We start from the raw sequence: 144179 nt of genomic DNA, 5'->3' as shown, positions 1-144179 counted from the left end.
CAGCTGTTTCCAGATACAATAGTCATTTACAACATTAACAATGTCAACACTCTATTTCTGATCAATTTAATATTTGTTTAAAAAAAAGTGTTTTTCTTTCCAAAAACAAGGACATTTCTAAGGGACCCCAAACTTTTGAACGGTAGTGTATATTTGCCACACAGTGTTTCATTGTCACTGCCACATTTCAGTGGCTATTTCTCAGCCCCCACTCTCAGCTGTCTCCCTCTCTCATGACCTGTGTCAGGGTCCATGCTGTCACGGTCTTTCCTCCATTAATTCTCTTTCTCTCCATCACTCTCTTCCCTCTGGTCTCTCATGGCCGGCTTGGCTGCCCCAGCATCTCACCTCCTGGAGTAGAGGATGAGAACATCACTCCTCAGGTCACAGTCAGAGCCAGTAGAGAAGGAGGGAATAAAAGAGGGGAAACATGAGGAAAGAATCTCTTCCTTCTCACTATTATTGTTTAACACCCTCCCTTTTTCTTCTCAACACTCACTTTCACGTATGTTTCTCCTGCCTGTCTGGCTTTTGACGCAAATCCGTGAGAATAAGACCTCAGTTCTCTTTGCGTTAATAGCTTCTCTTTCCACTAAATTTGACCTCAGCACACATATTAGATTAAGCTGTGCCTTTTTGATGCAGGAAGTGTCAGTATTGGTTTTGCGCAAGGCAAGCGGACCCTCCTGAAAACAAACTGAACATGACATGGATGGCACTCATGGAATCTCCAACTATATTTAGGTGGAAGTTAATCCACAATCAAAAGTGTTTTTACCTCTAGGCTTAATTGACCATTGTACAACAGGAAATATCCAAGATTGTGCCTTGAAGGTCCCGCATCCAAAGAGTGGACCATGTTGTCGACAGACAGGAATTTCTAGTGTTCCCATATCTTGGAAGAGGAGAAGGACAGGAGGGCAAGTCAGGGGGATGCCCCAGATTGGCAGCTCAGACTTGGGGCCTCTTACACACCCTGCCCCCTCAGTGTCAATGTTTGCCTTAGCGCTGTAAAACTGGAAAGGCGAAGGAAGAGACGAAGGGTGGCCACAAGAAAATAAAACATGTTGGTAACTGATGTGGAGTTGATCCATGTGCTCCAGAGGAATTACACATCAGGTGCTGGGCCGTGGCAGAAGGGAGGGGTAGAAGAGGGGGAGGGGTAGAAGGGGAGAGCTCACAGAAGCTAAAGCCTGGGGATAATGAGTTTGCAAACATAATTATTGACAGAAACACAAAGGCAGGTTTAGGAGGAGTCTCTCTGCCCAGATGTGTGTGATTGGAACAAGCGTTTGCAAACATACACAGACACACAGACACACACACACATGCACAAACAGGGAGCTATAACACGGTGATAACCCCCTCCTGTGTACTCAGTTCTACATCAATTCACCATCCTCTTTACATACCGTGTACACACACACACACACACACTCACTGGTCAACTGGAATGCCCTTTCTTTTCTATCAGTCCTTTATGGCCAAGAGATTTACATATCACCTACACTCCTTATTAGGTGACCCACCTCCACCCAGAGTGGTAGACTGCTTCCTTCATTAGTATGCATGTAGATTGCATAATCCCTGTATTTTATCTTGGCATTCAGCCGTGACCCAGTTTTAGGGCACCAGACCCCATGCACCCCTGTTGTGACCTTAACAATTATGTCTCCAATTTATGTGTGTGTGTGCACCCTTTACAAGACCCTGATTACTGAGCAGTAGTCTAATTGCCCACCTCCACTATGCACCAGACAGTATAGGACACTCCTGCCTCACATTCTTGGCCTCATCTTCTTATGGCCACCAGAGGCCTGATTCCAATTCAGCCACAATGAATCGACTGTATCTTACAGTCAACAATGGCTGTTGACTTAATTGTTTGCCTGGGTTTTAACTTGAATATGCCCTCCTCTCTTCACAACAATAAGGAGACATCTGTTTCAGAAGCTGATGTGGTCTCTAGTACCCTACGCAAATATGTCTAAATTGAGGACCTACTCTAAGCTCTGTGCAGGGGCTCAACAAGACAAACCAGAGGACTGGGTTCTGCTATTCTTCTCTTTATTAAATGTTATGTTTGACCACCTTGTTCACCCTATTCCCTCCAATCTGAACGGGGATTTTGTCCCCCTGAGGTGATTGAACAGAGTGTTGAAACAGCCTGTTAAGCTGGCCAGGGATCTGGGGGTGCTGTACGTACACACAGCCAGAGAGGAAGGGCTGTTGGGAGTCGTAAGGGACCACACACACCGATATGAATGTTGATCTCCCATCCCATTCATTTGCCGTTCGACTGCTGTTCGTTCGACACTGGTGAACATCTGACTGCTGACATTTTTGCACAATTCTACAGGTAGAATCGGATTGCGAATTACTGCCGGCGCTCTGTTCAGAAGTACTCTCAGCCGGCAAACGCTACTGGTGTGTTCGTGCCTAAACAGAGGCCCTGAAACAACAGTATTTTCCCTGGGGATAAAGTAGTATCAACACAGGCCAGCGAGAAGACAACATCCGCCTCTCGATGTCTTCTATGATAGGTATTGCAACAAAAAATATAGATACCCTCACACTGTCCAAAGCATGGAATGATCTATGAGAGGCAGCCTGGCAACATTTACCATTATGGCACCTACTTTAGCCTGTCAGGAAAAACATGTATTGAGGGATTGAAGCCAGACTAGTCTGATTTGCTCAGGGTGACATCGGGGAGACGAGCAGCATTTAGAGTTTATTTAGAAAAGTGCTGCGTGGTGACATTGGTACCTCTCGTCCCCCCCTAAGTGGTGTTTGTTGGGCTTTGATTTCCATCATCTGGCCCTCTTCCCTGTTTGTTTAGGTGACAAAAGGAATCGCTAATGATCCTGAGTCATGCTAGGGCTGGGTCATATTCTGTAGGCAAAGGCTCTTTGTGTGTGTGTGTGTGTGTTTTGTTTGGTCTCACTCTCTCCCACGGTAGTACAGTACCTACCTTTGCAGTTTTGTTCCCCACTGCCTCACAGGTCAGTGATGACTCTTAATTCACTGTCCACAATTCACTGTCCCACAACCCTCTCCCCTCCATGTGCTATCCTACTTACCTAGGACCCTGAACTTTGAGAATCAAAGTCAGAATAAGAATTTCGTAAACCCCCAACTATCAGTGGCATGCTGGGTGTCAACCCCTGAAGCATGCAGGGAAAGCACAAGGATTCCCCCAAGATACACACTGTCACATGAACAAAGGATTATGTACTCTCTCACCTAGTATTCATACACTCTCTCACCCAGTGTTCATACACTCTCTCACCCAGTGTTCATACACTCTCTCACCCAGTGTTCATACACTCTCTCACCCAGTGTTCATACACTCTCTCACCCAGTGTTCATACACTCTCACACCCAGTGTTCATACACTCTCACACCCAGTGTTCATACACTCTCTCACCCAGTGTTCATACACTCACACAAACACTGGAGACAAACAGAGGCAGATGATGGGTAGAACCTGCAGAGCAAACAAGGGAGTGTAGCACAGAGGCCTTAAAGCCTCTACAAACACCAGTCACTGTGGGTGAAGTGTCATGGAGTGCTTCGACGAACATTCCTTAAGTAAGGTTGTGAGTGGTGTGTGTGTGTGTAGTATTTGCGCTGTCAGCCTGCTCGACAGCTGTCTCAGCTCTTAACTAACTCCATTCCAGGTTCCTCTTTTAACAGCCACTTGGCCTTATATAACAAATGGAAAAATAAGAATTGGAAATGTGAGGCTGGTTGCTTTAGGCTTTATGGAAACCCATTTATAATCGGCAGGCTTTTATATTCAGTGATTATGACAAATTGGCAGTCCTAATGAATTCTGTCCACCCTACCACCATTTATCAATCTATATTTGTTTTTCACTTCGGTAACATGGGCCTGATTGCATTAAACACTTTGCCAACTTGTTATATTGATATTGGCGTGAGGATTGACTCTTCATACAGAATTACTGTGGTGTAACAGAATCGTGTAAGTAGTTTAGTTTCCCGTCAGGTGTATTTGTCTCTAGTCAATACAAAGCTACTAAACAAGTTTAGACTGAGGAGATCCTCTGTGAAAAAGACTTAACGATTCTTGTGTTTTCCTAATCAACTTCAGCATTTGTTGAGTACAAGCATATGGAAGTTGATGTTGTTTCTCTACATGGTACGATTGCAGGTGTCTGGATGTCCTCGGAAACAAAACCACTGTTTGTGTTCCAAATAGCACCCTCTCCCTTAGTGCGTTCTTTTCACCCCATTGGGCTCCGGTCAAAAGTAGGGCCGGGACGATACCAGTATCGCAATATTTTTTCCATCGCAAAAATGTAAACACAAAGCTCTTTAATACCTAATAAAGCCTGCTGTATGTAAAACATTATGTGCTATAGCTTAGAAAATAAGTAAATGTGACTCTGATGACAACATAATTATGTTTGTTTTCAACATTGGCTCTGTTTTCCTAAAGAAGTTCCTTGCCACGGCCCTAGTCAAAAGTAGTGCACTATGTAGGGAATATGGTGCCATTTGGGATGAAGACACTATCCTTTGTTCTCAACTACAGAACTATCTGATATGAGACGACACAATGTTTTTGGTTTCACCTCAAAGTGCACCACCTGTACACCTGTTAGTTACACCAGTTACCTTCCTAATCTCTGATCCACTCTATCGGATCTATTGGACAGTAAGCTGACATTGATAGAAAGGGCAATACCATTAGGATTCGATGTCCAATCAGTTATATGGCATTTTTTTTAACATAATCATTTTTGTAATTGACTTAAGACCTAATAAAAGGGCACAATCAGATTAAACATGCAATATTTTAGTTACATTGCCTTCAGAAAGTATTCACCCCCCTTTTCCCACATTTTGTGGTGTTACATGGTGCGATTTAAAAACAATCTACACAAAATACTCTGTCATAGACAGAATATATGAAAAATATACAGTACCAGTCAAAAGTTTGGACACACCTACTCATTCCAGGGTTTGGACACACCTACTCATTCCAGGGTTTGGACACACCTACTCATTCCAGGGTTTGGACACACCTACTCATTCCAGGGTTTGGACACACCTACTCATTCCAGGGTTTGGACACACCTACTCATTCCAGGGTTTGGACACACCTACTCATTCCAGAGTTTTTCTTTATTTATACTATTTTCTACATTGTGAACAAATCCAAATATATTTTATATTTGAGATTCTTCAAAGTAGCCACCCTTTGCCTTGATGACAGCTTTGCTCACTCTTGGCATTCTGTCAACCAGCTTGATGAGGTAGTCACCTGGAATGCATTTAAATTAACAGGTGTGCCTTGTTAAATAGTGGAATTTCTTTCCTTAATGCGTTTGAGCCAATCAGTTGTGTTGTGATAAGGTAGGGGTGGTATACAGAAGATATCTCTATTTGGTTTAAGACCAAGTCCATATTATGGCAAGAACAGCTCAAAATAAGCAAAGAGAAACGACAGTCCATCATTACTTTAAGACATGAAGGTCAGTCAATCTGGAAAATTTCAAGAACTTTGAAAGTTTCTTCAAGTGCTGTCGCAAAAACCATCAAGCCCTATGATGAAACTGACACTCATGAGGACCGCCACAGGAAAGACCCAGAGTTAACCTCTGCAGCAGAGGTTATGTTCATTAGAGTTACCAGCCTCCAAAATTGCAGCCCAAATAAATGCTTAAAAAAATAAAAATAAACTATCTGCCATATATTCAATGTATACCATTAACTTTGGCTTCAATAAGAGGAGGCAGTTGTTCTCCCCTGGGATAAGCTATCTGCCATATATTCAATGTATACCATTAACTTTGGCTTCAATATCACAGTGACACACTAAGGCCATTTGGTCTAAGCCACGCCAGACAAGCATATAAACATGAGGGTTACTCTCGTCACTGATTTTTATTTTTGTGATTTAACCTTTATTTTACTAGGCAAGTCAGTTAAGAACAAATTATTATTTACAATGACGGCCTAGGAACAGTGGGTTAGCTTCCTTGTTCAGGGGCAGAACGACAGATTTTTACCTTGTCAGCTCAGGGATTTGATCTAGCAACCTTTCGGTTACTGGCCCAACGCTCTAACCACTAGGCGTAGGGCCAGTGCTTCCCAGAGTTCAAGTAATAAACATATCTCAACATAAACTATTCAGATGAGACTGCGTGATTCAGGTCTTCATGGTCGAATTGCTGCAAAGAAACCACAACTAAAGGATACCAATAATAAGAAGAGAATTGCTTGGGCCAAGAAACACAAGTCATTTCCACCATTAGACCAGTGGAAATCTGTCCTTCTGTCAGATGAATCCAAATGTTTGATTTTTGGTTCCAAATGCCTTCATTGTGAGACGCAGAGTAGATGAACGGATGATCTCTGCATGTGTGGTTCCCACCGTGCAGCATGGAGGAGGTGGTATGATGGTGATTTGCTGGTGACACTGTGATTTATTTAGAATTCAAGGCACACTTAACCAGCATGTGTCACGGCTTCTAGGAGTAGTGGGTGGAGAAGTCAGGCGCAGAGGTAGTTCAATCGTGATCTTTTAATCCAGAACAACAAGTAACGGTAACGCCGAACACTAAGGCGCATCACTTAAACCAGCCCAAAAGCAGGACCAAACAGTCCGGAGAAAATAGTCCACGAGAATACACACCACATGAACAGAAAAACAAGCCCGCACAAAAGCAGGCCGGCATGCCTGGTTTAAACAGCCCAAATCAAAACCCAAACAGATGTAACAAATCAGACAAAACTAACTGAAACAGAAAAGGGGATCGGTGGCAGCTAGTAGACCGACGACCGCCGAGCGCCACCCGAACAAGAAGAGGAACCACCTTCGGCGGGATTCGTGACAGCATGGCTACGACAGCATTCTGCAGCGATACGCCATCCCATCTGGTTTGCGCTTAGTGGGACTATCATTTGTTTTTCAACAGGACAATGACCTAACACACCTCCAGGCTGTGTAAGGGCTATTTGACCAAGAATGAGAGTGATGGAGTGCTGCATCAGATGACCTGGCCTCCACAATCACCTGACCTCAACCCAATTGAGATGGTTTGGGATGAGTTGGACCACAGAGCGAAGGAAAAGCAGCCAACAAGTGCTCAGCATATGTGGGAACTCCTTCAAGACTGTTGGAAAAGCATAACAGGTGAAGCTTGTTGAGAGAATGCCACGAGTGTGCAGTGCTGTCATCAAGGTGGCTACTTTGAAAAATCTAAAATATATTTAGATTTGTTTAACACTTTTTGGGGTTACTACATGACTCCATATATGTTATTTCATAGTGTTGATGTCTTCACTATTTTTCTACAATGTAGATAATAGTAAGAATAAAGAAAAACCATTGAATGAGTAGGTGTGTCCAAACCTTTGACTGGTACTGTATGTTGATTACATAAATATTCACAACCCTGAGTCAATACATGTTAGAATCACCTTTGGCAGCGATTACAGCTGTGAGTCTAGATTGTACAATGTTTGCACATTATTCCTTTTAAAATTCTTCAAGCTTCAAGTCAAGTTGGTTTCTAGACAGCCATTTTCAAGTTTTTCAAGATGATTTAAGTCAAAACTGGAACTAGGCCACTCAGGAACATTCAATGTCATCTTGGTATGCTACTCCGGTGTATATTTGTCCTTGTGTTTTAGGTTATTGTCCTGCTGAAAGGTGCATTTGTGTCCCAGTGCCTGTTGGAATGCGGCCTGAACCAGGTTTTCCTCTATGATTTTGCCTGTGCTAAGCTCTATTCCGTTTATTTGTCTAAAAAATAACTCCCAAGTCCTTGCTGATGACAAACATACCCATAACATGATGCAGCTACCAGCGTACTTCAAGATATGAAGAGTTGTACTCAGTGATGTGTAGTGTTGGATTTGCTCCAAACATAACACTTTGTTTTGCAGTTTTACTTCAGTGCCTTATTACAAACAGGATGCATGTTCTGTACAGGCTTCTTTTCTTTCACTGTCATTTAGGTTAGTATGTGTAGTAACTAAAATGTTGTTGATCCATCCTCAGTTTTCTCATATCACAGCCATTAAACTCTAACTTTTAAAGTCACCATGGGATTTAACAATGTCTGCTCTTGTTATTTTAACCCATCTACCAATAGGTGCTCTTCTTTGGAAAACCACCCTGGTCTTTGTGGTTGAATCTGTGTTTTAAATGCACTGCTCAACTGAGGGACCTTACAGATAATTGTATGTGTGGGGTACAGAGATGAGGTAATTCAAAAATAATGTTAAACACTATTATTGCAACTTATTATGTGACTTGTTAAGCACATTTTTACTCCTGAATTTATTCAGGGTTGCCATAAGATAGGGGTTGAATACTTATTGACTCAAGACATTTCAGCTTTTAATTTTAAATTAATTTGTAAAAAATGTCTAATAGCATAATTTCCCTTTGACATTATGGGGTAATGTGTATAGGCCAGTGGCACAAAATCTCAATTTAATCCATTTTAAATTTAGGCTGTAATCTCCTCCTTTGGCTAGTGGCCTGAGAAGTGGTAGCAGGATCTGTCCTGGCAAATCCGGCTTGCCCATGGCTAGGTACGACTGAAGGCGTGTTTCTGGGTGTTGTATCAGATTAAGTACAGTGGAAAGAGATCAAATAATACAATACTGTATCATATGTACAATTCTACTGTACTGCTACTGTACTTTTGTATCCGCCCTTGGAACTGTCATTAACAGGTTAGAGAGGTGATTGCCCATCTAGTTTATACTGTACACCTGCTAAAGCAGAGCAGAAGCCAAAGGTTTGCTCTGTTTAAGTCTACACAAATGAAGGACACTTCCTCATTGTGTTGTTGTTGTGTAGTCGCAGTGCGTGATTATCACTTTATCACTCGCACACACTCACCAATCTCTATCTATTTCCCATCTGTTGAGATCTGGCCACGACTCTATGTCCGCACACCACAGGGTGCCCAGCCTAGGGTTGAGAGAGGTGAGAGGTCTGAACTGCTATTTCAAACAACAATTTTAAATTGAAATCTGATTTTGAATACAGTACATGTATCATGATATGCAAAAAGTGGTATAGCTGGAACACACACTGCTGCGGTCACCATTTAGAGAGAGAGAAAAGCCATTGGCATTTTCTTATTATATTGTTCTGGAAGTACATTTTTTAAATGAAAGCAGTTTGCTGTGAATGTGCGTGTGTGCGTTCTGTCTGCCGTGACTGGTTATCCCCTGAATCATCACCTCGCCCAGGCAGACAGCTATCAATGTGATCATACAGAAGCCTTGAGGCTGGCACCTCTGGTCACCCACACTGCATGCAGCGTCTGACCCCTCCTCCGCCACACACACACACACCCAGCCCAACACCCCTCCTCCCACTCAGTGGAACAGAAACGCTGTCTTGTTAATTTCCTGATTCCATAATTATATAAGGTTGTTTGTGCCATCAGTAGATTTGCAGCCATTGTCTGGACTGTGTGTGTTTGTGTGAGATGAGTGCCTCTGATACACAGTCCCCGGCTCCGTGCTGATGGCACTATCTCAACCATCAGAGATTAGAGCCTTGCTCAATACACACTCTATCTCACACACACACATACATACACACACACACACACACGAGGATACTCACCTCCAAAACACATCCACTCAAAAGACTAAGACACAGACTCCACACATATCACAAACTCACACTGCACACTCTTAGAATCAAAGCCTTCGAATAGATCCGTCTCTTTTCACAGTTACACACTACCTTTCCTCCTCAGAACTTTTATGGCCCTGAATCCAGATAAGGGTCTGTTAGTGTGGTAGGCATGGTAACGTTGTTGCTTAGGTTGTTGTCTCCCGTGTAAGCTGGGCGGAAGCGATGTTATTGCAGCAGGCGGATGTTTTCCAAAGCCAGAGAGAGGACAGAGATGCTATCCTGCCCATTAGCTGTAATTGTACTCGTTTGGGGAGGAGTGGGGTTGACAGGAAGAAGGCAGTGGAAAGGGAGGTGTCGTCCTCTCACATCAGAGATGGGGGGCTGTGACGGGAGCGGAGGAGGTGTGGCGGGAGAGTTGTGGTGAGGAGTGAATCGTCTGTAAGGAGGAAGTAGATGTGGGGGGGGGGTAATTTGGTTGGGGAAGGAGTGAGATTGAGATGATGAGCTGTGTTACCCTGGCACACCCTTCCCTTCCCGGGCCTGCCTGCCTGACGATGGTAATCATCTGATTTGTCCAGGGCTAAACGACAGACTCTAAACAAATACTTGGCATGATAAAGGGCAGGCGACTGAGGTGACTGGGACACTAAAGTGAGGGTCAGTGAGGCTGTTGGAAGGGCCCGTCACATAGTGGCTGAGGACTGAGAACCAACACACACATGCACGCACACCCACACACAAAAGGAAAGGACACAAACAGACACACATCTACAAGACACCCATTCACTGACCACACACAGACCAGTACTACAAAGACTCAGATACACAAAGGCACACACACATGTACAGCCAGTCAGTGACTGCTATCTCCCACATTGAGCTTTTAAAGCACCTTAAGCAGACACGTGTCGACATGTCAGCCTGAAGCGAAAACCACTGGGAATGTTGCCTTGCCTTGCCAGCAATATGTCTGCCAGCATTCACATGCCCTACTTGACCTCATTGGCATAGCGGACATTCCTTCAAAACATCACACAGATAAGAGACTTGTTCATCTCTGTACCAGTCAGAGCTTGGGCCTGTGTGACTTTGTATGTATTCACTTCGGACTCTGGTCTTCCCTTTGGCTTCTAGTCTACCACTTAGATCTTTGGCTTCTAGTCTACCACTTAGATCTTTGGCTTCTAGTCTACCACTTAGATCTTTGGCTTCTAGTCTACCACTTAGATCTTTGGCTTCTAGTCTACCACTTAGATATTTGGCTTCTAGTCTACCACTTAGATCTTTGGCTTCTAGTCTACCACTTAGATCTTTGGCTTCTAGTCTACCACTTAGATCTTTGGCCTGGATGAGTTTGTATGCATTCTGTTTTGCACCAATCAGAGCTTGGGTCTATGTGAGTTTGTATGTGTTCCCTTTGGCACCTCCTCTACACCACTCCTCTCTATGGTATGACTGACTGACTCTCTATCTCTGCTTCATCTGTGGCTCATCATTCAGCCATGCCACTTTAAGGTGGTGACTCACGCGGCCACCCCCGGATTAACACACTCATCTTGATCTTCATCTTGAGTGTATCTATGGATCACGCCACATGTTTTTCTCCCCAGAGGATACGCTTGTAACTAGGCTGCTAATCAGATTCTACAGCAATATAACTTTTTTTCAGTCAATAAACACTTCCTCAATGCACTGAATAAATCAGCATTCCCTCACATAAAATGTTATTAGATTCTGATGAGAATTCTCATCACAACGACAAAGACTGTGTTTCGACCCATACATGGACTGCGACACACCCACACCTCCAGTGTATCCTGGCCTGACCTGAGGCTTCCTAGCTGGGCAGTGTTAAGCAGACAGCTGCTTTGATTGAGGGGCCACCACAATGTCACGTCAATTCAGGTCCTTCTGGCCTAAACCCAGAGGGGATGAGCTGCAAACCACCTGCTAAAAGTCTTTGGATCCCAAGCTGAGGCCTTTAGATCCCTACGTTTGCTTTCCGACCTGGACTTACCTTTTTTTTACCTGGGTTTAGGGCACTTAGTGTGTGGCCTTTTGGCAGGGTACAGGACTGTTTGTCAGGAAGCAGGGCCGAAGAGGATAGGATACCTGGAAAAACCTGGTTCTGTCACACCTGTCCTGAAAACACCTCCAACCCAATTGTGACACCACAGGGAGTTTCAAGTTTTAATGTCACATGCAGGGAAATGCCTTTCTTGTGAGTGTTTCTGTTTCTTGTTATTTGGCACCAGGTTAGTTATTCCTACCTGGAAATGTATATTTGTTGATTCTGCTGAACTTGAATAAGAGCAGCAGTAATTCCATGAGTAGCAAACCTAGGTTGCCCATGTGACTTGAGCTACCAGGTAACACTCACAAGTGGACGTGGCAGCTGAGTCGCTTATCCCATCTGCTTACATTTTATTTTTGTCTTAATTGGCGTTATGGGCTTTGTCCAATTTAACTATGCAAAATGACAAACAAGGTTGCTGTGTGCTTCTCTCAGTCAGGGTTTTTCTTTAGGCACGTAATCACCTTGAGGAGGCTTGCTTCTCCTTTAGCTAACCTGCCAATCACCGGCAGGCCTGGCGATCCCTGATAAGCCGTATTTGTCAAACTAAACACTTGATCTGGAGCGGCGCTTCGGGATGAAGCTGAAGCTCTAAGGAGCCAGCCCACAGGGTTCAGGCAGAGACTTTAAAGAGGACAAAAGTTTTAGCTGGAGATTTGCAGATGCTTTTCTGGAGCTAATCCCCAGATCTCCCCCTGCCTCCGGAGATGCTCTGTGAGGCCTGGACCACTTGGCCTGGTCTGGGCTTAGTGCAGCTAAAGTGGCTCCAGGGGGCAACTGTCTGGCTTCCTCCAAAATGGCACCTTGTTCCCTATATCGTGCACTAATTTTGACCACAGGGCCCTGGTCAAAAGTAGTGCACTGTAAGGAATTAGGGTGCCATTTGGAATGCAAACAGTCTTGCAGACGAACTGTAGCCCACGGGTGCTGAGCTGTGTCAGGGGAATTAGTTGACTCTTTCTTGGAAATGTTTTTGTTTTGGTTTGCACTTCAATGACACATTCAATGATTTTCCTGTGATTTATAGTCACTGAGTATACAAAACATTATGAACACCTGCTCTTTCCATGACAGAGTGACCAGGTGAATCCAAGTGAAAGCTATGATCCCTTATTGATGTCACTTGTTAAATCCACTTCAACCAGTGTAGATGAAGGGGAGGAGATCAGTTAAAGAAGGATTTTTAAGCCTTGAGACATGAATTGTGTATGTGTGCTATTCAGAGGATGAATGGGCAAGACAAAATATTGAAGTGCCTTTGAACAGGGCATTGTAGTAGATGCCAGGCACACCGGTTTGTGTCAAGAACTGCAGCGCTGCTGGTTTTTTCACGCTCAACAGCTTCCCGTGTGTATCAAGAATGGTCCACCACCCAAAGGACATTCAGTCAACTTGACACAACTATGGGAAGGATTAGAGTCAACATGGGCCAGCATCCTTGTGGGACGCTTGAATAGTAGGACGGTGTTCCTAATGTTTGTTTTCCCCCGTGTATATTTCTGTACTGTGAATTTGGAATAATACTGTTGATGACATATTTCAGATGGAGTTTTGGCCTGCCTGGTGACATCACCAGGCAGTAATTTAGTTAATAGACCAATAATGAAGAGTTCCAGGCCTTCCGAGAGGTGCAGCGGTCTAAGGCATCGCAGTGCCAGAGGCGTCACTATGGACCTGGGTTTGATCCCAGGCTGTATCACAACTGGCCCAGCGTCGTGAGTGTTTGGCTGGGGGGGGGGGGCTTTACTTGGCTCATCACACTCTAACAACTCCTTGTGGCGGGCCGGGCACCTGCAGGCTGACTCCTTGTGGCGGGCCGGGCGCCTGCAGGCCAGCTTCCGGGTTAAGCGGGCGGGTGTTAAGAAGCGTGGTTTGGCGGGTCATGTTTCGGAGGACCCATTGGGGAGTTGCAGCAATGAGACCAGATCAAAAAAGCGGAGATCTCTTTTTTTTTAAAGAGATTTCCAAACCTCTCTGCCAATAATCAGTTACTTTTCAGTTTCCCCCTCCCCACTCAGACCACCAAGAAGCAATTTTTGCTTCTTTTTGACCATTTCAATTGAAAACAATCACAGTAAGGTACATAATGGTTACAGAAATTATTTGATATTTAGGTCAAAAATATGTCTGCTTTGGACCTTTAAACAAGTGCACAATCGGATAGTTACTGTATCTGATGCTACATTAAATTGGACCAGCAGTCCACTTACTTTATGACCAGTTCAAGCTAGTGCATACAGCCTAGTCGTGCATCCCCTTTCCCCATACTCATCTAGGGGGTGTTTAAGCCAAGATGACCATGTGTTAAACCTTGATGGTGTATGACAAAACACTAAAGGCAATCTCATTTTGTATTATCTGTGCACACAATTGCTGAGCACTCCATCGCTCTCCTCCTCAGCTCTTAGTTAAGCACACACTTATCATGCAATATGCCTGCACAGCAAACCAAAAATGGTTCTGTGAGAGTTCCCAGAACATTCGCTGAGTTGCGGCAAATGTTCTCATAACACAAAAACATTTGAGTCGTAGTGATGATTATAGAATGTCTGTATACAAAACATTCTGATGTTGCAAGAATGTTCCTAGAACACATTTCATCTGTTCTTTAAAGTGTCTCAGCATGTTTCATTAGGAACGGGAAAGGGGATACCTAGGTTGTGGGAGCTGTCTGGTGTGAACAATAAGGGGACAAAATATTTGTTACCAAAACACAATGTGTCCATTTGTACAGATTATAATACAATGTTTCTGTTAGGGTGCAAAAAAACATTCACCTGATGTTATAATAAAGTCCCCAGAACACGTTTAATCTGTTCTTTAAAGGTTCCCAGACTGTTTCATTAGGTTGTGTGAACAGTCTGGTGAGAACGTTGTGGGGACATCACAAAAAATAGGTTCCCAAAACACAAAAACTGTCATGTTGTGCAGATGATTCTACAATGTTTCTTTTTAAGGTGTAAAAAAACATTCACCTGATGTTACAACTACGTTCCTGGAACACGTTTAATCTGTTCTTTAAAGGTTTCCAGAATGTTTCATTAGGTTTTGGGAACATTGTGTGGACATGACGAGATATCTTCCCAAAGCACTCAACTGTCCAGTTGTGCTGATTATTACAATGTTTCTATTGGGTTGCAAAAAAACACAGGCTCAGATATACTCTACTAAAAGAGAGAATCTCTTTATTTTGTCAAGATTCATAGATCCAGTCAGAAATGCATAATGGGTGATAGGTGAATAGCCCAGTTGCCAGTATTTCCCTGGGTTAATTATGTCTAAGACAGCTAAAAACGAAGAATGGATTATATACTCAAAAAATAAGCCATAAGAGAGCTTCGCTGGTAGCGCAGAGGATGAAGGACCTGGCTTGGAAACCAAACATTGCAGGTTCAAACCCAACATGTGCAGATTGTCAACATATAAAGTGTATAAAAAAAGTGGTTATGTTTGTATGATTAAATGCTGTTCAAATGTCCTATAAATTAAATTAAAATGCCACATGGCTCTGTGTCACTTACAATGTAGTCCTCAAATGAGAATTGCTATTAAATCTGGAGAGAAACATAATGGAGATGTATTTGAATCTGCTTTAATTTGCATGTTGGGAATGGGGTAAAACCTAAATATAATATTTTCTAAATATTCTTAATGTTCTGAGGTACTCCAAGACAATACATATTATGTGAACATCAATGCAATATCACGTTAAACCTAAAACACATATGCTATGAACATCATACAAACGTACTTATTTCATTCCTACAATATTAAGATAATATCCTTTGCAACCTCATTTAAACATTGTATGAATGTCATCACAACTGTATCTCTTGTAATGTACCCACACTGTTCCCACAACTAAATTACATGTTCTGGGAACCTTTAAAGAACTCCGAAAATGATGTTCTGTCAGCATTCTTGCAACATCAAATTATTGTTTTGTGCAACAGGATACAAACATTATCTGAATGTCAGCACCACTGGAAATGTTTTGTGTTTTTGGAACATGTTTTGGAAACAGCATGATTACAAAGGTACACCTTGTGCAGGGGACAATAAAAGGCCTCTCTAAAATGTGCAGTTTTGTCACAACACAATGCCACAGATGTTTCAAGTTTTGAGGGAGCGTGCAATTGGCATGTTGACTGCAGGAATGATGCATATGCATATCTGTATTCCCAGTCATGTGAGATCCATAGATTAGGGCCTAATGAATTTATTTAAATTGACTGATTTCCTTCTATGAACTGTAACTCAGTTAAATGTTTAAAATTGTTGCATGTTGCGTTTATATTTTTGTTCAGTATAGAACTTAATGGGACTCTTAGCTAATGTTCTGGGAATGTTCCTAGTTTGCTGGGTTGTCAGCTGCTCTCTGGAATTGTCTATTACTGCCTACACATGGCATTTTTCCCCCAAGGATGTCCTGAACTCCAGTCTTTATCAGAGTTTTAGAGACTTTTTAAAGAGCAAAGCATGTTTTCCACCTTAGAGAATGTCAGAGAATGGAAACTACTGTGATCGTTCAGTTACGTCCCCTGACCAGTAGAGGGGATAGGCACTCCAAGTGTGGTTGTCCAGGCTGCTCGGTTCATTGTCTCACTGCGCAAGGTTGTCATTGTTCCTCCTCCGCATATCTAACAGCCCATCTGTATGTGGATTGATGTCACGCCTCATCACAACACAGCAGCAGGAGAGGAGAGGAGTTGGCCATTTTGAACCGAACCAGCCTTCTCCCTCCAGTGTGTCTCTGTCAGCTGGTGCCAGTTCATTTGTCTCTGAATTAGATAAACAGAAACCTGACAGTATTTGAGATGGATCTGTCTCCCTATTCACGGGTCAGCATCAACAGAGACCCACAGGGAAAACAGAGAAGCATAATCCCTTTAAAGGGGTGGTGGTGGTGACTGTATTGTTCCACAGTCTGTGTCCTAAAGGGCACCCTATTCCCTATATATTGCACTACTTTTGACCTGAGTCCTATTGGCCCTTTGTGCCATTTAGGACTCAGCCACAGATTACCAGGGAGTCTGTCGGGAGGAATTTCCTTATTGGCTCCCAGTGGCTTACACACACAGCGGAGCACATAATGGCAATCTTGTCACCAAGCTGCAGTGAACCTGAAGAGGGGAAAGGTGAAGGAAGGAGGCGGTAAGATGGTTGGAGCCATGGTGCTTGCCTTGGCCGGCCAGACATCAGATAGGCTCTGGCTTGAGGTGGCAATGGGCTTAGCTGGTGGGGGCAGGTCGGCAGTATGGGTATGGGGGGTGATGCGCGTGGCTAGTTGTAGGATGTGGCTAGCGGAGTGTCAGGGCGGGGTGAGGGGGCTGGCCCTGCCCTTACCAGACCTCCGTCATGGGTCGGCAGGTAGCCTAGTGGTTAGTGTTGGACTTGTAACCGAAAGGTTGCAAGCTTGAATCCCCGAGCTGACAAGGTAAAAATATGTTGTTCTGCCCCCGAACAAGGCAGTTAACCCACTCTTCCTAGGCCGTCATTGTAAATAATAATTTGTTCTTAACTGACTTGCCTAGTAAAATAAAGGTTAAATCACAAAAATAGAAATCAGTGACGAGAGTAACCCTCATGTTTATATGCTTGTCTGGCGTGGCTTAGACCAAATGGCCTTTGTGTGTCACTGTGATATTGAAGCCAAAGATAGCTTATCCCAGGGGAGAACAACTGCCTCCTCTTATTGAAGCCACTGAAGTTCAAGGCCGACCGCAGTACTGCATGCATTGTTAGCAAAAAAAACAGGATCCCCTTTATAGTGAACGGACAAATGTCAATTTTCCTGGTCAATCTTTGTATTCTAAACATTTGTTTCTATTTACACAATCATGTTACCAATAATTGCTTGTAATACATAAGATAAATGTTATAGAACTGATCATTTAAAAATCGCACACAGAAGTTAAGAATAATTTTGTTGCTAATGGCAGCCTGCAATACCCTGATCGGCCTTCAACTTCAGTTACTCAGAGAGGGCAGCACTGGGCTAGCCTGCAACGTCACTTCCTGGAGTTGCTCAAACGGTCTCCACGAGCAGGGACGGATTAAGAAATCATGTTTCCATTGGTTCTACAGACAGATTAGTCTTTTCTTTTCAGCAGTAGGCATTTGTTTTCCAAACTGTACGTTTTCCCCGCGATTGTATTTTGAAATCTGCAAAAGACAAAGTGACAGCTGCAACCAACCATAGAAATTTAAGCCATGACTGGCATCCATTGTAACACCCTTTTAAGACACTCTATATTGGTGTTTCCTTACTTTTGTCAGATACTTGTATGTGCTTGTGATAAAACTTATGGAATCATGTTGTAACCAAAAAAGTGTTAAACAAATCAAATTAAATGTATCTTTGCGATTCTTCAAAGTAGCCACCCTTTGCCTTGACAGCTTTGCCCACTCTTGGCATTCTCTCAACCAGCTTTGAGAGAAGCACACAGCCAAAACAACACAGGAGTGGCTTCGGGACAAGTCTCTGAATGTCCTTGAGTGGCCCAGCCAGAGTCCGGAATTGAACCTAATCAAACGTCTCTGGAGAGACCTGAAAATAGCTGTGCAGCGACATTCCCCATCCAACCTGACAGAGCTTGAGAGGATCTGCAGAGGAGAATGGGAGAAACTCCCCAAATACAGATGTGTGAAGGTTGTAGAGTTATACCCAAGAAGACTGTAATCACTGCCAAAGGTGCTTCAACAAAGTACTGAGTAAAGGTTCTGAAAACTTATGTAAATGTGATATTTCAGTTTATTTTTCATAAATTTAAAAAACGTTAAACCGTTTTTGCTCTGTCATTATGGGGTTTTGTGTGTAGATTAATGAGGAGGAAAAACTATTTTTAATCCATTTTAGAATAAAGCTGTAATGTAATTTTTTTTTAAAGTCAAGGGGTCAGAATACTTTCAGAATGCACTGTACACAGTCATTATCTTCTCCGCATGGAACATCCTATTTTTCTTCTCTATTCTAATGATCACCGTTTTGTGTTGTTACTTTTAACCTCTTCTGCACCAATAAGGAACAACCTACACTACCGTTCAAAAGTTCGGGGTCACTTAGAAATGACCTTGTTTTTGAAAGAAAAGCACATTTTTGGTCCATTTAAAATAACATCAAATTGATCAGAAATACAGTGTCGACATTGTTAACGTTTATATGACTATTGTAGCTGGAAATGGCAGATTTTTTTAATGGATTATTAAAGGCGTACATAGGCGCATCATCCGCAACCACCACTCCTGTGTTCCAATGACACGTTGTGTTAGCTAATCCAAGTTTATAGTTTTAAAAGGATAATTGATCATTAGAAAACCCTTTTGCAATTGTTAGCACAGCTGAAAACGGTTGTACTGATTAAAGAAACAATAAAAATGGCCTTCTTTAGACTAGTTGAGTATCTGGAGCATCAGCATTTGTGGGTTCGATTACAGGCTCAAAATGGCCAGAAACAAAAAACTTTCTTCTGAAACTCGTCAGTCTATTCTTGTTCTGGAAATGAAGGCTATTCCATGCGAGAAATTTCCATGAAACTGAAGATCTCGTAGAACGCTGTGTAATACTTCCTTCACAGAACAGCGCAAACTGGCCCTAACCAGAATAGAAAGATGAGTGGGAGGCCCTGGTGCACAACTGAGCAAGAGGACAAGTACATTAGTGTCTAGTTTGAGAAACAGATGTCCTCAACTGGCAGCTTCATTAAATAGTACCTGCAATTCACCAGTCTCAACGTCAACAGTGAAGAGGCAGAGTTGCAAAGAAAAAGCCATATCTCAGACTAGCCAATAAAAAGTAAAGATTAAGATGGCCAATAGAACACAGACACTGGACAGAGGAAGATTGGGAAAAAGTGTTATGCACAGACGAATCTAAATTTGAGGTGTTCGGAACACAAAGAAGAACATTCGTGAGATGCAGAAAAAAATGAAACATGCTGGAGGAGTGCTTGACGCCATCTGTGAAGCATGGTGGAGGCAATGTGATGGTCTGGGGGTCCTTTGTGGTGGTAAAGTGGGAGATTTGTACAGGGTAAAAGGGATCTTGAAGAAGGAAGGCTATCACTCCATTTTGCAATGCCATACCCTACCCTGTAGACGGTGCTTAATTGGAGCCAATTTCCTCCTTCAACAGGACAATGACCCAAAGCACAGCTCCAAACTATGCAATAACTATTTAGGGAAGAAGCAGTCAGCTGGTACTCTGTCTATAAAGGAGTGGCCAGCACAGTCACCGGATCTCAACCCTATTGAGCTGTTGTGGGAGCAACTTGACCGTATGGTACGTAGGAAGTGCCCATCAAGCCAATCCAACTTGAGAGAGGTGATTCAGGAAGCATGGGGTGAAATGTCTTCAGATTACCTCAACAAATTGACAACTAGAATGCCAAAGTTCTGCAAGGCTGTAAATGCTGCCAATGGAGGATTCTTTGATGAAAGCAAAGTTTGAAAGACAGTTATTATTTCAATAAAAATCATTATTTATAACCTTGTCAACGTCTTGACCATATTTCCGATTCATTTTGCAACTCATTTCATGTATGTTTTCATGGAAAACAAGGACATTTCTAAGTGACCTGAAACTTTTGAATGGAAGTGTGTGTCCCTCAACCTACTTGTGTAGGTTTTTTTTCTGGGAATGTATTATTGTTTTGTGTAGTGATGGGGGGGGGGAAATCGATACAGTTACATATCGGGATATTATTTTTGGATGGTATTATATTGATATTGATATTATACCACCCACCACTGTGACCTGTATGCTCTAGTCGGCTGGCCCTCGCTACATATTCGTCGCCAGACCCACTGGCTCAAAGTCACCTAAGTCTATGCTAGGTAAAGCTCCGCCTTATCTCAGTTCACAGGTCACGATAACAACACCCACCCGTAGCACACGTTCCAGCAGATATGTCTCACTTATCATCCCCAAAGCCAACACCTAATTTGGCCGCCTTTCCTTCCAGTTCTCTGCTGCCAGAGACTGGAACGAATTTCAAAAATTGCTGAAGTTGGAGACTTTTATTTCCCTCACCAACTTTAAACATCAACTATCTGAGCAGCTAACCGATCGCTGCAGCTGTACATAGTCCATCTGTAAATAGCCCACCCAATTTATCTACCTCATCCCCATACTGTTTTTACTTTATTTACTTTTCTGCTCTTTTGCACACCAGTATCTCTACTTGCACATTATCATCTGCTTATTTATCACTCCAGTGTTACTCTGCTAAATTGTAACTATTCGCTCCTATGGCCTATTTATTGCCTACCTCTTCATGCCTTTTGTACACACTGTATATAGACTTTCTTTTTTTCTACTGTGTCATTGACTTGTTTATTGTGTTATTGGCTTGTTTATTGTTTACTCCATGTGTAACTCTGTGTTGTTGTCTGTGTCACACTGCTTTGCTTTATCTTGACCAGGTCGCAGTTGCAAATGAGAACTTGTTCTCAACTAGCCTACCTGGTTAAATAAAGGTGTTCTCAACTGGCCTACCTGGTTAAATAAAGGTGAAATAAATACAAATAAATAAAAAATATTTGATTTCAAGTAAACCCTTTTTTTGCAACTGTAGGTAGCGTTAGCTAGCGCTAATCGGCTGTACCTGACCCAAAAGCTTGTTCTCCATCTTCTTTTTCAAATAGTGCTGCAACAGGTTTTCAGCACTTATTTCCCAGACTGTGCGAAACACGTTCTCATGCTCTCTCTTCTCTCTCTGCAGCAGACATATAGTAAGGAATCTGTTTGGAACATCAAATCGCATTTAATTCACAGTATCGGATTGCAATACATATAGAATTGTGAGAATCGCAATACATATCATATCTGCACCTAAGTATAGGGATTGTATTGTGAGGTCCCTGGCAATTCCCACCTCTACTTTGTGTGTGTGGTATGTGAGTGTGTGTGTGTGCGTGCATTTGTGAGAGAGAGAACTATAGACTTGGACACTGTCATTGGGCATGTTTGTTGTGTTCCTTGTGCCCACTGCTCAGGCTCAGGGACATTGCTGTTTTTGTGGCTGGAGCAGGGATAGAGGAGGAGGGAGGAGAGGGTCGGGAGACAATAAGAGAGGTGCTGATTGGCTAAGGAGATTCAGCCTTGGCAAAAAAACTGGAGGAGGGGGGTGGAGAAGAATGCTGGACACACAAATCTCTGAAAATGAATGTCTCACTCACACAGTGTATACTCGTGCAACATCACACACATATTCCAACACACACACACAATACATTCACTTCGATAAACACTGGCTTTAATCAGAGCTATGCGGAGAAAGATGAGGTCATTTTCAGACCATGCATCTGCATCATCAAAGCAGTTCAGAGCCTCCTTCCACCACAACAGCCCATAATGAGATCCTGTTCTGTTTGCTCCCTCCAACAACGTGCATATTTCACTGAGCTGAGGTAACTATGGATTTGGATGGCAACCCGCTTCTACCACGTTATAAGTGCTGTGCTCTGATTGGTTTTAGGGCCAATTAGATTGAGCCGTAATGCTAAAGCAGAGGGTTTCAATCTTAGTTCTTAAAAGTTCTAGAGCTTGTTTGTTCTGTGTTCCACTGCCATCACCATCATTCTACTCACGTTGCACAGCGACGACTCAGCGATCTCAACAAAGCTCGTGGAACTCTTACTTAATCTGCTGGATACAACACTTAATCCACACCCCCCATTTCATCCCTAACGCCCTAATCCAGGGAGCACTCACAATATAATTGTTCATTTTTACTGATGCTTTTATCCAAAGCCACTTATTAAAGTGGAAGCCCAGTTTCATACAGTGGGGTTTAGTGGAGCCCACCAGATGTAGGCTCTACCTTTGATCAAGAGACACCGCCACAGTTAAGTGTCCCACCACCGGAGAGTTGAACCCGCCGCAGCCCCCCCCCCCCCCCCCCCCCCCATCAGCACACACACATCACATACATACATACACTCCCAAAACACCTATACACACCCTTCAGAAGGAAGAATTCAGAGTTCCTAGGGTTCCCTCTGTGTGGTGTATTAGGTTGACCTCAAGATGGGTAGCTAGATGAGTTAGAGGAGGATGTGGGACGATGCCCCAACGCCACCACTCTACTGGCCTCCTACATCTTCTACCTGCCTACCCTACCTGGTGCTCAGGGCAGGGAAATCTCTTTCTCACCCCACCAGCTCCAACTTCAGTGGCTTGAGGGAAACACACCAAACCATGCTGCACAAACACTTCTCCCACCGTCCTCTTCTCTCCTCCCTCCTCCCCCACAGCGGATCTCTCTGCATGTGGATCAAATCAGAATCATCCACTAATTGACTATTTACAGGGCACCAGAAAGGCCGTAATGGACTTGTTATTAAATCCCCCCTCCACTATTTAAAGTGTGTTTTCAGAGTGCCTGGGCTGAGCTGAAGGAGAGAAGGAGTCAGATATTTTTTACAAGGCAGCCCAGTTAAGCCCATCAGAGTGGGTACCACCCAGACCAGGTGTGTGTTCAAAATAGCACCCTATTCCCTATGAAGTGCCCTACTTTTGACCAGGGCCCATATGACTCTAGTCAAACGTAGGGCACTATATAGGGAATTGGGTGCCATTTAGAACCAGGCAGCTCTCAAACGGGATTATGGGACGACAGCGGTATGGGAAAGAAAGGGCAGCATGGAGTGTAGAGAGGCAGGGGAAAGAGGCACCGGCACAGCCAGATCTCAGAACCAATGAGTTCCAGATGGAACCCTAGGCCCCCTGTCAGGTTCTCACAGATAGGTTGCATCCCAAATTACTTTTGAAAGGTAGTGCACTATAATGGGAATAGGATTCCATTTGGGACGGAGACATGAACTCAGCAAAAAAAGAAATGTCCTCTCACTGTCAACTGCGTTTATTTTCAGAAAACTTAACATGTGTAAATATTTGTATGATCATAACAAGATTCAACCACTGAGACATAAACTGAACAAGTTCCACAGGCATGAAACTAACAGAATGGGAATAATGTGTCCCTGAACAAAGGGGGGGTCAAAATCAAAAGTAACAGTCAGTATCTGGTGTGGCCACCAGCTGCATTAAGTACTGCAGTGCATCTCCTCCTCATGGACTGCACCAGGCACCTGCAAGTTCCCGGACATTTCTGGGGGGATTGTCCCTCACCCTCCGATCCAACAGGTCCCAGACATGCTCAATGGGATTGAGATCCGGGCTCTTCGCAGGCCATGGCAGAACACTGACATTCCTGTCTTGCAGGAAATCACACACAGAACGAGCAGTATGGCTGGAAGCATTGTCATGCTGGAGGGACATGTCAAGATGAGCTTGCAGGTAAGGTACCACATGAGGGAGGAGGATGTCTTCCCGGTAACGCACAGCGTTGAGATTGTCTGCAATGACAACAAGCTCAGTCCGATGATGCTGTGACACACTGCCCCAGACCATGACGGAACCTCCACCTCCAAATCGATCCCACTCCAGAGTACAGGCCTCAGTGTAATGCTCATTCCTTCGACGATAAACGCGAATCCGATCATCACCCCTGGTGAGACAAAACCGCGACTCGTCAGTGAAGAGCACTTTTTGCCAGTCCTGTCTGGTCCAGCGACTGTGGGTTTGTGCCCATAGGCGACGTTGTTGCCAGTGATGTCTGGTGAGGACCTGCTTTACAACAGTCCTACAAGCCCTCAGTCCAGCCTCTCTCAGCCTATTGCGGACAGTCTGAGCACTGACGGAGGGATTGTGCGTTTCTGGTGTAACTCGGGCAGTTGTTGTTGCCATCCTGTACCTGTCCCGCAGGTGTGATGTTCGGATGTACCAATCCTGTGCAGGTGTTGTTACACGTGGTCTGGGTCTGCCACTGCGAGGACGATCAACTGTCCATCCAGTCTCCCTGTAGTGCTGTCTTAGGCCTCTCACAGTAAAGACATTGCAATTTATTGCCCTGTCCACATCTGCATGCCTCCTTGCAGCATGCCTAAGGCACATTCACACAGAAGAGCAGGGACCCTGGGCATCTTTCTTTTTTCTACTGACTCGTTTTTCAGAGTCAGTAGAAAGGGCTCTTTAGTGTCCTAAGTTTTCATAACTGTGACCTTAATTACCTACCGTCTGTAAGCTGTTAGTGTCTTAAAGGCCGTTCCACAGGTGCATGTCCATTAATTGTTTATGGTTCATTGGACAAGCATGGTAAACCGTGTTTAAACCCTTTACAATGAAGATCTGTGAAGTTATTTATATTTTTACGAATTATCTTTGAAAGAAAGGGTCCTGAAAAAGGGACGTTTCTTTTTTTGCTGAGTTTAGATACACTGCCGTACCTCCGCAGCTCTAGAGTGGGGTTACACTGTGCTCTGCAAGTGGCTTAAACTTGGCTTCTTTATAACAGAGAAAGACTGTGTTTTATGTGGAAAGTTAGTATAAATGTAGGTCTACTGCTACGTCTGTCTTTTTATGCTCTATTCGAGCTACAGCCGAAAAAAGGTCATCATAAATTTAAGAATCAGAATTAACCTTTTTTCCCAGCAGGTTCTTAAGAGTGGCTTTTGGGTGTTTCCTGTTTTACAGAAGTTTTTTGTTCAAACCACATGATGCTTTTATTTCTTTGTCCTCACCTAACACACCATAGCACGGTTTCTGTTAGCCATTGTTGGCCTCTCAGCCATCGTAGGACAATCAAATCAATTATTTTGTAGTCAAATAACTCTTGACTTAGTTTGAATTACTTCGTTTTCTGATTATAAAATCGTCCAATTCTGCTCAATACTCCAGACCTATTGTCCCTCCCAGTAGAACCACCTGCGTTCAGTTGGACATCCTCCATAGACACATGGAGGTCAGTCTAACTCCTCAGCTTCACAACCACCATACCCTCCACACATACACGGCCATCCTAACCATATTTCCTCCTGGTCTGCACATGTGAGAAGAACACACTTGTGTATATTACAATACACATGGTTTGTTACTAATTATAAACTGGGTGGTTCGAGCCCTGAATGCTGATTGGCTAACAGCCTTGGTATATCAGTCTGTATACCACGGGTATGGCAAAACATGTATTTTTACTGCTCTAATTAGGTTGGTAACCAGTTTATAATAGCAATAAGGCACCTCGGGGGTTTGTTATATATGGCCAATATACCACAGCTAATGGTTGTATCCAGGCACTCTGCGTTGCATCGTGAATAAGAACAGCCCTTAGCCGTGGAATATATATTGGCCATATACCATATACTCAGGCATTATTGCTTAATTATATCCTGTATCTAATTTTTTTCATACATGTGATTTGTATGATGCTCTATGACGTACATATGTCTGTTAATTAATTATATATTTTTATTTAACGGTTGTATAACTAGGCAAGTCAGTTAAGAACAAATTAAAATTTTCAATGACAGCCTACCCCTGCCCAACCCTAACCTAACCTGGACAACGCTGGGCCAATTGTGCGCCGCCCTATGGGACTCCCAATCACAGCCGGTTGTGATACAGCCTGGAATCGAACCAGGGTCTGTAGTGACGCCTCTAGCACTGAGATGAAATGACTTAGACCGCTGCGCGGAAGCCCAATTAGGCCAGATATTTTATACTGTGTATTACTGTAAATATTTATTATGGTAAAATGATTTGTACCCACAATGGTTAGGTTATCTTGTGTAGACACACTGCAAGGCCCCACATCCAATAATTTCTACATCCATTTCAGAGAGGGAATGATCTTTATTTATTTTATCTGTGGTGTATGTATTGTGGGATGTTTGTCACACCAGTAAAAGTGTGTACTTAACCTAAGTTGCCTATACAGCATATGGGAAAATACATGCATAGCCACTGTCATTTTAAGTACAAATGTAATTAATGTTCAAGATACTAACATGATCTCTGATTACAAAAAATAAGCACCTCTCACCCACCGTTTGACATGGTAGACATTTCATCCTGTTTGAAGACCCTAGATCTCTGAACATTGATTTGTTGGAGTGGGAAGTTCTCCTAGAGACAGAGAAAGAGAATGGGGGCGAGAGAAAGAATGAAGGCAAGAGAGAGAAGGAACAAGGAAGAGAGAGAGAGGAGGCACTGACAAGAGCCAGGGCAGAACCATAACTCAGGACCCTAATGAGTGCTGTGTGTGAGAAAGCAGAGGGCTACAGTACCGGTATGTATGTATGCCCTGGGATGTTGTCCTTTACCTCACCCATTCATTTACATACTGTACTGTACAGCCACGCTGCCCTGACACACATACACACACACTGACATATGACATACACACAAATGATCTCACTTGACAGATAACTAACTAACCCAGTCACTGTTCATGGTTTGATGCCATTTAGGTGGGTGTAGTTGTTAATGTTTAATAATGTCGTTGATAGCTTGATTGGTTTTTAATAATAATAATTTGGTGGGTGCTTATTTGTCCTATTACACAAATGTACAACTGTGAATTGGAATTATTATTTTTTTTGCATATCCCACCTCTCCCCGAGACACCCTCGGTGAGTGGGGTCATGGCCAGGATTTTCCATTATCTGCGGCGACCCTGGAGCAATTACTGTTAAGTGCCTTGCTCAAGGGCACATCGAAAGACATTTCACCTTGTCGGGCTAGAGGATTCGAACTAGCGACCTTTTGGTGACTGGCCCAACAATATAAATATAATTTATATTTCTGTGGGCCCAACGCTCTAACCTGCTAGGCTACCTGCCGCCCGTAATGATTGATGTGAGCCTATGTGTCTTAGATCACCAATGACAAGTAAGTGCTAGTGGAGGATAGACGGAAGTTAAATTCAGACTGAATCCAAGATAGCCAAGGTAATAACCATTAACATTATTATTACCAGTGCAATACATCCGCAAAGGTACTCTGTTGACTGTTTATTTGTTTTACATAACGCTAAGCAACAATGGGAGGCATTCAAATATTTATTTCATCATGTTTGGGAGAAAAAAATATTCAAAGTTATATCGAGAAAAAAAAATGTAATAATGAAGAGATAATGTGGGTCTGCTAGGTAATAGACCACCATATTGTTCTGTTATTACCCATTCCTACTTGTCAAGGTCAGACAGGCCGGGCTGAATGTTACCCAGTCGTCCCTGCTTCAGTTCAGCTCAGCTTGACTTCACAATGTGGCTCCTCGCCCGCCCCACTCGGGCTGTTTTACATTTGCAGTCTTGTAAGGATTTTTCCAACGCAGTCATTTGGGGCTGGGATTTGTGCGGAGCTCTGTGTTCTGCACTAGCGTTGGCTTAACAATGATTCCTTAAGCTCCCATCTGGTTGGCCAGGGACCTTCTCTGAAGTCTCACTTCAACAGGCGGGAACGCTGCTTCGGAACGGACCGCAGGTTTGGAGCCAAAGTGCTAAGCGATTACTGCCCTATTGCAGTTCAAAGACTTGGGTTACCGCTAACTAAGGGCCGTTTGGCTTCATGCTTAGTAGTGTCACGCTAGCTTACAATATGGCTAGCAGAGGAGTATGGTTGAAGATGAGATCTAGAACTACACACACTTAAGCTCTGCTCAAATGGACTGCATGGGTGGGCTTGTTGTGTAGTTTACCTGCAGCCCATGTTTACAAGTTCAACAGATTTCTAACTGGCAAAGTATCTCAATACAAGCAGAGATGGCAAAATTAAATGAAGGCTTTACTCAAAGTTTCAACAAAACACTTGGCCTGTTACTTCAATCTCTTTACACATCCATGTCCCACTCACTCGTTTGCTGATAATATGATCAAGTTTTGCATTTAAATGTTTTTCTTAGAAACCTTAATCAATTCATTACTGGTACTTGTCCATCTTTACCATAAACACACTACTTCAAAGGCATAATGGATATTTTTCACTTTGCTGAACACATCTCCTTTTGGCAGTTTGACATTGAACATTTTAGATGATTTCTTTAAGCCATTATATGGCAAGCTTTTGCAAAATTCTATAGAGGGGTTCTTCCTCTGGAATACTCATTATCATCATCACAGGCACAATGCTCCTCCAGTCAGGACAACATGGATCTGAAGGCGCAGATCTTTTAGGCAGATGTAGGCTTCTATTGGAGTTTGGTCACTCTGATCTGCTTCTCCTCATGCTAAACTACTATGGCTTCATCATGGTCATCATGGCTGTATTTCAACATAATCTAATTTCAGATGCCTCACAGGCAGTTCAAAGTTGGCTGGCTGGCTGATTCTGAACTGACCGGATGGGTGGACATCGCCGCTGCCTCAGGAGCCACACAGCACTCCCTAGCCCTCGCTATCATTCCAGTGGGCCCCTACACTGCTCTGCCCCATCTGGTACTGGTAGGACGGGTCCCGGATGGATGGGGGGGTGCTCTGTGTTGGGAAGGCCGAGAACTCCCTGTGAGACCGGAGAGGAGACCCAGGCCCAGGCTTCCTGTGGTACAGAGGAGGATGGACCACCGGCCTGCTACCCCTGGAACCAGGAACCGGTGGAGAGGAAGACGAGATGGAGGACGACGAGGGGATGGTGGCCAGGCCTCGCTGTGCTGTGGCTGGACTGTAAATTCCTATGTCGGACTGGGGGCGAGGGGGTCCGGTGGGGGTGTGGTGGGGCACCACGGAGGTGGCGGTGGCAGTACTGGTGAAGTGAGCAGTGAAGGGCTGGTAGGGGACAGCCTCCACTGTCTGCACACTGTACCGCGGGTAAGGCTGCACCGACGCCCACATGTTGCAGTTCAGAGAGGGGGGAGCCAGGTCGTCAGCACCCCCAGCCCCGTGCCCGTTCTCTCCCTCCATCCCTCCGTACATACAGGCCTCCCTGGAGCTTATGGCCTCACCGCAATAGGGGTGGGAGAGCAGTGGAGGCTCGTAGGTGGGAGGAGAGCAGAAGTAGTGTTCCTCTGAGACTGCTGGAAGTGCTGTGTCCAGATATGGCCGTTTACAACCCAGTTCCAAGTGCCTGGTGTTATCTGTAAAGAAATTAAGATTAAATCATCATCACTGAGTGAAAAAACTCTATGTATCAACCTCGTGACCTATGATGCTTCTTTATACTGTTTGGAACTGTGTACCAAGCCATTTATATTGTGTGATATTGATGTGTAGCACCAAAAGATGTGTTGGAAGACAACAAAGTTTTCTGAAAGACTAATGAGGACTGCCCATTTTCTGTGATTGACAGGTGTGGAGATGTTCAGGTAGGCCTGTAGCTAACCCACCTCTGTGTTTGAAGCAGTGGTAGAGCAGGCTGGGCTCTCGGCTTGGAGGGAAGGAATTGGAGATGTGTTCCTGGTGGTCTGAGTTCCCCAGGGGCACCCCACCCTCATACTGGTAGTGGGAGAGGACCTGGGGGTGCCCCGACAGGTGCACCCCAGCTCCCAGCTTCCCCGTCCGGTGACCATGTGAGGAGAGGAGCCTCTGGCGAACCATGTTCTTAGAAATCACTGGGTAGTCTTTTCTACGGAGAGGAAGAAGGGAAAACAAGAACAGAAGGTGTTAGTGGTAGTGTTGGGGAAGCTACTCTGAAAATATAGTTTATCAAGCTACCAGTTACTTCATACTGGAAGAAGTTAACCTACATAAAAGCTACCCTTAAGAAAAATATAGCTTACTTAACTAAATTTACTTAGAAAAAGTGGTTAATTACATCCAAACTACTTCTAAATCTAAAATGTCAGACTACAAACTGCAAGAGCAGTTCACTCTGGAGCCAGCTGTTAACACAATGTGTAATTTAGCATATTAAACACAAAAAGTGAGAATTATGCTCACAAAAAGTGAGAATTAAGCAGGTCTGATGTAAAATATATTTTTAAGTAAATTCTTGCCTACTTCACCGATATTTTATTTTTGTTAAAAAAGTTTGTCTGTAGTTCCAGTATAGCTTCACCACTACATGGTAAAACACTACGACCAAGCTACTGCAAAATTTAATTAAATCACTAAATATAGTTCACCACTTCCCAATAATTGAGTTACAGATTCTACTTAGCAGAGAGAGAGTGCTGTATTAAAGGAAGCAAGCACAGATAAAGGAAGAAATGGAACAAGTTCCAAAAGGAACAAATAGTTCCAAGGAATGATGTACTGTCCCAAAATAATAATTGTTTCTATGATAAAGTAAGTATTCCATATACTTTTTATTGAGTGGCACATTCCCATAAACATACAGAACATACCCCTGGAGTCTGGAGACATGCAGGTCCCCTTCGTCGCTGCCACGGAAACCCTTGGCAAACGGGTTGTTCTCGATCTTCAGCTGAGTTATCTGAGAAGACAGCAACATATCTTGTCACTGCACTTGAGACTCATCATGAAATGTGCAGCTAGGTTCAGTCAAAAATAGTCTTTCTATAATTCGGAACATTTCTCCTGCAGATAGTGTTTTGAAGACATGCTCTCGTATTCCTGACATTAGAAACGTGTCAGACTGTGTGTGCAGCAGACGTTGAACATCAGATAGCAGGTGGCACACATAACATGGGTGGCACACATACTGTACCTTATGGTTCTGGTAGGAGGTGACAGAGATGAAGGCTGTCTCGTGAAACACGTGAGTGCAGTAGGCTGTGTTCTTAGACCCAAAGGCGTTGTTCTCGTCGGCCTTGACGATGTGGAGCCGAGGCTGGTACTTGTGCATCGAGTTCAGGATGATCTATCAGGGGAAAAGATGAAAAGTACAGGGTCAGACGAACGACAGCTGAGTCGATCACAGCACACAGTCCTCTTAGTGGCATCAGTGAATGACCAGACACCACCACAGGTTTAAGACTGTTTAAGATGTTTTTATTTAATTTTTAAAGCTAGTTGTTCCTCCTTTAAATGAATGGTTGTCCCTGGCCTAGATGTTAAATTCCAAGTGATGTAATTGTATTGACTTGAATAGACTCATAGTGTGAATGGGGTGCTTAAGATGCTCAGGTTTTCCATGGCTAGCCTTTTTAGCAGGTAGGCCTATTTTAATACTATTGGAGTCAGCATTAGTGGGCATACAATGCCCAACTTTGTCCATACAATGTGGACATTTGTCAATATACTGCAGTTCAATGTGTTGATACTGAAAAGTGGGCACCCCTTTGTCACACTTGAGTTGCAACTGTATAGTGCATCAATCAGCACGTGGGGAGCGTGCTCAATGTTTGGGTTGGGGGGGGGCTAGGTCAGCACATCGGCACCAGTCTGCTCAGAGTAGCCCAGTAGCCTAGCCACATGCTCACTAGAGTGTCAGCAGGGATGGAGCAAGGGTTATCTCCAGCGCAGCTCTGTCAGGGCCGATGAGCATCAAGCTCTCCCCCAATCCCACCTCCCCTCCTCTCCTACATTCTAGACTCACGGCCCAGTAGTACAAGGGCATTAACAGGCGAGCCCCTCCAGGAGGCTACCACAGAGAGGGGTTAAGACTATTAAGCACAGGCGGGCCGGTTCACCATAATTGGGGAGGATGGGCTCATAGTAATGGATGGAACAGTATAAATTGAATGGTATCGAACACATTGCTACAAATCACTTAAGCTATAGACTTATATCTCCCTCTCTAACTTTAAGCATCAGCTGTCAGAACAGTTTACCGATCACAGCCAATCTGTAAAAAGCACATCCAACTACCTCATCCCCATATTGTTATTTATCTTTTTGCTCTTTTGCACCCCAGTATCTCCTTGCACATCATCATCTGCACGTCTATCACTCCAATGTTAATGCTAATTTGTAATTATTTCGCCTCTATGGCCTATTTATTTCCTTACCTCCCTAAATCTTCTACATTTGCACACACTGTACATAGATTTTTCTATTGTGTTATTGACTGTACGTTTGTTTATATGTAACTCTGTGTTGTTTTGGCCAGGTTTGGCCATCTTGGCCAGGTCACAGTTTTAAATGAGAACTTGTTCTCAACTGGCCTACCTGGTTAAATAAAGGTGAAATAAAAAATAACATCAAACGCATGGGTCATAGTTGCACCCTGAACAGCCCAATGCTCACATGCCTTTGCACCCTTTTGCTGAGGCAAGGTTCAGACAGAGATAAACAATTGGTTCATTGGCTGCCTAGAGACCTGAGGCAGAAAACAGATAGAGATAAGCTACTGGTTGGTTGACTGGAGACTCTGATGACCTTTGTCTAGTCTGCTAGTCTGGCCAGTGTCTGTCTGGAGGGAGTGCAGGAAGGAGTCTGACTCTCTCTGTGCTGTCTGGTTGCATTGAGCAGGACAAGCCTTCCTTGGATCAATCCAGAACCAAATCATGCATTCTCTCTTTTATCTTGTGGGTGAAAATGCCAGCCCCAGACAGTCTGCTAACTGGTTTTTAGACACTCAGTGACAGCTGGGAAGTGACAGCATTTCAGGAATGATTCCTTGGACCATCTCTTGGTCAACAGTAGCATGGGTCAGTGGGAGCCCAGATCCCAGATCAGTGATAGTGTTTTTACTGCTGATGCTGAGCAGGTCAGCAGCAAAGGGAAGGGAAGGGCAGGGCAGAGTTTGTGGGGGATGGTCAGAAAGGGGAAGGTCTGTCATAGATATGAGACCCCTGGGTTGAATCAAGCTGACGGCCATCCTGCTCTGGACTGGACTAGCAGCCATGCTGACCCACATACTTGCACACACAGTCATGCAGACCGCATACTCTCACATATATAAACACACTTGAAAAGACACACTCTCAAATGCACAAACAACGTCATTGACTGTCATTGACTGTCATTAGCTCACTTCACAGGCTGTTTTATTTTGGCTGTGGGTCAGTTAAGGGCAGTGATGTCAAACAAATTTTGTCACCGGGGGCCGCATTCAGTCTTCAATGAGGTCCGGAGGGCTGCATTGAAAATATTTACTGTCTAACTTTAATTTCAGTGATTATTAGCGAGCTGGATTTAACCCCCCATGGGCCGTATGCTTGACACCCCTGGTTTAGTGGGTCAGGTGGGTGGTGGATCCAGTGCTATGCAGGGCAGGGAGGAGAGGCTCTCTGGCTCCCCTGCTGGCGTGGGCTGTTCTATGGCCATCAGCAGGGCTTAGCTAGACCTGGCCCCTCTCTCTCTCTGTCCTCATTACTTGCCCTTATCACTATCCAGGCGGCGGACTCAACCTGACAGCGGGCCCCGCCGCTGATCCCAGAGGTTATGAACCTAATGAGTTCTCCTTCTGACGGGATGGCTTTGGACAAGCCTGCTCAGAGTTCCTCTGGGCAGCACTGCTGCCGCCATCACAGCAAGACACTCACTTTCTCTCTCTTTCCCTCTCTGTCACTCCCTCCACTTCACTCCCTCTTTCACCCTCTGTTCCTTTTCCCCTCCGGCCATCTTTTCTTGACTCCTTCCCCCTCTCTCCCTCTTTCCCTCTCCTCTCTCCCTCTTTCCCTCTCCTCTCTCCCTCGCTTTCCATAAAGACAGCTTCATGACTCAGTCTCTTGTTAAAAAACGCTCTATCCTGCTGTTGTTTTAACGCCGGTCTGTTGAAGTCTCATCCACTGTGTAGTTTTTACTAAATGAGCCGTATCCAGTCACCTCTCTTGTTTTACATGGCCAAGAGAAGTGAGAAGCTATATTGTGTGAAATGACCCAGTGCCTTCCTGGGATGTGACCTACATTGTGAGGCTGCAGTAGCTAACCATCCCCCTCGCTCTCACTCTCTCTCTATTCCTTTACAGTTAATTGAGCTTAAAGATTATAGACGTTGTTGACATTATTCAGAGCAGTCAAGCTGTTGATCAGTTGCATCAGCAGGGCCAAGTGATGTGACAAGCAGAGCACTTCGCTCTATGACAAAGAACTAAGTGGCTTTAAGGGCCAAGTGTGGTCACATGGCCAAAGTACCTGTTGTTGTTGGGCAATTGTCCAGCATATACCCATAGTTTAGTTGTGTACTGTTACAGTTGAAGTCATAAGTTTACATACACTTAGGTTGGAGTCATTTAAACCATGTTTTCAACCATTCCACAAATGTCTTGTTAACCAACTATAGTTTTGGCAAGTCGGTTAGGACATCTACTTTGTGCATGACACAGGTCATTTTTTCCAACAATTGTTTACAGACGCTAAGTTAAGCTAGCTAGCTTCTGTCCTCCTCTGGGTACATTGACTTCAATACAAAACTTAAGAGGCTCGTGGTTCTCACCTCCTTACACAGTAATTAGGACAACTTCCGGAGGACGTCCTCCAACCTATCAGAGCTCTTGCAGCATGAATTGACATGTTGTCCACCCAATCAAAGGATCAGAGATTGAATCTATTACTGATTCATATGCTACAGCTAGCTAGCACTGCAGTGCAGTGCATAAAATGTGGTGATTAATTTCCTCAAAGAGAAAGACGATAGTTGAACAGTTTTGAATAAATTAATTTCTTCCAAAATTAAGGAGAAGCGAGAGAGAGAGCTATATTTGGTTGTATTTTTTTAATTTGATTTCACTTAGCTAGCAAATGCAGCTAGCTAGTTTAGCCTACTCAAACAGAGAGGGATACTATGTCAGCTAGCTGGCTATGGCTATCCAACACTGGAACTCTTCCAAGTCAAGGTAAGCTTTTGGTTTTATTAATTTATTGCCACCGGGGTCCGCCGGTGTAACTGTTAAACTACTTTCTTACTGTACACTGGGTTTCCTAAAGCATTAGTTCTTGTAGTTCTAGTTGACTATGACGTGGCAATGATGTTGGCTGTGTGTAGTGGTTTAGCGGTCATGATATGAAGGTTTTTTCGTCTGGTGTCAGACAGCTGATGTGCTGTGCACTGAAGTCCACAAGCGAAGGGAAAAGGTGTATCACGTGTGCTCACGTGTGCTATGAAAGTGAACTGTTAGCGTGTTACCAGGGGTCTATTCATTGCACCGATTCTGTTTAAAAAGGTTTCTTAAATGGAAGCAAACGGAACGAAACAGTGATAAACATACCTGAATTTGTCCAACAGAAACTCTCATTTGCAACTGTTGGACTAATGATTACACCCTAGATCAGCTAGATGCAGGCAAGGCAGTATTGAATGTGTCACTGTCTGTCACCTTGATTACTAAAATTTCTCTCAACCTGTGCACCTACGTCATGAAGGGTACAGGGAAAATTTGAGTATCATGTAGTAGCCTAAACCTATCACTGTTACATTGAACTGGGTGAATGGAATATGAATGACAGTCATCCAATATGCTATAATAGAAATAAGGCTGTGCTCATTAAAAAAATATATATATAATCCTCCCTCATCTTAAATGGCACCGACAGCCACTGATTTGAGTGAATGTTAGCCTGTGTGCTGGGATGCTTTAGATAGGTAAACTGAGGGTCACTCACATGCCCAAAGGGGTCCAGGTGGTTGTTGGTGAGTTTTAGCTTCTGAAAGGACACCAGCTGCCTCATCCAGTGGGCTCCTGTAGCTGGGGAGTCTGGGTGGACATAGAGCCTCCCTGGCATGGCCGGCTCCGCCTTGCCTGCCACCATCCTGAGTAGAAAAAGGAGGAGAAGAGAGAAGAACGAGAGTGGGAAGGTGAGAGGGAGATGAAGAGACAAATTAAGGTGCAACATCATCATCCTCATAAAAACCCCTTGGCTAGCAGCAACCAATGGTCATTACTCTGCCAAGATGACTCAGCCATTTTGGTAATCCTGCAGCCATATACAACCCAGCAGCCCTGTGATCTACCAAACCATATTGTCACAGCATGGCCAAATCTTCCAGCAGCCACACGACTCCATTCAGGCTCACTGATAGGCCACTGAGACATAAGGATCCCTTTTTATACTAAACACATGTAGCTACAGTCAGTAATCATAAAAAAATTACAGCCGTTTCAGCCCTCACTCCATGGGCTATAGGAACCATTCTCTCAGGCTGGAGGTGCTGGTGGTTGTTTCAACCGTAACATCAATGCTAATTACACTCCTCCAAGGTGTCGCTGAGAGAATCCAGAACACCACACTGGCAAACGCTTAGATTCCATGCCCTCCCAGGCCATCCCACAAAGATCTGGAACAAATGGCCGTAAAAAAAAAAATGGCTGCTGGAGAAAGCAAAGCATGGTGGTGCATTTTATGGAGGCTTTGTCTAATTCTCAAATGGTACCCTATTCCCTACATATGGTTTCGGTTTCAGTACACCCTACCCTGGATATGGTTGTTGCCATTTGCATGGCCGGCAGTGCTAATGATTGATGCCGCTCTGGTGGGCAGTGGCAGATGCAGGCTGTGGTGGCATCACTAGTCATGGCTAGAGGAATACAGATTATGTCAAATTGACTTCAAAAGTAGATTTGGTTTTGCATTTTAGCTAACCCTAACCGTAACCTAATTCTCCTAACCTGCAAAGTTAATTATCCTAACCTGCTGCGTAAGTTGTAGCCAGGCGCTCCTTTTCACAAGAGCAATGATTAAATTGATAGAAACCTGTCGGTTTTCCTCCTTATTCAACCACAACAGACTCAATGTTACGAAAAGTCAATTCTTTCTGGTCAAATATTTTTTTTTACCCCTTTTTCGTGGTATCCAATTTGTAGTTACAGTCTTGTCTCATCACTGCAACTCCTGTACGGACTCAGGAGAGGCAAAGGTCGAGAGCCATGCATCTTCCAAAACACGACCCCGCCAAGCTGCACTGCTTCTTAACACAATGCTCGCTTAACCTGGAAGTCAGCCGCACCAATGTGTCGGAGATACCTGGCGACCGTGTCAGCATGCACTGCGCCTGGCCTGCCCTAGTGCACGGTGGGACAAGGACATCCCTGCCGGCCAAACCCTCGCCTAACCAGGACGACACTGGGCCCATTGTGTGCCTCCCCATCAGACTCCTGGTCGTGGCTGGCGTCGACAGAGCCTGGACTTGAACCCAGAATCTCTAGTGGCACAGCTAGCCTTAGACCACTGCGACACTAAGGAGGCCCTTGTTCTGGTCAATCTGACATAAACTGTATCCCATCTAGTCAAAACCGGCATCACCCAAGGTATAGGGTCACTGGAAGGACAGCGGGTACAGCCCAGCAGGCAGCTTGCTAATGACAATCCGCAGCTACAGTTTAGTTAGAGCAGCGACTGAGACATGAGGCACTGCTCTTGCTGTGCTCAAAGAGCATGCATGGTTTGGCATAATATTATAACATGACCTCAATAACAACAAAGCTGTCTGTGGACAGACTGGTCACAAAAAATATTACAGTACTAGAGATTTCAATGATCATCATACTGTTTTTGTGTCCTCTCCCTCTCATTCTGAGAAGTGGTGATTTTCTCTGCAGCCAGGCGCTCCTTTTCACAAGAACAGTGATTAAATTGACAGAAACCTGTCGGTTTTCCTGATTATTCAACCACAACAGACTCAATTTAGGCTGCTTTGCTGAAGGCAGCAAGTGCCTGGACTCATACTCCATCTCTCCATTCCATCAATGAATGTATACAAATGAATGAATGAACAGATGAGTTGGAGATGGACATCACACATGTTGGTCTTGGTTGGTCTTGGTCTTGTTAACCAATACACACACAAAAATAAGGGTTCCTCAAGGGTTCTTTGTGAAGGGTGATGGTTCTATGTGGAACCATACTGACCCAAATAACCCTTTGGGCCGTTAAATGTTTTTTTGTGTAATTATCATAGTCATAAAAGCGTTCTTTCCTCTTTCAGTGATAATTCAAATGTAGGGGTGGAAATTTGGGGGGCGTGGTTTGAACACTGCTCTTTTTGTAAAACCGAGTGTCATTACAGTTTATCTAATCTTTTTTGCTATGCCATATTGAAAATGACTATGGCCAATGACAGTGTTTTGTGAAAGACTCATGTATGGCCTTGTGTCAATTGAGAACTGTTGCTTCAGTCAGTGGTTCTCAATTCTCTCCTTAAGGGTCCTTAAGGAGAGCATTGAGAACCACTTACTGAAGCAACAGTTCTCAATTGACACAAGGCCATTCCAGAGCTAGCACACCTGATTAAGCTTGTCAATGAACACAACTATAAAACCTATGGAATTTTAACACTAGAATATGGCTAACCAAAAACAAATAACCCTGTATGGTTCTTCAAAAGGTTATTTGGAGAACTTTTGAGATTGATTATGGTTCTATTTTTAAAGAAAATCTCCATATAGGTTATATAAAGAACCATCAAGGGTTGTAATCATAACACCAAAAAGGATGGGGGGGGGTGTAAATAAAGAATATAATGCAGAAAACATGGTAATTTCTACCCTTCCATTAATTTGGTTTGCATAATGATGTCACAGCATGTAAAGTGTTTGTTCAAGACGGCCCTCTGCCTGGGATGTGTGTGTCTGTGTGTGTGTGTGTACGCACATGTGTGTGTGTCTGTGTGTGTCTGTGTGTATACTGTGTGTCTGTGTGTATACTGTATGTGGGAGGCAGCATCACCTGAAGCATATAAAACTGTCTGAGAGTGTTAAATGTCTCTCTCATTTGCACCCACCGTTAATGTCTACTCTACAGCGTTGGTGATTATTTTCCTATGGTGAGAGGAAGGCCTCAGCTGAGTGGTGGGGGTGAAGCTGTGGGGTTGAGAAGATAATAGCTACTTTCACCTTCCTTAAGCTCACCGCTCCCTCCCTAACCTCCCCATTTCTTTTGACCCCCCTTTCCATTTCAAAACATCCCTGACTCCTGAGGTCTAAAGCCAAGCAGCATCTGAGACAGAGATGAGTAGGTGGATTTCTCATAACAACCATTAAGGATGTTACTAATCTAAGCCCTGAGCTTAGAGAAGAACTTGAGCAATACTGCAAACTGGAAGAACCACTCTGACAAGGTTTTTGGCAGGATTTTACAATTGTCTATGTATATTTTCTATTCTGGTGTATCGTATGTATTGCTGTATTATCTGTTTTTAATATGTACAGTTGAAGTCAGAAGTTTACATACACTGAGGTTGGAGTCATTAAAATGCTTTTTTCAACCACTCCACAAATTTCTTGTTAACAAACTATAGTTTTGGCAAGTCGGTTAGGACATCTACTTTGTGCATGACACAAGTCATTTTTCCAACAATTGTTTACAGGCAGATTATTTCACTTATAATTCACTGTATCACAATTCCAGTGGGTCAGAAGTTTACATACACTAAGTTGAATGTGCCTTTCAGAAAATTACGTCATGGCTTTAGAAGCCTCTGATTGACATAATTTGAATCAATTGGAGGTGGACCTGTGGATGTATTTCAAGGCCTACCTTCAAACTCAGTGCCTCTTTGCTTGACATCATGGGAAAACCATGAGAAATCAGCCAAGACCTCAGAAAAAATATTGCAGACCTCCACAAGTCTGGATCATCCTTGGGAGCAATTTCCAAATGCCTGAAGGTACCACGTTCATCTGTACAAACAATATTACGCAAGTATAAACACCATGGGACCACGCAGCCGCCATACCACTCAGGAAGGAGACGTGTTCTGTCTCCTAGAGATTAAATGTACTTTAGTGCGAAAAGTGCAAATCAATCCCAGAACAACAGCAAAGGACCTTCTGAAGATACTGGAGGAAACAGGCACAAAAGTATCTATATCCACAGTAAAACAAGTCCTATATCGACCGAACCTGAAAGGCCGCTCAGCGAGGAAGAAGCCACCTCTCCAAAACCTCCATAAAAAAGCTAGACTACAGTTTGCCACTGCACATGGGGACAACGATTGTACTTTTTGGAGAAATGTCCTCTGGTCTGATGAAACAAAAATAGAACTGTTTGGCCATAATGACCATCATTATGTTTGGAGGAAAAGGGGGAGGCTTGCAAGCCAAAGAACACAATCCCAAACGTGAAGCACAGGGGTGGCAGCATCATGTTGTGGGGGAGCTTTGCTGCAGGAGGGACAGGTGAACTTGACAAAATAGATGGGATCATGAGGCAGGAAAATTATGTGGATATATTGAAGCAACATCTCAAGACATCAGTCAGGAAGAGCATTGTCGCCAATGGGTCTTCCAAATGGACAATGACCCCAAGCATACTTCCAAAGTTGTTGCAAAATGGCTTAAGGACAACAAAGTCAAGGTATTGGAGTGGCCATCACAAAGCCCTGACCTCAATCCTATAGAAAATATGTAGGCAGAACTGAAAAAGCATGTGCGAGCAAGGAGGCCTATAAACCTGACTCAGTTACACCAGCTCTGTCAGGAGGAATGGGACAAAATTCACCCAACTTATTGTGGGAAGCTTGTGGAAGGCTACCCGAAACATTTGACCCAAGTTAAACAGTTTAAAGGCAATGCTACAAAATACTAAATGAGTGTATGGTAACTTCTGACCCACTGGGAATGTGATGAAAGAAATAAAACCTGAAATAAATCGTTATCTCTACATTATTCTGACATTTCACATTCTTAAAATAAAGTGGTGATCCCAAATTACCTAATTTTTACTAGGATCAAATGTCAGGAATTGTGAAAAACTGAGTTTAAATGTATTTGGCTAAGGTGTATGTAAACTTCAGATTTCAACTGTACATTTTTGTATTGACTGTATAGCTGCTGTCTTGGTGACCAGGTTTCCCTCATAAAGTAGATTCCTTAAGGGTCTTCCAGGTTAAATAAAGGATCACATTTTTTTGAATGTGTCTCTGACTAAACTCACCACTTGTTGTCACAGAACTTGTAGCGATGGTCGTCGGCGGGGACAATGTCTGTGAGGAGGATGTACTTCGTTTTCGGGTACATGCCCGTCACTTTAACCTTGTAGCTGGGGAACATCCTCCTGTGAAGGGCACAAGAGAAGGGTCTTACATTAAATTAGACATTTCCTAATGATGATTCCACCCACCATAATACCCACTAGACCTAATGCTCGCTCCCCAACTCACTCAAACACGAATTGGGTCAGCAATTAGTTATTGGTGACAAAGTCACCTCATCCTGATCCAATTTGGAAAGACCTGCCATTAGCTTCTAAGCACCTTTAGTATCGTAAGACCCGTAAATACGGAGGTTTATTTAATGCCTTATGTCTTCGTGCTGTCCTCACACCTTGGAGCTTTGAGGGATGTTGAACGGGAATCAAGGTGATAAGACGCTTTGGGCAATGATGTCACCCAAGCTTTTTGAGCACCTAAGTATCTTCCCTCACCTAGCTACCTTACACTGGAAAAGATTTCCCTCTTCAGATGAGCTAATGAAAATCAGCTTTAACCCCAAGGTGTCTCTCCATGGGGCTGAGTGCAGAGGGTAAACATGCATAAGAGGCTCTTCTCCGGCTTTGCAGGAGGGTTTAAGCCAGCCCTGAGTGTAGCATCAGCACGGAAAGTGTTCTCCCCGCGGCAGATGAGCGGACGATTAGCACTCAGAAAGCGGCTCAAGCCAGGCTTAGAGACTGATTGGGACGGGTAAGGAGCTAGAGAGGTCACAGTAGATCACAGAGTTGAAGGAGGTATGTAACCACAAACTGGTTTAATCAACTTTATTTGTCAACGTATTGTGGTGTGGAAGCTACGTGGAAAATACATTGGATTTAAAAAATGTAATCAATGTAAAAGTATGTTTTGAGGGTGGAAATTCAACCACAATATTGTCATCAGTGTTCAACATAGACAAACCTTGTATCAAATATGTTGAATTTGTAAGTTTGAAACATTATATCCACTATCAGAAAGAAGACTGGGTAGTACCTCCTACTGGAGAGTTAATCTATCTACTGCTATTCATTTGGTCTCCCATCCAGGGTTTTGACCAATCCGAGCCCTGTTTAGCTTTTATGTGTCACTGGCTACTACCAATGTGCTATCATGAGAATGAATACTGAGTAATCTAAATAACTAAATCTATTCACTGTTGCTACTGAATTCATTCCAAGGGATAGCTTTAACAGAGAAAATGAAATGTAACCATACTTTATAAGTCATACTGTATATCATCAATTACACTATTTAGGCCTATATAGCATTTGCAAAGTCATCAACAGCTTTTAAAAAATTATTTTTTTTATTTTTAAAATTATGATTATTTTTTTTTTTTACCTTTATTTAACCGGGAAGGGCTCATTGAGATTTAAAATCTATTTTTCAAGAGCGTCCTGGCCAAGATGGGCAGCACCAAGTCATTACAAAAATGACAGACAAACAACATGAAAAACTACAAGTAATCTAGTAAAAACCACAGAATTCACAAGAGTATAACAAAAATCAAAACAGCAAATTAAAAACATTGACAGGTCAGGGAATCAGTCTCAAGATCATTCATCAGTGATTTAAAAATACCAATCGGGGCACGTTCTTCCAGTTTAAAAGTATTTTGTAAGGCGTTCCAAGACGATGGCGCAGAGCAGCTTTTGTTCAAATTCAACCCAGGGTTCAACTAAAAGTATAAACTGGGTGGTTCGAGCCCTGAATGCTGATTGGCTGAAAGGTGTGGTATATCAGACCATATACCATGGGTATGACAAAACATTTATTTTTACTGTTCTACTTATGTTGGCAACCAGTGTATTATAGCAATGAGGCACCTCTGGAGTTTTTGGTATATGGTCAATATACCACGGCACTCTGTATTGCATCGTGCTCAAGAACAGCCCTTAGCCATTATATATTGGCCATATACCACACCCCCTTGGGCCTTATTGCTTAAATATCCAATACATGTACGCTTAGAGTTTCAAGCTTTAGTTGATTTCAAATTATCTTCAATTGAATCATTAATATGTTGGATTCACATCTCCATCTCAACCAAAAATAAAAGTTAAAGAATTGGACTAAATCAAATCATATTTTTTTAAAGTGCATGTAAAGTTTGATTAGACTAGATTTAGTCCTATTCTATAACTTTTATTTTTGGTTGAGATTCAGATGTGAATCCAACATATTAATGATTAGAAGTGACTCCAACATATAAATGATTCATTTGTAGACTAACTGGATATTGAATAGTCTTTGGTTGTCAACGCAACCAAATATCAACATTTAAAGGAGATGTATCTTCTGCTTGGATAGGTCCATCTGTGCCACTGATTTAGTCTGGCTTTAATTCCAGTTTCTCTACAAATTAATCATTGATATGTTGGATTCACGTGTCCACCTCAACCAAAAATCTAACTCAAAGAATACGACAAAAGGCAGGAAGGCCCTAAAAATTGTCAGACTCCAGCCACCCTAGTCATAGACTGTTCTCTCTGCTACCGCATGGCAAGCGGTATGCACCAAGTCTAGGTCCAAAATGCTTCTACCCCCAAGCCATTAGACTCCTGAACAGCTAATCAAATACCTGGACTATTTGCACCCCCCCCAACACCATTTTTAGAATGCTGCTACTCTCTGTCTATTATCTTTGCATTGTCACTTTATCTCTACCTACAAGTACATATTACCTAATTTACCTTGACTAACCTGTGCCCCCACTTATTGACTCTGTACCGGTACCCCCTGTATATAGCCTCGCTACTGTTGTTTTATTGTTGATCTTTAATTATTTGTTATTTTTCTATTTTCTTCTTTTTGAACTTTGTTAACACTTTTTTTTAACTGCATTGTTGGATAAGGGCTTGAAAGTAAGCAATTCACTGTATTCGGCGCATGTGACAAATACAATTAGATTTGATTTACATAAAGTTTGATTTGATTTAGTCCTATTCTTTCAATTTGAATCTTGGTTGAGATGGAGAGATGAATCCAACAAATCAATTATTAATTTGTAGACGAACTGGAATTAAAGCCAGACTAAGTCAGCGGCACAAAATATACATTTCCTTCAAATGTTGATATTTGGTTGCATTGACAACAAAACACAATTCAATATGGGGCCGATTCCAACCTGAGTTAAGCGCACGTAAATGGAACATAATTCCCTTTTTATGCCCTTTTCTCTCTATGTATATACTGAATTTGAACTTAAGCATGCTATTCACCCGCTATTATTTTGTGTGGGGATCAAATAAATGAAGGTGTGGCAAAGGTGTGTCTGATATGCCGTATTCTGACCTTGACTTAATTCCCTCATAATTCCACCACATTTATGTGTAAAGAAACCATAGATAATGTCTAGCCAACATACCGGTTCCAAGTGGAAAAAGCATCATTTTTTCCTGATACAAATAACACCATTCTCCATGCACTGTAATTTACAACTTGATGAGAGCTATTGATAAGAACTAGGTAAATGAGTAATCTGTTTGAATCAGAGAATTGTAAATATAAATGATATATTTTACCTTATAATTGCTTGAGACAAATGTGAAACCAGTCATATGGCAGCAAACTGAAGCATATCAACATATCAACTTTCCCACAGTAAAGATTATGAAATGCAGAATTTAAATTGAAAGACATTTTAACTTGCAGGGATGGGCACTCTCAAATGTCTTAATTATAGGCTACCCGACATTCTCTGTATCCTATTTCTATCAGGCTAAATATTACCCACTACTGGGTAATTTACTGTTAATTCCCTTCAGTTGGTATAGCCTACATTATCATTCCATTTAATTACATTGTTTTGTTTACAGCCATGTGGTTGTTGCTGAGGATCATTGGTAACAGTTGATAATATATATATATTTAAAGACATGTAGGCTAATTAAATCGTTATGGAGTAAAGAGCAGACCAAGCCGTAACAGTTTGAACCCGATGCATGGTGCAATACTCGGCTGTGTCATCACACAATTCCATGGTTAGTGCAGGCAATAGACGAGAGTATAGCCTGCTATTGTACACTATTCTCTCTATTATATTTCTATGTACACTAATCTTCCAACATTACCATGGGTTGAAGAACTGAATGTGAACATTTTCAGAATGAATCAAACCACTGTCTTTTTTCTTTTGTGCATAAATGCTCTCCTATCCTGTTTTTTTATGATTCCTAAATACTTCCTAACCCTGAATAATCTATAAAATCAGAGTATTTTTTAATCTACCAATTGGTGCTGAAACGTAGAAGAATATGCATATATTTTGATGACTTTCTTTCATGATCTGTAATATTCTGAACCCGTTCTCTGGATATACTCTAGTGAGTCTGTGAATCAAATTACAACTATAAGGTGTTTAAAGAGATGACTTAAGGTAAATGTACTGAAAACCTTATTGAATGAAAACTCCACGAGAAAATCTGTTGGCCAGCAAGTGGGAGGGTTTTCAGCGGTTTAATTGCATTTAGCATGAGAAGGAATCATCACGCCTGAATCACGCCTGCAAATCCTGTTTCATGCCTACACAAGGTAAGTCTGAATACTAACTACTGAGAAGTGTGTGGGAAAGGTGTTCCTAAATCGGAATCGGGTCTTTCACTTTTGTAATACCGTAAATAGCCTATTAACTTGTCAATAAATGAACAAATTATGTGTTGGATTCATGTCTCAAATTAAATCAAAAATAAAAGTTAAAGAATAAGATTAAGCCAGTGGCTCAGATGAAACTATCCACTATCCAAGCATTAGATATCCATAAAATGTTGATATTTGGTGGTGTTGTCCACCAAACACAATACAATATTACTTTTGTAATTCAGTAATACAGACTAAAGTTAAAGCTATCTTACAAACTAATGTAACAGTATTTATTCAACCTTAAAATAAGTAACATATCCATGGCCACATTTTGAAGTTAGTCTACAGTAACTATAAATGTCTTCTTATGTTCTTATGGGCTTCTGAGTGGTGCAGTGGTCTAAAACAGTGCAACGCAGTGCAGGAGGTGTCACTAGAGTACCTGGTTTGAATCCAGGCCGTTGGCCGGGGTAGGCCGTCATTGTAAATAAGAATTTCTTCTGAACTGGCTTGCCTAGTAAAATGTATCATAGAAAGATAGCATGCGAAGGTTGCAGGTATGTGGAGCTTGACACAGTTTCTATAATAATCTGTGCAGAATCAGCATTGATGTACTTTTTATGCAATCCAGATAATTTGGTTGTGCTATTAGATTAAATAGAGTGATAATACATTAGGTTGTTGTATAAATACAACATATCTGACATTGTATTACTATTTGAACTTTCTGTGCTTTTAAATGGTTGAAAGCGCAGTGATAATACATTTAGATAACAGCGACGGAAAATCTGACATAATTTTTCCATTGGAATTTGGTTGGGCTTTTAGATGGTTGAAAGCATAGTGCTAACACATTGGGAATTCAACAAACTTATGGCTGTCTTTTTGAGTGGGTGAATAAAGGTTGAAATTGAATTGATCCAACATTTCAACCAAACATTACTCACATTTCCACGTTGAAATGACGTGGTGTGCCCAGTGGCATGTTCCTACATTTCACCTGATGGTTTTTGAGAGTGCATCGGCAGCACCGCCAAAAGAATAGTCCTCTGCTCTCATCCGTCTCAGAGAGAGAGCAAGAGAGAGAGACTCGGGAATGATAGACAGAATATACTAATATAGCAGACAAGGCCATAAAACACGTAAATACCCCTACCTTCCGTGACCTCTTCCCTGTGAAACGGCCCTCTTTTTCATCCCATCTGCAAAGCAAAAAGTTGCAAAGGGATCTGCAGCACCCCTTATAAACCCCTAAGTGCTTTTTAATGGCGGTTCGGATCGGACAGCACTTTGTACATCTGACTTGTCATCGTACCGCATCACCCCCTGAGAGAATGGTCGGTCAAAGGGTCTGTACTCCAGTACAGTTGATCTGCTGCTTCCCCTTCTACCGACAACCGGTTAAAATAGTGGGAGTGTGAGACACACTTGTGAAAGACTGACAGTGACATGCTCTCTGAATAGATGAGTGTAAGAGCGGGCAGATAGCTGGCCCCCTAAGCAGGCCAAGCATAAGGCTCTGGATGCATCAAAGGTAGTGCACTATGTAGGGAATAGGGTGCCATTTGGGACTCAGCCTCTATCTGTTGCTAACGCACAAGGCTTCAAAGGACCCATCCAAGATCTTTCTGGCCTGACAGCAGCCCTAGCTAAAGTTTTGTTCATGGATCACATTACTGTAAATACTCAACCTGCCCTGTACAGTAGAGGGGATTGAAGGCAGGTAATCTCTCTCCGTCTCTCTCAGGCTCCAAATCCAATCAGTGAGGAGATCAGTCCTGGTGTCATGCTCACAGAAAGACCTTTTAATCTGAGGGGAACATCCAAAACAGATCTGCAGCTCATCCCAGCCCCACTCACACCATCCAACCAGGCCCATATTGAGGCCTGTGTCAATAGATCAGGAGGTCTCCAGAAGGATATTAGGCTATTTCTATGTAACCCACCCTACCATTATTGCTTTTGGCTTTTCAGCACATCCATGATTCCATTTTCCCACAAAGACATGACTCGAACGAAATAGTGATGTACAGTAACCCCTCAGTTACTGTGGAAACATTGTTCGATCGGGCCCTAGAATTACCATCTCCCTATCTGAGTCCATTTCCAAAAGACTCAGCACCACGAAGGGGTAACACAGCACAGCTCTGCGAGGGGGCCCACACTGGATCACATAGCATGTCTAATGGCTAATCGGGGATCTCAATGGCTCAGCCACCTCAGCCCTGCCTGATGACAGATGCTGTGGTTTCCATGGCAAAGCTGCCAAACAGCCATGATAAAATATCCAAGTTGTACTGTCCATCCCCTTGAAGTGCAGCACTTTACTCAAAAGCACGCCTTTGTGTCATCCAAAACAGAATATGACAATGCATGAACAATGGAATAGGGATTCATTTGTTAAAGTGAGTGCCTGTGAAAACTCAGGAGCAGTCAGGACCAGCTGATTGCCACATAATCCCAAGGAATACTTTTTCTGTGCACGTGTGTGTCTGAGAGAGTGTTTGTGTGTGTAGAGGACTGGAGAGAATGAGAAATGGAGATGGAGAATGTGTATGATATCAGTGTCAGTGTGTGGGTGTGTGTTTGTGTGGCGTGAGCCAGCTGTTTTCCTAGCAGCTCAGCACTAGGAGCCTCCCTGCCTCCTAGGCCCTCCAGTCCAGGGATCTATCCAGGCTCTGTTCCAAATGGTACCCTATTTCATTTATAATGTACTACTTTTGACCAAGGCCTATAGGGCTCTGGTCAAAAGTAGTGCACAACATGGGGAATATGGTACCATTTGAGAATCCCATCCAGTCTCTGGGAACCTCCAGCACTGAGGGAGATCAAAAGGAGTGGCGGGGGGATGATGGAGCGTTCCAGGCCCCGCTAGACGCTGCTGAAAGCGGGCGCCGGGGTCCTCTAATCACCCCTCCACCACCGCTCCCACTGACGGACTGTGTACAGAGAGAAAGAGAGGCGAGAAGGAGCACCGTGTGTACAGATGGGGAGAGAGGGGAGAGTTGGAGCACTGCCTGGGTATGTTAAAGGGCAAGGATTAAGACTGAGACTGTGGCACTCACAATAACAAACTACATCTACGTTCCTCAGTCAGGAGTTCACTGACTGCACTGTATGAGGCTGAAGGGCCAAGCTGCACTGTAAGAGGCTGAAGGGCCAAGCTGCACTGTATGAGGCTGAAGGGCCAAGCTGCACTGTAAGAAGCTGAAGGGCCAAGCTGCACTGTAAGAGGCTGAAGGGCCAATCTGCACTGTAAGAGGCTGAAGGGCCAAGCTGCACTGTATGAGGCTGAAGGGCCAAGCTGCGCTGTAAGAGGCTGAAGGGCCAAGCTGCACTGTAATAGGCTGAAGGGCCAAGCTGCACTGTATGAGGCTGAAGGGCCAAGCTGCACTGTAATAGGCTGAAGGGCCAAGCTGCACTGTATGAGGCTGAAGGGCCAAGCTGCACTGTAATAGGCTGAAGGGCCAAGCTGCACTGTATGAGGCTGAAGGGCCAAGCTGCACTGTAATAGGCTGAAGGGCCAAGCTGCACTGTATGAGGCTGAAGGGCCAAGCTGCACTGTAAGAGGCTGAAGGGCCAAGCTGCACTGTAATAGGCTGAAGGGCCAAGCTGCACTGTATGAGGCTGAAGGGCCAAGCTGCACTGTAATAGGCTGAAGGGCCAAGCTGCACTGTATGAGGCTGAAGGGCCAAGCTGCACTGTAAGAGGCTGAAGGGCCAAGCTGCACTGTATGAGGCTGAAGGGCCAAGCTGCACTGTAAGAGGCTGAAGGGCCAAGCTGCACTGTAAGAGGCTGAAGGGCCAAGCGGCACTGTATGAGGCTGAAGGGCCAAGCTGCACTGTAAGAGGCTGAAGGGCCAAGCTGCACTGTATGAGGCTGAAGGGCCAAGCTGCACTGTAAGAGGCTGAAGGGCCAAGCTGCACTGTATGAGACTGAAAGGCCAAGCTGCACTGTAAGAGGCTGAAGGGCCAAGCTGCACTGTAAGAGGCTGAAGGGCCAAGCTGCACTGTAAGAGGCTGAAGGGCCAAGCTGCACTGTAAGAGGCTGAAGGCCAAGCTGCACTGTAGGAGGCTGAAGGGCCAAGCTGCACTGTAAGAGGCTGAAGGTCAAGCTGCACTGTAAGAGGCTGAAGGTCAAGCTGCACTGTAAGAGGCTGAAGGGCTGAACTGGTCGTATGTTTCCCAACCCATGGTCTAGTCTAAAGACACAGCCATAACTTCTTCCTAGTCCTGCCACTCTGCCCCTTCTAAGGAGTGCTGACCGGACACTGCCCGCCCTCTATAGGGTGTTGACCTCTCACTGTCCTGAGAACCTTCATTCATTAATTTATTAATTTGTTCATTCATTCATCCTTCATGTACTGACACTGATTAAAACCTGCTAGCTCATCAGATCCTTTAGCATCTAGCAGCACCTAGCACCACTGCTTGATGCTCCTTCCAGATTCCTCTATGAAAAAGTGTCTGCTGGGATAAATTGGCATTGAATTGTTTTGGCAGTCTCAGCTGCAACTTGAACAACAATATGTCTGTTAGAGAGCAAAATGTAGAGCAAAATGTCTAGCTAGAGCTGGTGTAGCAGTGAAGCAGCCTTGCTATATTTACTCGTCATTTTTGCATAGAGATTCAGATTACGATTTTGGCACCTATAGTTTTTCTATAACATTCTCAACAAAACCAACTCTCGCCCACTGTGTTGAGGCCTACAAGTGGTTAAATTTACAATACATTTTTATGTTCAATAACATTTTATACTTCACATCAGTTCAGACAGAGTTCATTCTTAGAATTATTGAATTACGTACTGTAGCTGCTCCTGCTCCATTACGGAGCAACGTAAACCTGGTGTGCGTCCCATACGGCACCCTATTCATGCTCACCATGGGCTTGAGTCAGAAGTAGTGCACTATCAAGGGAACAGAGTGGCATTTGGGAAGACGGCCTGCTTTTCTCTGGCTTCTTAGGCTGACTGACTGGATAAGCCTAGTCAGTCAGTCAAGTTTTCCAGCTGAGTGCAGCTGGCGGAGCTGCGTAGCTAAGCGTCACTCTGAGGCCGGGCCCTTCAAAGGTTTTAAGGAATTCTCAGCACACTTTATCAGCTGGACAAGGGAAAGCCCATCTTTCACAGTGATGCGGCATTAAAGAAAAATTGTGGTGACCTTTTACATTTTGGACTGGGAAAAAAGCCCCTGTGAGGAATGAGGGGTGGGCGGAGGTTAGTTAGAAAGCATCTAGTCATCTTCTGGTTAAAGTCCAGGTTAAGGGCCAGACTGTCTAATCCACGGGGCGGCATTCAATCTAACACACAGAGCAGGGCTGTGGGTTTGTGTTTTCAATTAGATATTCACTGGGGCAGACATGACGACTTTACCACTACCTGAGACCCAGGGTGCCATAACTGTAGCATGGTGTAATTGTTTGCCTTAGCTCCAACAGATGGTCATAGCTGCTCAAAATGGAGGTGCCGTAATGACTACATTTTAACACTATTGAAAGCAGCTACGCAATTAGCAAAAGTAACCCATATTTTTGGAGAGTCTCAGATGAGTCTAGTACAGTTTAGCATAGTGTAGTGTAGTATATAATGTGTTGTGCTAGTCTACTAATATGGTATAGCCCATGTATTGCTGTGATATATGAACTGTAGGTACTCACCTGCCTGCTTTCGTTATGATCATCTCTGTTCCCGCCTCATGGAACTTCTTCCACAGCTCCCTCTCATGAAGAAGAACCTTGATGTTCTCAATATTCTAATAGAGAAAGGTAGAGACAGCCATGAGGGGTGGCAACCTGTTGTGGGCTTATAGACAACTCAGATTATACTATCTGCATTTTTAAGTTAAACCAGTTCATTCTCAATAAATAATTCCCAATTGATAGGGTATCCAACGACTAGAAATAAAAACACCCACGATTTAATATGGCCAATCATTTTGTCAAGTCAACATTTATTGAAATTGAGAGCGAGGACACATACCCATTTGGCTATTTCCAAGAATAAGAATCTTCTGAACATACAAAACCTTTGCAGTTGTGGTTCTGGCTCTGTGTTGAGAGCCTACAATAACCATGATTACCTGGTCTGGCTCATTGCCCTGGGGGGTGCTAGGAGTTGTAGGCAGGCCCAAGTGTGTGGAGTCAGGGCTGAGATCTGGGGGCCCTCCAGATTGGACCCCAGTCACACTGTCATCCGTCACAGCTGAGGCCTTCTCCTGGAGCATCTCTATGAGATGAACAACGGCTTCAGTTCAATACACAGACTTACAATACACAGACTTACAATACACAGACTTACAATACACAGACTTACAATACACAGACTTACAATACACAGACTTACAATACACAGACTTACAATACACAGACTTACAATACACAGACTTACAATACATGGACCATAGAATTACATATAGAACTTATATAGAACTTATATAGTAATGTAATAGAATATATGTGACACAGACTTACTATAATACTAAAATAAAACAAAGCATCTCTACAGATACTAACAGACTTACAATACCAACATTACACTGTCTCTTAAAATACTTAAATATAAAAATAATAACAGAATTACAATACCAATACTACACTGTCTCTTAAAATACTTAAATATATCACATTCCCATAAAATGGACTGGACAAAATATGTTCCAACGAAATACACTGTGCACGAACAAAATGTAACATCCCTTCAAGCTACAAAGTTGAACCCCCTCCCCCCTCCATAAAAAAGTAGTCTAATATTATATCATGGCTAAATATTTAGCTATTATTAACTTTTTCAACTAATAATTGACATTAAGTACATTTATATAATGTACTTGTATAGCAATTGCTATTCATTTTGTATTTCTACAATAATTATCCCTATTAATACTGTAAGGAAATTGAACACATTTTACTGGAAAGCTTCTAATTAATTCAATATTTTCAAACCTTACGGGGACATTTCAAGGATAGAGAAGTCAATGCCTCATTCTTGCACTGCATTAATACACACTTGAATGTGCGTACTCAACTAAAAATGTTTGCAATGAGAGAATATATATATTTTTTAAATTAATTCAGGCATGCTCTATCATTGTGGGATATTTCTTGGAATGACTTTTTCCGTTATTGGAAACCAGGTCACTGTTTAGTCCCCAAGCTACTAACTATTGTTAATAGAAATATCTGTTGAATTGTGTAGGCGAAGTCATTTCAAGGTGGATCACTGCAGCAAGGGCCATGTGCCATTGGGGGAATTTGGTCACAATGACCCAAATATGATGATGGGCCCTCATTCATACAAATAGAGCTGATCTAGGTTGGCAGTGAGGTTCCACGTGAGTTTACAGGAGGACCTGCCTCTGAATTGTCTACTGCATACTGTACCCTCAGCTCTGCTCTCCATTCATGTGAAAAGATAGAAGAGTAGTGAGCAAACTTGGTTGTTCCACACATAGAATTCAAATTACTGGACCCATTCAAGTGAAGTTGTTCCCACATACAACTACACTGTTGTGCTTGTTAGGTCATCATAAATACACAACTATTAGGTAAGCATGAATATTCAAGCAACATTCTGGCCATAGAATTAGAATTACTAGAACGGACAATCCCATTCCACTCTGCACTCTGTGATGGGTGGACCAGCGGCCATATTGAATACTTATATTTCTGTTATTTTGTTACGATCGCATTTGGATTCTCTGACGTTAAGTTTGATAAATAAAATGACAAAATTCCTAATATATATTTTCATATTAACTTGAAAATCATAAGAAACTCAAGACATAAGCTAATTACTCAATCTGCATGCTTGGAGACCACAATAAAAAGCACACAGGGTCAAGATTAATTGTTCATCAGAAGAGTTGGATTAAATATTTACTCTTATAGCATTACGGCGGGATAGTTTTATGTAACGGCTCCTAAACACTGTTCATTCCATTAGTCCAGGTCACCAACTAAGCTTCGCTTTCTCACGGCTCTAAACCCATCTCAAAGACAAACATCTTTCATGAGAGACACAGACACACAGACAGCCTGGTATAGCCTCGTCTGCTCCATACAGTTCAGTTTCACAATGCCCTCTCCTCTCCCATAGCAACCATTCCCCCAGCCATTTTACCATACAGACTCAAACTGTAGCTCTACGTCCCAAATGGCACCTGATTCTCTATATAGTGCACTACTAGTCCTATGGGCGCTTTTCAAAAGTAGTGCACTATATGGGGAATAGGGTGCCATTTTGGAAGTACATATAAAGGTCTACAGTGTACATTTCGGAGAGTTTTACACTCACCCCGGCCCCCCCTTAATCTCAGGCATGTAAACAATTAGAGTGCTCTCTCTCAGGATGAAAGAGAAGGGGCTCCAACTGTAAACCAATGCAGACATTTGCTAAAGCGAATAAAGATAAGGCGCGCTGCAAATCAGCCGTGGTACTTTTTTACCCTCCTGAACAGGGCCCTTTCACTTACCCTGTTTAACTAAACACACTGAGCTAGCCCTCTGTTTATATCTGTGTCACTCCCAGACATATAATCCACTAAACTATTCATGACAGATTGTCCTGTGTGTGTGTGTGTGTGTGTGTGTGTGTGTGTGTGTGTGTGTGTGTGTGTGTGTGTGTGTGTGTGTGTGTGTGTGTGTGTGTGTGTGTGTGTGTGTGTGTGTGTGTGTGTGTGTGTGTGTGTGTGTGTGTGTGTGTGTGTGTGTGTGTGTGTGTGTGTGTGTGTGTACCCTGGGTGCAGTAGGGAGGCTATTCTCAGTGGTGAGTCTGATATGCTGGGAGCTGGCCAAACTCAATTAGCAACTGTTGCTTTTAGGCAACTCCTGATTTTTTTATAAGGAGCAATACCATGACAGTAAATGGAGGGGAAAGCATGCAATGTACTGTATCTATATCTCAGTACATTTGGTGTGTGTGTGTGTCTTTGCCTGTGTCTGTCTGTGTATCTGTGTCTGTGTTTTTGCCTCCCAGTATGAAATATAGACATGATGCATGTTATTGAGACAGCTGCCATAAATTCAAACCTGACCTGCCATTTTGTGAAGAAGCCAGTCTCATGCATCTGGTGTTGTGTTGCAGAGGAGGGGGGGGGGGGGGGTCTGACTGTGCATCAGTACATTGCATCTTTGTTGTTGTATGTTTGTCTCTGGCAGGTACAACTCAGCTATGTCAGTAGAATCACATCACGTAGCCTTGGGCTTAGGGGCGGCAGGGTAGCCTAGTGGTTAGAGTGTTGTAACCGGAAGGTTGCAAGTTCAAACCCCCGAGCTGACAAGGTACAAATCTGTCATTCTGCCCCTGAACAGGCAGTTAACCCACTGTTCCTAGGCTGTCAATGAAAATAAGAATTTGTTCTTAACTGACTTGCCTAGTTCAATAAAGGTTTTTTAAAAAGGCCCGCCGTTAGTGCAAATAGTTATGAATGTGAAACTGACCTATCACAACAAAAATGTAATGGTACCAAAGTAGTAAGTGAGTATGGTGCTGTAAAATCTCTCACCTGGAAAACAGCTCTCTAATGTTGGATTCCCTCTGCAAAATTAGGCCTGTTTATTATTGGCTACAAATGTCAGTATCCTACCTAACAGAACATCTCAGGATGTAATGTTTAGAACAAATAAAAAATATAATATGAATTATAGTCCACATTTTAGCGACATCCCACATCATTGTTCGAGGGCTTTGTATTTTGGTATTTCTTATATTAATGTAAATGAAAAGGACATTATTTAGACTCCCATATGTAGATAACATTATTTGTTTGTCATTTGTGATCATATAATTCTAAAAGCATATTCTAAAATCATTATCTGGCAATCGGCCTGTATAAAAAAATATATGAATAAGATTAATAGTATTTGCATTATCATTTTTAATGGTTAATGATACTAATAATAATATTTGTAACATTATTTAAGGATAATAACTCTAATAAGAAGAGAGTCTTTTTAATCTTAAACAGAACAGATAGAATTGTTGTTTGTTTAATGTTCTATGTTAAAGCGTGAATCCATAGTTGCTACATCAATTTTGGACTTAATACACCCATTGATTCTTGAAGGATATAACTTACAAATGCCTCATGAGCTTAGTTCAACTGTCTTACCCCATCAGAACCTAAAATAAAAAGTTTTTTTACTCCAATGTTTCTAAACAATGTAAATGTTAACAAACACTGTATAGCCTCAAAACAAGGTTAAAACTATCATTTTAATACAATGGATTGCATCCATAGTTCTCATGACTTTAATGTCAATAAACTCTGAATACCTTCACAGGGCCCTGAAACATACATCAGACTGGTATTTTGGTGTTTAATATGACATTTCATGTCGTTTCTACACAGCATATAGGCTACTATCCATAAAGAAAAGTACAATCTCAGACAAGGGCTCCTGGCATTTTTTTTTTAATTTAGTAAATATCTGTTCTTAACTTGTTGTGATTTTCGTCATATTTACAGTAACCTAAAAATCATATTGTGAAAATAATTATTATTTAGCATATAGTATAGTTATAGGTGAAATGTATAGAAATTGTGACTTTCAAATGTGACTATAGGCTACATGTTCATATCAGTTAAAATGTCATTTTTTATAGACCGTGTGACCATATACTGTTATTCATCTCCATAATATTATACCGCAACATACAACAACGGTTTACTGCTTTAGCTTTTATTGTTGAAATAGGCTACAGACACAGCGTTGTCACGTTCAACATCACTATCAAGGCAGTCAAATAACGCGTGAAAAAAAGAAAGTAGAAAGTACATCCTAACACTAATCGCATTAAAGAAGCTGAGCCTATCCAACTACGCCGTTTTCAGATTGACTCTACTATGCCTGAGCTTGTTTACAAAGCATGTAGACAGGCAGATTACACTGAAGATAGGCAATAACATTATTATATTACCTCATGAAATATTAAAAGCTTGAATCCATTTATTTTCCAAATGGTAATTTTCTGTCTTCACGAAGGAAATATCAGAAAGTTACGTTCCATTGAGACGTAGTTAGGGCAAGTCGTCCAGCATCTCATCTTAATAGACTTGCTTATCTTTCTCCGGTATAACGGTTCTCGAGTAAACTCCCGGTCACGCGTGAGCGCCCGTGTTAACCCTGCCTTGATGTGATTCAACAGCTCGTGAACTGAACTGTAGCCTGCTCTGCGCGTTAGCAGTGCGGTTTGAGCGTTAGAGAGAACGAACTTGATGCGTGATTTTTTCTTGGAAACACAAAAAAGAATTTGCTCAACCCCTTGAATTGTTAAAACACCGGGACGAGTGAATTATTTGGCTCGTTCCACCCCTCTCCCTCCCTCTCACCGTCGCAGACCTGACGTCGCTCCCCTACCAACGAGAATAGTTTACAGCGCGATGCACTGCTCCTCTGGAGCCAGAATCTCTCCACCAACGACTATTGGACTAATAATCGTGGTGTATGACATGAATACAACCTCATCTCCTTCGCCATCCCACTGTCTATTGGTTACATCTTTAAAAATACTAACCCCATGCTACGTGTTGCCTATAAATTGAAATAGCTGCAGAGTTTGATAGGGCCTATAGGCTATTTATATGCTTAAAATAGTACACATATAGGCTTCATAAATAAACTATTCTGAGAATAATACATATTTTACCCGATAGACCTTTGCTACTAGATATTACTTTTTCAACCAACTCAGAATAGCACAACTTGATCATTGAAGCATCTGCTCTGACTCTTTGTCAATCAGGTGTCACTGTGAAAACAGACATGTGAGGAACTGGGTTACCTGTGAGGTGAACCATGTCCAAATCGGGATTGTTGGGTTCTTAATGAGGCTCCTCTGTTCCAGGGCCACAATGAAGACGAGTGGACTAGCCTATAGCCTACCCATCGTCTGGTTCAGTTAGGCTATAGATTTTATTTCTTTATCGTTATTTCTGCAGGCCATGTTTTCCTTTCAAAACAGCAAATGACCTCTGAGGACAACAGTGAAGACGAGTGGACTAGCCTATAGCATACCCATTCAGTTATAGATGGTATTTCTGGACCGTTATTTCGCACACCATGTTTCCATTCAAAACAGCAATAGCCGTCAAAGAATGATGCTAAAACGCTCATACATTTTAAGGTGAAATATGGTTGTGGTTTTGGAGTAAATGGGTCGAAGCACGAGGCTGAAAGACCAATAAATCAACAATAGAAGTTGGCGGGTCGGGTTGGTCGGTGAGAGTTTGACTTATATTTACTGGTGACATGACCAAATGAACGAGAACAGCCTAAATGTCCTTCCCGCGACCGTTTGTCATTTCCCCCAATGCGTTTTCAACCCTTTCAATATTTCTCTGCCAAAATATGACTGGTGAGGAGGCATCGAATGATCAAACGACAGTGGTCCTTGTTTGAGTCTGTTGAATGTTTGGACATGGTTGATGCATTTTATCAGTTAATGGCAGGTTTTAGAGACTTATTGATGATTTGTTGGCTCATAACAGATTTTCATATGCATTCTAATTAACAAATGGCTTGATTTTGGTATCATTTTGAGCACAATAAATTGCATCTAGGCTGACTGTATTTGTCAGTTTGTTGAAATCATAGGCTGAAATTTAATACACTAGTTGCCTTTAATTTATTTACTTTGTCAATGGGGTGATTTTCGTTTTTTGTTCGTCCATTTAACTGTACGAATAATAGTTGTAATATTTCTTTATTGTGAACATAGCCTACTACAATTACTAATAGCTTACTAATAGGGTAATTATCATAGGCTAATATAATTGAACGCACACATGCATTTTTTCGATAGGCCTGTCATCATTATTTTATGACTCATCAATATAATTAATATTAACGTTTTTTGTCAGGGAACAAACATACATAATAGTCCGTTTTCTATGGTCTTCCATCTCATATGCTATGTCAACCAATTTGCTGAATGGGACAGTAATCTTTCCTTGGTTATGTGGCGCCAAAAGGCCAAAGCCTCTTGAGTTCACGTGAAGGCCTTTTGTTCTATATTGCACATACAGTCCATCCAAGATCGAACGCAGTCCTCCAAACATCAGTCATTTGCGCGGGAAGAACATATTTAGGAAAACATGTAAATATTGACCTTAAATTCATTGCATCATATAAACACAACGCCAGGCTGTGTTAACTCATAGGCTATGCTAAGTTTACACAAAAGCCTCGTAAATATATATTTACCTACCTCATGAAAGTGAAAAAGCAATGGTATGACCAACAACAAATATGCTAAATGTAAAATGACCAAAGGCACATACTCAATTCTGTGTAACTGGCACTCACAAACATAACACGTGATGTAAAAGTAGCCGTTCTTACCTCCACGTTATTGCTCTGCCCTTCACACGAACTTGACCTCTGCTCTGTACTCCCCTTTAGCTGTGCTTTTCTTCAGGAAATCTTAGTCCCACAAGGACAAACCTCATTCGCCGTGGTATAGAAGATGCTTCTGTTATAAAATGGTTGATTTTTTTTATAGGAGCTGAATTGAGTTGGGTTTCTGAAGGAGTTTAAATTTGACTCACTCCCACCGTCACGTGGTGTAGAAATTAGGAACAGGAGTCCAGTGGAGTTGTGGTGGGCTCGTGCAGGGCTGGGTGTTGCTGGGGGGACAACGTTCAAGCATCCTTAAAAACTCCCATATTATATACGTCGATTCCTTGGGGTTTTGGTCTCTGGCCCGAAACTTATAGTGTTTGTTGGTTTAGAAGTTATACTATATTGATGTTTATGAGAAATACTAGGCAAAAAGATATAGACATTTCCTTTTATTCACGTGTCAATAGGTTACCTATGACTTTGATGGGTCCATTAGTAATCCTTGCTAATGTCATAATTTTGGTTTGAATAATGACAACATCAGTTGCCAAAACATTAATTCCAATACATACATCAGCTTGTTTTCACAAGTCGTATTTGTATAGTCTATTTTGAACCATTTTAATTCGTTATTTCGATATCAAATTAAACCAGAAACGTTAAGAAAAAGACATGTATGATGAATGAACATGTCATTGACCTTTGGCCCTGAGTAGACAAGCACGAAGTGCAGTAGTTGCAAAAAAATTCAGGATGTGAGTATGACATTTCTATGAGCGTCCTTAGAATATAATAGTTTGCTTCATGGAGGTATACCACTATTTTACCTACACATTGTTATTTATTTATAGCAGAAAAACCTAGGCTTCATTCAAATATCAGTGAAATAAAAAAAATTAAAGGTTACCTGACATTTTGACTTCTAAACCCTACGTTTTTTTGTAGGATATGTATTTTTTTCTTCGATTTTCAGCAATTAGAATAGCAGATGTTTTAGTGATTATCGTGATTGGATGGATATACACTAACTGTATATGGTATTGTTGGTTGATGCCTATTCAGAACCAGTTACGCATCTCTAACGAATTTGACATTACCAATGCAGTACATAACAATGGTATATTTTCATATATGTGCCAATTTTACCCTAAACTCTTTGATGTTCCTAACATTTATACAATGTTGAGTGTACATGTTCCCTCCATCTATTCCATCTGACTGTATGGAAGTAGACGGAGCTCTGTAATGAGTTGTTTACACTAATTTAGTTGACCTTTGCCCTCTCTGATATACTTCCATACAGACATTGTATTATTTAGAGGTTTGACACCACTCAGCCTCTTATGGTTTCAGAATAGTTTTTATGTTTTGTGACATGGACTTAAATTGGGGTGTGAGGTTAAAATAGGACACTGCATATATAGCTGGAGTTGTGTCTTTGTGATATTGTATAACTAGGGTGAGCGTTGATGTCACAGCATACAGAGTAGTCCACTGGCTGATTTATGTCGGACGGAGTCAGGGTTTTTCTTTCCTTGGGAAAACATTTTCCCGTGTAATTGGCAGTGGGTGAGAGAGAAAGGGGTCTCGGCTAATAAACAACGAAAGAGGAGGGGACATGCTCTCTCCCTCTCTCATTGCTGTCTTCTTTCTCTTTATAGCCACACTCCGTAAGGTGTGCATGTGTCATGTTTTTCTAAATCAAGGATTACATCATTAATTAGTTGAAATCATCTTACAGACTGTTCAATCTTGCAGCCTGTGCCTCTCGTTGCTAATTTGTGTGCAGTCAAAATGGCGGAGATAGAGTGGTGGATTTGTTCATATTACTACTACAGTCCTCAGATGCCTATTAGTTTTAGTTTAGCAGTTAGCACAGTGCTAGCTAGCACACAGAGGCTATTTCCCCCACTTACCCTGATATACTGTATGTGTGCCCATCACCCACCATTACTCAGATTCCAATTGGACTGATCCTTTCCCCTCCACTGGCCAGTCTGGGGGATAGAGAGCCGGTCGGACCAGCTGGATCTACAGGGAGAGAATGGTCACTTACACTTCCTGTGTGAGCAGCCAGTCAGAACCAGGGGTTTGCCTAAATTTGCCACCCATGGTTCTGTTTGGCTGCTCACACAGGAAGTGAAAGTGACTATTTTCTCTCTATAGATCCGTCTCTCTTTTCCCCAGGCTCCACTCTATGGCCATGGTGCATCATGGGAAACCGGAAGTGGCCAGCACACTGCCCAAACATGGGGCAGATTAACTGTAGAGGGGGCTAATGTTACGCCCCTGTTACATCACGTTAACTTTAAATGTTCATCGTTAAATGTTAAGGATGTTACAGAGACACACACACCATGTCCCAATTGTCACAGCTCAAGTGTCCCTTGACTGTTCAGTTTGGTAAACCTTCAATAATGGATTGTGGGTGCAGTTACAATAGGTAATGTACCAACTAGTATCAAATGGTATTATTCATATAATCAATATCTTCTGATTTAAGATTACTTATTATTTTTAATTGTATTTATAACCCTAATCCTTCTTGGTGCTCTAGGAGATGTTTCAATCTGAGGGGGCTGGTGGGAGGAGCTATAGGAGGACCTGCTCATTGTAATGGCTGGAATGGAATAAATGTGGTTTCCATATGTTTTACGCTACTGCTACTCTCTGTTCATCATATATGCATAGTCACTTTAACCTTATCTACATGTACATACTACCTCAATCAGCCTGACTAACCGGTGTCTGTATGTAGCCTCGCTACTTTTATTGCCTCGCTACTGTATATAGCCTGTCTTTTTACTGTTGTTTTATTTCTTTAGCTACCTAATGTTCACCTAATACCTTTTTTGCACTATTGGTTAGAGCCTGTAAGTAAGCATTTCACTGTAAGGTCGACATCTGTTGTATTCGGCGCACGTGACAAATGCACTTTGATTTGTTTTGATTTGATACTGTTCCATTTAATCCATTCCAGTCTTTACAATGAGCCTTCCTCCTATAGCTCCTCTCACCAGCCTCCTCTGGTTTCAGTCCAACCACAAGCAGGCTGGTCTACCCTGAAACAACAACCTCAAAATAAGCTTTAACCCTACTATTTTTTTCAAAGAAGACTTCAAAATATTTTTGTTTATTTCCATTTTAAGTGACACACACTATTAGGTTGTTTGAATGTCAAAAATCAAGTATCCTTAATTTGGGAGGTAAAGTTGAGTCCAAATAAATGTGTGGTTGGATTAAAACAAGCATAAATTCCCAAAGGCCAATTAATGTAGAAGTTGTGCTTTGTTGAAAAACATTTTAAATGCAGTCAAAGGTTATCACAGATAATGAGGTTGACAATTATAAGAAGTTAACTTTCTGGTGAACATTAGCCCAAATATTGAATATGAAGTGCAGATGATTATACTGTATGACAGTCTTTCCCAACTGGTGACCCACAGGTAGAATTTGGCCAGCGGGTGGTTTTATTTGGCCACACAATTTTTCAGAAAATTTTATTTTTGGAGGGTGGAGGGGGGGGGGGTACCCACCAGGGGTAAAATACAGTACATTCGGAAAGTACTCAGACAGTCACACCCTGATCTGTTTCACCTGTCATTGTTAATGTCTCCACCCCCCTCCAGGTATCGTTTGTTTTCCCCCAGTGTATTTATCCCTGTGTTTCCTTTCTCTCTGTGCCAGTTTGTTCTCTGACAGAACGACCAAGGGTTTAAGGCTACTATGGAGCTAATTAAGGAGTTAACTCATAGGCTGTCTGCCATCCCTGAGAGACCCCAACCTCCCAGTGCATTTTTTACTTTTAGTGGTGAGTTGGTACAGCCTACCCCGGTTCCCCGAGAACCCCGCTTACCTCCTCCGGAGCGATATTCTGGAGATTCTGGTACCTGTCGGGGCTTTCTTTCTCAGTGCTCACTTATTTTTGAGCTAGCTGCTCGGGAATTGCCGGTAGATCTCGACTCCCTCATCGCCCTAACCATTAAGATTTATGGACGCTTAAGGGAATGCAGGAGTGAGAGGTCTGGCCTCGGGCACACTGGTGGGGCAGGACATTACACAGCTACCTGCCCTGTTAGGAAACCCTTGTCTCTGGTGGGTACTTTGATCAGTCATACTGGGAGTTCCCTAATTCCCATCATCCTCACACCTTTCTTTGTGCTTGTGCTGTGGGGAGACCAATCTAAGTCTCTCCGAGTGCTTATTGACTCTGGGGCGGATGAAAGTTTTATGGGATGCTACTATTGCTTCTGATCTAGGTATACCCATTCAACCTCTCTCGGTTCCCATGGATGCCAGGGCACTGGATGGCCGCTCAATAGGTGGAGTCACCCATTGTACTGTGCCCATTCAAATACGGATTTCCGGTAACCACAGTGAGACCATACAGTTCCTCCTCATTGCATCTCCCCATGTTCCTGTTGCCTTGGGGTTTTCCTGGCTCCAAAACATAACCCTGTTATTGACTGGACCATGAGGTCCATCATGGGTTGGAGCCCATTTTGCCATTCCCACTGTCTTCAAGCAGCACAGCCTTCCCCCAGATGTCTTCCTCAGGACGTCAGCAAGGATTTGGATGTTTGTCATTCCCCCTGAGTACCATGACCTACTTGATGTTTTCAGTAAGGCACATGCAACTTCCCTACCCCCGCACAGTCCTTATGATTGTGCCATTGATCTTCTCCCAGGCACCACACCACCTCGGGGTCGGCTATATTCTCTATCCGGGCCGGAGACCAAGGCCATGGAGGAGTACATAGAGGAGTTTCTGGCTACTGGGGCCGTCCATCCGTCTGCATCTCCTGTCGGCGCAGGGTTTTTCTTTGTGGAGAAGAAGGACAAGACCCTGCATCCATGCATTGACTACCGGGGACTGAATGCCATTAACATAAAACATCATTACCCCTTACCACTCCTCTCCTCTGCTTTTGAACCTGGCCAGGTGTAACAGTATAACTTTAGACCGTCCCCTCGCGCGAACCAGAGACCCTCTGCACACATCAACAACAGTCACCCACGAAGCATCATTACCCATCATTACGCGAACACTGCTAACTAGCTAGCCATTTCACATCCGTTACACAGGGGCCACCATTTTTCTAAGTTGGACCTTCGGAATGCCTACCACCTGGTTCGGATACGTGAAGGGGATGAGTGGAAGACAGCCTTCAACACAGCCAGAGGACATTATGAGTATCAGGTCATGCCGTTTGTACTCACCTACGCCCCTGCTGTATTTCAGGCTTTGGTAAACAATGTGCTCCGGGACATGCTCAACCGTTTTGTGTTCATCTACCTTGATGACATCCTGTAGCAGGAGGTCAGCGTACCTTCGGCCCAGATGTTTGACCGCCGCTGTCGACGTACCGAGAGAAGAGCCAGGGCGGCTATTCTCAAGACCAACTCCAGGTAACGTCGACAAGCGGACCGTCCCCCCCACCCTGATCTGTTTCACCTGTCCTTGTTAGTGTCTCCACCCCCTAAAGGTGTCACTTGTTTTCCCCAGTGTATTTATCCCTGTGTTTCCTATCTCTCTGTGCCAGTTCCTCTTGTATGCTTCAAGTCAACCAGCGTTTTCTTCCATACTCCTGCCTTTGCTATTCTCCTTTTTCTAGTCCTCCCGGTTTTGACCCTTGCCTGTTCTGGACTCTATACCCGCCTGCCTTGACCTCGAGTCTGTCTGCCACTCTCTACCTCCTGGACTCTGAACTGGTTTTTACTTTTTGCCTGTCCACGACATCTTGCCTACACCTTTTTGGATTATTAAACACCTTAAGCTCTCACCATCTGCCTCTTGTGTCTGCATCTGTGTCTCACCTTCTGTCGTGATACAGACCCCCTCACCTTTTACCACATTTTGTTACGTTACAGCCTTATTCTAAAATTGATTACCTTATTTTTGTTCCACATCAGTCTACAAATCAAATCAAATCAAATCAAATTTATTTATATAGCCCTTCGTACATCAGCTGATATCTCAAAGTGCTGTACAGAAACCCAGCCTAAAACCCCAAACAGCAAGCAATGCAGGTGGAGAAGCACACAATGAGCTCAGGTGTATCCTGTATCCATTGATAATCCTTGATGTTTCTGTAATTGATTGGGCATGCTTTGGAAAGGCACACAACTATGTATATAAGGTCCCACAGTTGACAGTGCATGTCAAAAACATGAACAAAAACCAAGCCATGAGGTCGACGGAATTGTCCGTAGAGCTCCAAGACAGGCTTGTGTCGAAGCACAGATCTGGGGAAGGGTACCAAAACATTTCTGCAGCATTGAAGATCCCCAAGAACAATGATGGAGGTCCCCAAGTGGCCTCCATCATTCTTAAATGGAAGAAGTTTGAAACTACCAAGACTCTTCCAAGAGCTGGCGGCCCGGCCAAACTGAGCAATCGGGGGAGAAGTGCCTTGGTCATAGAGGTGACTAAGTACCCAATGGTTACTCTGAAAGAGCTCCAGAGTTCTTCTGTGGAGATGGGAGAATCTTCCAGAAGGACAACCATCTCTGCAGCATTCCACCAATCAGGCCTTTATGGTAGAGTGGCCAGACGAAAGCCACTTCTCAGTAAAAGGCACATGACAGCCCGCTTGGAGTTTGTCAAAAGGCACCTAAAGGACTCTCAGACCATGTGAAACAAGATTCTCTGGTCTGAAGAAACCAAGATTGAACTATTTGGCCTAAATGCCAAGCATCACGTCTGGAGGAAATCATGGTGGTGGCAGCGTCATGCTGTGGGTATGTTTTTCAGGGACTGGGAGACTAGTCAGGATCGAGAGAAAGATGAACGGTGTAAAGTACAGAGAGATCCTTTTTCCTTTAACGAGTGTGACGAGAAGGATATACTGCTTTCCTGGGAACAGGCCCAAATCCCCGTCTTTTGCGTGAAGAAAAGATGGAGGAAAAGAGGACGCAGATCGGTCTGCCTTCCTAGAACCGTAGGCGAGCAAAAAAAACTCCCACTGCCATCCGTTCTACTTGCTAACATGCAATCATTGGAAAATCAAATGTATGACCTACGATTACGATTATCCTACCAACAGGACATTACAACTGTAATATCTCATGTTTCACAGAGTCGTGGCTGAGCGATGGCACGGATAATATAGAGCTGGTGAGATATTCCATGCACCGGCATAATAGAGAAACTACGTCTGGTAAGACGAGGGGTGGGTGTGTGTGTCTTTTTGTCAATAACAGCTGGTGCGCGATGTCTAATATTAAAGTAGTCGAGGTATTCTTCGCCTGAGGTAGAGTACCTTATGATAAGCTGTAGACCACACTATCTACCAAGAGAGTTCTCATCTATATTATTCGTAGCTGTCTATTTACCACCACAGACCGATGCTGGCGCTAAGACCGCACTCAACCAACTCTATAAGGTCATAAGCAAACAAGAAAATGCTCATCCAGAAGCGGCGCTCCTAGTGGCCGGGGATTTTAATGCAGGCAAACTTAAATCAGTTTTACCAAATTTTTACCAGCATGTGACATGTGCAACCAAAGGAAGAAAAAAAACTCTAGACCACCTTTACTCCACACACAGAGATACATACAAAGCTCTCCCCCGCCCTCCATTTGGCAAATCTGACCATAATTCTATCCCCCTGATTCCTGTTTACAAGCAAAAAACGAAGGCAGGAAGTACCAGTGACTCGTTCCATTTGGAAGTGGTCAGATGACACGGATGTTACACTATAGGACTGTAGGACCTTGACAGTTCTACCCCCAAGCCATAAGACTGCTGAACAATTTTTATTTTATTTATTTTATTTTTTATTTATTTTTTATTTTACCCCTTTTTTCTCCCCAATTTCGTCGTATCCAATTGTTGTAGTAGCTACTATCTTGTCTCATCGCTACAACTCCCGTACGGGCTCGGGAGAGACGAAGGTTGAAAGTCATGCGTCCTCCGATACACAACCCAACCAGCCGTACTGCTTCTTAACACAGTGCGCATCCAACCCGGAAGCCAGCCACACCAATGTGTCGGAGGAAACACTGTGCACTTGACTACCTTGGTTAGCGCGCACTGCGCCTGGCCCGCCACAGGAGTCGCTGGTGCGCGATGAGACAAGGACATCCCTACCGACCAAGCCCTCCCTAACCCGGACGACGCTAGGCCAATTGTGCGTCGCCCCACGGACCTCCCGGTCGCAGCCGGTTACCACAGAGCCTGGGCGTGAACCCAGGGACTCTGATGGCACAGCTGGCGCTGCAGCTGAACAATTAATCAAATGGCCACCGGACTATTTACATTGACCTCCTCCCATTTGTTTTGTACACTGCTGCTACTCGCTGTTTATTATCTATGTATAGTCACTTCACCCCTACCTACATGTAGAAATGACCTCATCTAACCTGTACCCCCGCACACTGACTCGGTACCAGTAGTCCTTGTATTTAGCCTCGTTATTGTTGTTATTGTGTTACTTTTGATTGTTTTAAATGTTTTACTTTAGTTTATTTGGTAAATCTTCTTGAACTGCACTGTTGTTTAAGGGCTTGTAAGTAACTATTTCACGGTAAGGTCTACACTTGTTGTATTCGGCGCATGTGACAAATAAAGTTTGATTTGATTTGATGAAAACCTGCTCCAGAGTGCTCAGAACAACAACCCTAAGCACACAGCCAAGACAACGTAGGAGTGGCTTCTGGACAAGTCTCTGAATGTCCTTGAGTAACCCAGCCAGAGCCCGGACTTGAACCCAATTGAACATCTCTGGAGAGACCTGAAAATAGCTGTGCAGTGACGCTCCCCATCCAACCTGACAGAGCTTGAGAGGATCTGCAGAGAAGAAAGGGAGAAACTCCCTAAATACAGGTGTACCAAGAAGAGTCAACGCTGTAATCACTGCCAAAGGTGCTTCAACAAATTACTCACTTACTTTTTTAAATATAAACTTGCAACAATTTCTAACAAACCAGTATTTAATACATTTTTAGAATAAGGCTGTAACGTAACAAAATGTGGAAAAAGTCAAGGGGTCTGAATACCTTCCGAATGCACTGTACTGTAAGAAATCAGTTCCAAGGGATTTAATTTTTGTAAATCTGTTCTCAATTATTCTCACGCATAATAGAGAGACAAGTGATGGTATACAAATGCAAGAAAGGTTTGAAATTATTAAGTTTTAGTCAAATATTATATCTGTTTGGGCTTCTTGGGGTTAATTTGCAATCTACAACTTATTAGTAATTATGTTCCGGCCCCCCGACCATCCTCTCAGAAAAAAATCATCCCACAGCTGAATCTAGATGATGATCCCTGCTGTATAATAAATCATCATATAATTCCTATGTTTTCATATACTTCTCATAAGTTGTCATTCCCATTGACAATATTTCATGATGAAGCTACTGCCTTGACATCTGCAAAGGTGCTGAATAGCCCTGCTTACATACAAATCACAAACCAAAACAGAGCCATTGATGACCAGTATGGGAAAACATTTGGATAAGAGGAGAAACTGGGGCTCACCCATACTGGGGCTCACCCCACATGGGGAAAGTAACTCAAGTGCAGTTGACATCTTCTGGCCTTCTGTCAAGGCAAATGGACAGTTTATACACATGGTTCAGAGCTGTCCGAAGCGAATGAAACACTGAGCCTTGGCTGTCAGCTAACCGAGGGTGTCGTGCTACAAATCTCAGTTGAGACCCACTAGGTTGTTTAGCTTCAGACTCAGGCAGAGGCAGTGAAGAGGCAAGGTTCACATTCCTATCTAAGTGTGGAGGTACTGGACTTGTACAAATGACCACGTTACATCTCTGCCAGAGCAATGTATTTCATTCAATATCTATTTAAGCAATAAGACACGAGGGGTGTGGTATATGGCCAATATACCACGACTAAGGGCTGTTCTTACACACGATGCAATGCAGAGTGCCTAGATACAGCCGTCAGCCTTGGTATATTGGCCATATACCACAAACCCTGAGGTTCCGTATTGCTACTATTAACTGGTTACCCACGGAATTAGAACAGTAAAAAGTAATATTTGGTCATACTCGTGGTATACGGTCTGATATACCATGGCTTTCAGCCAATCAGCATTTAGGGCTCAAGCCACCCGGTTTATAATAATAAATACACTGCTCAAAAAAATAAAGGGAACACTAAAATCCCTGAAGCTGGAGACTCATAATGAATGAAATATTCTTATTAAATAGTTTTTTCTTTACATAGTTGAATGTGCTGACAACAAAATCACACAAAACTTATCAATGGAAATCAAATTTATCAACCTAAAGTGGAAAACCACACTACAGGCCGATCCAACTTTGATGTAATGTCCTTAAAACAAGTCAAAATGAGGCTCAGTAGTGTGTGTGGCCTCCACGTGCCTGTATGACCTCCCTACAACGCCTGGGCATGCTCCTGATGAGGTGGCGGATGGTCTCCTGAGGGATCTCCTCCCAGACCTGGACTAAAGCATCCGCCAACTCCTGGACAGTCTGTGGTGCAACGTGGCGTTGGTGGATGGAGCGAGACATGATGTCCCAGATGTGCTCAATTGGATTCAGGTCTGGGGAACGGGCGGGCCAGTCCATAGCATCAATGCCTTCCTCTTGCAGGAACTGCTGACACACTCCAGCCACATGAGGTCGAGCATTGTCTTGCATTAGGAGGAACCCAGGGCCAACTGCACCAGCATATGGTCTCACAAGGGGTCTGAGGATCTCATCTCGGTACCTAATGGCAGTCAGGCTACCTCCCCCAAAGAAATGCCACCCCACACCATGACTGACCCACGGCGTCTCCAGACTCTGTTACGTCTGTCACATGTGCTCAGTGTGAACCTGCTTTCATCTGTGAAGAGCACAGGGCGCCAGTGGCGAATTTTCCAATCTTGGTGTTCTCTGGCAAATGCCAAACATCCTGCACGGTGTTGGGCTGTAAGCACAACCCCCACCTGTGGACGTCGGGCCCTCATACCACCCTCATGGAGTCTGTTTCTGACCGTTTGAGCAGACACGTGCACATTTGTGGCCTGCTGGAGGTCATTTTGCAGGGCTCTGGCAGTGCTCCTCCTGCTCCTCCTTGCACAAAGGCGGAGGTAGCGGTCCTGCTGCTTGGTTGTTGCCCACCTACGGCCTCTGCCACGTCTCCTGATGTACTGGCCTGTCTCCTGGTAGCGCCTCCATGCTCTGGACACTACGCTGACAGACACAGCAAACCTTCTTGCCACAGCTCGCATTGATGTGCCATCCTGGATGAGCTGCACTACCTGAGCCACTTGTGTGGGTTGTAGACTCCGTCTCATGCTACCACTAGAGTGAAAGCACCGCCTGCATTCAAAAGTGACCAAAACATCAGCCAGGAAGCATAGGAACTGAGAAGTGGTCTGTGGTCACCACCTGCAGAACCACTCCTTTATTGGGGGTGTCTTGCTAATTGCCTATAATTTCCACCTGTTGTCTATTCCATTTGCACAACAGCGTTGCTTCCTAAGTGGACAGTTTGATTTCACAGAAGTGTGATTGACTTGGAGTTACATTGTGTTGTTTAAGTGTTCCCTTTATTTTTTTGAGCTGTGTATATGGCTCTGATCATGGCCAATCTGTGTAGGGAGACAGAATGTTGAATATATTGGTATCTTGTTACTTGCAATCCTTTGTTTGTTCTAGTTGGAGCAGCTCAATGTTGATTGTGAACCGAATGAGCAGACTGATCACATAACTCATGAAGCTGATTTTAGTTAGCTAGTCTCTGAAGTGTAAAGAAGCCTACATCTAAGCTGTGAGAGAAAAAGGGAAAGGTCACTCAACAGAACCACTCATATAATCCGCTATACAAACAAGCACAACTGTACATGTCTCTATAAAACAATTCACATATTTGGTGGTATTGCCATCAGTACTCTATCGCTTCACCATCATAAGATCCTTAGCTAGTGTTATTATTAGAAAAGTCAAAAGTGCTATGCCCTCTGTTCTTCTGAGGTAAGGCTTCAAGCTTTGACGTGAGATGGGGTTTGGACTGTTAGCGCTCAGTTCATGGCAGTGCTACTAAACATTAGTGTCAGAGTTAATTGGTGTGTTTAGTCCAGTTTAGTAGCTCTCTTGGCTCTCACTCGTGTTCAGTATGTAGGCATCAAGTGCTGTCCGGTTCAGGATCCAGTCAAGCAAGCCCCATAGTCTCACTAACACGACACACACACTTACTTATACAACACACAGACTGTGACACACACACACACACACACACACACACACACACACACACACACACACACACACACACACACACACACACACACACACACACACACACACACACACACACACACACACACACACACACACACACACACACACACACACACACACACACACACACACACACTGTAACATCTCCTCCTGTCCACCGCTCTCTGATCCCCAGCCATGTGACAAGGGAGACATGGGACCTTAGTTTGGCCGTCCGACATTACAGAAGCCATGGGGCTAGGCCTGCTCCACGCGCTGTGTGTGCGTGCTGTGCTGCTTGGACCTCCCAGGGAGCCTCCAGCATCCCAGAATCTCCCTTTAACTTGATGGCCCCTTCCTTAGACTCCTTTTAAAACACACATATTCCTTGTCCTCTTCCTTGTCATCATTGGGCCACCACGAGCCAGAACAGCTTCAATGTGCCTTGTCATAGATTATGCTTGTGTCTGGAACTCTATTGGAGGGATGTGACACCATTCTTCCACGAGAAATTCCATCATTTGGTGTTTTGTTGATGGTGGTGTAAAATGCTGTCTCAGGCATCGCTTGAGAATCTCACATAAGTGTTCAATTGGATTGAGATCTGGTGACTAAGAGGGCCATGGCATATGGTTTACATTGTTTTCATGCTCATCAAACCATTCAGTGACCACTCGTGCCCTGTGGATGGGGGCATTGTCATTCTATGGGGCCTATATAGGGAATTGGGTGTGATTTGGGACGCACCCTGAGTTTCTTTTAGTATAGTAATTGAATATGGTTTGGCTCTGGTTAGCCTTTGGATGATGGGACTACTTTCCCAACCCCTCTCTTCTTTGTGTTGCTCTCTGCTCTATATACGTGGCATAAGGGAGGTCATTTGTCATGCAACACTTAGCTGGTTCCCTCCATTTTTATTGGGTGCGATTAACTTGTCAGTGGTCATCTAAAATGTATTTCAAAAGACTTCCCGGGTACTTAGGCCTTTGTTCTCGAGGGAAGAGAAGCGTTGAGAGTCGTCGATACACAGAAACACCTGGACTAGAGGAGACAGACACTAGACAGTGAAGTTGACGTTGATACCCCATCAGTGTGCAGGGATGGCGTGTTGTGAGATGTGTGTGTGAACACGTGAATGTGCGTTTGCATGGGTGCATGTAAGTGCATGACTGCATGCAAGCTATTGAATAGAACTATGTGCGTATGTTTATGTTGTACACAGTGAACCAATATCTTTTTAAACTTCTGTCCTTTTGTATATGACCCGGATTCAATCAGATAAAGCATTAACCGGTGATAGCTGACACCCGCAGAGCTGATGTTTTGAGGGTGTAACTGCGTTGGAGCTGTCACATTGGTGAGCAGCTGCTCTTGTGATTGTAACGAAGTAACACCAGTTCCACGTTAGAAGTAAAAAAAAAAAAAATATTTAACCTTTATTTAACCAGGTAGGCCAGTTAAGAACAAGTTCTCATTTACAACTGCGACCTGGCCAAGATAAAGTGAAGCAGTGCGACACAAACAAAACAGAGTTACACATGGGATAAACAAACGTACAGTCAATAACACAATAGAAGTGTCTATATACAGTGTGTGCAAATGTAGTAAGATTAGGGAGGTAAGGGAATAAATAGGCCATAGAGGCAAAATAATTACAATTGAACAATTAAACACTGGATTGATAGATCTGCAGAATATGAATGTGCAAGTAGAGATACTGGGGCGCAAAGGAGCAAAAAACAAACAAACAAAAAACAATATGGGGATGAGGTAGTTGGCTGGGCTATTTACAGATGGGCTATGTACAGGTGCAGTGATCTGTAAGCTGCTCTGACAGCTGATGCTTAAAGTTAGTGAAAGAGATATGAGTCTCCAGCTTCAGGGATTTTTGCAATTCGTTCCAGTCATTGGCAGCAGAGAACTGGAAGGAAAGGCGGCCAAAGTAGGAATTGGCTTTGGGGGTGACCAGTGAAATGTACCTGCTGGAGCGCGTGCTACGGCTGGGTGCTGCTATGGTGACCAGTGAGCTGAGATAAGGCGGGGCTTTACCTAGCAGAGACTTATAGATGACCTGGAGCCAGTGGGTTTGACGACGGATATGAAGCGAGGGCCAGCCAGCGAGAGCATACAGGTCGCAGTGGTGGGTAGTATATGGGGCTTTGGTGACAAAATGGATGGCACTGTAATAGACTGCATCCAATTTGTTGAGTAGAGTGTTGGAGGCTATTTTGTAAATGATGTCGCCAAAGTCGAGGATCGGTAGGATGGTCAGTTTTACGAGGGTATGTTTGGCAGCATGAGTGAAGGATGCTTTGTTACAAAATAGGAAGCTAATTCTAGATTTCATTTTGGATTGGAGATGCTTAATGTGAGTCTGGAAGGAGAGTTTACAGTCTAACCAGACACCTAGGTATTTGTAGTTGTCCACATATTCTAAGTCAGAACCGTCCAGAATAGTGATGCTAGTCAGGCGGGCAGGTATGGGCAGCGATCGGTTGAAGAGCATGCATTTAGATTTACTTGCATTTAAAAACAGTTGGAGGCCATGGAAGGAGTATTGTATGGCATTGAAGTTCGTCTGGAGGTTTCTTAGCACAGTGTCTAAAGAAGGGCCAGAAGTATGGAGAATGGTGTCGTCTGCATAGAGGTGGATCAGGGAATCACCAGCAGCAAGAGCGACATCATTGATGTATACAGAGAAAAGAGTCGGCCCGAGAATTGAACCCTGTGGCACCCCCATAGAGACTCCCAGAGGTCCGCACAACAGGCCCGCTGATTTGACACACTGAAGTCTGTCTGAGAAGTAGTTGGTGAACCAGGCGAGGCAGTCATTTGAGAACCCAAGGCTGTTGAGTCTGCCGATAAGAATGCAGTGATTGACAGAGTCGGAGAAGGTACGGTGGGATTCAAAATGGTCGGTGATCTTTTTGTTAACTTGACTTTCGAAGATCTTGGAAGGAAGGGTAGGATAGACATACATCTGTAAAAGTTTGGGTCTAGAGTGTCTCCCCCTTTGAAGAGGGGGATGACCACGGCAGCTTTCCAATCTTTGGGGATCTCAAACAATACGAAAGAGAGGTTGAACAGGCTAGTAATAGGGGTTGCAACAATTGCGACAGATAATTTTAGAAAGAAAGGGTCCAGATTGTCTAGCCCAGCTGATTTGTAGGGGTCCAGATTTTCCAGCTCTTTCAGAACATCAGCTATCTTGATTTGGGTGACGGGGAAATAGGGAGGCTGGGCAAGTTGCTGTGGGGGGTGCAGAGCTGTTGACAGGGGTACAGAAAAATGCTTATTGAAATTCTCAATTATCGTGGATTTATCGTGGTGAGGCCTAGGCTATATTTAAAGTGTAGTCTATATACAAATAATATGTATAAATAATAGGCCTAGGCTATATATAAATAATTATGCTCAAATTGAAAAGTATTAAACAAAATAATGAGGATTTCTATCAACCTAATCAAGGTGTAGGCCTAGATTATATCCCACATTCCAGTGTTCGAACTTATAAACACAGCTGCATGGAATTCCAACACTTTGGAAAAGGTCAGTGGTGTAAAGTACTAAAAATACTTTAAAGTACTTCTTAGTTTTTTGGGGTATCTGTACTTTAGTATATGTTTTTGACAACTTTTACTTTTACTTTACAACATTCCTAAAGAAAATAATGTACTTTTACTCAATACATTTTCCCTGACACCCAAAAACTTGTTACATTTTGAGTGCTTAGCAGGACAGGAAAATGGTCCAATTCACACACTTATCAAGAGAACATCCCTGGTCCTCCCTATACTGCTTCTGATCTGGCGGACTCACTAAGCATAAATGCTTAATTTGTAAATTATGTCTGAGTCTTGGAGTGTGCTCCTGGCTGTCCATAGATGTGCTTAATATAAGGAATTATAAATTATTTATACTTTTACTTTTGATATTTAAGTATATTTTAGCAATTACATGTATTTTTTATACTTAAGGATATTTAAAACCAAATACTTTTAGACTTATTCTCAAGTAGTATTTTATTGGGTGACTTTAACTTATACTAAAGTAATTTTCTAGTATGACAATTGGGTACTTTTTCAACCTCTGAAAAAAGGGTTCCAAAAGGGTTCTTTGACGGTCCCCATAGGATAACCTTTTTTAGTTCCAGGTAGAACCCTTTTGGTTCCAGGTAGAAGTCGTTTAAGATCCATGTAGAACCCATTGGGGAAAGGGATCTACATTGAACCCAAAAGGGTTCTTTAAAGGGTTCTCAAAATGGGAACAGTCGAAGAATCGTTTTAGGTTCTAGATAACACCTTTTGTTCTAAGGGTGTACTAATATGACCGTGCAGCCAACGTCCATGATAGCTATGCCGGGAGCCGCTTGTGGATTTGACAGCTCTAACGCGGTTCCACCTCTATCCCGTCAAAACACCACCTATGTGGGTGTCGACTAGCCTGAATCTGATTGAATCAAGCCCTATGTCTGTGTCTGTGTGTGCACAATCTCCCTGTCAGCCGTTGTGACTGTTTCTCTCTTTGCTTAACCCGGGGTTGTGTGAGAGGATTGTATGTTTTTAGAAGAGCTGTCTGGTTTAGTCAGCTAGGCCCTGCGCTCCCTCCGTTCATCATGACAAACTCTGTTAGTCTAAATGAATCTCCTATGTTCATCTCTGCGTCAAAACCAGGGGCGCTGCGTGCTAGGAGCAAATGATTTCTCCCGGGTCAGGTCTGAAAATCCCTCAACCCTCCTCTGCAGTGTTTTATGGCTTATTAAACATGTCCTCAAGGACCCAGGAGATCAAAAGATGCTTTGGACGTCTACTCTGTCTACTCTACAGGTCCTACAGGATGCATGGAGCATGTGTCTGAGAGTTGGACTGTTTCCCAAGTGGCACCCTATTCCCTATATAGTGCACTTCTTTTGACCATGGACCATAGTCACAATGTAGGGAATAGGGTGCCATCTGGGACACAACCTTGGGTTCAAAAGCTCACATATCTTTAGTATAACATTGTTTGGTTTATCGTTGATTTACTGGTTTCCCTATTGTAATATTTTAGTTTATACACATCTTTTTCCAGTGCTGTAAAATACCTAAGTAAAAATACTTTAAAGTACTACTTAAGTTGATAGTTTGGGTTCCTGTACTTTAGTTTACTGTTTTACTTTTACTCCACTACATTCCTAAAGACAATATGTACTTTTTACTCCCATACATTTTCCCTGACACCAAAAAGTACTTGTTACATTTTGAATGCTGAGACAGGACAGAATTACGGTCCAGTTCACGCACCTATCAATATAAAGCATTGTCATCCCTACTGCCTCTTATCTGGCGGACTCACTAAACACAAATACTCTGTTTGTAAATTATGTGAGTGTTGGGATGTGCCCCTCTCTGTCCGTTAAAAAAAAATATTGTGAGGTATGGTTTGTTTAATATAAGGAATTGTATAGCATTTACTTTTACTTTCTACTTTTACTCAACTTTGAACATTTAGTACTTTTTACTCCATTAATACCAGATACTTTTAGACTTTTACTCAGGTAGTACTATACTGTGTGACTTTTACTTTTAGTCAAGTATGACATTTGAGTACTTTTTTCACCACTGTCCTTTTCAAGTATAGTTGTCTGTACATTACCAATATAGCATGTGTTACATAACAAGACATGGTAGGTAGTCTTTGCTCAGGGCCTCCTTAAGGCATCCTTCTCAATAAGTATGGCTATACATACTGCTGGGTGCATACACACACACACACACACACATTTTACATTTGAAACCACCAATTAAATTGACAAAAAAAGGATCCAAACATTTCAAAGGTCCCTGTATGCACGGCACTCAAGGAAAGCACCTCCTCCAAACAGATAGGCTGCCCACGACAGCTGAAACAGAGCACTACCTAGCCAATTGCTTTTCCTTAGTTTTTGTCTTCTTTTATTTCAAGGCTTTAACTCTCAGTACTGGAGAAGTTTGAATGAATTGGACCCATCACTAATGTGTTAGAATTCATACCTTTTGATTAGTATTCATAACATGTACCTAAGAAGTTTATTTTGTTTTCTTTTGTTGTTGTTTTTTCAGCTTTTGTGACATATCACGGAAGAATGCTTCACTAGGAGGTAAAATAATTATTTGATCTCATACTGATATTTCCCCAAAAAACTGGTTGTTTTTCAAAAGTAAGTAGTTGTGACATCTAGTGGTGAATAGTGGTACTTCAAAACTGTTTTGCGCAGGTACACTCAAGAACAAGCAGAAAGTCAGAGCCAGAAGCAGCTCCAGGGCACAGTATGTGTATGCAGGTGATAATAATGAAGTGTATAGGACATTTATGGTCATATTAAGATGTGATTATATTTTATGCCAATAAACATAGTGGTAATGGTGTAAAAATTACATTGGACCTACAAAGGACAAAAATATAGCACATTTCATTTTGAAGTTGCTGTGGAGTTTACTTAATTTCATAAACCTGTGGCCAGGAGGGGGAGACGGCTTGCGAATGCACTCTCCACGTGGCCTTATTAGCTTTCTATTCAACTGTGAAGCCGTAGAAGCAGAAATTAAACAGTTGCTGTAATTTAGAGAGAGACAGACAGGCACCGTTCTATTGTGAAACAGTGTCTGTCAAACATTGACCAGTAGAGTAAACAAACAATTCTACTTCCCTCGTTCTCTACAAACTTTACTGAATGTGATGCAAGAACGTTGAAATCCAAGCATTTGTGCCAGGCTTAAAAAGTATTTGCCTTGGGTAAAATAGCATGTGTTCCATGCGTAAATAGGAGGCATATATGCTATTATCAATTAGAGAAAAAAATATACAGTACCATTCAAAATTTTAGACACACCTACTCACTCAAGGGTTTTCTTTATTCTTACTATTTTCTACATTGTAGAATAGTAGTGAAGATGACATCAAAACTATGAAATAACACATATGGAATCATGTAGTAACCAAAAAAGTGCTAAACAAATCAAAATATATTTTATATTTGAGATTTTTCAAAGTATCCACCCTTTGCCTTGATGACAGCCTTGCACACCCTTGGCATTCTCTAAACCAGCTTCATGAGGACTGCTTTTCCAACAGTCTTGAATGAGTTCCCGCATATGCTGAGCACTTGTTGGCTGCTTTTCCTTAATTCTGCGGTCCAACTCATCCCAAACCATCTCAGTTGGGCTGAGGTCGGGTGATTGTGGAGGCCAGGTCATCTGACGCAGCACTCCATCACTCTCCTTGGTCAAATAGCCCTTGTCTATTTGTCCTGTTGAAAAACAAATTATAATCCCACTAAGCGCAAACCAGATGGGATTGTGTATCGCTTCAGAATGCTGTGGTAGCTATGCTGGTAAAGTGTGTCTTGAATTCGAAATAAATCACAGACAGTGTCACCACCTCACACCATCACACCTGCTCCTCCATGCTTCACGGTTGGAACCACAAATGTGGAGATCATCCGTTCACCTACTCTGCGTCTCACAAAGACACTGCTGTCAGAACCAAAAATAAAACCAAAGGTCAGATTTCCACCAGTCTAATATCCATTGCTCGTGTTTCTTGGCCCAAGCAAGTCTCTATTTCTTATTGGTGTTCATTAGTAGTGGTTTCTTTGCAGCAATTTGACCATGAAGCACTGATTCACACAGTCTCCTTTGAACAGTTGATGTTGAGATGTGTCTGTTACTTGAACTCTGTGAAGCAATTATTTGGGCTGGAATCAGAGGTGCAGTTAACTCTAATGAACTTATCCTCTGCAGCAGAGGTAACTCTGGGTCTTCCTTTCCTTTGGTGGTCCTCATAAGTGCCAGTTTCATCATAGCGCTTGATGGTTTTTGTGACCTCACTTGAAGAAAATGTCAATGTTCTTGAAATTTTCCGGATTGACTGACATTGATTTCTTAAAGTAATGATGGACTGTCGTTTCTCTTTGCTTATTTGAGCTGTCCCTGGTCAATACAAAATACCACATCCCATGAGTCACAGAATGGGAATTACACCTCTGCCATGAGGTGCTACTTCAGTCTCCTGACCGGAGAGAGGTCCTAATATGGACTTGGTATTTTACCAAATAGGGCTATCTTCTGTATACCACCCCTACCTTGTCACAACACAACTGATTGACTCAAAAACATTATTAAGTAAGAAAGTCCACAAATGAACTTTTAACAAAGCCACACTTTTAACAACAACTTAAATGCATTCCAGGTGACTACCTCATGAAGCTGGTTGAGAGAATGCCAAGAGTGTGAATGCCATCATCAAGGCAAAGGGTGGCTACTTTGAAGAATCTCAAAAATAAAATATATTTTGATTTGTTAAAACACTTTTTGGTTACTACATGATTCCATGTGTTATTTCATAGTTTTGATTTCTTCACTATTATTCTACAATGTAGAAAATAGCAAAAATAAAGAAAAACCCTTGAATGAGTAGGTGTGTCCCAAATGTTGACTGGTACTGTGTGTGTATATATATATACAGTATATATATATATGGAGTGAAAGGTGTCTTTTCAGGCATGTGTCTTTTCAGACCGCAGAGCAGGTGAGAGCTTCCAAGGAAATGTTTAGTAGCTTACATCTCCCTCCCTCCTTGCTGGTCTATTCTGGGCTGATATCTGCTTCCTTGCTGGTTATCTCCGCCAGGAGATCTGTCTCCACTCCCCCAGTGGTGGGTTGTCCGTGTTCTCACCCAGCTCACGTTCTGAGATAGCCACGGCATGGGCACGAGATAGGATGGAGGAGGGACTCCTCTTGCCCCCAAGATAATTACCAGCTTGTGTAATTCATTTAAACTGATTGGAATCTCGATAAGATTGTTAAAATAACGTTTTTAAGTTTACTTTTGCAAGTTAACCAATAACTTGTCTGTTGTCTGTGTAACAGACCGCTAATCACCAGAAAATCATCAGCTAATCATCAGTGGCTTTAAGTGAATAGGCTACTAGTTCTATAACATAATATAATTCAGATTATATCAGTTGTGGAAAGTTGAGTTGGGAGCAATCAGCAAAAGAAGATGTATTACTTTAAAATGGTGCTGTCCATGCTGTCCATAATGGCACAGATACAAAGAGTAGTTCTCTATATCTATGGCCTGTTGTTTACACATGCACCTTGTAGTTACAGTTGTTTGTATACAAATATTATTAATCTAACTCAAACAATCTTTTCATAATTATGCAAAAGCCTGAACATGTTACTTTGTGACCAGTCTCCCCTAAAAACATGGAAACCATGTGTTTGATGTGTTGGATACCATTCCATTTATTCTGTTCCAGCCATTACTATGAGCCTGTCCTCCCCAATTAAGGTGCCACCAGCCGCCTGTGGGTAAACATCAGTGAATCTACAGAAGCACACAGAACACATATCTCAACTGTGATGGACAAACAGATTAGCATCAACATGTCATTGTCTGGCCCTGATTTTAGTGAAAGGAGTCTGTAGCCTACTCATCATGAGTCATGCTGGGTTGGTTGGTTGAGATCAGGAAGAATGACCATTTTTCATACCCATGGGAATGCATGTGAAAATGTGGTCAAAACAGAATATTAAATTACTGTAGCCGTTTTTTTTTTTACAAAACAAAAACATTACATGAATAACCGTATATAACCATATAAATAATTGTAACCTAATTAAGATGAGCAAGAGATTTTGAGTTATCTGGTTTAGTCTTCTCTTGTGCTCTTTTGAATCATGCACACACTTTTAATTAACTCGTGCACACATATTACTTCATTTTGTTCCACCAGGCCCGGTAGAGATTCCGTTCATGTATTTTGTAGAAACAATAGAAAAATAGTAGCCTACACTGATCAGTGAACAAAGTTGTGAATAGTCTTGGCCTTTTTACCCCGAACTGTCACCAATCATTAGTTGCGATCCATGAGTCTGCTAAAGGAGCCTATTGATCAGTCATTGACTGATTGCTTTAGACAAATAGTTTGTTATCCGAGAGTGCGAGGTCGAGTAGCTCACTCTTTTAATTGAAGATAACAGAGTGGGCAACAATGGCCCCATAATAGAATGAGAGTTTTGTGATTATTGCTGCAGAAAGAAAAGAAAAGAAACAAGAAGGGGTGCTCTAATTAGAAGAACCGTGGCTGGCGGGATCTCCCCCTGCTCCCCCTGCCATTGTGCGCGGGTGTGGGGAGGCTGTGTGGCCGGTAGGCAGGCGACAGGCGCCGGTTGCTGGACAAAGGGCTGTCTGCTGCCAAAGGGACTAGGCGTCCAAGCACCCATCCTCCCAAACTTCCCAGCCTGAGCTGTGGTGCTTAATTAACCCTTTCACGGTGATACGGGACAATTTGTCCCCAACCAAGGCATCTCTCTCACGCATAAAATATGTCCATACAATAACAAAGTGTTCATCTGTACTAGCTCATGTGAACACAATATTTGCGTAATTTTTGGAAAGTTATGCCTTCAGTTTCTGTAAGCCATTCGTCAACAACAACAAAAAGCTTATAAGTCCTATGATATGTTGGGCGCTACTGTTTAATTTAATTTGTGGCAAATTTCTTAAGGAAAATTATTATTCATTTGACCCTCCTTAAAAGTCCATTCTTGTTGATTTGAGTAGACTGAGTGGACATACAGTTGTGTGTCATACAGTTTTTCCCATTCACTCAAACAGTTAACTGCGTCTATAGGCCAAGTGCTATTGAACGTGCAGAGGATATGTGCGGTTGAAGTGGAGAGGGGGAGACGGAAGTGGAGAGGGGGAGACGGAAGTTCAGTGTCTCGCCCTCCTTTAAATACTCCTATATTACTATTCTGTTCTATTAATAGTAGAATACAGACAATACTACAGGAAACACTTATATAAACACTAACAGTAGCTCAGTTTAAAAAGAGATGTCATCACTCACGCTCCTCTATTCAACGGCATCGCAATGTAAATATGACAATTATAGGCCTTATAGGCCTAATAGTTATGAGAATAAAATTATTTGTAACTAATGACAGTTATACATTCTACATTGCTCTTATGAACAGAAATATACAATACATCGATATGCCTTTTCAATATGATATAATGTAATATTTCGTTTGAATTTGTTACACAATCATCACTGATAAAGAACTAGAGAAATACCGGGCTGAAAAACTTGAATTTTATCCTCAAATATACTGCCGACAGGGGGCACCATACACTAAGATAACTACTTAGGTCTTATTTCAATTTGTAAGGGGTATTATCATTCATTTAGAGGCCTCATTCATCTGATGTTGGGAGATAATAATAATAATCATCATAATTAAGCTATAATTATAAAAATAGGTAGCATATATACATTATTAATAATTAATTTAAAGTATTATTATTATGAATTTCAAAGATACTTTAACTGTATCCAATAGGTACAAAATATGAGTGAACACAACTTTAACACATTGTTTTTTTAATTGAAATTGTGAGATAATTCAACAAAAAATCACAACCAGCATAAGCGAGATACGCTTTCAATTTTAAATATATTTATATATATAGATAGATATGCATTATGCCCCATTTAAAGAGAACTGTTATCATCCTCTCCTGTGTTGGAGTGAAATGACCTGAGGTTTTCCTACATCTCTGCCTCTCCTGCAGATAATAGTCAGGTAATGTGACAAATAGGCAGCTTTCTCTCTATCTATCTCTCTTTGCTGATATTAGTTTTTGCAGACAGAGATAAACATGGCACACATGTTAGTTTCCTTCATGTGTCACAGGCAGATAATCAGCTATGCATTACAGATAAAAACTTTCTGGTTCAAACCAACAAGCGCCTAATAGCTTTCATTTTCAGAATACGTTCATGTAAAATAAAAAAGAATAAAAAGCAACGAGTTAAACTCTAAATATTATATACACGTCAATGTACAGTCTTAAATAAATTAATACCAATTGCATATTCTTGGATTCCTTTATAGCTTATTTACAGAATTTATTTTAATTACATAAATAATTCAAACAAAAAACATCTGGCAGAAACGATAGGCCTAAGCGTTCTTCTATCAATTATTTTTCACGGAACGTTCATTTTATGCATCCCTTTTGAAATAATAGCCTATGTTTTAAAAACTTTTGGGATGTAGCTTGTTTTCCTGTCGTTTTACAGGTTGCACCTTCTCCATAATGCGGGCAAAACGCACACCAGTGTTCATTCAGTACTTATGCTGCTGTAGTGCTGCTGCTGTAGTGCTCTCATCATTTAAAAAAAGCACGTCTATTGATTATAGTTTAAAACTGTTCTCTCTTCAGTCCCTAAAAACAATGACACGACGTTGCCACTGTCGTTTAACATCAATATGCTCTACATGAAGAATGTTGTTAGTAGGTTTTCCTCCTTGAGGTATCCTCTTAGTGTGCTCAAGTTTTAGCCAGACGCCTAAAAATTCAGTGCCCACTTTTGGTTTTCATATTATTTCGATGCTTCAGTTTCCTATAATATTGAAAGCGTACCCCACACAGAAACAGTAAGTGACGACGCTGGTTCTCTCTCCTTCATTCCCTGCCTCTTTTCTCAGTCCAGGCGCGCGAAAAGGTAGGCCTGTATTGACATTTCCTCGCATAACGTGCTGTACAAAATGTCTCATAAAGTCCTCTGATATTTCAAGCCAAGTCGTGGTGGAATATATTATTCCATTAGTAGGATCACTTAGGAGAGTCTCTCGGGGGGTACGTCTCTCTCTGGCTCTCCAGGCCGCTCACTAGTCTCTGGATGTTTTGGAGCTCATTGATTGAGTCCTTCATCGATTTGGGGGAGCTGGTCCTATGACTCGACCCCGCTTTGTGGTTGTGGAGCTCAGGCACGGGACTCGTCTCCCTGCTGCCCGATTTGGACGACTCGGAGCTGGGGTTTAGGCCGCCTGGCAGGCCGGTGGTGAATAGACTTGTGCTCTGAGCCATAGACACGGGGAGCTGATAAGGGTTGAACCGGAGCCGGGGGCGGGAGCTGGTGAGGAAGGGATTTCTCGAGAGCGAACTGGCTGTAGTGCTAGCTGGCATGGCGGAGGCCGCGGCTGCAGCCGCAGCCATGTAGGTGTACGGGTACGGGAACAGGCCTCCAAAGGTCGGCATGGAAATGCCCTGAAATCAGACAGGAGAAAATGGCAGTTAGTACTGGGACCGTGATAGTGATATATTCAGGCCACGATGTAGCCTACTCAAATGACTAGGCTTACTGAACCTTGGGGAGCCAGCTCAACGACCAAATTACGCACGGCCTGAATAGCTAGTTCACTTCAATAATTAAACCTACAAGGAATTCGTCTTCTACGATGTTAAAGAACCCGTTAGAATAATGAAGGTTATATGGATGGGATGTTAAAAAGGAGAATGCTTATTCGCATTCCAAAGGGAGGTAAATAAAAGCCAGGCCTCTCGTTTTTACTCCCACACATTCCCTATGAGTGGTTGATTTATGGGTGGTCTTCTAACGCATGTTCTTTTAAAACAAATATCAGACTGCTTTGAAACACCATTAACAGAACTGTTGTTCAAAATAATAATAATAATAATAATAATAATAATAATAATATAGGCCTAGACATGTTTTGGTCGCTCTTCTGGCAGCATGTATCCTTTCACTGCGGTAAGTGTGCAAGAGCCCCAGGACTCCCTAATCCTAGTGGCAGTGACCTGATAACTCAACAACATGCTGCGCATGTTTAGTTATGCCGAGATTGGGCCTGCTAAATATGGCCAGTCACATGTACAATACAAGGCGTCTACAGTGGACTTTAGGCAATACGTTTGCACATACTTTAGTTTACTTGTAAGACTCGTGCTTTGTTAGTCAACGTCTATTCTAGTGCTAAATAATAATGTCCCCAACGGTGTTGGCGCCATCAAACGAGCATAAAGGGCTATAAGTGATCACTGAGTTCAAACAAACAATTTGTTACCGTGTAGAATTAAAGTCGCCCTTACCTGAGAGGCGAGCATGTGCTGCGATAGATGGAAGGGGAAAGGGTTCGGCGCGCCCCCGGTGCCCTGTGCGGAGAGGCTGCCGTTTTCCATACCACTTGCTCCGGATACCGAGGCCAATAGATGTCCCATGCTCATGGCAGAAAACGCACCTGGTCCCATAGCGAACTGTCCAGGGTGAAATAGCATTTGTCCGGCGTTCATTGGATTAAAAAACTGCTGGCTGTGCAAGCCAGACAGGGCCAGACTCTGCAGGTGGCTCGCGCTGAAGTGTGAGGGGCTCTCTGTTTGAACCATGAGCGGGGAGAAACTCTCTTTGGTTGCGCTTATCGCGCCGCTGTCTGCGGTGTCCTTTTTTGAAGAATCTGTAGTGTCTTTCCTGTGCCTGTTCTCCGTTTTGTCTCCTTTCTCAAGGTTCCTTATACTGAATATGGAGTCGCTCGACTTTCTTGAGTCCGGATAGTCGTCTTTCTTTTCCAGACTCGGCTTTTCCTTCACCCGGTCCTCGCACCTCGGGCTGAAGGGAGAGGGCGGCTCCGGTTCAGGGCTGTTCGATGCGGTACAACGCTCATCCTGATGATCAAGTTCTTGCTCACTGTCAGTACAGGCTTTATCATCTGTAATAATACAAAAAGTTGTAGTCAGAATTGGCTGTAAGTTTTGTAGGCTTAAATGTAAAATAACTGACAAAATGCCATGTCATGCTCAGACTTAATTGAAACAATTTCTTAAATAATGGAAAGTAAAATATCAGTTGAAACGGCAGTGGTTAAAACATTCACACCCACACGTGATGATTTTAATTGTACAGTCATGATTTAGTGTCAACATGCCTTGTTAACCGTTTCCTTCCTACATGTCAGCCCAAGAGTTTGACTCGGAGCGTTAACATGGGGCTTTATGTTGTATTTTTAGGAGGCCAACTCTCTTTGTTTCCTAAGAGTAAATAGACTTCAGTTATGGATCGAAAGTTGAGCGGACAGCAGTTGCTGTTTTTCGATGGTTAAATAGCCTGATTAAGTCTATGCATTACAAGACGAAACAGTTTTTAATATTTCTATAGTAAGTGAGTTGAACAAATAGCCTGTCACAAAATAACACTTTAAATCTGAAGAACAGGAGCTGCTGAAAACATTCAAAGTATATTTTGTAATTAGAAAATGTACTATAACACTGTGTTTTCTTGGTAAATTGCACATAGATTTCTATTCTGTAAATTTAAAATGTATATTATTTGGACATAATACATGAAATGAAGTGGACACAAACCGTATACTGTTGCAATGCACAATGTGGGTATAGGCCTATAGCCTATTCTCTTAATAGGCTAAATTACTAGAGGATTTGGCCTATTGTCGACTTATGTCAGCCACCGTAAGTCTAAATGCCATTGGCCACAATGGCATTATTATGTTTAAGCCTATCAAACGAATTGAGATTTAGGTTGAATATAATTTATCTTACCTGGGCTGATTCGACTGAACCTAAGCGGGCTGGATCCAGGTCCGATTGGAGAGTGTGCACCATCTCTGCCGGTTGTTGGTTCACTAGACGAGGCATCAGAGTCGCCCCCGTCTCGGTCTGCTTTGCATTGGTCTTCATACATCCGCAGAGAGGGAAGGGTCAACTGTTTCCTAGAGTTGAATGGTTCCCTTTTAATAATAGTGGGTACATGTATTCAAGTAAGGCATCCATACACCATTAACATGACATCAGGGCAGCTGTGGGCCGACCTACATTCAATTATAAGCCTACATCAGAGTTGAGAAAAGCATGCATTTTGTCATTTTTATTTTGTTAACTAATAAACAGTTGAGGCATGGCTAAAACATGCATAACATATGTCCTATGCATATGATCGTATTATGATAAATATAATTTATATAGAAGTGGGCTAGACTACACAATGTGATGGGCGAATCGACATAGCCTATGCTTACCTTTTCTCTCGTCTTCCATTTCCGGTGTCTCTGAATCCTTTGGCAAAAGGGTTATTATCAATCTTCAGCTGTGTTATCTGAGGACAGGAAATGGAGAAAATATATTAAACAGTGCTGGGTGTAAACCATGAAAAATAGACCTAACCAAGACGTTAGAATTAACTACTACTACTACTAGTAGTAGTAGTAGTAGTAGTAGGCCTTAACTCGGCCTATAGGTACAGGCCTAATAATGAATTGACCTATATATATGGTCACGTGTTTTTCTCAACATGATTTATTCTGATATATTTCTCCCACACACATAGTGTCCCGTTAAACACACCGAACAGAACTCACTCTGTTGAAAGGAAGCCCCGGTAGATGGTGCATTATTAATGGAGGATTAATGACGAGGCGTTATTCTCACGACCCCCATGAGAAACATTGTTTCTCCATCCATTTTTTTCCGGATAGCTGAGTGGGGGCGACTTGAACAGATGACTGACTATCTTATCCATAATTAATTATGTGGTTTGGATCATTGCTACTTCATGCAAGGCTTGTATGGAACAAATACTGCATGGGCTTTGGAGCCACCCCCGTCACTGGAACCGCTGTGCACGCTGCTTGGTTTGTCCTGTTTCCCCCCTCCTCATCTTGTATGGAACTCTTGAGGAATTCGCGAATCGACCAATCAGGGAATCGCAGTTCCCCGTCTGTCACGCTTTGATTGCGCAGGCAGCCTCTGACACTGTGTAGCTCGCGGGACAAACTGGCGAGGCTAGTGCCTTCTAATCGATTGTGATTTTTTGCCATAAACTTTACGATAGCAACAAGACCACCACACGGACGCCAATTAGACTCAAGGAGGGGGAGAAGAGAGGGGGTCGCAGGGAGCTAGATAATTTTAGACTGCAACTAAAATAAATACTCAATATATCAAATCTAGGAATTACTGACACCCCGAAGAACCATGAGATATCCGTCTTTAACCAAATGGTGTCCGTGTCCAAAGATGCGCCATCTAATTAGATTTGAATGGAATTGTAGCCTTTAGTCAACAGCAGCAACTCGTCCATAGTCCATAGCCCATAGACGGAAAGACAACAGCAAGACAACTTTTTCAAATACGTATTTTACTAGGCAAATATATGCCTGCAATTGTAGGCTAAACTGGTTACGTAAGGTTAACCATAACATTTGACAATGACGACCAACATGCGGTTTGATTGGGCAGGTGCATTTAGTCCTACAGATTTAAAAACCCTGCAGAAACGGTTTCACTGTAAAACTTCGGACTAAATTCGCCAACAAAGGTCATTAAATGCAACAAGGTTGTACAAACGAGTGAGGCCATCGAATTCCACAAATGAGCCAACTTTTCACAGCATAAAAACAAACAAAACAAAAACGAAATTGAACCTCAGATTAACATTTTGCTGATAGAAAATCGTGGCATGTATGTGAATACAGGCCCAACCTCACATGGCAAGGTTATTTCACGGACTCTAACATTAATGTAGCCTGTGTTAAATTCCACTTTATTGTACTGTATTGTGTAGGCTACTGTATTGCTTACCTTGTCGTTTTGATAAGCTGTGACAGCGATGAAGTCTGTCTCTGGGAACACGTATGTCCTAAACGTGCTGTAGGGGAGCTTCAGGATGTCGTTGGCCCTCACGATATGAAACCTGGGCTGGTATTTGTGCATGGAATTAAGAATCGTCTGTGGAGGGAAGGGAAACAAATAATTATTAGCATTTCATCGACACCATCTGATGCTAGGCCTATCTCAAAGTCACTCTTAGGCCCATAAGTGAGTAATACAATACAATCATGTACATCACATTAAATTAATATATGTTATTATTATTTCTTATAAAGATTATCATTCATAACAATAAGTCGGTCTATTCAGAATTGGGCCTACTGCGTATTCTTAGAATGCAAGAGAACACACCTTTGGTCAACACAGATCGAGATAGAAAACAATACTAAAGATAAACATTCATGTAATATTGGCATTACCACATATGCTGGCTAACCTACTGGGTATCTGATAACATTTATAACACATGTATATTCTATACATTCATTAAATACTACAACATGTAGGCCTGTACACACTGACTGGATAATTAAAGATACAGGTTGGATAGCATATGGTAAAATGTAGGCCTAGATCTATTAAAACACGGTCTGCAACATTTTGCAAAAACGTCTGGATGCGTCTGGCATGTAAATGTTCAATTTGTTTACAGTCGGTTTGTTTGCACATAGGTTTATGAGCATTGAACAAACACACGCTGTAACACTGCAGCTTCTCTCTAGCCGACTTTCTGAGGCATCCATAATTCTCCTCTTCTCCGCGGCTTATTTTTTACAGTAGGCTACAAACAGCACTTCAGGGACCAACAGCGAAACATGATCGGCCTTCGAGTTCGAGTACAGGCTACATCCACACATTGTTTTTATTCCACGCTGCTCAAGCTGGCTCAAGACAGTGAGGCTAGGTCAGAATAAAGCAATCAAACCTATTTCCACTCTACCCAGTTTCCTTGACCAGATTTCTGACTCTCATAATCCCCATGTCTCAAGAATTGCCCCTTTGCTTATATGATTTAAAACAATAGCACATCTAATACTTGAATCGTGATTTCAATCCTCTTCCTCAATCGTGTAAATCTTAGTTTTATAAATGTGTAAATGCGTTATATTATTAACCTACTATATCTACCAACAACAAGAGCATTCGTGATATTAGATTTATAGTCTACTTTTATGAAGCTTTAGACAATAATATATTGGGAGATCATATTTGGAAACAGGCCTATGTCGACATTGAACACTGGGGGCATGTCCTTCCTGCATGTCGACAGTGGCAACAGCGTGGCAATACTAAGCCATACATATTGGGGAAAATGCAGTGCCAATACATTAGGCCTACTAAAATAATGTTGCAAATAGAATAAGAGTATCCAAGAAATATAGACATATCTCGCTCATAAAATCCAACAGTATCTGTCTTTAAATACACTGTGTTACTCCATAACCTAAAACATATGCTGTATAAAATGTGTGTCATGTATTATTATTAATCACAAATACAATTGCGTGTTTAAATGTGAATAAAAGTCAACATACAGTACTTACAAATCCATGCTTGTCCGATATATTGTTGGTCAGCTTCAGTTTATGAAAAGCAACAGGCTTGGCCATCCACTGCTCCCCGGTAGCCGGGCTATCCGGGTGAATGTACATTCTTTTGGGCATCTCCGGATCGGCCTTTCCCGCTACCATCCAGCGAGAATTGTGGAACTTGTAGCGGCAGTCGTCGGCAGCAACTATATCCATCAATAGAATATACTTGGCTTTTTTATCAAGCCCATTTATTCTGACTTTAAACGGAGGAAACATTCTCCTGGAAGACAGACAATTATGCGTGGAATTAGCTGCATGTAGGCTTATTCATAAACATATGACATTTAATGTTGTCAGACAAGACACAACAATCTGGCAATAACATTGTATTAACGTGTCATTAGGCGAGTCGCTCTCTCCTTTGTGTCCAGGGAAAATGCAACACTATTTAATCGATAAATTATAAAGTAATATTAATTGACAGAACTGTTCTTTATAATAAAATCATTCAATCGAATTATGTACATGCAACTTTGAAAATACCATGATAGTTGTAGGAAATAAAACTAATAAGTTATCGGCCTAATAACCTACTTAAAAGTATTCTGTATTTATTTGATGATTATAATATTTATATTATAATATAATATTTTAGGAATTCGTCTGTAATCAGTCAAGTGAAATATATTTATGACATGACACTATCACTTAGGTTAAATCACAATCCTCTTTTTCCAGTCTGTCAGTCTGTTTACAAAATCCAGAAGCTCAACTGTCATGACAGAATGCAGTTTGATCCATATGCTGGTATCGTTTTGCTGACTAAAGCCAGGGGAGGGTTTTTTCCCTCTCTGGCAAGACTACTAACCTAAACTAAACTCAAAACGGCTCGTCTTTAATGCATTCAACATTTTCTAAATATAGCAAATATTGATCCTTTACGGTCTCTGATAGCGTCTGGAGGAGACGCTGTCAAAGACGCTCCAAACTTGATTATAACAATCGTACCATCGAAACTAAATAACATGCTATAAGTCAGGTCACAATAGTACGCTGTGATTGTATTTATCACTTTTAAGTTAAATACGTTAAACGTTAAAGAACAGACAATAATCTACAAAGAATAACAGCATCACATCGCGCCAGTCTAGCCTACAGCAGGCCCTGTAATATTGTTTCGCTGTAATCCTAAATGTAACTACCTCTTTCGAACCCTCTTGCTTTCGCCATTATCTTTCTGAAGCGTTACAGAATAAATCTGAACACAAGGCACATCTGAACACAAAGCCTATACAGTATGGACAATATTTGTCCCACCAAGATTTACATGCTATAATCGCCATTGATGGACAGAGAACAACCATGACGCTGTAGTCAACCTCGCTGGCAATAATTATCAGAGCACACTCTCACCTTCCAGATTTGGTAATAACCATCTCTGTTCCTATTTTGTGAAACTGGTCCCATAGGTCCTTGGCCTCCAGTGTGACTTTAGGGTCGTCCTCCACCTCTTCCTCGGGCTCCAGGCTCTTCAGGCTGCGGAGATGAGCCGCCTGGTGGTGGTGGCTGAGAGCCGGGTGGAGCCCTGCCTCCGCGGCTCCAACGAGGTGGTCCGACATGGGCTTAGTAAGAGCCGCGTGAGGCAGAGTGAGCGTCGGGAAGAAGGAAGGCTGCGCGGCCGCTAGGAAAGCTGACATGGAGAAGTCGGTCGGCCGGTGAGCGTGGAAAGGGTGATAAGCCATGGCAGTCCCTGTGAAAACTGGATCTCTCATCGGTGCATCCAAAATATCGAAGTGAAATGATGATATACAGTGCGATTCTCCCCCCTCGGCAAAAACAGTAGGACAATTTCCAGAATAATGTATTGTTATTTCTGTAAGAAGTATACAGAAGTAATGTCGAATACTGTGCCAGATAGGCTATGAATAGACGGGTTATAAGACGGTTATTAGCAGAAAAAAACTGAATTGATAGGAACTAGCCTATACTACACGTAAACTCCCGTTGCTGGTACCTCCACGAAGTGCAGTAACAATATCTGTCAAAGATAGTGAAGCAGCTACGCTTTGAGAGCAGAATCGGGGTTTCCTTCTTTCTCTCGACCAGTCGCTTTGAGAAAAATAAGATGTGCCTCTCTGAAGGCTGAAGCAATCATTCCACACGGACACGGAGTTGAAATGGTCTTGCCCTGTTCACTGAAGAACTGTGACTATCTCACATGTTCTTCCTGCCTCGATCCCAACACTAATGAACCAAGCCCCTTTGATTGCTGATTTTACGCTTTCTGGACCAATTGTGGGCCTCTATAGGCGTGGTTTTGACAGCTCCTGCCAGACTCGAAGAGAGGGGGGTGGACAATAAGGTGTCGGAAGCATTAGCAGTAAGAAAACATGTCAACAGAATAAAATATTAACCAATGACAGGAAAGCTCGGGAAATCCCACCCCCATCTCCAAGCCAAACACCGGGTCAGCCCTCAATTCTTGACCGGTGGAGGCATCACCTCGGTCGGCTTGCGCTTTATACTTTCGATGAGGTGCATAACTCCAGCCCAGAACCGGTGCCCGAATAGATAGCCTACGTTTATTGCTCTGCAGTCGCTTTCATGATAGCCTATAGGTAGGCTAAATAATGTTAGTAGGCTATACCGGTGATTGATTTTCTTAAGTATGAAGAAGATTCCAAATAGATTCGTTGTGGTTCCATTCCATGTTAAGATTATATTATCAGTTTAGGTCCTCGTCATTTTTTACCTCATAGCCATTCTATCTAGTTTCGTTTGTTTAGAAATCCGCGTGCAGTTTTATCTGTTTAAGTGTTTATCTTGGTTTGGCCATAATAACATACAGTTCCATCACTGCTTGTGCGTAATGATAGACTACGCTGAGACGGTAAGAGAGTCCACAGCCTCCCGTACCTGAATGGTAGGCTATCGGACTCGATTTAGTGATTATATTCTAGGGCTGTCGATTTCCGTGACTCGCTGCTGTTTTGTGAACGCTTCACCGCAAGGACAGCGACTAATAAACCGGACATTGCCACTTTAAAAACAGCCCCGGGTCATTCGAAAAGCGCAGGACCAGATGCTGCATCGAAGCATGAAGAAAAGAAAACAGATGAATGAATGAATTTCGAGAGCAAAATTGACAGATAAAACGCGGTAAGTGCTTGCTTATAGCCTTACAGAAAGTAAATATATATTGTTTTTCTGACGTGTAACCTATGTCCCCTTCACAAAATAAATAATTCATGCACACGTTATAACCTAGGCAAAGTGAATTATTGTACATTCACTTTATTTGATTGCCTTATATCCTAAATAGTGAAAATAATAAAACCAGCAATAACCTATCAATAGCTCTCCGATACTATACTGTATAGACGTAGGCTATTCCTTTAATTCTAATATGATCTTTTTCGCTCTCATTTTCAGCATAAACTGACACAGCAGTGATATGATTTATAATACATTGTCATGGGCAGGCTCTCTTCTGAGCGTGAGGGAATAACAGTGGCCGGACTCGCCTGGGCTGTTTGTTGGTATGTGTCAAACCACATACACGTACATTACACACTTCAGACCTTTGCAACGAACCCTACGGCGACCCGACCAGAAACTCGGTCTCGGTACTGCTCTGTTGTACCTTTAAGAAATCCATTCTGTGGACCCTAGGCTTGATTAACATGGATTCGGTTGGTTAAAGAGCCGTTTGGCGCCAGTCGGCTGACGCACCACAATAAGAGCAGACTCTTGTCACTTCATATTTACCCTAAAATCCTACCAGCGAGCGCCGTCCAATCCCCCTTGCCATCCACACCAAAGCTGCGGTTTATGCTTTGCGTTTAGGGGCTGAGAATGCACTTTCGGAATGATTATTACATTGCATCAAAATGTGAAAATGTGGATATACACGGAACAGTCTGCCCAGAAGTTGATCCGTCGCATACAAGTAGAACCGGTTCCGCTCTAGCTCAATCCAGAACATCGTCACTTCGACATAAAAACTGAAACAAAAACGAATAATCCTTCCGAATAAATTCGTCAGATACAAACCACACATTTCCGATTAACCATTATATTGCCGGTTGAATCGGTGTTTTGTGTAGGTCTTACATTTCTTCCTTAATTAACAGTGTTCGCACATCTCCATTGACATTAGTGTCAATAGAATATTACACATTCCTTTCCAAGTGCATGTTGAGAGCTTGAAGGATTTACATTAGATTAAAAAAACGGAATGAAATTAAACGTAATCTATGCTTAAAAGTAGCCTACTTTTGAGAGTTTCACACATTTTGAATGGTATAAAGTGCAATAGCTATTGACCTTGTTTGGTGCTCTGTTCTAGTGCATTTTACTATCTTATTCCAGCCCTTATTCATATTCATATGATGTGATTAGTCATGTATCACTAATGGGAAAATAAAATATTACCCACCCTGTAGCATGTTCCTTGGTGGTAAGAGGTGAGACACTTGTTGCTTATATCTGAACGTGAAAATCTCAGCAAAATCCAGAGTCAGTGGAATATTTTCGGAACATTGATCACTTGTTTTTGCAGACCTACCCTATTAAAACCCGACTGACGTCTCTGTGCACTGTGCAAACGAATGTCCATTTATTACAAAACTCATTTTGCTTCCAATACCATTTTTAAAAATCTGAGAGACATTCTGTAAATGGTTTTATAAACTTATCACACCAGCCGTGCTCAAAATTTGTAGTGAATTTATTTAGGCCTTGTTGTCAATACATTTTGTGATCACAGCGAGCAGAATAAAACGTGAAGGCAGGTCTTCATCAGTCTTGATCTGAATAAATGATTCTGCATAACTTAATTGGAATCTTTATGTTGTGGCCTAAACTTAAAGCAATCAGGTAAATTGTGATTCTTTATTTCGTTTCAATTATGAAGAATATAATGAGAATAATGAAAGTTGTTGAAACCCTGTAGAATTATTGTTGTTATAATAGGTTAAGGGTGGTCAATTATGCATAAGGGATAAGGATATAACATTTGGCTACTAATTTTCGAGCTCATTAGGCCGAGCATTTTTCATCATTTAATTTTGTGAATATAATGTTCTTATTAAACCTTTGAAATTACAGATAGGGAATTTATTATGTATAGGGCTACAGTTTCAGTGGTATTTATCATTAAGCCTATTTTAGATCTATTTGATTTAGTTTGAATTAAGGATAATTTATTTTTATCAATCTCACATCTTTAAAGCGCTATGCTTCCTTTTTCAAAAAACCTGGTCAGTCTTTGTACTTGTCTGTCATGGTTTTCGTCCTTTATAGGCTATACATTCAACGCGTAGTCGACTGAGTCAGTCAGTAGCCTAGTCAGTGAAATTAAGTGCATTCTAACAGACGCTAACTGCTGCTAGATTATGTAGAAGACTCGTCGTTAAAGCTTAGCCTACTTACTCAGGTTCAAGTTAGGGAGAAAAAACATTCTGAGCGGGAAAAGATCAGCACCACATGGAGAATGTTAATGGTTTTCTATGAATATACTTAAAAAACGAATTACATCATCAACGGGTTTGCAATTACGCTGCATGTATTTGCTCTGTTTATATACCCTCCACGTAGTGCCTTCAGAAAGTCACCCCTACGTTTTCAATATTTCGTTGTGTTACAACCTGAATAAAACATGATTAAATTGAGATTTGGTATCACTGATCTACACACAATACCTCATAAAGTGAAAGTGGAATTAAGTTGTTTGAAGAAAATGTTCGAAATTAACAAAAAAATGAAAAGCTGAAATGTCTTGAGTCAGTAAGTATTCAACCCCTTCGTTATGGGAAGCCTACATAAGTTCAGGAGTAAAAATGTGCTTAACAAATCACAAGATATATGGACTCATTATGTGTTCAATAATAGTGGTTACAGAATTGTTGAATGACTACCCCATCCCCATCACACATCTGTTAGGTCCCTCAATCTGAGTAGTGAATTTCCAGCACAGATTCAACCACAAAGACCAGGGAGGTTTTTCAATGTCTCTCAAAGAAGGGCACCCACCGATTGGTAGATGGGTAAAAGTTTTTAAAAAGCAGACATTGAATATCCCTTTGAGCATCATGAAGTTATTAATTACACTTTGGATGGTGTATCAATACACACAGTTACTACAAAGATACAGGCGTTGCTTCCTAACTCAGTTGCATGAGAGGAAGGAAACTGCTCAGGGATTTCACCATAAGGGAAAACTGAGGATCAACAACATTGTAGTTACTCCACAATGACAGAGTGTAAAGAAGGAAGCATGTACAGAATAAAACATTTGAAAAACATGCATCCTGTTTGCAACAGGGCACAGAAGTAATATTGAAAAAAATGTGGCAAAGAAATAAACTTTTTTCCCTGAATACAAAATGTTATGTTTGGGGAAAATCCAACAACACATCACTGAGTACCAGTCTTCATATTTTCAACCATGGTGGTGGCTGAATCATGTTATGGGTATGCTTTTCATCGGCAGGACTAGGGAGTTTTTTTAGGATTAAAATAAACAGAATACAGCTAAGCACAAGCAAAATACTAGAGGAAAACCTGGTTCAGTCTTCTTTCCAACAGACACAGAGACAAAATCACATTTCAACAGGACAATGATGGTGGCAGGTTGCCAAGTGGTTAAGAGCGTTGGACCAGTAACCAAAAGGTCGCTGGTTTGAATCCCTGAGCTGGCAAGGTGGAAAAATCTCCTGTCCTGCCCTTGAGCAAGGAAGTTAACCCCTAACAACAACTTATCCCAGGGTGATGACATGGACGTCGATAAGACAGTCCCCGCACTTCTCTGATTCAGAGGGGTTGAGTTAAATGCAGAAGGCACACTTCAATTGAATGTATTCAGTTGTGCAACAGACTAAGTATCCCTAATCACAAGGCCAAATCTACACTGGAGTTGCATTGAATGTTCCTGAGTGGCCTAGTTCCAGTTTAGACTTAAATCGGCTTGAAAATCTATAGCAAGACTTAAAAATGGCTTTCTAGCAATGATCAACAACCAATTTGACAGAGCTTGAAGAATTATAAAAAGAATAATTTTTACACACAATCCAGGTGTGCAAAGCTCTTAGAGACTAACCCAAGAAGCATCAAAGCTGTAATCACTGCCAAAGGTGATTCTAACATGTATTGTCTCAGGGGGGTGAATACTTATCTAATCAAGGCATATTAGAGTTATAATTTGTATGAATATTTTATAAATGTTAGAATTATACAGATTGTTTTGTGTAGGGCATTGACCAAAACTGACAATTAAATCCATTTTAATCTCACTCTTAACACAACAATGTGGAAAAAGGCAAGGGTGTGAATACATTCTAATGGAAAAAAGCAATCATCAAGTGATATGGTGTTATTACTGATGATTTTTAATCTCTTTGGGTGAAAATGTGCAGAAAGAACAGTGCACCTTCAGGGTGTGGTGACCAGCGTGTTACTGATATGCTGCGGGAAAAGTCTAATTACGAAATAACGGGAAACTATTGTAACTATTACAGCCGTATTTGTCTGTAATTTAGTAGGGCTATTGTTATTTTTTAGGCTACTCTCGCTACATTGTTAATTTTTTCCTTTAATATTTTCTTCCCATCTCTCTGCATCATCTCTCCTGCTATATTTAGCCGGTAGACTGAGGCCTTGGCGCCAGACCGTTTAAGACCTGTCAAAGTCCCTCATATTTCCCCTTGTCACATGTATACCCAGCGCCTCCTTCAGCCAGGCTACCACCAACCCCCTCACCCTCCTATGCCCCATCTCTCTTTCATTCTCGCTTACTACACTTCTCCGCTCCCTCTAGCGCGCTCTCTCGCTCTCACCACACACACACACACACACACACACACACACACACACACACACACACACACACACACACACACACACACAATTTTCTCTCCATTTCTTCTTCTCCCACTCATTAAAGCCGGGTTTTAATCCCTCTTTCCCGCCCTCTGCGAACTTTGTGCAATTTGCTCGTCTTCGTGCTCGTGTTGTCTCATTGACCCGAGTCAGCAGGGCTGCCGGTGGGCTGTCCTGTCCGCTTGGACAAATTGCGACTGATTGATGAAAAATAACAATTCTCACAATGAGCGCTGGTAGCCGAATACGCGCTCCTCAACCCCCCGCCCCGCCCCTCACAACCAACAACCCAACAGGGCTCGGAGGGTTCAACGAATGGAAGCCCCTAATGCTCTTCTCGACCCTTGGCACCACCAAAACAACCCCACTAACACTTTTGCAGACAACCCCCCCACACACACAGATTGAGTCAAACATCCGTTTAACACTTATTGTTCATACAACACGTTTTGTAAAAGTGGAGGGCAAAAAGACTGTTGTGACAAATTCCAAAACTGGTAATTGCTTATTGATCAACAAATGTGATTCCACTGATGTTATTTTCAAGGGCAGCTATCACCTTGAAAGTCGGCTTTAGTAATAATAGGTTAAAAGGAGGTTATTTGTAAAATAGCCCAGAACTGGTGATTATGCCAGGTCCGTGAATTGGAAATATGTTTTATGCTTGAAAATCTACGTTAAATTCTTATTTAGCGAATTGTATAGCCTTTTGTCTCTGACGCACAACTTGAATGCTTGAAGCGTTTGTCTGGAGAAATTGACAGCTAATATAGCTAGTTCTAGTTCCCAATTCTATGTGGTGACAGCCTACCTTTCGCAGGTAGCAACAGGTGGGGGCGCTAAAATGACCCCACGGAACACCCTTAATGCTGCTCTCCAGTCTCCTTGTTACTCCACTAAACCAAAACACTCCATGTTCTCTGTGTTGTTCACTGTTTCCCTCAATTCATTTGACTGTGATTCAAAGATGTGTGTGTGTGTGTGTGTGTGTTTGAGTACGTGCGGGCGCGTGTTTACACATATTACATCGTTGTCATACTATGTAATGACAACGGGTCTATAGTTTTTGACAAAACAATCTTCCCACCAACATTTACCTGCATTGTCATTGTCTGTGGTTGCAGGGTTGGGTAGGTTACTTCCTAAATGTAATATGTTACAGTTACTAGTTACCTGTCCAAAATTGTAATCAGTAACGTAACTTTTGGATTACCCAAACTCAGTAATCTGATTACATTGAGTTACTTTTATATTACTTTCCCCTTAAGAGGCATTAGAAGAAGACAAAAATGTATGTTACCAATTGAACGACATCTATGGCCGGATAAATCAATGTTAAAGTTTACATAGCTGGCCATATATGGATGTCAAATGACACTTTATGGGTTGGTTATTATGTAGGCTTCTTCTAACCCATCGCTTTCTACTACATATAATAATAGGATTAAATTATATCTTTACATTAAAAACCAAAGTCTATCAGAATGCCAGTCATTCCAATAAATGTTATACCCCTTGATCTTCAGGAATGGGACTTGGAAATATTGAAATATAAATTAGCCAATTTGTTTTACCTGAGCACAACCCCAAAACTAAGGACTTATTAGCCAGCCCTACTCTGTTGTTTATGATTTTGTTGTCGTGGAGGACTGATTGGGCTCATTGATTCGGGGTAAAAAAAAAAAAATGCTGCGCTCATGGAATGGCATGATTTGAGCACTAGTGAAAAGTGCTATTTACATGTGAAAAATGAACATTGCTATATGCCTATTGTTTTCCTTTTTGTAGTCAACACTTTGATATCTTGATAATATGCAGCTCTTTAAAGTGCAAATCCACAGATGAAACAATAACAAAATGGATTCCCCGCCTCTGTTTTGGTAAAAAGCTGAGGGATGGGCCTGGAGAAATGTAACCACTCTCAGATTAATAGAAAAGAGCTATGGATGGATTTACAAATATTGGAGAAAAACAAGCATTTTGGGGGATTCTCATGGAGTGTGAAAGTTGAACTAAGCTCATGAGACATCTATAAGTTATATTCTTCAATAATCAATGGATATATATATATATATATATAATTTATTAGTCCACAAATGGATGAAGCAACTACAAAATGGCCCTGTAAATCTACCAGAAGTGTGTGAGTTTGAGCATGTGTCTATTAGGCTTATGGATATAAAAAAAATATCAGCATGGATTAGATTTTGAAATAGGCTGGGATCAGCTGTTGCAAGAGCGCATGTTTCACTGGCTGTCCACTGGTTTCAAAAACAATGATTGATAGGCAGCTTAAACTGATTTGAATTCAACCATTATTGGGTTCAAATACACATTTAGATTTGTGAACAGCCATCCACAACAACCACAATCCGTAAGGCGCCAATAGCTAAATGAGAGAGCATCCATGTGATTCACATCAATGCGCTATGAAAATATCAATAATAAGTGATATCCGTATCGCCGTAGACTACACTGCCACTGTCATCCTTACCTCCAAGCGTTTATTCAAATTGGTTAATCTTTGGATGCCGACAGCAGTCGCACCATTGGAAGACATAGCTTGGACTGTAGCCTACAAAAGCCTATTCCTGCTCCTTTCCCGCTATCCATCAAACACATTTGGTGTGTCGTCATAGTGGTCTGACTCGCTCAGGTGGAACAAATTTAAACTTCCGCCCCTTTTCAACGCTGATTTTAATGTCACTGAGAAAACACAGAAGTGTCAAAGTTTTTTCGCTTACAATATTTTAGCTGGTAACGTAACGGATTACAGTTACCGGTTTTTGTAATCCCTTACATATACCCGATGTGGTTGAGAGTGAATTGAGTTTTTGTTTCTTTTCTGCTTCTGGCAACACAGGTTGAAAGCACAGGTTGAAAGCACACAATACTCCATGCAGCTTCGGGAATTTCCCTTCCCGCTGCCGGCCCTCTCGTCCCCGGATTCCCTACCTTTGATCAGCGAGGCCTGGCCCCAGAGCCACCGGAGCGGTGCAGCATGTGGGATGCTTATTCAATTACAACCCCGTCCGTGACCCTGGCATATATCATTAACCCCCTTACCTTCAATGCAGCGCGCTTTACACATGCGTAATGGGCCAGGTCACAAGTGAACACGTTTTTGCGCTAGCAGGATCTTACTTGAGTGCAAAATAGCATAAAGACGTAATTGTTTGGCCTTCATTGATTTCTGGAAAGATATAGACCAAAATCACTAAATTACTTACCATCTTTAAGCATATCATGCAATTATACACACAATTACTTGTTACTTTTATTTCTTATTCTTATCAGTATTTTTTTTTTAAACTGCATTGTTGGTTAGGGGCTCGTAAGTAAGCATTTCACTATAAGGTCTACTACACCTGTACCTATTCGGCGCATGTGACTAATACAATTTGATTTGATTCAATGAAACTTCCATATCATGGTTTCGGTCGAGTGACATTGAATGGACCTTAATTGATAGTTTCACTGATAACAGTGACTTACATTAAAAAAATTTTTTTTTAAATACCCTCAACATACCTCAGAGATGGCAGTTTTAGGATGCTGCTGATAGCAACCTGATAGAATAACATGGCTACTAAATCCATCAGGTATTTATACCACGCATTATAGCCTAATTATTTTCATTAAATTATGCGGGTTAAACCGTAGGATAGTTTGTGTGAGTGACCTATCCAACTGAAAGAGGATCTGATTCTGTGAGTAGGCCTAGAATACATTTAAAAAGCATTAGCCTATGGAGAAAGGAGAATAGGCTGAAGATTTTTTACATCTTTTGTAGGCCTACTGTTTACATTTTGTGAATACTGACAATAAAGGTAACAAGAAGAAATGATCCACCAGTTCGTTCGTGTTAAACTTTGACAATAGTGTTATAACAGTGATTTATTGACAATAGTGTTATAACAGTGATTTATTTGACAATAGTGTTATAACAGTGATTTATTTGACAATAGTGTTATAACAGTGATTTATTTGACAATAGTGTTATAACAGTGATTTATTTGACAATAGTGTTATAACAGTGATTTATTTGACAATAGTGTTATAACAGTGATTTATTTGACAATAGTGTTATAACAGTGATTTATTTGACAATAGTGTTATAACAGTGATTTATTTGACAATAGTGTTATAACAGTGATTTATTTGACAATAGTGTTATAACAGTGATTTATTTGACAATAGTGTTATAACAGTGATTTATTTGACAATAGTGTTATAACAGTGATTTCTTTGACAATAGTGTTATAACAGTGATTTATTTGACAATAGTGTTATAACAGTGATTTATTTGACAATAGTGTTATAACAGTGATTTATTTGACAATAGTGTTATAACAGTGATTTATTTGACAATAGTGTTATAACAGTGATTTCTTTGACAATAGTGTTATAACAGTGATTTCTTTGACAATAGTGTTATAACAGTGATTTGCACGCACCTTTGAATTTGTGTTGCAATGCTTTTTCTTTGTGTTGATTAACTGATGTAATGGAAGTCTTTACTAGATATATATGTTATAACCGCGTTAAGGTCATAATGCTACTGATTCACAACTTGTAAACAAGCTGCTGTACTCGAACATTGTTAGAGGTAGAGATATAGGACACATGCAAGTTACCTGTAAAGTGTATTTTATGTAGCTAAGAAAATTAAGATTTTTTTTTTATCCACGTGGGTCGATACTGATGTAGGCTACAAGTAGGTCTACCTACTAGATAGGGAAAGGTATATAATTAACTTCAGTAGCAAGCTTCATGTAATTGTTGCATCTGCAGTTAAAATAAACCGGAAAATAGTCCACAACAGAAATAAATGGGAGATTATAGCCTAGGTGTTGGAAGTTCTCTGACCGACTTCAGAAGTGGAAGGTAGACAATATAGCCTAGCCCTATAAACCAGTAGTGCCCAGACTTTTTCGGTTACTGTACCACCAACTGAATTTAGCTCTCCCCGGAGTACCCCTGAAGTACCCCCTCGTGCATTTACCAGTAGACTTCTCAAGTACCCCATGTGGATCAACCTTGTGGATAGGCCAAGTAGCCCCAGGGGCCTTAGTACCGCTGGTTGGAAACCACTGCTATAGACTAACCATTTTGGTTTGTTCAAATGTCTTAGCTCAAATAGCTATGAGAGAAACGATAAACTAATGTCGTATTGATGGATTAACAACCCAATTGACAACATACATGCGTATATAGCAGATCAGTTTCTGTTTAGGATCGTAACTCTATAACAGCCTTGATCAATTTGATGTGAAAGGCTATTATGTTTCACATGCATTCAGTTCCCTTGAGAATAACCTAATTTTTCGCCTTATTGCTCTCTACTATAGGCTACAGTCCTGTCAAATTCGTGTTTACTTAACAGAGTTGAACTTGTTGACAGTGCTTCAAAATTAAATGTTCAATTCATGCAACAGAAAACATTGAATCGTAATATATACAGAGGCGATATGAAATTACCTGAGGTCCGGGGAAAACTACTTATTTCAGTCATACTTTAATTTATCGACAAGAAAAGCACTTTCCCGTATTACATTTCGAACGTAACCTCTCACACGATGGTCTCTATCATTGAATTAGAAATAAGTGTACACATACTATAATCTTGTTCAGAATAAGGCGATTAGGGTCCTCAAAAGTAAGTGTTTTTCGTTTGAATACAGTGTAGAAGTAAGTGTTTTTCGTTTGAATAAACACATTGATGCGTAACATTTTTTGACACTGTAAACAATACAGAACTGTTAGGTTATATCAAAGAATATTCGCCTCCGGTTAGACGATTGAAAAGCATGACCTGAAAAGTGACAAGATTACGTGTGTATATTAAATTAACAATAATAATAGCCCTATGTGAAGTCTAATTGGTCTTTGGGTTGTATTTGTTGTATTCACTAAAAGATCATAACATGTCATCGACATACCTGCAATAACCACGGTATTTCCCACTATAATTTGTCTGTCATATTCATATGAAAATAGGATATAATGAAACGGATGCCACTATAAATTCATCCGCAAGTATGACTATTTGATACCCATTGACATTCTTACATTTATCATTTAACAGACACTCTTATCCAGAGCGATTTACAGTAGTGAGTGTATACATTCAACTTGATTCATTCCTATTTGCTATCCAGTTGGCTCCTTTGAGGATCAAAGGAGTGCACTGAGGAGAGCAAAATAATTGAGTGATACAAAAAATAGGGAATTTTACTTGCCTTTATTTGCTAACAATGTAACAGTTTTATACTCTATTTAGTTGAGGATGACAACAATTAAATGCAATCAAAATATATAAGATCTGATATTGTACACACAATATAATGCTATTAGTCTGTTGAGAAATTATTGAATGTAAGTGAATAACAATTTTCATCACATTTCAAGACAGATAAGTACACTAATAAAATACACAAAGTTAAAGAAATATACACGTTTGGATAGAGATCATTTTATTAAATTTTTCTACAGTGGATGTTGTGTTTTTTTGAGCAAAACAATGTTAGCAAAAGCTTAGCAAACCTGTCCATAAGTGGTTGTAGCTAGCTATGTATTAATGATGCTTCTCTCCTGGTGCCAACCTTCTCTCTCTCCTCTCTCTGCTCCTATTCAGAGTTTGCTGGCAGAGGAGGATGGGTATTAATGGAGACTGTCACAGGAGAGGAGGGTAACGACCAGGGGCCTGTTAAGGAGGCAAACAACGTTTTGAAACAGGGAGGTACGATTTGTACTTGATCAATAAGAACACAGGTACAGTTTTTCAGATGTGAAATGATTAGTTAAGGTGTGCCCTCCTTATCAGGCCCCTGCCCCTGGTAGAGGTGCCAGCTGGGGCACTGGCCTGGGCATGGTCCCCTCAGACTCAGAGAGACATTGCAAGGCACCATGTCACAGCACCAGGGGCGTGTCAGTGGGCAAACCATAGAAATATAACGGAAAGAACAGGCATCCCCATTCAAGTCTATTATGCCATAATAGAGCCTCACAGTGGAGGTGTCATGACTCTCATAAAACCTAGTGGTCAAACAGGGAAATGGTTCTAATCATTTTTCCACCATTCATTTTTCCCATAGGGGATTTTAGAAACACTTAAAATAAGGGCTGTGTTTTGTGTAGGTTTACCCTGGCATGATGTTTTGATAACCGTGTTAATCTCTCTCGGACAAGGTGACTTTTATCAATATATTCCGCTCTATTTACTCTCAGAATCGAAAGTGCTAATTAGCACTCTTACCTTTGCCTCGATTCGTCAGTCTCGCCCAGATCATCATGGCATTTGTAGTTCTTCAGGATAGCCATATTAGCAGCTAATTAGCATTTCATTGTTGGGGGGTAAATAAAGGTGAATATATTAATATCTCCTAGAGATTTACATGGTTATTAAAACGTCACCCCAGGGTAAGCCCACATGAAACACAACCCTTATCTTAAGTGTTTCTAAAATTAGGCTAGGTTTAATGGGTATTATGACTCATAGGGTGTGTTTGTAAATTCACTCTGGTGTGCCTGAGTGTGCTCAGAGAGCCCTCTGGCCGTTCAGAGCGTACACTGGACGCTCTAGCCGAGGAGTAGGGTTGATCTGAGCATTCTGACCTCACAATGGCAGTCAAGCACCCAAGCTAACTGGCCAACATTGGCTAGCTACTTCCAGAAAACAAATGAGAGAACACCTCACGCTGACCATTTTACTCCCTCTAGCAAAGTTGATTAGGCTGTTTTCATGTTATCCAGAGCGTTGGTGACTGTTACTGTGCTGCTGGCAAATATTTAATTACGCTTTTTTGCCGACGTTTACTGGCATCAGCCATATTCAACGGGTGCTGAGCGTTTGTAAATTCAGCAGTTATCTGCGTTCTGGCACACTCAGACAAGAGTGCTCTGAAATTGTAATAGATAGCCAGAGTGAATTTATGAACACACCCATAATGGGCTACTCTATCGGTGGACCAGTAAAATCAGGTCAAAATGGCAGGGTTAGGGGTTCCAAGCCTGTTCTATTGATTCTTTTTGTATGGAGAAAACAACCTGAAGAAGAGAGCAGAGCATGCCTGAGTATGCCTGCTCAAACACATTCACATGGCCATTGTTTCAGTCTCAGCTCCAGTTTTGGTCCCGTCTAAGGTAAGTGAATTGCATTTAAATAAGACAGTTGCACAAGACAGTTCACATAATTGTCGATTTAAAGAAATTCAGCCAATACAATACAAGCCCTACATCAATTAGTCTTGTACTGATTTTTTAACATTTTGAAGTTCATTTGACTCTTGATCTGAGTGATACGTTTTAGAGTGTTGTATTCACGGTCTGCTTTTCCACAATAAACTGGCAGAAAATGTGCACTGGCTTTGGTGTGGTTTATTTATTTTCATTAAATTAAACGAGAAGTCACTACATTTACAAAAGCACTTGCTGATAACTTTTGTTCACGTGATTGAAACAATGACTCTGCAGGTGTAATATTTATTAAAGCATATATGAAATCATTGAGTATCCAGGGGTGATAATAACACATCAATACATTTCATTAACATGAATGTATAGCAAATAACGATTTGGTATTTTACAAAACCAATATTAGTAAAAATGTATTAATAAGCATGTGTTCTGTATTAAAAGGAATACATTCATCATGCCTCTTTTATGTTACATTGTCCAGTGACCAAGCAGCAGTAGCCATCGACTTATTCAACATGCAGAATTACGGGAACATGGCTGTGTTCAGTAGGGTGTTCTATAAAATGTATTTCTACCTGAAAGTCCTGTAACGTAGCATTTTTCTGAACAGACCCGTGTAGTCAACCAGACATCCATTCCCCAGACAAAGGACTAGGATTGTATCGTGTTATAAATTAAAATGTTGACAAACACTAAATACAAAATCAGTGACCAAATATTTATAACCTGTTTTAAGTCTCAAAGGTGAGTCTATCTTTCTGTTCTCACTAGTGCATCAGATCACACTTCATTTCAAGTCCTATGTGGTCTGGTCAAGTCTAGCAAAGAAAAGCAAGCTGGCAAAGTAGTTATTCACCATTTGGGGTGTGTTTGAGGTGTGTGTGCACGCAAGTAAGGAATAAGCCATTTCTTTTGTTAAAGCACAAACCTGTTTTTTGTTGCAAAAAAAGAAAAAGAAAATCCTAATCAAAGCAAGATGAAATCATCAGAAGACACTCGACTCAACAAACTAAAAAGATACCCACCAAAACCATCAATGTTACCAAATGAAGAGAAAACCATACATGGAAGTGATTTGGTCTTAATAAGCAAAGCTAATATACATTACAGCGCGCATGCTGAGCAAGGTCGTTATCTTCAGAAGTAAAAAACTACAGCTACATTAGGTCCATCACCATTTACATGCTTGTGAAAAAGTCAAAGTGACACGTAGTTAACTCCATAACAACATGTCTAGCTAAATAACAAACTTCAACTATTTCACACACCCAAAATGAAACACACGCCATGTGACACATCACCACACACACACACACACACGCACGCACACAGACAGACAGACGGACAGACAGAGACACACACACACAGACAGACAGACAGACAGAGACAGACAGACAGACAGAGACACACACACAGACAGACAGAGACACACACATCGGTAGGTGGGAGTAACACTGGACAGTTCCTGGATTTGGAAAGAGAGAGGAGGGAACATGAAAAGGGAACCACTGCTCACAATAACATCCTAATGAACATCAACATGGCGAGAGACCGGAAGACATCAGGACTGTCTGGCTGTGCTGTGTGAAGAGGTAGGATGGATGGTAGGTAGCAGACCTGGGTTCAAATACTTTATCTGGGCTTTATTGAGCTTGTCTAGAACCAATAGAATAGTTGTAAAATGTAGTCCCATCCCATCAGGCACCCCAGGCAGACAAAAGCAAACACTCAAAGCATTTGAAAGACTTAAAATAGTATTTGACCCAAGGTCTCCTCTAGGGGAATCCGGAGGGGAAGAGGCTGAGGGGCTGGCTCTCGTTGGTGGGCAGTGGAGAGCGGTAGCCCTCAAAGTTACGGGGGATGGAGCCGCTGGTGGAACCAGAGCTGTTGCTGAGAGTCTCAATGCTGCCCTCCCTCTGGAGCTCTGTGGGGGTGAGACACACACACACACACACACACACACACACACACACACACACACACACACACACACACACACACACACACACACACACACACACACACACACACACACACACACACACACACACACACACACACACACAATGAAAATTCCAATCTTCTATGAGCTGTACATTGAAAGTGGTGTAACGATTTAAGTAGATTATGTAGTGCTGAGTGGGATTTTGTCTTGTTTCTGTCTGTGTACCAAACCAATAAAAATGTACATTCACATATAAAGCCGCCAGATGTTGTCTTTATCAGAGGCCAAGGCGGAGCTACAACCATTTTGCGTCTCCCTATCCAACTCTACCAGATCTACAACAGATGAAGTGTCTATAGGGGACAAGGGCTAGGGGCTGTTTCTGGACAGGGCCCAAAACGCCACTCCCTCCACTACCATGTCTCTGGGTTGGTTGGTCTGCTCTGTCAAACACACTGACTCTCAACCTGATTCATTAACCATCCCAGTAGTAACAGTAACAGTACGGTATGCCAGCTAGCAGTCTGCTCCTGTATAGACTGACACACTGTCTGACAGGCTGCTCCAAAACCATTCACAGGAAACGGTTACATGTCAGTCTATGGCCATACGGAACATATTAAAGAGAAGACATGTTGTAAAACATATCCGTCAAGATGGGTGCAGACTGGCATGGTCTGAGGAAGGAATGAAGGCAGTGATCTACGTGATGCATTTTGACACAGATCAGACATATACACCAGTCCTATTGATCATGGTATATATGACGACGATTGGGGGTATGGGGGGGGTGTGCGTGCTAACCACTAGGCCCTCTGCTAACCCCTCGGCCCTCTATCCTAACCCCATCCCCTAGCCCCTCTACTAGCCACTAGCCCCTCTACTTACCCTAGCCCCTGTCTCCATATCCCAGCCCAGATCATGATGGCATTTGTAGTTCTTTAAGATAGCCACATTAGATGGCATTTTTGGGGGGTAAATACAGGCGAATATATGAATAAAAGTGTGAGATTTACTTGGTTATTAAAACGTCACCCCAGGGTAAGCCCACATGAAACACAGCCCTTATTTTAAGTGTTACTAAATCCCCTATGGAAAAAATGAATGGTAAAAAAACGATTGGAACCATTTTCCTGTTTGACCGCTAGGTTTTATGGGTATGATGACTCACAGGGTGTGTTCATAAATTCCCTCTGGTGAGTGTGCTCAGAGAACTCTCGGAAATTCAGAGCATTTTGCTCTCAGAGCATTCAGAGCGTCCAGTGTACGCTCTATTCGAGGAGTGGGGTTGATCCGAGCGTTCTGACCTCCTGGAAGGATATCGACATCATCCCGTCAGCACAGGATGAATGGTTATTCTTTAAAAGTGCCTTCCTCACCATCTTAAATAAGCATGCCCCATTAAAAAAATGTAGAAGCAGGAACAGATATAGCCCTTGGTTCACTCCAGACCTGACTGCCCTTGACCAGCACAAAAACAATCTGTGGTGTACTGCACTAGCATCAAATAGCCCCCGTGATATGCAACGTTTCAGGGAAGTTAGGAACCCATATACACAAGCAGTTAGGAAAGCTAAGGCTAGCTTTTTCAAACAGAAATTTGCATCCTGTAGCAAAAACTCAAAAAAGGTTTGGGACACTAAAGTCCATGGAGAATAAGAGCACCTCCTCCCAGCAGCTCACTGCACTGAGGCTAGGAAACACTGTCACCACCGATAAATCCATGATCCCCAAAGATTGGAAAGCTGCCACGGTCATCCCCGTCTCCAAAGAGGAAGACACTCTGGATCCAAACTGTTACAGACCTATCTCTATCCTACCCTTCCTTTCTGTCTTCGAAAGACAAGTTAACAAAAAGATCACAGACCATTTTGAATCCCACCGTACCTTCTCCGCTATGCAATCTGGCTTCAGAGCTGGTCATGGGTGCATCTTAGCCACGCTCAAGGTCCTAAACGATATCATAACTGCCATCGATACAGTACTGTGCAGCCGTATTCATCGACCTGGCAAAGGCTTTCAACTCTGTCAATCACCACATTCTTATCGGCAGACTCAACAGCCTTGGGTTATCAAATAACTGCCTCGCCTGGTTCACCAACTACTTCTCTGATAGAGTTCAGTGTGTCAAATCGGAGGGCCTGTTGTCCGGACCCCTGGCAGTCTCTATGGGGGTGCCACAGGGTTCAATTCTCGGGTCGACTCTCTTCTCTATATACATCAATGATGTCGCTCTTGCTGCTGGTGATTCTCTGATCCACCTCTACGCAGACGACACCATTCTGTATACTTCTGGCCCTTCTTTAGACACTGTGCTAACTAACCTCTAGACAAGCTTCACTGCCATACATCACTCCTTCCGTGGCTTCCAACTGCTCTTAAATGCAAGTAAAACTAAATGCATGCTATTCAAACTGTCGCTGCCCGCACCTGCCCGCCCGTCCAGCATCACTACTCTGGACGGTTCTGACTTAGAATATGTGGACAACTACAAATACCTAGGTGTCTGGTTAGACTGTAAACTCTCATTCCAGACTCACATTAAGCATCTCCAATCCAAAATGAAATCTAGAATTGGCTTCCTATTTCGCATCAAAGCATCCTTCACTCATCTTTCGCTCCGCCTTATCTCAGTTCACTGGTCACGATGGCAACACCCATCCGTAGCACGCGCTCCAGCAGGTGTATCTCACTGATCATCCCTAAAGACAACACCTCATTTGGCCGCCTTTCGTTCCAGTTCTCTGCTGCCTGTGACTGGAACGAATTGCAAAAATCGCTGAAGTTGGAGACTTTTATCTCCCTCACCAACTTCAAACATCTGCTATCTGAGCAGCTAACTGATCGCTGCAGCTGTACATAGTCTATCGGTAAATAGCCCACCCATTTTTACCTACCTCATCCCCATACTGTTTTTATTATGTACTTTTCTGCTCTTTTGCACACCAATATCTCTACCTGTACATGACCATCTGATCATTTATCACTCCAGTGTTAATCTGCAAAATTGTAATTATTCGCCTACCTCCTCATGCCTTTTGCACACAATGTATATTGGGACGACAGGGTAGCCTAGTGGTTAGAGCGTTGGCCTAGTAACCGGAAGGTTGCAAGTTCAAAACCCGGGCTGACAAGGTACAAATCTGTCGTTCTGCCCCTGAACAGGCAGTTAACCCACTGTTCCTAGGCCGTCATTGAAAATAAGAATTTGTTCTTAACTGACTTGCCTAGTAAAATAAAGGTAAAAAAATAAAAAATATAGACTCCCCTTTTTTTCTACTGTGTTATTGACTTGTTAATTGTTTACTCCATGTGTAACTCTGTGTTGTCTGTTCACACTGCTATGCTTTATCTTGGCCAGGTCGCAGTTGCAAATGAGAACTTGTTCTCAACTAGCCTACGTGGTTAAATAAAGGTCAAATAAAAAAATAAAAATGCTGCCAAACATACCCTCCTAAAACTGACTATCCTACCAATCCTCGACTTCGGCGATGTCAAAATAGCCTCCAACACTCTACTCAACAAATTGGATGCAGTCTATCACAGTGCCATCTGTTTTGTCACCGAAGCCCCATATACTACCCACCACTGCGACCTGTACGCTCTCGTTGGCTGGCCCTCGCTTCATATTAGTCGACAAACCCACTGGCTCCAGGTCATCTACAAGTCTTTTCTAGGTAAAGCCCCGCCTTATCTCAGTTCACTGGTCACCATTAGCAGCACCCAGCCGCAGCACGCGCTCAGCCCCAAAGCCAATTCCTCCTTTGGCCGCCTTTCCTTACAGTTCTCTGCTGCCAATGACTGGAATGAACTGCAAAAATCACTAAAGCTGGAGACTTATCTCTCCCTCACTAACTTCAAGCACCAGCTGTCAGAGCAGCTACCAGATCATTGCACCTGTACATAGCCCATCCAACTACCATTCCATATTTTATCTAAAGGGTGGCATCCATAAGTCTAAATATGTCTGTTACATTGCACAACCTTCAATGTTATGTCATATTTACGTAAAATTCGGGCAAATTAGTTTGCAACGAGCCAGGCGGCCCAAACTGTTGCATATACTCTGACTCTGCGTGCAATGAACGCAAGAGAAGTGACACAACTTCCCTAGTTTAATATTGCCTGCTAACATGAAATTCTTTTAACTAAATATGCAGGTTTAAAAATATATACTTCTGCTGTGTATTGATTTTAAAAAGGCATTGCGCCTCCAACTCAATCATCAAGTTTGCGGACGACACTACAGTGGTAGGCTTGATTACCAACAACGACGAGACGGCCTACAGGGAGGAGGTGAGGGCCCTTGGAGTGTGGTGTCAGGAAAGTAACCTCACACTCAACGTCAACAAAACAAAGGAGATGATTGTGGACTTCAGGAAACAGCAGAGGGAGCACCCCCCTATCCACATCGACGGGACAGTAGTGGAGAGGGTAGTAAGTTTTAAGTTCCTCGGCGAACACATCACGGACAAACTGAATTGGTCCACCCACACAGACAGCGTTGTGAAGAAGGCGCAGCAGCGGCAACTGCTCCGCCCACAACCGTAAGGCTCTCCAGAGGGTAGTGAGGTCTGCACAACGCATCACTGGGGGCAAACTACCTGCCCTCCAGGACACCTACACCACCCGATGTCACAGGAAGGCCATAAAGATCATCAAGGACAACAACCATCCGAGCCACTGTCTGTTCACCGCGCTATCATCCAGAAGGCGAGGTCAGTACAGGTTAGAGGTCGACCGAAAAAATCGGAATGGGCGATTAATTAGGGCCGATTTCAAGTTTTCATAACAATCGGAAATCTGTATTTTTGGGCGCCGATTTGCAGATGTAATTATTATTTTTTTAGACCATTATTTAACTAGGCAAGTCAGTTAAGAATACATTATTTTCAATGACGGCTTAGGATTAGTGGGTTAACTGCCTTGTTCAGGGACAGAACGACAGATTTTCACCATGTCAGCTCGGGGGATCCAATCTTGCTACCTTACAGTTAACTAGTCAAATGCAATAATGACCTGCCTCTATCTCTTGTTGCACTCCACAAGACTGCCTGTTACGCGAATGCAGTAAGCCAAGGTAAGTTGCTAGCTAGCGTTCAACTTATATTATAAAAAACAATCAATCATAATCACTAGTTAACTACACATGGTTGATGATATTACTAGATATTATCTAGCGTGTCCTGAGTTGCACTTAATCTGACTGAGCATACAAGCATACAAGTATGTGACTGAGCGGTGGTAGGCAGAAGCAGGCACGTAAACATTAATTCAAACAGCACTTTTGTGCGTTTTGCCAGCAGCTCTTCGTTGTGCGTCAAGCATTGCGCTGTTTATGACTTCAAGCCTATCAACTCCCAAGATGAGGCTGGTGTAACCGAAGTGAAATGGCTAGCTAGTTAGCGCGCGCTAATAGTGTTTCAAACGTCACTCGCTCTGAGCCTTCTAGTAGTTGTTCCCCTTGCTATGCATGGGTAACGCTGCTTCGATGATGGCTGTTGTCGTTGTCTTACTGGTTCGAGCCCAGGGAGGAGCGAGGAGAGGGACGGAAGCTATACTGTTACACTGGCAATACTAAAGTGTCTATAAGAACATCCAATAGTCAACGGTTAATGAATTACAAATGGTATAGAGGGAAATAGTCCTATAATTCCTTAAATAACTACAACCTAAAACTTCTTACCTGGGAATATTGAAGAGTCATGTTAAAAGGAACCACAAGCTTTCATATGTTCTCATGTTCTGAGCAAGGAACTGAACCATTAGCTTTCTTACATGGCACATATTTTATATGGAACATATTGCACTTTTACTTTCTTCTCCAACACTTTGTTTTTGCATTATTTAAACCAAATGTAACATGTTTCATTATTTACTTGAAGCTAAATTGATTTTATTGATGTATTATATTAAGTTAAAATAAGTGTTCATTCAGTATTGTTGTAATTGTCATTATTACAAATAAACAAATAAAAATCGGTCGATTAATTGGCATCTGCTTTTTTGGTCCTCCAATAATCGGTATCGGCGTTGAAAAATCATAATCGGTCGACCTCTAGTACAGGTGCATCAAAGCTGGGACTGAGAGTCTGAAAAACAGCTTCTATCTCAAGGCCATCAGACTGTTAAACAGCCACCACTAACATTGAGTGGCTGCTGCCAACATACTGACTCAACTCCAGCTCACTTTAATAATGGAAATTGATGTAAAACCGAAAATGGATGTACCACTAGCCACTTTAAACAATGCCACTTAATACACTGCTCAAAAAAATAAAGGGAACACTAAAATAACACATCCTAGATCTGAATGAATGAAATATTCTTATTAAATACTTTTTTCTGTACATAGTTGAATTTATCAACCCATGGAGGTCTGAATTTGGAGTCACCCTCAAAATTAAAGTGGAAAACCACACTACAGGCTGATCCAACTTTGATGTAATGTCCTTAAAACAAGTCAAAATGAAGCTTAGTAGTGTGTGTGGCCTCCACGTGCCTGTATGACCTCCCTACACCGCTGGACATGCTCCTGATGAGGTGGCGGATGGTCTCCTGAGGGATCTTCTCCCAGACCTGGACTAAAGCATCCGCCAACTCCTGGACAGTCTGTGGTGCAACGTGGCGTTGTTGGATGGAGCGAGACATGATGTCCCAGATGTGCTCAATTGGATTCAGGTCTGGGGAACGGGCGGGCCAGTCCATAGCATCAATGCCTTCCTCTTGCAGGAACTGCTGACACACACCAGCCACATGAGGTCTAGCATTGTCTTGCATTAGGAGGAACCCAGGACCAACTGCACCAGCATATGGTCTCACAAGGGGTCTGAGGATCTCATCTCGGTACCTAATGGCAGTCAGGCTACCTCTGGCGAGCACATGGAGGGCTGTGCGGCCCCCAAAGAAATGCCACCCCACACCATGACTGACCCACCGCCAAACCGGTCATGCTGGAGGATGTTGCAGGCAGCAGAACGTTCTCCACGGCGTCTCCAGACTCTGTCACGGGCTCAGTGTGAACCTGCTTTCATCTGTGAAGAGCACAGGGAGCCAGTGGTGAATTTGCCAATCTTGGTGTTCTCTGGCAAATGCCAAACGTCCTGCACGGTGTTAGGCTGTAAGCACAACCCCCACCTGTGGACGTCAGGTCCTCATACCACCCTCATGGAGTCTGTTTCTGACCGTTTGAGCAGACACATGCACATTTGTGGCCTGCTTGAGGTCATTTTGCAGGGCTCTGGCAGTGCTCCTCCTTGCACACAGGCGGAGGTAGCGGTCCTGCTGCTGGGTTGTTGCCCTCCTACGGCCTCCTCCACGTCTCCTGATGTACTGGCCTGTCTCCTGGTAGCGCCTCCATGCTCTGGACACTACGCTGACAGACACAGCAAACCTTCTTGCCACAGCTCACATTGATGTGCCATCCTGGATGTGCTGCACTACCTGAGCCACTTGTGTGGGTTGTAGACTCCGTCTCATGCTACCACTAGAGTGAAAGCACCGCCAGCATTCAAAAGTGACCAAAACATCAGCCAGGAAGCATAGGAACTGAGAAGTGGTCTGTTGTCACCACCTGCAGAACCACTCCTTTATTGGGGGTGTCTTGCTAATTGCCTATAATTTCCACCTGTTGTCAATTCCATTTGCACAACAGCATGTGAAATGTATTGTCAATCAGTTTTGCTTCCTAAGTGGACAGTTTGATTTCACAGGAGTGTGATTGACTTGGAGTTACATTGTGTTGTTTAAGTGTTCCCTTTATTTTTTTAAGCAGTGTATAATGTTTACATACCCTACATTACTCATCTCATATGTATATGTATATACTGTACTCTATCATCTACTGCATCTTGCCATCTTTATGTAATACATGTATCACTAGCCACTTTAAACTATGACACTTTTATGTTTACATACCCTACATTACTCATCTCATATGTATATACTGTACTCGATACCATCTACTGCATCTTGCCTATGCCGTTCTGTACCATCACTCAGTCATATATCTTTATGTACATATTCTTTATCCCTTTACACTTGTGTGTATAAGGTAGTAGTTTTGGAATTGTTAGGTTAGATTACTCGTTGGTTATTACTGCATGGTCAGAACTAGAAGCACAAGCATTTCGCTACACTCGCATTAACATCTGCTAACCATGTGTATGTGACAAATTAAATTTGATTTGATGTTTATGGTTAGGTACATTCGTGCAACGATTATGCTTTTTTCGCAAATACGCTTTTGTTAAATCATCCCCCGTTTGGCGAAGTAGGCTATGATTCAATGATAAATAACAGGCACCGCATCGATTATATGCAACGCAGGACATGCTAGATAAACTAGTAATATCATCAACCATGTGTAGTTAACTAGTGATTATGTTAAGATTGATTGTTTTTCATAAGATAGGTTTAATGCTAGCTAACACCTTACCTTGGCTCCTTGCTGCACTCGCATAACAGGTAGTCAGCCTGCCACACAGTCTCCTCGTGAAGTGCAATGTAATCGGCCATAATCGTTGTCCAAAAATGCCGATTACAGATTGTTATAAAAACTTGAAATCGGTCCTAATTAATTGGCCCTTCTGATTAATCGGTCGACCTCTACTCCTAACCCCTAGCCTCTCTCTCCTAACCCCTAGCCCCTTTCTCCTAACCCCTAGCCCCTTTCTCCTAACCCCTAGCCCCTCTCTCCTAACCCCTAGCCTCTCTCTCTCTCTCCTAACCCTCAACCCCTTGCCCCTCTCTCTTAACCCCTAGCCCCTTTCTCCTAACCCCTAGCCTCTCTCTCCTAACCCCTCTCTCCTAACCCCTAGCCTCTCTCTCCTAACCCTCAACCCCTAGCCCCTCTCTCCTAACCCCTAGCCTATCTCCCCTAACCCTCAACCCCTAGCCTCTCTCTCCTAACCCCTCTCTCCTAACCCCTCTCTCCTAACCCCTAGCCCCTCTCTCCTAACCCCTAGCCTCTCTCTCCTAACCCTCAACCCCTAGCCCCTCTCTCCTAACCCCTAGCCTATCTCCCCTAACCCTCAACCCCTATTCCCTCTCTCCTAACCCCTCTATCTCCTAATCCATAACCCCTCTCTCTCCTAACCCATAACCCTTCTCTCCTAACCCTTACTCCCTATCTCCTAACCCCTAAACCATTCTTGTTCTAACTCATAATAGTCCTACATAATAGTCCTAAGTAGGGTTTCCTTCCAATAAGTTGATCTCTGGATCAGATGATGCTCTTGATAACATCAACACCTGATCAATCAATCACACCCACCCTGATGCTCACACCCTCAACACAAGCACATCTGCTCTAACGTGGATCTAAGCTCTGTAACACTTGACATAGAGCTAACCTTATGACATGTAGTTAACACCAACTAATTCCATCCCCCTGAAATCAGTCTGGTTAACAAAACAACTAGTCTGTTAACCAGGCTGGATTCACTCAGCTGTACATGGTAACTGCATAGTACCTACATGACAATGACTGAATCTAAAGAAACCAAAATCAACCACATTCTGTTTCAGATTGGTTACTATATTTACATTTTCATTCACATTACTAATGTAGTTACATGTAATAATAACAATTCATGTAAAACTTGTCATTTTCCACTAAAACACAAATACTTAGGGACAAAGCCTGGACAAACAGCAAGCTGAATACAGGGGGAAAAACACTCATTTAAACAGGGTGACTGGGCTAAAGATGGACCAGCACATCTGGCATTTGCAGAACTGTCCTATGGCCACTCCGTCCCTATCCGAATATGTTGAAGCCGTGAAGTGAGACAGAATGGACTATATTTGGCCTCATGGTACAATCCAGCAAGGAGGGAGTTAAGCTTTGTGGCTAAACGCAATAACAGTTCTACAGGGTTCAGTAAATACATCATTACCAAGTGGACTGACTGTGGAAATAATGTCCAGAAATGATCCAGCATCCTGTCAATGGCCTAATCCTCTTAAACTCTCCTCTTCTCACTTAAGTCTGGCGCAAGCTCACACACACACACACACACACACACACACACACACACACACACACACACACACACACACACACACACACACACACACACACACACACACACACACACACACACACACACACACACACACACACACACGTACAATTACAAATTCCTGCACATATACACACACAGACCCAAATAGATAAATACATGTAAAGAACAGACATACATGCACTCACACACTGAATCAACATACAAACATACAAGCCTCCTCACTGAGAGCATGTTTTGAGGACAGGAGAGGAGTGAGGAGGAGAGGACAGGAGCGAGGAGGAGAGGACAGGAGAGGAGCGAGAAGCAAGGAGAAGAGAAGGAGGACAGGAGAGGAGTGAGGAGGAGAGGACAGGAGAGGAGTGAGGAGGACAGGAGAGGAGCGAGAAGCAAGGAGAAGAGAAGGAGGACAGGAGAGGAGCAAGGAGGAGAGGACAGGAGAGGAGTGAGGAGGAGAGGACAGGAGTGAGGAGGAGAGGACAGGAGAGGAGCGAGAAGCAAGGAGAAGAGAAGGAGGACAGGAGAGGAGCAAGGAGGAGAGGACAGGAGAGGAGTGAGGAGGAGAGGACAGGAGAGGAGCGAGAAGCAAGGAGAAGAGAAGGAGGACAGGAGAGGAGTGAGGAGGACAGGACAGGAGAGGAGTGAGGAGGACAGGAGAGGAGCGAGAAGCAAGGAGAAGAGAAGGAGGACAGGAGAGGAGCAAGGAGGAGAGGACAGGAGAGGAGTGAGGAGGAGAGGACAGGAGAGGAGCGAGAAGCAAGGAGAAGAGAAGGAGGACAGGAGAGGAGTGAGGAGGAGAGGACAGGAGAGGAGTGAGGAGGAGAGGACAGGAGAGGAGCGAGAAGCAAGGAGAAGAGAAGGAGGACAGGAGAGGAGTGAGGAGGAGAGGACAGGAGAGGAGTGAGGAGGAGAGGACAGGAGAGGAGCGAGAAGCAAGGAGAAGAGAAGGAGGATAGGAGAGGAGCGAGGAGGAGAGGACAGGAGAGGAGTGAGGAGGAGAGGACAGGAGAGGAGCGAGAAGCAAGGAGAAGAGAAGGAGGATAGGAGAGGAGCGAGGAGGAGAGGACAGGAGAGGAGTGAGGAGGAGAGGACAGGAGAGGAGCGAGAAGCAAGGAGAAGAGAAGGAGGACAGGAGAGGAACGAGGAGGAGAGGACAAGAGAGAAGTGAGGAGGACAGGAGAGAAGCGAGGACAGGAGAGCTGGAGAGGACAGGAGAGGAGGACAGGAGAGAAGTGAGGAGGAGAGGACAGGAGAGAAGTGAGGAGGACAGGAGAGAAGCGAGGACAGGAGAGCTGGAGAGGACAGGAGAGGAGGACAGGAGAGAAGTGAGGAGGAGAGGACAGGAGAGGAACGAGGACAGGAGTGCTGGAGAGGACAGGAGAGGAGCGAGGACAGGAGAGCTGGAGAGGACAGGAGAGGAGGACAGGGAGGAGCGAGGAGGAGAGGACAGGAGAGGAGCAAAGAGGAGAGGACAGGAGCGAGGAGGAGAGAACAGGAGAGGAGGAGAGGAGAGGACAGGAGCGAGGAGGAGAGAACAGGAGAGGAGGAGAGGACAGGAGAGGAGGAGAGGAGAGAGGTGATGCCACTTTCTCGTCGCTCTTTCCTCTCCATCTTTCCCTCCTCTATCTCTCTCGTCTCAGAGAGTCTGGGAGTGAGGCAGTAACACACACCGATACTAGACTTATCCCAACTGAATGTTTTTGAGTTTTAAATTTAATCTCACAATTGGCCCCAGCTGGTTCTGGGGCCACATACACACTCTCATGGGTCAGCAGATAAACGGTGGACTGCTTCATCTCCAATCAGACCTCATTACACCAGGCCTGCTGCATGGAGATACAATCACTCCTCTCTATACATCCCTCTCTATCTCCCTCTCTTCTCCTCATTACTTCCACTCATCTCTCCGGTAAAGAGCTTGCACTGGTTTTAAAGCCCTGCTATACATCAGGATGCTGTGAAACGCTATACCACACACACCGATTGTCCCTCATCATTACCCCCTTGCTGGGTGTGTGGAAGAGAGAAAGTGTATGTGTGTGTGTGCCAAGCTGTTGTCAGTCTATGTTTATATTTAAGCCACATTGGATTTAGAGGAGACTTCCTCATCAGTTGCTCACACAGATGATTTGGCTAGCTGTTGAAAATCCACCACACCATCCTCTCTAAATACACACACACAAACAGACTACCACCCAAATAATACCCTATCCACCCATAAGACTCAACTGGTCAGTACATCAGTACATTATAGGGAATGGGGTGCCATTTAGGACAGAACCACACACACAAACATACCTCTGGACCTCTGAACCAAAACCCGAAAACAGGATGTTATTACCACAACTTAACCCCCAGACAAGTCCTCTCTGCTGTGTGTTGAGACAGAGGGCTCAGCTGAGCAGACTGGTGGTTGTGTGTGTATGGTGCTATTCTGCTGTGAAGGGGACTTTCACTACAATCAGGCCACTCACTCGCTACCTTTCTACTGGAGTTGAGGTGCTGCAGTGTGTGTGGGTGGGTGTGTGGGTGGGTGCTAGTGTGTAGGTGGGTGGGTTCCAGTGTGTGTGGGTGGGTGGGTTCCAGTGTGTGTGGGTGGGTGGGTGCCAGTGTGTGTGGGTGGGTGGGTGCCAGTGTGTGTGGGTGGGTGCCAGTGTGGGTGGGTGCCAGTGTGTGTGGGTGGGTGCCAGCATGTGTGTTGACACACACTTATGAAACATACACACATCTGACAGAAGACAAAGACATGAGATACATCCAACATACTCCTACGGAACATTCCATGATCCAGCTGATACCCAACACCACAGTACCCCTCATAGTACCCCTGCTGTCCCTTAACTTCAGGGGACACAACTACAGGACACAGCTACACATTCTCTCTGGCCTGGGACACCCTGCCACCCCCACCTCTTCTTTCCGTTTACACCCCCCAATACCCCAGCCAGCCCTGTCTGTGTGGTACGGGTGCTTAGCGGAACCGTGAGGAAAATGAAAACAAACTTGTGTTCCTTGGTCGGGGGACAGAGCTGTGCAAGAGGAAGGAGGAGGCTCAGACGGCTGTCCATTAGCAGCAGGCTAAACGGGCCATGTCAGCCTCCCTATTGGCTGGAGGCTGACCGTATCATCCTCGGAATTGGCTAGAACTGAGAGACACTAGGGTTGAGGCAGGGGTCAAGAGAGAGGACACACAGAGGTCACGGAAAGAGAAAGAGTCAGAGTTGAAAAAACATAAAGGGGTCCAGGACAAAGAGAACAGAGGAGACTCACGGCAACACCAGAGGCTAAATACTGAATGCATGCAAGAGCATCTTGTCCTATAGACTGCCATTATGTACATTATAATGTACAGTGTAATAGCTTTCATTAATATGAGCTGATTCTTGTCCATCTACAGTACACTTCATGCTGAATGTGGAGCCAATCAAAACGAACTTCCCTGTTCCCTTCAGAAAAGCACTGCTGATGTTGACCTCTTGACCTGGGACACGGCCCTTGAGAGCGAGACATTGTGTTCATCCAAAATGGCACCCTTACCCATTCCCTATATAGTGAACTACTTTAGACAAGACCCCTATGAGCCATGGTCAAAAGTAGTGCACTATAAAGAGAATATGGTGCTGTTTGGCACGCAACCTTGGTCCGTTTGTCCTTTTGACCCAAGAAATGCAGAGAAAAGAAACAACATGATATGGTAATGGAAGTATGAATACGCTGTCATGGACTTCTGAGAAAACACACAGGGAAGAGAGGTTAACACATCAACAACGGCACTATTAACCCAGAGTGGGCAAACAGCGGCAGGCTAAAGACTGGGAGGACACAACAAGGCTGTCTGCAGGCCATATAAACTATTATATAGAGCCCGTAAAGTAGCTACAACCATTCAGAGCCTGCTCCCCAAATGGCATCCCATTCCCCAAAGAGCTCTGGTCAAAAGTAGTGCACTATGTAGGGAATAGGGTGCCATTTGGGAAGAAAAGGGAAGCTGGAGATAGGGCTATCTTCAAATGGTTAAAAAGGGCTCTTACCATAGCAGGTAAGCTGCTTAAGCCTTAGGGCACAACCTCTCTAAGTACAGACCAGGGTTCAATGGATCATACCACTTAACGTTACAGTCCATTTCTACTAATCAACTCCTTATTCAATTAACTGACCGACTCCGTATTCCATTATTTAGTCTTCACTGACGGGGGCTGCGTCTCAAATGATACCCTATTGCCTCTATCGTGCACTTCTTTTGACTACAGCCCCATGGGTCCTGGTCAAAAGTAGTGCACTATATAGGGATAGTGTGCCATTTAAGACACAGCCTGGTTCTAAATGCCCGGGAGGAGGGAGAAACAGCATCCTGTACCATTGTCTCTGAATCAGCTTATAGGTAATAATACGGCAGCTATTTAAACAGAAGTGGAACATGGTATATATAAGGGGTATCCTAATATCACTAGCCACACCCTGAACGAGTCCATTTCGAGAAGAGGGGAAAAACAACATTAGGGACTCATCATAGCTGTTGTCTACAACAGGGGTATCCAACTCATTTTGCCTCGGGGGCCGCATTTGGTCTACAACAGGGGTATCCAACTCATTTTGCCTCGGGGGCCGCATTTGGTCTACAACAGGGGTGTCCAACTCATTTTGCCTCGGGGGCCGCATTTGGTCTACAACAGGGGTGTCCAACTCATTTTGCCTCGGGGCTGCATTTGGTCTACAACAGGGGTGTCCAACTCATTTTGCCTCGGGGCCGCATTTGGTCTACAACAGGGGTGTCCAACTCATTTTGCCTCGGGGCTGCATTTGGTCTACAACAGGGGTGTCCAACTCATTTTGCCTCGGGGCTGCATTTGGTCTACAACAGGGGTGTCCAACTCATTTTGCCTCGGGGCTGCATTTGGTCTGCAACGAGGGCCGCACTGAAAATTCCTTGCAGTCAAAATATATATATATTTTTTTCGATGCTCCCTACTGTCTAATGATTATCAGCGAGCTGGACAGTCAATAAACTATGCATATATGTCAATTATCATTTCTACACAGTTTTGATTTGGTTTTAGTCATTTTAAAGTATATTGAGTCCGGTTCCCTCCCCTACATAAAAATAATACAAATAAACATTTGTTTTACTCAAAACACCTATATGTTTGACACTTCTGGACTAATAGTTGAACTCCTCTGAGAAAGATGGAAGGGAGGAGAGGAGCAGAGTGGAGAGGAGGGGAGATAGGAGAGGAGGGGAGATAGGAGAGGAGGGGAGATAGGAGAGGAGGGGAGATAGGAGAGGAGAGGAGCAGAGTGGAGAGGAGGGGAGATAGGAGAGGAGAGGAGCAGAGTGGAGAGGAGGGGAGATAGGAGAGGAGGGGAGATAGGAGAGGAGAGGAGCAGAGTGGAGAGGAAAGGGAGGTAGAGCATGGCGCTTGATTTCCGCGACCAGCCACACATACTGTAAAATGTATTCAAGCTTGACCAAGTCGCTTTGGATAATAGCGTCTGTTACATGACATATATTTCTCTCTCATCTCAACACTCCACACTTTCTCCTCCCATCCACCCCTTTTCCTATCTCCTCTCCTCTCCTCTCCTCTCTCCTCTCTCCCCTCCTCTCCTCTCCTCTCCAAAAAGCTTATGAGTGTTTGCTGGGTACAGATGTGATATGTGAAGACAGCCTTGACTGGGCCTGCTGTTACACCCCTGGAACAGCAGCTCCACTCCGCAACGCAACCTGTCCATTATGTACCCCATCACTAATTCATAGCACATCTTTTATTGATACACAGACACACCCTTACGCGCAGATATGTGCGTGTGAGAATGTGAGTCACACTCTGACTATGTCTGTGTGTGTCAGAGTGTGAAAGAATGTTTAGGAGAGCCTCTATGTGCATATGCAGTGAATATATACAGTACCAGTCAAAAGTTTGGACACACCTACTCATTCAAGGGTTTTTCTTGATTTGTACTATTTTCTACATTGTAGAATAGTAGTGAAGAAATCAAAACTATGAAATAACACATATGGAATCATGTAGTAAGCAAAAAAGTGTTAAACAAATCAAAATATATTTCATATTTGAGATTCTTCAAAGTAGCCACCCTTTACCAGCTTTGCACACTCCTGGCATTATCTCAACCAGCTTCATGAGGCAGTCACCTGGAATGCATTTCAATAAACAGGTGTGCATTGTTAAAAGTGAATTTGTGGAATTTCTTTCCTTCTTAATGCGTTTGAGCCAATCAGTTGTGTTGTGACAAGGTAGGGGTGGTATACAGAAGATATCCCTATTTGGTAAAAGACCAAGTCCATATTATGGTAAGAACAGATCAAATAAGCAAAGAGAAACGACAGTCCATCATTACTTTAAGACATGAAGGTCAGTCCATGCAGAACATTTCAAGAACTTTCTTCAAGCGCAGTCGCAAAAACCATCAAGCGCAATGATGAAACTGGCTCTCATGAGGACCGCCACAGGAAAGGAAGACCCAGTTTCCTCTGCTGCAGATGATAAGTTCATTAGAGTTACCAGCCTCAGAAATTGTAGCCCAAATAAATGCGTCACAGAGTTCAAGTAACAGACACATCTCAACATCAGCTGTTTAGAGGCATCAGTGAATCATAGTTGAATTGCTGCAAAGAAATCACGACTAACGGACACCAATAAGAAGAAGACACTTGCTTGGACCAAGAAACACGAGCAATGGACATTAGACCGGTGGAAATCTGTCCTTTGGTCTGATGAGTCCAAATGTGAGAATTTTTGTTCCAACCACCGTGAAGCATGGAGGAGGAAGTGTGATGGTGTGGGGGCACTTTGCTGGTGAGATTGTCAGCGATTTATTTAGAATTCAAGGCACACTTAACCAGCATGGCTACCACAGCATTCTGCAGCAATACGTCATTCCATCTGGTTTGCGTAGTGGGACTATAACAGGACAATGACCCAACACACCTCCAGGCTGTGTAAGGGCTATTTGACCAAGAAGGAGTGATGGAGTGTTGCATCACATGACCTGGTCTCCACAATCCCCCGACCTCAACTCAATTGAGAATGTTTGGATGAGTTGGACCGCAGAGTGAAAGAAAAGCAGCCAACAAGTGCTCAGTATATGTGGGAAGTCCTTCAAGACTGTTGGAAAAGCATTCCAGGTGAAGCTGGTTGAGAGAATGCAAAGCTGTCAACAAGGCAAAGGGTGGCTAATTTGAAGATTATATTTGGATATGTTCAACACTTTTTTGGTAACTACATGATTCCATATGTGTTATTTCATAGTTTCAATGTCTTCACTATCATTCTACAATGTAGAAAATAGTAAAAATAAAGAAAAACCCTGGAATGAGTAGGTGTGTCCAACATTTTGACTGGTACTGTACATATGCACATATAGGTGTATGCATGTGTTTGAGTGTGCAGGCATAAACGAAAGCTTTAGTAAATATACAGATGTATGTAGTACAATCAGTGCATTTATTAGTCATCTACTCATGCTACAGGAGAAAGGCTGTTTGGCTCCAGATGGATGCGAGTCATAGGTCAAAATAGTGGAGTCAGAGTTAAAGGATACTAGTAGTAATCATACAACAGACTAAAGTGGAGCATAACTCGGAGACACCTCAGATACAGCGTCCTTTTCCTAAATTCCACTCCTCTAAAATGCCTCCTGGTTTGAAAGTGTTTCACTGCTGTCTTGTCTAGACAACCCAAAACAGACCTTGAACATCACACAGACATTTGTAACATGTGCTTCCGACTCTCCCGGTCTCACTCTCTCTCTCCAAAGCCCTGTTTCTCTTTCCTTCTCTCTTTCTTCATGTCTCGCTCTCTTTCTTCATGAACTCTCACAGCGTCTCTCCCCTGAGCAAGCTGTTAAGTGCAGTCTACAAAAACCGCCACAGAAAGACCATTTGAGAAAGGCTAGGACACTCTGCGCCCCCCTTCTCATAACCCTAACCATAAACCTAACCCCAACCCTAATTTTAACTCTAATCCCCTAAGCCTAAAATAGCCTTCTTCCTTGTGGGACCGGCACATTTTCCTTGTTTTACTATCCTTGTGAGTACTTCTGGTCCACACATGATAGTAAAACTAAACACACACCTCTAGGCTAGCAGGGCAGAGTGGCACGATAAATGCTACAATGACATCCAGGCCTAACGTATCAGTGGAGGAGAGCAAAAGAAAGGGAGGAGAGGAGAAGAGAAAAGGAAGAGGGGGGTAAGCGGTGATGGCTCTGAATACAGGAATTATTCTTCCTCGTCTCACACTGTCACCACGGATTACTCTCACGCTCTCAGCTGGCTGCAGAGAGAGGGAGGGAGAGAGAGAGAGAGAGAGAGTGAGAGAGGGGGAGAGAGGAAGAGAAAGAGAGAGAGAGAGGCAGAGAGTGAGAGAGAGAGAGAGGGGGGGAGAGGAAGAGGAAGAGAAAGAGAGAGAGAGAGAGAGAGAGAGGGAGAGAGGAGGGAGAGAGAAAGAGGGGGAGAGAGGAAGAGAAAGAGAGAGAGAGGGAGAGGTAGAGAGAGAGGGAGAGGTAGAGAGAGAGGGAGAGAGAGAGAGAGAGAGAGAGAGAGAGAGAGAGGGAGAGAGAGAGGGAGAGAGAGGGAGAGAGGGAGGTAGAGAGAGAGAGAGAGAGAGAGAGAGAGAGAGAGAGAGAGAGAGAGAGAGAGAGAGAGAGGGGAGAGAGAGAGAGAGAGAGAGAGAGAGAGAGAGAGAGGGAGAGGGGAGAGGGAGAGGGAGGGAGAGAGAAAGAGAGAGAGAGAGAGAGAGAGAGAGAGAGAGAGAGAGGGAGCGACCCACCAGTGAATGGAGGAGTGCTTGGGGGCAGAAATAATGACATTGCTCTTCTTTCCCTCTCCCTTGTATTTCCTCAGCACCATACTCTTCAGCCTCAACTCATGTCATTTTCTATTTTCTTTCACAGGGTTCCCTTCTTTTTTTCTCTTTTCTTTTCGCAGCTCAGCTAAGTGTGTTTCAGTGGTACAGAGAATGCACTCAGTGTCTTTCTCTGTCTCCAGTGAAGCAGGTTAGAACAGGACCCTGGGTTTCTCTGTCTCCAGTGAAGCAGGTTAGAACAGGACCCTGAGTTTCTCTGTCTCCAGTGAAGCAAGGTAGAACAGGACCCTGGGTTTTTCTGTCTCCAGTAAAGCAAAGTAGAACAGGACCCTGGGTTTTTCTGTCTCCAGTGAAGCAAGGTAGAACAGGACCCTGGGTTTTTATGTCTCCAGTAAAGCAGGGTAGAACAGGACCCTGGGTTTCTCTGTCTCCAGTAAAGCAGGGTAGAACAGGACCCTGGGTTTCTCTGTCTCCAGTGAAGCAAGGTAGAACAGGACCCTGGGTTTCTCTGTCTCCAGTAAAGCAGGGTAGAACAGGACCCTGGGTTTCTCTGTCTCCAGTAAAGCAAGGTAGAACAGGACCCTGGGTTTCTCTGTCTCCAGTGAAGCAAGGTAGAACAGGACCCTGGGTTTCTCTGTCTCCAGTAAAGCAAGGTAGAACAGGACCCTGGGTTTTTCTGTCTCCAGTGAAGCAGGTTAGAACAGGACCCTGGGTTTCTCTGTCTCCAGTGAAGCAGGTTAGAACAGGACCCTGGGTTTTTCTGTCTCCAGTGAAGCAGGTTAGAACAGGACCCTGGGTTTCTCTGTCTCCAGTGAAGCAAGGTAGAACAGGGCCCTGGGTTTTTCTGTCTCCAGTAAAGCAAGGTAGAACAGGACCCTGGGTTTCTCTGTCTCTAGTGAAGCAGGTCAGAACAGGACACCGGGGGCAGGTGCCAAAATGAACAACTGCTATTTTTCAGTGAAGTATACAAATGGTGTGTCAGGAGGACGGAGGGGTGACCCTCCTGCTCATTAACCCAACAAGTGTGAGGAGGACAGAGGGGTGACCCTCCTGCTCATTAACCCAACAAGTGTGAGGAGGACAGAGGGGTGACCCTCCTGCTCATTAACCCAACAAGTGTGAGGAGGACAGAGGGGTGCCCCCCCCTGCTCATTAACCCAACAAGTGTGAGGAGGACAGAGGGGTGACCCTCCTGCTCATTAACCCAACAAGTGTGAGGAGGACAGAGGGGTGACCCTCCTGCTCATTAACCCAACAAGTGTGAGGAGGACAGAGGGGTGACCCTCCTGCTCATTAACCCAACAAGTGTGAGGAGGATGGAGGGGTGACCCTCCTGCTGGTTAACCCAACAAGTGTGAGGAGGACGGAGGGGTGCCCCTCCTGCTGGTTAACCCAACAAGCGTGAGGATGATGGAGGGGTGCCCCTCCTGCTGGTTAACCCAACAAGTGTGAGGAGGATGGAGGGGTGCCCCTCCTGCTGGTTAACCCAACAAGTGTGAGGAGGATGGAGGGGTGACCCTCCTGCTCATTAACCCAACAAGTGTGAGGAGGACAGAGGGGTGCCCCTCCTGCTGGTTAACCCAACAAGTGTGAGGAGGACAGAGGGGTGACCCTCCTGCTCATTAACCCAACAAGTGTGAGGAGGACAGAGGGGTGACCCTCCTGCTCATTAACCCAACAAGTGTGAGGAGGACAGAGGGGTGACCCTCCTGCTGGTTAACCCAACAAGTGTGAGGAGGACAGAGGGGTGACCCTCCTGCTCATTAACCCAACAAGTGTGAGGAGGACAGAGGGGTGACCCTCCTGCTCATTAACCCAACAAGTGTGAGGAGGACAGAGGGGTGACCCTCCTGCTGGTTAACCCAACAAGTGTGAGGAGGACAGAGGGGTGACCCTCCTGCTGGTTAACCCAACAAGTGTGAGGAGGACAGAGGGGTGACCCCCCTGCTCATTAACCCAACAAGTGTGAGGAGGACAGAGGGGTGCCCCTCCTGCTAGTTAACCCAACAAGTGTGAGGAGGACGGAGGGGTGCCCCCCCTGCTGGTTAACCCAACAAGTGTGAGGAGGACAGAGGGGTGACCCTCCTGCTGGTTAACCCAACAAGTGTGAGGAGGACAGAGGGGTGACCCTCCTGCTGGTTAACCCAACAAGTGTGAGGAGGACAGAGGGGTGCCCCCCCTGCTCATTAACCCAACAAGTGTGAGGAGGACAGAGGGGTGCCCCCCCTGCTCATTAACCCAACAAGTGTGAGGAGGACAGAGGGGTGCCCCCCCTGCTCATTAACCCAACAAGTGTGTGGAGGATGGAGGGGTGACCCTCCTGCTCATTAACCCAACAAGTCTGTATTCTCAATGGTCTAAAGCCATGTCCCCAAAGTGCAAAAAGAGGTGAAGTGAGAAGTGCGTTGATGTGGTGTACGTGTGTGTGCGTTGGCTACAGCGTGTGTATATAACCCTGCATGTGTGTGTGTATACTGGAACCAGAAGGGAGTAATGATTGATTGGGGAAGTGGGACCTCCTACCCCATCGTGATAATGCGGTGGTCTGCTGTGTGTGGGTCTGCTGTGTGTGTGTGTGTGTGTGTGTGTTTGTGTGGTGTGCTGTGTGTGTGTGTGTGGTGGTCTGCTGTGGTGTGTGTGTGGTGGTCTGCTGTGGTGTGTGTGTGTGGTGGTCTGCTGTGGTGTGTGTGTGTGTTTGTGTGGTGGTCTGCTGTGGTGTGTGTGTGTGGTGGTCTGCTGTGGTGTGTGTGTGTGTTTGTGTGGTGGTCTGCTGTGGTGTGTGTGTGTGTTTGTGTGGTGGTCTGCTGTGGTGTGTTTTGTTGGTCTTGTGATGGATATCTGTGTGTTAAAACAAGACTTGGTAGAAAGGAACTCAGTCAGTCACATAAACGACCTGGTAGTTTCTGCAAATGGCTACAAGAGGCTGTCCAAGTCAAACAGGAGATAGGAGCGTCATCACCAGACTACAGTAGGGAACAATAGAGGTTTTCACAGTGCTAACAGGAGGGTTGGAGTCTAGATTCTAGCCACGTGCCTTAATATACCCAATTTATCAAACATTATGAAACTGACTTCATGAAATGACTCACATACACTGGCCCCAAGAGGAATATTCACGTTCACATGCAATAAGTGAACTCTTTCTAGATATTCAGGGAGTAAAGAGTATTACTGTAAGATCAGATTGAAAAGCAAAATGCAAAAGTAAGAGGTGATTATGTGTGTGGCAAAAATGTGTATAGATAGAAAGGCCCTCTGCCCTTCTAACACGCTCTGTTTGTTCCTAAGTGGGACCCATAGACCTAACTTCATAGGTCCCCTGACAGGTCCCCAAACACACTGGAACGTACCACTCTCTGGTCGGGAGGAAATCCTCACTCCACACCAACAGATTACATCAACCGCTTGCTTTCTTCCAAACCACACAGTGAGACACACAGTAAGACACACACTGACACAAATACAGTGAGACAGACAGTGAGACACACAGTGAGACACACAGTGTGACAGACAGTGTGACAGACAGTGAGACAGACAGTGAGACAGACAGTGAGACAGACACGCACACGGTAATGTACATATAAACGAAAACCCAGTGCTCCATGTGATGGCAGAGGCAATGTTTTCTGTACCACGATAACATCAGATGAGAGGTGGAGCTCCTCCAAAACCAACACGCAAGAAGGTGGAATCAACCGGCCAAATCCCTCCAAAAGCACACGGCAGTAGACCTAATTAATTCAATCATAAACTTATGTGGACTGCCATCCAACAATGTGATAAATGACCTAGAACACAAGGACATGGTATACACAGGGCCTGGAGGCGAGTCACATACTTCCTGGGTTTGGAGGGTCACACACACTGAGTGTACAAAACATTAAGAACACCTTCCCTTTATGGAGTTGCACCCCCCTTTGCTCTCAGAACGGTCTCAAATCGTTGGGTCCTGGACTCTGATAGGTGTTGAAAGCGTTCCACAGCAATGCTGGCCCATGCTGACTCCAATGCTTCTCACAGTTGTGCCAAGTTGGCTGGATGTCCTTTGGGTGGTGGATCATTACTGATACACACGGGAAAATATTGAGTGTGAAAAACCCAACAGCGTTGCAGTTCTTGACACACTCAAACCGGTGCGCCTGGCAACTACTATCATACCCTGTTCAAAGACAGATACATTTATTGTCTTGCCCATTCACCCTCTGAATGGCACACACACACAATCCATGTCTATTGTCTCAAGGCTTAAGAATCCTTCTTTAACCCGTCTCCTCCCCTTCATCTACACTGACTGAAGTGGATTTAACAAGTGACATCAATAAGGGATCATAGCTTTCACCTGGATTCACCTGGTCAGTCCGTCATGGAAAGAGCAGGTGTTCCTACTGTTTTGTACCCTCAGTGTATACACACGCACACATACACATGATTGTGCGCTCACACACGCACAGTGTGTGTCCATTATTTTTGGATGCTGATAATGCTATACTGTAAATATTAGCGTTAACATGTGACGGCTGGTTGACAGAGGTAGTTGCATGTCTGACACACAGTAGATACCAGTTCCATTACAATGGCTCATAGGTCAGGGCTGGATCCTGAACGTGGCCTCCAGAAACACTGGCCTGACACTGTCTGAGGACAAAGGCTGGGTTATGTTATACTGGGGTTGGGCTGAGAGTAGACTAGGGCTGGAATATACTAAACTGCGCTGGGCTAAGAGAGGGGTCCTCCACACGGCTTCAATGGAATTCATGTTGGGTTGGCAGCATTAAGCAAAATCACATCTGCAACATTATGTTACTTGGACAAAACGAATTCCTGGAAGAGTATGTTCAGGAGTCAGGGCTTCCTGCCCCACCTCCTTATCTCCCTCTCTCTCTCCATCTATCCGTCTCTCTATCTGTGTCACCTGCCCCTGGCTGTGGCGACAGTAGGTCTCTGGCTCTGCGTGAGAACTCAATCTGTGTGACTGCAGGCTTTGTTCTGAGCGTGAGCCTGAGTGTGTGTGTGTGTGGTTGTGTGTTGAGGGAGAAATGTCAAAGAGGGTGATTTGTTACATCATCCAGCATTCCAATTCTCTGTGTGTGTGTGTGTGTGTGTGTGTGCGCGTGTGTGTGTGCGTGTGAGTGAGTGAGAGAAAGCCGGACAGAGAGATAATGTGTGTATGAGTGAATCCTTCAGGTCTTTGCCAATGGGGCCTGTGTGTGAGTGAGAGTGAGTGTGTGAGTGAGAGAAAGCCGGACATAGAGATAATGTGTGTATGAGTGAATCCTTCAGGTCTATGTCAATGGGGCGTACAGTATGTCTAAGGATGGGGAAAGGGGAACTGGGCCCTGCACGTGGAGACACTCTCTAAGCTATACACCATCTGGCCCTGCCCATCAAAGGCCTCTCTCTCTATGAACTTAACACACATACACTTTCTCTACATTACAGTCAGCCATCAACCAGACGTCCCTATTAGATTAGCCTCCATTACGTCCCAGTTATTCCCTGCTTGAAGCTTGGTGCCACTGTCACACAAAGACACAGGCCACATCCCAAATGGTACCCTATTCCATATAGTAGGGCCCATAGGCCTCTTGTCAAAAGTAGTGCACCACATAAGGAATAGGGTGTCGTTTGGGACGCATTCACAGTCAGACAGAATGGATGTGCATGTCTCAGACCCAGCTCCAGTTGACCCCCTCCAAACAATATTTAGCCCATTCCTCTATGTCTCCCTCAGGAAAGGGTTTTAAGTTCCTGTTTATAGGAGGGCCCAAGGCAGCGAAAAATGGGGGTAGATTGGATGCAATGTGATCAGTAATGAATTTTGCGTTGCATTAGAGGGGGCTGTAGCCGTAAAGATGGAGGGATAAGCGCCGACTACAAGTGTCCAGGAGTCAGCCCTTAATCTAATGACGAGCAGAGTCATAGACACAAGCAATTATAGCGGGAAGGAGAGAGCGAGAGAACGAGCGAGAGAGGAGGGGGAGCGAGAGAGTCCCAAAGAGTGTCCATTCCATGTGACTGCTAGTGCTGCTGCAGGGGCCTCTGTAAATGAATAGGTCCAAACAGCATTACGTTGTAATAGACGGGAAATGAGAGCGAGAGAAAGAGAGGGATTGCAGAGAGAGGGATGAGAACAGGGAGCGAGAGAAGGGTGAGAGAGATAGAGATGAGAGGAGGGGGGGTAGTTGGTGCTAACACACATTAGGGCCTTGTGACTCTTTGCTGCTCCTAGTGGCAGTCTCCTCTCCCTAAGAGAAACCCCTCTACCCCCCCATAAAAATTGAAGGACCTCTTGTTCAGGAGAGGAAGAGCATCGCCACTTTAAAAATGAGTTCAACATTTGGATTGTCCGAATGGCTGACACATACACATGCAGGCCCACTCACGACTGTACATCCACACACTTTTTGCAAAACCAAACAAGCGTGATTAAGAGTAGCAGTTGAAGGAGAGTAAATTAAAGTTCACACAAAGCTAAGTAAATGAAGTTGACCACTATCACATTTCACTTGAGAGAATAAACGGTCAGTAAATTGGTAGAAAGATTGAAACCATTAAATTATTAATGATGACAAATGATTAATGAGTGTTTGTGTGCACACGCGCATGTACACAACCATTCAAAAGCTTGGGGTCACTTAGAAATGACATTGTTTTTGAAAGAAAAGCACATTTTTTGTCCATTAAAATAACATCAAATTGATCAGAAATACAGTGTATACATTGTTAACGTTTAAATGACCATTGTAGATGGAAACGACAGATTTTATATGAAATATCTACATAGGCGTACAGAGGCCCATTATCAGCAACCATCACTCCTGTGTTCCAATGGCACGTTGTGTTGGCTAATCCAAGTTTATCATTTTAAGAGGCTAATTGATCATTAGAAAACCCTTTTGCAATTATGTTATCACAGCTGAAAACGGTTGTCCTGATTTAAAGAAGCAATAAAACTTTTGAACGGTAGTGTATGTGCGCATATGAGCATGTACAGTGCCTTCGGAAAGTATTCAGAGCCCTTGACCTTTTACACATTTTGCTTGGTTACAGACTTATTCTAAAATGTATCCAAAAAATGTTTTCTCCTCATCAATTTCCACACAATACCCCATAATGACAAAGCAAAAAAACTGTTTTTAAATTATTTTTATTTTATTTTATTTTATGGAAATTGATGAGGAGAAAACATTTTTTTGGATACACATATATATATATATATATATAAAAAAATAAAAAATAATAATATATATATATATAAAAAAACGTATATATCACATTTACATAAGTATTCAGACCCTTTACTCAGTACTTTGTTGAAGCACCTTTGGCAGTGATTTTTGGGTATGATGCTACAATGTGCTACAGGCTTGGCACATCTGTATTTGGGGAGTTTCTCCCATTCTTCTCTGCAGATCCTCTCAAGCTCTGTCAGGTTGGATGGGTAGAGTTGCTGCACAGCTATTTTCAGGTCTCTCCAGAGTCGTTAGATCGGGTTCAAGTCCGGACTTTGGCTGGGCCCCTCAAGGACATTCAGAGACTTGTCCCGAAGCCACTCCTGAGTTGTTTTGGCTGTGTGCTTAGGGTTGTTGTCCTGTTGGAAGCTGAACCTTTGCCCCAGTCTGAGGTCCTGAGCGCTCTGGAACAAGTTTTCATCACGGATCTCTCTGTACTCTTCTCTGTTTATCTTTCCCTCAATTCTGACTAGTCTCCCAGAACCTGCTGCTGAAAAACATCCTCACAGCATGATGCTGCTACCACCATGCTTCACTGTAGGGATGGTGCCAGGTTTCCTCCAGACGTGACGCTTGGCATTAAGGCCAAATAGTTGAATCTTGGTTTCATCAGACCAGAGAATCTTGTTTCTCATGGTCTGAGAGTCTTTAGGTGTCTTTTGGCAAACTCAAAGCGGGCCGTCATGTGCCTTTTACTGAGGAGTGGCGTCCGTCTGGCCACGCTACCATAAAGGCCTGATTGGTCAACTGCTGCAGAGATGGCTGTCCTTCTGGAAGTTTCTCCCATCTCCACAGAGGAACTCTAGAGCTCTGTCAGAGTGACCATTGGGCTCTTGGTCACCTCCCTGACCAAGAGCCTTCTCCACTGATTGCTCACTTTGGCCGAGCGGCCAGCTCTAGGAAGTCTTGGTGATTCCAAACTTCTTCCATTTAAGAATGATGGAGGTCACTGAGTTCTTGGGGACCTTCAATGCTGCATAAATGTTTTGGTACCCTTCTCCAGATCTGTGCCTTGACACAGTCCTGCCTCGGAGCTCTACGGACAATTCATTCGACCTCATGGCTTGGTTTCTGCTCTGACATGCACTAACTGTGGGACCTTATATAGACAGTAGTTACCTTTCCAAATCATGTCCAATCAATTGAATTTTCCACAGGTGGACTCAAATCAAGTTTTAGAATAAGGCTGTAGCGTAACAAAATGTGGAAAAAGTCAAGGGGTCTGAAAACCTTCCGAAGGCACTGCATGTGTGAGATTATGTGTGCGCGTCTGTGTATGGGTTAGTGTATGTTTATGACTGACCGGTAGCCGAGCCCACTATGTCTCTGGATGGTGACTCTGACATGGCGTCTGCCAGCCTCTCTCTCAGACCCTCCTCGGTGGACTCCACAGAGCTCATGTGACGCAGGCCAAAGCTCTCTGGCCAGCTGCCACACACCTCCAGCAGGGTCACACTGCGGTCAAACGTCCCTGGAACACAAACACCACCATTTAGAGACGGTCAGCACAACACAACCACACACACACACAGTCAGTAGAAACCCAAAACATAGTCAGTTAAGGTACACAAAGTAGAAATGATATATATGATCTGTTAAAGTGCACACTGATCAGTTTAACCATACACACTGTCAAAATACAAGCAAGAACCTTCTAATAGTCAGTATAACGGCATGCTCGCAATTGCACACTTAGTCAGTCCAACCACATACACCAGTCAGTCCAAATACACAACCACATTCACAACCACACACTAAATCCATATAACCACACAGATGGTCAAGTGGAGTACTGCCATCAAACACCTAAGCTGTGTTTGAATACTCATACTAACTGCACTAACTGTCCTATTTGTGATGTACATTGAGTATGTAGTATGCTTATTGGTTTTAGTATGGATGTAGTTGGGCGTGGTACCACAACATTTTCAGATTTGAAGAAAATGGTGGAAAATATGCAGTCAAAGTCCGACGAGAGCGGATACAAATGTATTGCTTTAACTAATTATGACAAATTTTAAGAGAATGTTGAGCAACGTAATAAAAAAGTACTGACTTTTCAAATAAGTTACACGTTATGTTGGCTGTCAGTTAGCAACGCTAGCCTTACGAACTGCATAGCATTATAGCAGTTGCTTGTACCGGTATGTTAGCTAGCTACCTAACGTTAGTTGGCTACTAGTACATCGAACTTGCCAGTATATTAACTATATGCTATCTACCCAACATTTATTGACTTGATTATTCACTTTATTCTTATCCAAGTGGTATAGTCACTGTGTGTTCTCAATGGACATTGTTAAAGATGTCTAGTTAGTTATTTGTTATGCTAACAAGCTAGCAAGAAGTTGCATAGCAACTTCCAGTAGAAAGGCGAAGTGCTAGTACACTCAACTGAATGAATACAATTTGTTTACAGTACACTAACATGAACTAATAGTATGTACAGTTGAAGTCGGAAGTTTACATACATTTAGGTTGGAGTCATTAAAACTAGTTTTTCAACCACTCCACAAATTTCTTGTTAATTAACAAATATAGTTTTGGCAAGTCGGTTAGGACATCTACTTTGTGCATGTGTAGCAGTGTGATGTTGTTCCCCTAGATTATGCACCAAGTTACACAAGGACCAATTCACAAGGACCAATTCAAATAAGCAGTCAAGAGGGGATGTTAATAATTTGATAATAATTCAGTGTGTTGTCTCTTCGTGTGCAAGGCAAATAAAAATAATCCAACCAGCAGACCTCCAGTTGTGGCAGTGTCCTACATACATACACTAAGTTGACTGTGCCTTTAAACAGCTTGGGAGATTCCAGAAAATGATGTCATGGCCTTAGAAACTTCTGATAGGCTAATTGACATCATTTGAGTCAATTGGAGGTGTACCTGTGGATGTATTTCAAGGCCTCCATTCAAACTCAGTGCCTCTTTGCTTGACATCATGGGAAAATAAAAATAAATCAGACTTCCACAAGTCTGGTTCATTCTTGGGAGCAATTTCCAAATGCCTGAAGGTACCACGTTCATCTGTACAAACAATAGTACACAAGTATAAACACCATGGGACCACGCAGCCATTATACCCCTCAGGAAGGAGACCCATTCTGTCTCCTAGATATGAACATACTTTGGTGCAAAAAATGCAAATCAATCCCATAACAACAGCAAAGGACCTTGTGAAGATGCTGGAGGAAACAGCCAGAAGAGGACTGGCCACCCCTCATAGCCTGGTTCCTCTGTAGGTTCCTTCCTGGGTTCTGGCCTTTCTAGGGAGTGTTTCCTAGCCACTGTGCTTCTACATCTGCATTGCTTGCTGTTTGGGGTTTTAGTCTGGGTTTCTGTACAGCACTTTGTGACATCAGTTGATGTAACAAGGGATTTATTTGATTGATTGATTGAAGATGCTGGAGGAAACGGGTACAAAATTATCTATATCCACAGTAAAATGAGTCCTATATCAACATAATCTGAAAGGCCGCTTAGGAAGGAAGAAGTCACTGCTCCAAAACCACCATAAAAAAGCCAGACTACGGTTTGCAACTGCACATGGGGACAAAGATCGTACTTTTTGGAGAAATGTCCTCTGGTCTGATGAAACAAAAATAGAACTGTTTGGCCATAATGACCATCGTTATGTTTGGAGGAAAAAGGGGGAGGCTTGCAAGCCGAAGAACACCATCCCAACCATAAAGCACGGGGGTGGCAGCATCATGTTGTGGGGGCGCTTAGCTGCAGGAGGGACTGGTGCACTTCACAAAATAGATGGCATCATGAGGAAGGAAAATGATGTGGATATATTGAAGCAACATATGAAGACACCAGGAAGTTAAAGCTTGGTAGCAAATGGGTCTTCCAAATGGACAATGACCCCAAGCATACTTCCAAAGTTGTGGCAAAATGGCTTAAGGACAACAAAGTCAAGATATTGGAGTGGCCATCACAAAGCCCTGGCCTTAATCCTATAGAAATGTGTGGGCAGAACTGAAAAAGCTTGTGCGAGCAAGGAGGTCTACAAACCCGACTCAGTTACACCAGCTCTGTCAGGAGGAATGGGCCAACATTCACCCAACTTATTGTGGGAAGCTTGTGGAAGGCTACCCAAAATGTTAGACCCAAGTTAAACAATTTAAAGGCAATGCTACCAAATACTAATTGAGTGTATGTAAACTTCTGACCCACTGGGAATGTGATGAAAGAAATAAAAGCTGAAATAAATCATTCTCTCGACTACTTTTCTGACATTTCACATTCTTAAAATAAAGTGGTGATCCTAACTGACCTAAGACAGGGAATTTTTACTAGGATTAAATGTCAGGAATTGTGAAAAACTGAGTTTAAATGTATTTGGCTCAGGTGTATGTAACTTCAACTGTACACTCATTAAGTATGTAGTATACATACACACTGAATTAAGTCAAGAGATTTAGTAGATGGGACAAAGGCTGCAGCTACTGACTATGGCCCTGGTTAAAGGGATACTTCGGGATTTTGGCAATGAGGCCCAGTCACTGCGCTAACGCTAGAAAACACTGCTAGCAGGGCGAGTGGATGGGAGGGATGGCATCAAACTAGGGAAAGTTAAGAGCCACTGGACTGATAAACAGAGCGGAAAGAGAGAGAGAGGCAGATGTTGAGAAAGACAATGACTGACAGAAAAGGAGGCATGATAGAGCAGAGGAAAGAAAAAGGTAAAACAGAGAAGGAAATAGAGAGAACAACACCAGAACAAGACTGGAATGATCTTTATAATAGAAGAGCTGCTATTGTTTGGTTCTCTGGTGGTTGTTTGCTGGTTGTTATTTGGGGGTTGTTATTTGGTTCTCTCTACCTGACACCTTGTCCCCTGGCCCAGACTGGGTCTGTGTTATCAGAAGGAGCAGCGACAGTGGACTCTTTGATCTCAGAGTTAAGTTCAGTGGCTATCTAGGCCCTAGGTGTATGGAGGTCTTGCCAGCCTCAGCCACACTCCAGCCCACTGACAAGCTCTAATGCTGGGGCGAGAGCCTGCACGGGCTGCCCTGACTGGCCTGGTTTTACACACAGATAGGAAGGACCAGGTCTCCACTTGGCTATCTGCTGTTAAGACACACACTACACCGGGCCAGGCAGGAGAAGCTGATAACTTTGCACCACTTCATAAAGAATCTGTGTGTGACTCCTCAAAAGATCCCCCCCTTGCCAGCAGGCCCACAATCAAAGCCATGGCCAAGAGCCTGTGTGCAGGGTGTTGTGGTGTGTGTGTGAGAGAGAACAGTAGCCCTGTGTGCCACAATAGCGCCCTTGAAGGTGACATGATGTTATTATGGTTACCAAGCGGTTGATTTAATGTTTTACCACAGTGTGGAATTGAATTTTCCACCGTTAAAACAACCCTCTGGCAATGCTGTGAAATGTGGCCTATCTTTCTGAGACCTCACTATGCTGGTATGTGAACCGTGAGCTAGTTCATTTGCTTACATGGGCTGAGTATGTAACGAGTAAGTAATGCATGTAATTGAGGTGTGCAAGCTTGTGTTAGGCTGTGTCTGCGTGAGCGTCAGTGTGTCCTCCTGAATTCACTGTCACAGCACTTCAGACGCTCTATGGAGACTTCCTTCACAAATCTATTAACCCATCAGTCTCAATTAACATGATGGCAGGACCCTAATGGTACGACCTAATTTCTCTCTCTCTCACTCACACACACCCACCCACCCACCCACCCACCCACCCATCCATGGGGTTCACATCAACCACTACAGAGCAAAAACATTAAACACAACACAGAAACCATCACACCAAAGTATGTTGTTTTAATTACTATTCCAAAACCACCATGACACTGGCCAAATGGACAATTTTGGACTATATAGATATAACCCCCAGAGAATGGTGAGCCAGATATGTAGCTGTCATGGTCAGTAGTCCCCCCCTCTCTCCCTGCATCAGGGGTGATATCTGTTCGTTTAACCCATGTGTAACTCTGTGTTGTTGTTTTTGTCACACTGCTGTGCTTTATCTTGGCCAGGTCACAGTTGTAAATGAGAACCTGTTCTCAACTGGCCTACCTGGTGATATAAATAAAAATGTCTCCATGCTCCAGCATGTGACAGCAAGTCCCACTCCTCCACTCCGGTCATTATCATGATGATGCTAATGAAATAACAGCCAGACTCCTCAGGGTTAGTAGGAACCGAGGGGCGTAGTGAGTGTAGAGCAGCAGGAGGGGATTCTTCCTCTGCAGGGTGGGGCTTTGCATCTCCATCCCTCTTTTCAATGTTCTAGGAACAACTAAAACATGAGGACATGATGTTCACAAGCATTTTAGTGACAGGAGAGAGAGAGAAGAGACAGAGGGGAGAAAGAGAGTGAGAGAGAGAAGAGAGATGAGAAAGATAGCAGAGAGAAGAGAGAAAGAGACAGGGAGGATGTGGACAGACACACATGTTTTCATCATGGTTAAACTAAAACCCAGGCTGGATTAGTTCTCTCCCAGCTGTTGGTTCACCGCCACACCGACTGAAGATCAGGTCCTACTGATCTCTCCCAAAGCTAGTTTCCTTAAAGACTTAATCAGTGTGTGTGTGTTCACCTTTACAACAGGGCAGCAGCTCTGGATGGCACAGCTGGACACAAACACACACTGCACGCAACGCATAACAACCGGCCACAAGCAATCATCTCTGGGCTACCTGGTTGCTAAACAGCCTAATGACTGGAGGCTAACGGTTGGCTAGCTGATAGCGGTAATTCAATTAGACTTTACTGCAGGGGGGTGTCATTAGAGTGATGGAGCTAACGAGGCTTAGTGCTGTAAACGGAGGGTTGTGACTCTGGGACGGCAGTTATTTGTGTTGGAAAAACAAATGCCTTCTGGTAACAAACATGCCACTGCGTAAATCACGATTTGACTGGAGGGAAGGCGACAGAGGAGTACATTTGGAAAGATACAGACTAACCCTCTGAGTTGGACCTGGGCAGCCTGTACCTGGAGCAGGGAGGGCATGGCTGTCTTGGTGTGATGACTAGCTGGGATGTGAGGTGGCAGACTTGAGGTTGAGGCTGTGTCTTAATCAGTAGGCTCTGTCCTCACAGTGGTTGTGAAACACACACACACACACACTTCTTCTTGCGCTGTGAACCAAGTCTGACAGAGTGTGTGTGACAGTGGCCAGGCAGGGCCATGGAGAAAGGAGTCAGTGAAAGAGTGGAGAGCTGCCTGCCAGAGTAGTGTAGTGGTGGGCGACATGTTAGTGTTAATGGAGATGGATTAACAGCTGTGATAGGTAGCTAGGAGGTCTCTCTTTGCTCTTCACTAGATACCCTTTCTTTCATTACACTAGGCCCTGCTTTTAAATACATTTACCCCCCCCCCCTCTCTCCTGGGTCGGCTGAGTACTAGTAATCCTTTCAATAGTGGGGCTTGCCCGGGGCCAAAGACTTACGCACACACACACACACTTACAAACACGCATGTGCGGCTGCGCTCACATAGTCATCACACAGAACACGTAAGCATGCACGCACACACACACACACACAGAGGCTCTTCACTTTGCACCTCCCTGTTTAAAGCCAGTTTAAAGGAGAGTCAGAGGTGCAATGATGGCTAGCTCACAATTAGCCTTAAACCTTTATTAGGTGAGACGGTCTCTGCACTGTGTGTGGTACTGTCAGGCAGACTTCAAAGTCTCTGAGACACATATACACACACACATACACTAACACGCCTCTGTACTGTAGTGTGTTTACATACAGTTCTGACTAGGGTTGTTACCGTGACCATATTACCGCCACACCTGCGGTCACGAGTCATGAGGGCAGTCAAATTCCATGTGACTGTTTAGTCACGGTAACTAGGCTTCTCCAAGCGCTGATGATGCTGATGGTCATTACTAGTCTACCAAACGTGCTAACTGCCTGGTACTCAGCACACTATTGTCCCACTAATCACTCTGACATCAAGGCAAATGTAATCAAAAATTGAATCAAACACTTCATGAGAGCTCATGTAGCCAACATTTCTATAGGCAGGCTATGAAACTGCGGAGAAAGTGTGAAGGTCTCTATTAAAAAGAGGATCTTTCTATAGGCTAGGTCTACTATATTTCCATCTCAACTTTCCTAATATTAAGCACATTGTTCATCTTTACAACAGGAGTATAGCCTACTTGGCTGGCATCAAAATAAACCACATGAAAAGCATCCTCCCTTCCCTATTTATGTATTTTCCCCCGCTGCCCCTGTTTCGATACAGGTGCATGACAATGGTTCATTCTAAATCAAAACAAATTTCACATGTATATATTATTTAGTATATGTAAAGACAAGATTTAATCAAGAATAGTCTGACGGGTGACAATATTACCCTGTCACTCTGAATTATACATTATCACTTGTGAATGATGCCAATCATAAGAAACTGCCTTGTTTTTTGCGACTTTTTCGAATGATAGTCTCACACCTCATGTAGCCTAGCCCATAGGTCTATATGTTTTAATAAGGGTTGTATCACACCTCATGTAGCCTAGCCCATAGGCCTATATGTTTTGATAAGGGTTGTATCACACCTCATGTAGCCTAGCCCATAGGCCTATATGTTTTGATAAGGGTTGTATCACACCTCATGTAGCCTAGCCCATAGGCCTATATGTTTTGATAAGGGTTGTATCACACCTCATGTAGCCTAGCCCATAGGTCTATATGTTTTAATAAGGGTTGTATCACACCTCATGTAGCCTAGCCCATAGGTCTATATGTTTTGATAAGGGTTGTATCACACCTCATGTAGCCTAGCCCATAGGTCTATATGTTTTGATAAGGGTTGTATCACACCTCATGTAGCCTAGCCCATAGGCCTATATGTTTTGATAAGGGTTGTATCACACCTCATGTAGCCTAGCCCATAGGCCTATATGTTTTAATAAGGTTTGTATCACAACTAAAGTGGACAAATAACTTCTTAAAAGTAAGCACATTAATCCGCTTTACAAGGCGTTTCTCTTTCTTTCTCTCCCTCTTCTCTTGGAGGACCTGAGCCCAAGGACCATGCCTCAGGACTACCTGGCCTGATGATTCCTTGCTGTCCCCAGTCCACCGGGTCATGCTGCTGCTCCAATTTCAACTGTTCTGCCTGCGGCTATGGAACTCTGACCTGTTCACTGGACGTGCTACCTGTCCCAGACCTGGTCCCGGACCTCTCTGAGGTGCTGACCTGTTGCACCCTCTACAACCACTGTGATTATTATTACCTGACCCTGCTGGTCATCTATGAATGTTTGAACATCTTGGCCATGTTCTGTTATAATCTCCACCCAGAAGAGGACTGGCCACCCCTCAGAGCCTGGTTCCTCTCTAGGTTTCTTCCTAGATTCTGGCCATTCTAGGGAGCTATTCCTAGCCACCGTGCTTCTACACCTGCATCGCTTGTTGTTTGGGGTTTAGGGCTGGGTTTCTGTACAGCACTTTTGTGAGATCGATTGAATTTGAGTGAGTTTCAAGTTTGGGGAAGATAATTTTCACCATAAAAATGCACCTTTATAATAAAAGCATTACATGCATAATTGCAATTGTGTTGACTTTGATAATGGTGTTTTCCCGCTAATGAAACATTTGCGCTTATAGACTACTGCCATGTGCAGATTGCTGCGCTTATAATGTGAAGAAGGTCCAATAGTTCATCAACATTTTAAGCTAAATGTTCTGATCTGTTTCGTCAGCCACATGGCGTAAAATGTTTATG

The 144179-nt window shown here is 43.1% G+C and overlaps 3 protein-coding genes and 1 long non-coding RNA gene across 12 annotated transcripts in view; 1 reads left to right on the top strand and 3 right to left on the bottom strand.

Annotated features, from left to right (window-relative positions):
• Nucleotides 1-27609: 27609 nt before the first annotated feature.
• On the bottom strand, nt 27610-52051 carry LOC109909705 (T-box transcription factor TBX4). Its single transcript, XM_031795246.1, has 8 exons — nt 51907-52051; nt 51485-51579; nt 41213-41332; nt 35945-36092; nt 31164-31316; nt 30841-30929; nt 29881-30119; nt 27610-29631 (listed from the first exon to the last, which is right to left on the bottom strand). The coding sequence occupies exons 1-8, from the start codon at nt 52048-52050 to the stop codon at nt 28946-28948; spliced, it is 1674 nt and encodes a 557-aa protein (XP_031651106.1). The 5' UTR covers nt 52051; the 3' UTR covers nt 27610-28945.
• A 30707-nt stretch (nt 52052-82758) lies between these two features.
• Nucleotides 82759-92696, bottom strand: tbx2b (T-box transcription factor 2b). Of its 4 annotated transcripts, none has more exons than XM_020508026.2 (7): nt 91765-92696; nt 90355-90631; nt 88790-88936; nt 87229-87305; nt 86753-86940; nt 85292-85905; nt 82759-84448 (listed from the first exon to the last, which is right to left on the bottom strand). In XM_020508026.2, exons 1-7 carry the CDS (start codon nt 92121-92123, stop codon nt 84014-84016), a joined length of 2097 nt encoding a protein of 698 aa, XP_020363615.1. In that variant the 5' UTR covers nt 92124-92696; the 3' UTR covers nt 82759-84013. The 4 variants fall into 4 exon arrangements, with proteins under 4 accessions (XP_020363615.1, XP_020363618.1, XP_020363617.1 ...); XM_020508029.2 differs by having other exon boundaries at nt 86753-86922; XM_020508028.2 differs by having other exon boundaries at nt 90364-90631; nt 91765-92694.
• Nucleotides 92697-92835: 139 nt separating this feature from the next.
• Nucleotides 92836-94790, top strand: LOC116354751 (uncharacterized). The gene is made up of 2 exons (XR_004203965.1): nt 92836-93510; nt 93784-94790. It is a non-coding gene; the product is annotated as an uncharacterized LOC116354751 (long non-coding RNA).
• A 9664-nt stretch (nt 94791-104454) lies between these two features.
• Nucleotides 104455-144179, bottom strand: part of LOC109875543 (breast carcinoma-amplified sequence 3-like) — a 314869-nt gene continuing 275144 nt past the window's right edge. For all 6 annotated transcript variants that reach the window (XR_004203964.1, XM_031795791.1, XM_031795790.1 and 3 more), the window contains 2 exons: nt 135759-135926; nt 104455-108352 (listed from right to left, as the gene is read on the bottom strand). Coding sequence is in view for 5 of the 6 variants with exons in the window: in XM_031795791.1 (XP_031651651.1) it covers nt 108204-108352; nt 135759-135926 (317 nt within the window). In the remaining variant the exon portion in view is untranslated. The remainder of the gene's footprint in view (nt 108353-135758; nt 135927-144179) is intronic.

The sequence above is a fragment of the Oncorhynchus kisutch genome, linkage group LG18, assembly GCF_002021735.2.
Source record: "Oncorhynchus kisutch isolate 150728-3 linkage group LG18, Okis_V2, whole genome shotgun sequence".
In the NCBI taxonomy this organism is placed as follows: domain Eukaryota; kingdom Metazoa; phylum Chordata; class Actinopteri; order Salmoniformes; family Salmonidae; genus Oncorhynchus; species Oncorhynchus kisutch.
The sequence above is the reverse complement of the archived record's forward strand: the minus strand, read 5'-3'. Positions and strand labels throughout refer to the sequence as shown.

Excerpts from the sequence above, each read along its gene's own strand:
- LOC109909705 (XM_031795246.1), bottom strand. The coding sequence starts at position 52,050 with ATGCTCCAGGAGAAGGCCTCAGCTGTGACGGATGACAGTGTGACTGGG. Across the intron at positions 30,120-30,840 it reads CATGTCTCCAGACTCCAGGG|AAAAGACTACCCAGTGATTT; the intron begins GTATGTTCTGTA and ends TCCTCTCCGTAG. Across the intron at positions 29,632-29,880 it reads CCACTGCTTCAAACACAGAG|ATAACACCAGGCACTTGGAA; the intron begins GTGGGTTAGCTA and ends ATTTCTTTACAG.
- tbx2b (XM_020508026.2), bottom strand. The coding sequence starts at position 92,123 with ATGAGAGATCCAGTTTTCACAGGGACTGCCATGGCTTATCACCCTTTC. Across the intron at positions 87,306-88,789 it reads CAGCTTATCAAAACGACAAG|ATAACACAGCTGAAGATTGA; the intron begins GTAAGCAATACA and ends TCCTGTCCTCAG. Across the intron at positions 86,941-87,228 it reads AATGGAAGACGAGAGAAAAG|GGAACCATTCAACTCTAGGA; the intron begins GTAAGCATAGGC and ends TATTATTAAAAG.